Source organism: Adiantum capillus-veneris, chromosome 5, assembly GCF_014529385.1.
Source record: "Adiantum capillus-veneris isolate H3 chromosome 5, ASM1452938v2, whole genome shotgun sequence".
In the NCBI taxonomy this organism is placed as follows: domain Eukaryota; kingdom Viridiplantae; phylum Streptophyta; class Polypodiopsida; order Polypodiales; family Pteridaceae; genus Adiantum; species Adiantum capillus-veneris.
Genome location: NC_140935.1, coordinates 122,870,938 through 123,015,116, shown reverse-complemented (window position 1 = coordinate 123,015,116; position 144,179 = coordinate 122,870,938). Strand labels below are relative to the sequence as shown.

Genomic DNA, 144,179 nt, shown 5'->3' with positions numbered 1-144,179 from the left:
CACATTGGACCTCAAACGGCTTTGAGAGATCCGGCAGTGTAAGCACAAGTTGAGAGGTAAGCCTTTCTTTAAGCTTCTCGAAAGCATTAATTTCCTTGGCAAACAATGTGTACCTAATGTTTTTCTTTGTTAGGTCATGTAATTGTCCCGCGATTTGGCAGAACTTTTCTATGAAGCGTCTATAGTATGCACACATACCTATAAAGCTTCTTAGTTCATGTAGATTCCTTGGAATAGGCCATCCTTTTATTACCTCTCGCTTGGATGGATCCATTTGGATGCCATCTTGAGAGATAATGTGACCTAAATACTAAATCTATTGTAAGAAAAACTCACTTTTCTTTCTATTAATATAAAGTTTATTCTCTCGTAAGACTTGAAATATTACCTGGATTGGTTGTGTTCGTCTAGTGAATTAGATTAGATGATTATATCATCAAAGAACGCTCCAATAAAGGTTCGGTGAGGCTTGAATAGCTTCTCCATCAAGCGGTTGAATGTGGCTGGTGCATTGGTCAAGCCAAAAGGCACAATGTATTCGTTTAGATCAAACGTAGTGCGAAATGCGGTCTTTACAATGTCTTGATCAACTATCCTTATTTGATGATAGCCACTTTTTAGGTCAATCCTATTGAAGTAGGTGGATCCTTGTAGCTTATCAAATAGGTCTTTTACCAGTGGAATGGGAAACCTATTCTTGATAGTGATCCTATTTAGTGCTCTATAATCGACACACATACGATATGTGCCATCTTTCTTTTACACTAGTAGCAAAGGAGAACAAAATGGAGATGAGCTAGGCCTAACCATGCCCTTCTCAACTAACTCATGCACTTGCCGCATAATCTCCTCTTGCTGAGCTTGGGAAACTCTATAAGGAGGTTTATTAGGCGGTGAACTTCCTGGAAGAAGTTCAATTGCATGGTCATCATTGCCTTGTTAAGGAGGTAGTTCACAAGGGATGTCGTCAATAAAAACATCTTGAAATCCCTTGAAAAAATTGGATAACTCTAATTCCTTGTGATTGTTTTTTTTTTTTTTGCTAAAGCATTAGGTTCATTTTGAGAATCTATAACAAAAATCATGTACATGGAAATAGAGCTCTTTATTGACTTATTAAAAGCTTGCGTATGTACAATGGGTATGGTGTTACCCAACTCCTTAGCATCTATGTACATATCTTTTTCCCTGAACCTAAAGTAGATTTGCCTTTCGGGAAATTTAACATTGGCAGCCATGCAATCAAACCATGGTGCCCCTAGGATTACATCCTCGTGCTTGAGAGGAGAGATAAAGAAGTCCTCCTGGTCCACATAGCTTTGGACATGGAGCCTCAATTTCCCAATTAAGGGAGTGACTAAGGCTTCTTGCCCCTTGAGAGCACCATGGGTGGGTAGGACATCTTCCATCTCATAGGCTTGAATGCCTAGCTTGGTGGCCAACTCTGTGGATATGAATTGTGAGTAGGACCAGGGTCAAAAAGAATAAAAGCATCGTGTTCTCTTACCATTCCCCAAGCATGGCATAAAGAAGATTCTTTGTGGTGAGCATCCTCTTCTTGGATTTCGACCAAGGTAGCTCTAGGAGGCTCATTTCGTGTATTCTTGTGGGGACAAGCACGATAAGCATGCCCTTGCTCCCCACACTTGAAACAACGGTTATCTTTACGATAACACTCAAGCTCTTCATGATAGAGTTTATTTTTTCCTTTATAAACTCCCTTCTCCTTAGCTTTGTTGTTGTTGGCGTTGCCTTTAGGAGACTTTTGGACATTGTCCTTCCCCTTGGGCTCGTTATTACGGTCCTTGTTCTCCGTGGGCTTAAGATTGAATCTCTTAGCCCCTTGTTGGAAATTGATTCGTGAAGCCACCATGGTATGGTGTATGATGGCAGATACGGTGTGTGGCCTTTCGGAGTTAACATACTCCGTCATATCTTCATTAGACCCACACAAAATTGTTGTTTTTGCTCTCCAAAATCCATCTTTTTGAAGACAGTGGCTTTAAGATGTAAGTCCCAAAACTTTTCTACATATTTGTGAATAGATTCGTAGGGAGAGATCTTCAAACTTCGCCATTCGGTGAGTACTTTGTCTTTGGCATCGGCAGCCAAAACCTGCTTCATGATGGAAGCTCTTAAAGCTTTCCACGTTTGTGGAGCTTCAGCGTTTGCCCGTAGGCTAGACCCCCATTGTCTGGTGGACTTTTGAAAATGCATATCTATATGGCGTAGCTTCGAGGACTCCGTGAAGCCCTCATCTCCAAACGCCACATCGAATTTTTGAATGAAGGCCAAGACTTTGTCCATGGCACCAAAGGTGCCATCATAGGTAAGGAAAAAGATGTTCTTTCCTCCCTCATTGAACTTTTTGAGCTTGGATGACCTCTTCCATGCGGCATAGGATTTCCTATGGCCTCATCTTTTTGGTGGTTCAAAAGTTGCACCATCACATTTTTTAGAAGAGAAAGAATTTGAGGAGGATGGAGAAGAGGGTGACCTCTTTCTCACCTTTTTCTTCCCTTGTTCCTCCTTGTCCGCACCATCACTTTCTTCATAAGAGGAAGAGGATGAAGAAGATGGAGACGAGGGTGACATCTTTCTTGACTTTTTCTTTTCTTGTTTTCTTTCGTCCCTCTTTAAATTATGGTGGGGAGAAGTGTGCGATGGTCTTCTCCGTGTAGGGGGTGTTGGAGAGCGTTTTGCCCGCCATCTTCGTGGAGCCATCCCTGCCGAGGTGGCTGGAGACTCACTTCTTTCTCATTCTTTCGGTAGGGGCTCTACCATTGAAACTTGAGTTCTCCTTTGGGAAGGAGATGACAAGTAATAGATTTTTGAGCCCTTCGTATGGATCCTCTTCTTCTTCCCTTATCGGAGAGGCCTCTTTTGGAAGTCTCACAAGGAGGAATCCTAGGTACTCTTTCTTATTAGTAAGGATTCTGGAGAATCCCATGAGCACATAGCTGCCATTGCACTTCACTTTGGAGGGATGGATTGCCCATGGCTTGTTGAAGCCTAGAAACAAGGTAATTAACAAGCATAGGGGCATCATTAGTAGCCTGTTCATTAGCAAAATCAAAGCTATAAACATAATTTCACTCTCTTTATTATTGTCAACCATTCTAACAACTTTTAGGTGTAAATGTTTTTTAGGTGTACTTTGGCACTTCAAGCCCTAGTTGCTACTCCTCTTAACCCCTTTAGAAAAGCACTCGAGCTCCTGTACCCGTGGCTTGAATATCATTAATTGCAAGGAATAGAAGAGAGGGTCTTTCACCACCAAAACAGTACTGGCTCATGTCAAGCTCAATAGTGGTTAAAAGCCCCGTAGGACTCCACTATTAAGACCATAGCTCTCCACAGTGATGCCCCGTTATCTGCACGAAGCAGGTGCACTGCAAGGCTGAAAAATCCCTATTCTACTAACTCACTTGCAAATAATAATACCAACCATTTATAGTTAGCTTGAGGATCTCTCTTCTTGAGCAAGAAAAGAGAAACCTTGTCCTCTTATACCAATGTAACATTTAATGGTCTAGTAACTTGTGCGTAGTTGAGAAAAACATAAACATAGTGAGCATTTCATTAGAATAGATTCCTAATGAGCATAGCAAGAGTGCTTGGATGGAGAGAGCAACAAAAGCATAACACCTAGTTAGATAGGCATGAACAATACTTCAAAAAGAGAGAGAAATTAAGCTATTGACAATAGTTGAGGACCGGATTTACATGAAGCCGGTCCCCCCTCCAAAAGGCTTTGTATTATAGGTTTCCCCCATCAAGGGAGACATTTTACAATAGAATACTATGTGTCCCTTCAATAACTTGCTGGTGCAATGAAGATTGAAGCTTCAAGCACCAAGCTTACACTTGAAAACACAACATCAATTCCCTCACGGTCTCAGACCCAAGACCTCACACACCTTCGAAGATGGTGAGAGCTAGCGGGGTATGAGAGTAGATCGAGAGGAAGGAGTATTTTTACGAGAAAGAAGTATTTCTCCTCGCATAATCACTCATAATAGCTTAGCATAGCTTAGTAATTAGCATGGTAGAGGAGATGAGCATGCATTGAAGCTTGGCTCTTGGTTGGATTTGCATCCCAAAGCCAAGAGTTGTTGGTGTAGGCCTCCCTTCTCAAAAGCTTGGAGAAGATGATAAGATTTCCATTAAAGCTTGGAGAAAGAGATAGTCTTCTTTACTTCACACATGAGATTGTGTGAGTGTGTGTGCAATAATTCCTTGCAAAAATCATCCCCCTCTCTCTTGTGGTCGACCCCTCTTACTAATTTCACATGTTGGCATCCTATTGGCCCTTGCAAATCTTAGGTAATGACAATTAAGAAGCATAAGTGATAGCCTTGTGACATGTGTCCCCCTTTCCCCTTTTGTAAAAGCTTTAGGTATTTAAATAATGTAATTAAACTCTCATTGGACCTCTTAGTTTTCTGGCCAATAGGAATCAGGCAAGCCATTGGGCTATTGAATGATCATTGGACCCCTTGGGAGATTGTCCAATAGTCTTCTAAAGAGCTTAATTTCTATTGATTATTTTATCAAATGTTTTAAATTGAATTAAACTAAATTTACTCTAGCCTAATTCTCATTGGTCCACCTCTATGGCCATCCAATAGGATTTGAATGCACCTTGGGGGCAACTGGCCTAGGAGCTGACATGTGTCCACTATGCCCTTTGTGTAAATGGGGCTTGCAAGAGTGTGTGTGTGTGTGTGTGTGTGTGTGTGTGTGTGTGTGTGTGTGTGTGTGTGTGTGTGTGTGTGTGTGTGTGTGTGTGTGTGTGTGTGTGTGTGTGTGTGTGTGTTTCTCTCTCAACCCCTACATAAAAGGCTCGCCCCCTCAAGGTCTTCCCACAAGCATCCAATTTACCCTAAGGCTGGACCATTGGACATAACCTTTGAATTCTGGAACCTTAGCATTTTGGAGGTCTTAATGGGTTGAACCTTAGGGTCTTTGAAGCCCATTGATGCACATTGCTCTTTTGTAGATGCCCCCCCTTTGGATCCCTATTTTTCCTCCTTGGGATCCCTACTGTGACCGGTCTGTCAGCTTAACCAATATTCTAGCTTTTTCTCCCCAGGTATTTCCCAATATTAAATGATCAGTTTGACATGAGAAAATCATTTAGGAGAATTAGATATTAGTTATTATGACATTAAAGACATGTAACACTGCAAAAAACCATGTTACACTATAAGACATTCGTTCACATTTTGATTACTAGCACGAGTTCTATCCAAAATTTATAAAATATGGTACAAAGCTAAGTGAAGATGTACAACTGTTTCTCCATGGTCATTTTTTTACTGATAATTGGGGAAAAATAGATAATTTTTTGCTAGTTTATATTGAAAGACAAGACTGTCTATATTTTTTACTCCTCCATGTTAATTATTAGAATTCAATTTTACAAATAATTTGTCAATTTTAGATAATTTTTTTATTTTCAAGCTTTTCATGGCAATTGTAAGATCCATACATATGTAAATTGAGCTTTTCTTTTCTTAATTCCATATGTAAGAAGTTTCATGAGGTTTTGATGTTACATACAAAAGTAGTGTCTCATTTACTAAAATCTATGATTTAAGCAATTTTTGTGGCTCAAGTGTGTTTTGTAGCTCATTACAAGTTTTGCATCCTTGTGTGTGTGTGTGTGTGTGTGTGTGTGTGTGTGTGTGTGAGAGAGAGAGAGAGAGAGAGAGAGAGAGAGAGAGAGGCGTGGGGGCGGGGCGGGGGGGGTGTGCAGTTGAACTTTAAATTTGAGATGATTGATATCCAAAGTTCAATACCTTAAAGGAAAAAAAAATAGCATTATATTGTGAATGGAATATTAGCTTTACAATAAAGTGTGTTAACATGATAGAGATCGTTGACAAAAGAATTAATTGATAATTGACAAATACTTATGATCATTTTTTTAAAAATAGATGCATTATGATTTGATACGAGATACTTCGACAAAAAAAATCAACACAAACGTTTTTATAGACATTATGAAAACATGTATACAAAATACTCTCCATGGCCTCGTTACTGACCAAGTATTTCGTGTACATAGTACTCAAACAAACACTATATATACATGCACATACAATTTATACGGCGTTCATATGACCGGATCAACAACTTGAACGTCATATAAATATGCATAAACACATGCTTCTAACAAACGACACATAGTAGGAACATTACCAACCAAGTGCTCCTCGAATCTAAAGATTGCTTAAGTACGAGCATCAAATGGCCATGTTACTGACCGATGCCCATATGTTTCCCTTACGTTGGGAAGGGGAGTTGACTACCATAACGATACTAGTATCGCAACGTTACCAACATAGTATCCATACGATAAGCCAATACTTAACACAAGGACATGATATTCCTCGTGTGACTGAGGTGATGCCCTCGTTGTAAGCACCATTCCATAGAATGACTAATTCACACATGCAAGTTGTGTGGCTAGCTACCTTGCTATTGTCATGTGCCACGACACGAGGTATGCTATCACACAATGCACACACAACACAAACACATGAGTCGTGTGGTATGGCACTCTCCTACTGCCCAGCATTGCAATGCAGATCACACTCACACAACCCCCTCACTCTCTCCCTAACTTGCAAAGATCATCGTCCTCTCTCTCTCTCTCTCTCTCTCTCTCTCTCTCTCTCTCTCTCTCTCTCTCTCTCTCTCTCTCTCTCTCTCTCTCTCTCTCTCTCTCTCTCTCTAGCTCTCAAAATGAGTCCTCGCGGGCCCACCTTTTTATTATATTGCAGGCCCGCTGGGGTTTCGAGTTTCGCCAGTAGGCCCGCACGACTTTAATTTTTCCTGACGTATGTATGAGAGAGAGAGAGAGAGAGAGAGAGAGAGAGAGAGAGAGAGCAGCAAGAGCAAGTACAAGGAGAATATTGGTCATTCAAGATGTCCAACAAAGGTTTCACTCACGTCAAACCCTTCAATTTGTGAAAACCTTGTGCTACTAGTTTTTCTTTGTACGTTTCCAATGTGCCATTGGCCTTGTGTTTGACTTTGTTTGGTATCGATGACCTTTTTCTTTAGTGGCCAATCCACTATTTGCCATGAGTCATGCTTTGTTATGCTATCATACTCTGATAGAATTGCTTTTGTCCACTTTGGATCATCCATGACCTTTTTTGCGGAAGCTAGCTCCTTTACAGAGCCCACAATTTCAGCCATTAGAACCATGCTAACGATGTGTTAAGAGGCTTGTGTTTGCTTCTCTAGTCTCTTTGACCTTTGCAAACCATCTACTTCTTTAGAGGATTGAGAACATGAGTCTATATCCTCATTTGAAGCTACATAAAGGCTTTGAAAGGAAAAACACCTCAAGAAGTCTATTTTGGTAAGAAACCTTCATATCCTTGGCTTTGAGCATGCATCGTGCCATCTCTACCACAGTTCAATTGCGACATTCCACAAATCCATTCTATTGTGGTGTGTAAGTAGAAGTAAGGTGACGCTTGATGGCATGCTCATTGTAGTAGATGGTGAACTCATTTGAAATAAATTCTCCTACTCTATTTGTGTGAAGCTGCTTAACCTTCTTTCCTGTCTCATTTTCTACAAGCTTGTGTAACACTTTAAATTGTCCAAAAGCTTCAGACTTCTCAGTCATTGTTATATATGTAGATGAATTAATTGTTGTAAAAATAAGATCATGAAAAGCTCATTCAACGAACTCAAAAGAGTTTGAGTTGTTGAAATTAGGGTTGCAGGAAAACACACACAACTTGGAGAAGACGAAGGAAGCTCAAGGCACACACAGAGAGTGTTTTACTTAGTGTGCAATGGAAAGATAGATAGCCCTAGAAAGATGGGCGCATATACAATGCACGGGGGAAAAACCTAGTGAGAAAAAAATGCCCCGGCGGTCCTAAGTGTGCACACACATCACTACCACATGTGTATGGTAACAGATCTCCCTAGGAGTGATGCGATGAACAAGAGTTGGCACCCAGAGTAGAGGGAAGTGCCATGCCCTGTGAGGACATGATTAGTCCACAAAGGGGAGTAAGCCCAAAGATTTGCAAAAAGCTTCGAACTTGTCATGAGACAATGCCTTTATGAAAAGATCTGCAAGGTTGTTCTGTGTTGGCACATAAGCCAAGTTGATCTCTCCTGTTGAGAGCCTCTCCCTGACATAGTGTCAATGCACCTCAATGTGCTTTGTGCGAGCATAAAAACTGGGTTCCTCGTAGCTGTTAATGCGCTTTGACTATCAATGTAGATAGTGTTGGCAGTGTCATCTCCAACACCCAAATCAGCCATAAGGTGTCTGAGCCATACACACTCAACCGTAGTTGTGAAGACTGCCATGTACTCAACCTCACTACTAGAAGTGGTCATAGTAGGTTGCTTCTTGCTCAACCATGATATACATGAACTACCAAGCATGAAACCAAAACCACTTATGGACACTTGCGTGTCAAAACAACTAGCCCAATCTGAGTCCGAAAAAGCATGTAAGTCTGGTGGCAATGATCCCCCCTTGGGATAAAACAAGCCAAGATGTAAAGTGCCACTCAAGTAGTGGAAAATCCTTTTGATAGCTTGCCAATGCTTAGACCTTGGGCTATGCATAAATTTGATGACCTATGCGATTGCAAACTGAATATCCGGCCTCGTGTTGCATACATAAATGAGGCATCCAACAATAGTTTGGGAAAGAGTGACATATGTAAGATCACCAGCATCATGAAGACTCAATTTCAAACCTGTTTCCATGGGAGTGGCAATAGGTTTGCAATCCTCAAGTCCAAACTTACATAGCAATGTCTCTATGTAAATTTTTTGACACAAGGAAATACCACCATCACACTGCTTAAATTTTATACCGAAGTAATGATGCAATGGCCCCATATCTTTCATCTTGAAAGTAGCATTCAAATTAGCCTTAAATTCAGCAATATGTCTCTCATTTGGTCCAGTGATCAGCAAATCATCCACATAAAGAACCACAATTAGAAGTCATCACCCTCACGCTTTACATACAATGTGCTTTCTGTTGGATTGTTACAAAAGCCTCGTTTGACCAAATGAGTGTCAGCCTTCTCATACCAAGCACGAGGAGATTACTTCAACCCATACAAAGCTTTCTTACATCTACACACTTTATCCTTTTGTCATTTCTTGACAAAACCGTGAGTCTGCGTTACGTAAAACTTCCTCAAATATGTCACCATTGAAGAAAGCGGTAACAATGTCGGATTGATGTACATCCCAACCAAAATGAGCTGCCAATGCACATAGAAAATGCACATCATACGACAAGTGGAGCAAAAGTATCTTCATAATCTATGCCTTTTTGTTGTGCATAATCTTTTGCAACAAGTCGAGCCTTATAGCGATCAATCTCACCATTCAGCTTGAATTTCAACTTGTAAACCCACTTCGTACCAATGGCCTTTTTCCAGGAGGCAAATCACATAAAGTCAATGTGTCATTTTCTATAAGTGCATCATATTTTTATTGCATGGCAACCATCCAATTTTTTGAATTATGTGCTTCATCAAAAGACAGAGGTTTCTCGACATCATGTAGGCTAGACATAGCCAGAGAGCATAACAATCTGATGCATAAGATGCATGGCGAGAACCTGAATGAGTACAACTAGACAAAGGTGCATCCAATTTACTATCACACAAAGTATGCACCAGCCATTTAGTCATACCTCTAGCCTACTCATTTTCAACCCTTTCCTCATCAAGTACTCATGTATATCTGCATCAATAATAGGCTGATCTGTAACATTTTCAAAAACCCCCATAGGTTGTACATTTGCCTCATTGGAATTTACATTTGAACTTCTACCATCGAAAAGAGGCAACAACAAAGTGTCATAAATGTCCTATGAGTTGACATTATTGTCTCTAGTACATGACAGCAAGGGCTAAATAGAATCTTCCACAAACACAACATCACATGAGACCAAGATATGCTTTGTTTGCAAATACAACTTGTAACCTTTGCTTTCAGCACTATAACCAAAAAATATATATTTGACAACCTTATCATCCAATTTTTTGCACTGTTTTTGTGGCACCAAAGCATATGCCAAACATCCAAAAACACACATGTGCTCAATAGAAGGCTTTCTATCTACCATGCTTCATATGGAGTAATAGACTGCAAAGCTCTCATAGGACACATGTTAAGTACATAACTGGCACACATGATGGCCTCAAGCCAAAACGAATGCGGCAAAGCTTGACTTTTGACCATACATCGTGCCATTTTCGTAAGTGACTTGTTTTTCCTCTCAGCAACAGCATTTTGTTGAGGCGTATAAGGCACTATACATTGGTGTTTGATCCCACGACTAGAAAAAATGCATTAAATTCATGAGACATATAATCCCCCCCTTGATCGAAACGGAGGGTGCCCATAGTACATTTCGAGACATTTTCAGCCATAGCCAAAAAAAATTTGAAGCACATAAATACTTCGGACTTCGCTTTAAGCAGAAATACCCATGCATGCCTAGAGTAATCATCTATGAAAGTCACAAAGTAAAGGTAATTGCCCAAGGACGGAGTTTGCATGGGCCCACAAAACATCACTATGCACAAGCTGCAACCTGCATGTGGCCCTAATTGAACCATCCTTTGAAAACTTTGAGTGTTGCATCTTACCCAAAGTACAACCTTCACAAAGATGTTTGACAGGTGCTTCAAGAGGCGGCAAAGAAGCAACCATACCAAATTTCTGCAAACACAGCAAACTGGCAAAATTCAGATATCCAAAACGTGCATGCCAAAAGTTTTGCATCTGAAATAGCCTTAGAATCCACAACTGCATTTGCAAAATTCTACTCACACTTGTCATACAAAGTGAGCTTCCCACGGCATAAAATGCCAGATGCAACAATTTCATCACCAAAACTGAGATCATGTACTGTACATCTATCATCCACAAACTTGACTACAAGTGCAAGTCTAGCAAGTCCAGATACAGACAAAAGATTCTTCTTGATCCCAGGTACATAAAGTGCATATACAAGTGTGAAAGAACTGCCATTTGCAGCAGTAAGCACAATCTTTCTAGCTCCCTGAACTGGATAAGAGCCATTGTGTTGGGTGAAGAGGGGGAGATCGACCACTTAGAATATTCAACACAAGCTTTCAAGCCATCACCATCAAATTGTCCACCTCTTCTTCCAATTTTCAAGCACACACACTCACCTAGACTATCACACACACACACACACACACACACACACAGTAAACATAGAATTGACATAGACAAACTTGTAAGAGAGTGTAAGAGAGGTGTAAGAGATGGAGACTAGATTAGAGAGTACACAGCAAAATAACCATAGCTTAAAAGAGTAGAGAAGAGAATCTGCAAGAGAAAGGCCTAAATCTAGCCCCAAACTCCACTGCACCTCTCTTGTGGAGTTGGTATTTAATATATTACTTTGAGTTTAAGGTGCCAAAAATTGAGGCCCCTCTTTTACAACCACTTTACTTTTGCAAATGAGTGAAGCTCATTAGTTCTTGCATGACCCATAAGGGGAGTTCCCACTACAACTATTTACAGAGCCATAGTGGCTTATTGAAATGATGTTCTAAGATACTGTGCAAATATAAAATGACCAAGAGTAATTGCCGTCGCCTCTTCGTCAACTTCCCGCATTCCACTCTACAAAATCATCATCAACTCAATTAGTAAAATAAATAGACAGCACATAATTAACCATTACGCCCAGCTATCCCAATTGCAGCTAACCACTACAACAGGAGGGTGCCTTGTCTCGTAACATCCCTCCCACCAGGGATAGCAATTGTCCTCAGTTGCTCAATAGAGAAATCAACTGGACCGTGAGTGATGGAAAGTGTGGAGAAGGTCGAGAAAGTTGCGAAGAAACTTTTCAGGCATCCATTTGGCATCCTCTCTAGGGTGGCCCTTGAAAGTCAAAAGGTAACGGTTATAAACCATTCCAGTGCGTGTAGTGGTGGTCTCATGATCAACTATTTTATCAGGGATGAGTTGCTCTTCTTGGTCTACAAGTGAAGGTGGGTCTTCATAAATGTGGTGTGTAGGTAGGGGTCCTCGGAATGGGCGTAAAAGACTAATGTGAAAGGCATTGTGAATGTGCCAATGTGAAGATAATTAATTATTAAAATACATAACAAGGTTAGGCTTCTTGTTGAAATAAACACCATGATCCAAAATATATTGAGTATCCAAGCATGAGCTGAGGACGCGAAGAATGCACAAGATCTTAAGAGTCCTCATGCACAACATATCCTGCATTACAACCATAGAAGGTGGCACAGAAGGTGGCCACAAATGTGATTATCTTAAGAAAACTTTACCAAGAATTCAGTACATGCTAGGGCCAGTAAGCCCCAAGCTAGAAGATATGCAATACCATAGCAACTTGTTAAAGTTCACTTTTCTATCAAATAAGTAAATGCTATTATGAAGAAAGTGGTGTATTTTGTTATACAAACATGTTTCTATAGAGAAATAGAGTTAGCATACTAGTAGTAAATAAAGTAATGATGTCATTTTAGCAACTTAATGAGTTGGCATTCAATTTTTTTGAAAAGAATGTAAACCATAGTAAATCTGGTGTTTGAAGCTCACAATTCTTGAGACAATTTTGTACTTACAGGTGATTGTATTTGTGATCTGTCAACATTAGAACTAAAAGTGGCCTTTGTGCCATGATTAGTAGCATGAAGATTGAAAAACATATAATACGGAATTATCAATGATAGATCACAGTTGCCAAGTATAATACATAAATGATCGCAAACTGATTATTACCATGAATGAATAATAGCAAATTTGTTCTAAACAGATAGAAGGGAGAGAACTTACAAATTATATTCACCGACATACATCCGGCATGGAACGTGATTAGTTTCACCACAATCAAGTGTCTTATCCCTTGTCTTGGGTAGCTTCCAAATACATGGGATGAGAAAAATCATAAAATCGTGAATATAGGAATCAATGAATATATTGCATCAGCTTATAAATGTATGAGATACGAACAACTATTGAGTGAAGTAACAATGGTCGATAAAAAATAAAATAAGAGATACATTACCAAAAATTGGCATAGACTTTTAGGATACCTGTTTAAAAGAGGCATCAAAACTAAAAATAAAATAATTCATATTATCTCAAGCTCTTCGTTCATGAATTGACTTCAATATAGAGATTTGGTTCTTGGTGGTCAGGTTGTCCAATGAAATTGGAATTTGATATTGGGTCCGAGCTCTTATGAATCGGGATGTATCGACCTGGGAGGCCAGCTTCAAAGGCCTTAGTGGGAATAGGGCCGACTCCTCATAAAATTGAGTTTCAAAGGTCAAAAGTTAAGGTCACAAGGTCATTTTAATAAAATAGTGGAAGATTATCATGGGAGGCCACTAAGAAGGAGTTAGATGGCAAATAATTGTCTGTTAAATGACTAGGCATGCAATAGGCAGCAAAAAGGAATAAGGGTGGACAAAATAACCAAGGTTAGGCGGTCAAAATAAGGTGTAAGTTGGGTGGTCGGAAGAATTTTAAGTGGATGGCTTTGAAGTTTAGTCAAGTGCAACTTTGGTGGCATAATCGATCGAGAAATTTTTTTAAATGGGACGGCCGGTTAAGGGCATAATAGGGTGGACATCCCCTCGAGGATTTGACCCTTGAGTACCAAGTGGGTGGTTGACACTATTTGGGAAATTTTTTTAATATTTTTTTTTCCAAACATACAAAATTCCTTTTCTTGAATTTTCCAAAAGAAAATTTTAGAAAATTAGTTTTTTTTTTGAGTTTTTACGCTATTTTTTTCTCGATTTTGAGGCAAAATTTCTCCGTTACTCTATGCCCTTAACGGCATTTGTTCAAAATTGAAAATGGCACGATATTGAGCTGAGACACATTTTTCTCGAACACTCGTGGGTGACCATGAATTTGAGGCAAGTGGGGGATGATTGCACCTTTAAGGACAAAGCTAAAATTTAATGGCCAAAGGGAATGCAGCTCAGCGGCCATATTAGGTGGTCAAGAGATTAACAGCCTCTTTTTATGGGTAAAAGGGAGTGAAAAGGCTGTGGCTGAGAGCCGTCGGGAGACAGCAATTCCATGCACTGGGAGTTTTCCCGAGTGGTTAAGGGGGGCCACCTCAGATTGCGTGCACTAAGTGCGCGAGCCTATAGGGAGTTTTGTGGTTAGAGAGCTCCTAAGGAGCTCAACCATGGTGGAAAGCTGTTGTGGTGCCTCATGGAGCTATATGCGTGAAGTCGGGCTGTACTTAGCGAGTTGCTGCAGGGAGGCGGAACTCTCATTGTCTGCATGTCTCTACCCTGCAGATGTGTCGATCCTTCACAGCCCCCTTGTGTGTACTCTGCAGGTTTGTCGAAAGCCTTGGAAGGCGAGAAGAGCCCATGCTTAGTACACACTATTGTAGTGAAAACAGCTTTGATGATGCCGACAAGTGGCAGAACAGAGAGGGCGACAGTGTGGGGCAAAACAAGGTTCCCATGCCTGATTTGTTGCGCCTTTTGGGCTGAACCGCTGAGCTGCAGAGGGGTAAACAAAAAACTGTAGGCCTCGTTAGTTGCAGAAGCACCACTTGTCAATTAGGTCTCCTTTGTGCCATCTACTGAACAACGCCTTGACATATGGTCAGCACAAAGCCCAAGGCTTCATTAGTTTGTGCTTATGAGTGCCATAAGTTATTGTCTCTCTCTATCTCAAACACCTGGTCAGTTATGAGTCGTCTCCATTAGAGAATTGTGTCTGTGTTAATTTGTAATATATATATATATATATATATATATATATATATATATATATATATATATATATATATATATATACATATATATATATATATATATATATATATATGTATATATATATATATATATAAATATAAATTACATAGGCAAGTTCATAAGGCATACTTTAATCCTCTTTTGAGCCTATTCTTAAGTGGAAATTTTTTAAATAAGCCTATATTTTTAGCTATATCTACACGATTTTCTTACCAAATCCAAAGTAAAATATTATTGAGCTGTAAGTAGATAGGAAATTTGGAGCAATTGTGAGCTCTTGATGGGTGATGGGATTTCCATAAGGGATAGTGGTGCTTGTGCTCATATTTAAATCTCAAGTGATGTACCTCAATTTCAACACATGATGAAGGAAAGAGAAATAGTAAAATAAAACTCTACCAATTCAAAAAAAATGAAAATAAAAATACTATTACTCTCTTCAGTGGAATCCTTAAGCCGAGCTCAGATGCATAGTCGATAAATTTTTGTCTTCCTTACACTTGTGTCGAGAATAGCTTGCCACGTCTCTTGACCTCCTTAACATGAGCTTGTCAGTTGTTAATCGGGACGTCATGTTCACATAATTACTCCTCATGTTTCAAAACCTTTGCTCTGATACCACTGTTGGGTGAAGAGGGGGAGATCCACTGCTTAGAATATTCAACACAAGCTTTCAAGCCATCACCATCAAACTGTCCACCTCTTCTTCCAATTTTCAAGCACACACACTCACCTAGACTATGACACATACACACACACACAGTAAACATAGAATTGACATAGACAAACTTGTAAGAGAGTGTAAGAGAGGTGTAAGAGATGGAGACTAGATTAGAGAGTACACAGCAAAATAACCATAGCTTAAGAGAGTAGAGAAGAGAATCTGCAAGAGAAAGGCCTAAATCTAGCCCCAAACTCCACGGCACCTCTCTTGTGGAGTTGGTATTTAATATATTACTTTGAGTTTAAGGTGCCAAAAATTGAGGCCCCTCTTTTACAACCACTTTACTTTTGCAAATGAGTGAAGCTCATTAGTTCTTGCATGACCCATAAGGGGAGTTCCCACTACAACTATTTACAGAGCCATAGTGGCTTATTGAAATGATGTTCTAAGATACTGTGCAAATATAAAATGGCCAAGAGTAATTGCTGTCTCCTCTTCGTCAACTTCCCGCATTCCACTCTACAAAATCATTATCAACTCAATTAGTAAAATAAATAGACAGCACATAATTAACCATTACGCCCAGCTATCCCAATTACAGCTAACCACTACAACAGGAGGGTGCCCAGTCTCGTAACACATTGTTGGCACAATTGAATTCCCATGAGGAACAGACTCAAGAGAGGTGAACAAATCACGATGTGAGGTAATGTGCTTTGTAGCACCACTGTCAAAATACCACACATATGAATCTGCAACAACTGACATGCATGCATCATGGACAATAGGATTATACTGCACTAAAAGCCCATTCTACATCAACATCAGTATGGTAGTCTCCTTTCACAGAAGAGTCAACAATCGCTGCATTTGTAGTGGAACCAGCCTCTTGGCCTTCGACTTAGGACGCTACTTGATCAAGTGATCATTAGCTTTACAGTAATGACAATGCATCTTCTTTTTGCCCTTATCACCAGAATTCGAAGACGAATTGCTGGCATTAGAAACAGGTGTTTTTCCACTCGTAGAAGGACCATGAGAAGTGGTTGCATTGCTGTTACCACCTTTTCTTTGAGCAGCAATAAAAGCATGTTCAATTCCACGCTGTCTAGTCCTGTTTTTCATGGAAAGTGACTCTTGCAGCATCAATGTGCACAATGCATCGAACTTGACAACTTCAGGATTTCCTTGGGTCATGAGTCTCCAAGTACTAGCAAAAGTTTGGTAAGAATCTGGCAAGGCATCAAGAACAATCTGCACAAGGGAACTATCTGAAATGACTTCTCCTGCAGAAATAAGTTGTTCATTGATATCCTTGACACCAACAAGGAAAGTGTCCATGTCATCTTCCTCATGCATAATCTTCGACTCTAGCTCTTTACGCAACAATGCAATTTTTACCTCATTACGACTTGCATAAAGACTAACCAAAATATCCCAAACTTGTTTTGCAGATTTTGTTGAACGAATGTGAGGAGTAATAGTGCGCTTCATAGACAATGCAATCAATGCATGAACCTGCGCATCTTTTACATCCCAACGAGCTTATTAGGTCGTAGGCAAAACAACTCAAACATCAGCAATCCTTGCAGCAAGACCTGCAACATCCTCAACATCGCTTGTATCCTCAAAACGAGGATGTACGTACATCAATGCCCTCCCTGCACAATGTTCCAAACACCCTTCGACACAAGAGGCCGAAATGAGCCCGAATCAAAAATCTAAGCAAACACTCGCCAAAGCTCACTGAAATTGGAGAAAGTGAGCAAGCGTATGCCAAAGCTACTGGCGACTAAGCCCGGGAGGACGCAACACCTGCTCTGATAGCAGAATTAGGGTTGTAGGAAAACACACACAGCTTGGAGAAGACGAAGGAAGCTCAAGGCACCCAACAGAGAGTGTTTTACTTAGTGTGTAATGGAAAGGTAGATAGCCCTAGAATGATGGGCGTATATACAGTGCACGGGGAAAAAACCTCCTAGTGAGGAAAAAAATGCCCCGGCCGTCCTAAGTGTGTTCACACACATCACTATCACCCATGTATAAGGTAACATGAGTTTCAAGTTTGAAATGATAGACTTGGGACTTTTACATTATTTCTTGAGGATTGAAGGTTGTTAATCCACAAAGGCCGTCCTCGTCTCTTAGCAAAAATATGCAATAGAAACACTAAAAGCATTTGAAAAGATGGATTATAAATGTGTGAGCACTCCAATGGAGGTGAATGTGAAACTCTCGAAGGAGGATTCTTCTCCCTTAGTCGACATCAAGAAGCATAGGAAGCTTGTGTTTTCTTGTGTAATACAAGACCATACACTTATTTTGCAATTGGTATTTTGAGCAGGTTTTCTAATTATCCTAGGGAATCTCATTGGAAGGCCAATATGCAAGCTCTAAAGCATATTAAAGTTACTTTGTGTTATGCATTTTCTATGGCGTTGGCACAAATACCCCTCAAAGACCCTTAGTGGGTAATGTGACTCTAATGGGCAAGAGATTGTGATTCTAGAAAGTCAATTTCTCGATATTGTTTCTCACTTGGTTCCGGAGTGTCTTCTTGGATTAGCAAGAAGTAGTCAGCCATCACACTTTCTTAAACAAAAACAAAGTATGAAGCTACTTGTTTTTCAGTGTGTGAAATAGCTTGGCTCAAGAGAATTCTTGTGGACTTAGGTATTCCTGTCGATTCAACAATAAAACTTCAATGTGACAACCAAAGTTGCATGGAAATTTCCAAGAACCATGTCTTCCATGTATGCACAAAGCATATTGAGGTTCAATATCATTATGTTTGAGAGATTATTGAGGATGAGGTTGTGGAGCTTGAGTATTGTCCTATTGTAGATATATGTATCTTCACCAAAGCTCTTGGGAAAGACCAGCTAAAAGAAAAACTTTGCTATACAATCATCTTTTTATTTTTACATGGACTTGTGGTTCATTTTATGTGATTGTTTTTATCTAAACTTGGAATCTTTTATGATATGGGCCTCTCTCTCATTGTTTTGTAAGTTTTGTAAATGTATTTAGAAGGTACACTCAAAGTTAATCAGGATCACGCACACGATGATCGAAGAAGGATAAGCAAAAGAGTAACGAAAATTTGAAATACCGTACAAGACACTACAACACTAAATGAAGATATCGACGCGCCTATATCGACGGCCATGCCTTTCCACGCGTATATCGACGACATTAACGGGAGTCGCTATACGCGTCGCAATGTGCGTCGATATACGCGTGGAAAGGCTTTATTTGCCACGCGTATATCGACGCCAAAAAAATTGGGGGGGAAAAGCGAAACCCGCGCGCAGGGGCCATTTTCGCATGCTCGGGTCTTGGCCGAAACCTGCTGCGCATGTATTATGTCCATCTCCACCCTCCCCAACCCCTCTCTCTCTCTCTCTATCTCTCTCTCTACCTCTACATCGTGTGTGTGTGTGTGTGTGTGTAGGAAAGAGAGAGAGAGAGAGAGAGAGAGAGAGAGAGAGAGAGAGAGAGAGAGAGAGAGAACGGTGTGTGTGTGTGTAGGAAAGAGAGAGAGAGAGAGAGAGAGAGAGAGAGCGGTGTGTGTGTGTGTGTGTAGGAAAGAGAGAGAGAGAGAGAGAGAGAGAGAGAGAGAGAGAGAGAGGTGTGTGTAGGAAATAGAGAGAGAGAGAGAGAGCGGTGTGTGTGTGTGTAGGAAAGAGAGAGAGAGAGAGAGAGAGAGAGAGAGAGAGAGAGAAATGTGTGTGTGTGTGTGTAGGTAATCAAAGAAAGAGTGAGTGAGAGAGAGAGAGAGAGAGAGAGAGAGAGAGAGAGAGAGAGAATTAATGTATGCTTAGGAAATTAAAACTAAAGAAAAAAAATTAAAGAGAGAAATGAAATGAAATGTTATATTAACGTCTTCGAAAGGCCAAAGTGACCTATGAGACATGAGACAAGAAAGTTACAAAGTGATGGATCTGATACAAAGTCAGAGTAAGAAGATGACAAAATAAAATATTATGGAATCCTAAACTGCAAGGTGTGGACTAAACGGCTAAACGAGCTAGTTGGGATAGGTAGATCTCCTCCATGGTCAGTACTCTGACCGGACGTTGTGCATGTCGAGCCAAAGTGACCTAGCTAGATCCTCTGATGCAGCCTCTGTCGATGTTGTGTAGTCCTCCGCAGTTGTGGGCGTCTAGATCTCCCTAGATCAGTCGCTCGTTCGATCATTAGAGAGATAGGGAAGTAGAGAGAGAGAGAGAGAGAGAGAGAGAGAGAGAGAGAGAGAGAGAGATAGGAAATAGAGATCTAGAGATAGAGAAAGAGAGTTATATATATATATATATATATATATATATAGAGAGAGAGAGAGAGAGAGAGAGAGAGAGAGAGAGAGAGATAGGGAAGTGGAGCTCCAGGAGTTATGGCAGAGAAATAGGAAAATAGAGAAATAGAGAGAGATAGGAAAATACAGAAAGAGAGATAGCGAGAGCGAGATCGAGAGAGAAAGAGAGATAGCGAGAGAGAAAGAACAAGAGATAGGGTACGTAGACAGAGAAGAAACTATGGAACTAAAAGAGGCAAAGGGGTTTTGCCTGCTACATGCATTGCCATGTACACCTGGTAGTGCACGTATGTGTCTACCCATATAGGATTTGACCAATAAAGACGAGATTTTGACCCGGTGGTCCTGATCTCCGTACACCTCTGGACCGAGGTGTATGGAGATTGGGCAAGACTAGAGAATGCGAGGTAGTTTACATTGTGAGGAGCATATATATATATATTAAAACAACATTCATAATCATTGTAGATGGCAACATCATCAACTAACATGGAGGAAAAGATTGCATGCTCGTGCACGCTCTGCAAGTATCAAATCCTGTGCATGCGTAGGATATGTAATGAGCATGTGCACAAGTACGGAGAGTTTGCTAGAGAAACTGTACAGAATCTGCGATACGACTCCTACGGAACGGGCATTGATTTCAGCGACATAGCACCTATATCTGAGAGAGAGAGAGAGAAAAAAAAGATTATGCGTGAAGGTCCGACCAATATAGAGCCACGGATGGAAGCAGAAAAAGGCTTACAGACAGAAGACGACGGCATGGAGGAGATGTTGGATGCCTTCTTCCAGACAAGCGAGGAGAACACGAACGAAGCAGCACCAGAAGCCGTGCGCCTATCTCCTGAAGACATGTTGAGAAAGTTGGCACGTCAACCAATCTATGAAGGCACCAAAATATCTATGCTTCGTACTTGTCTGGCGTTTTTGAATCTTTAGTCAGTGTACGGGTGGTCAGATGCAAGCATCACTGCTTTGTTTGGTACGTAATTTAAAAAAGAGATTTTCCGATTGCAACGATGATGTGCTCGGAGAGCTTTAATTTTAATTTAATGTGGCTTAAACAGGTTATTGCGGGAGCAACTTCTCCCGGCTGGCAATGAAATGCCCCCCTCCAGGCCAGACGCAAAGCAACTTCTGACCTCAGTTGGCTTGGACTACAACAAGATTCATGCATGTCCAAATGATTGCATTCTTTTTCGCAATGAATTCGCAGATTGTCTGTCGTGTCCTAAGTGCGAAGCAATGCGCTACAAACAAGATGCAGTTGGCGAGACAGTGCCAGCTAAAGTGTTGCGGCATTTCCCTATTATTCCTAGGATAAATAGCATGTTTCGTTGTGGTTCCATTGCAAAGTTGATGCGGTGGCATTCTACGAATAGATCCACTGACGCAACATTTAGGGTGCCCGCTGATTCGAAGGCTTGGAGGCACATTGAAGATACCTGGCCACATTTTAAGAGTGAACCACGCAATTTGCGTTTGGCCATGGCAATGGATGGAGTCAATCCATTTGGCTTGAGAAGCTCATCATGGAGCACTTGGCCTGTGTGCCTTATTAATTACAACCTCCCGCCGTGGCTTGCTATCAAGAAGGGTCATTTGATTTTAAGCTTGATTGTACCTGGTAAGTTCAAAGCAAAAAACATGGATGTTTATTTAGCTCCACTAGTTGACGAGCTCCAGGAGTTATGGCATGGGATCGACATAGCAGATGCGGTTGAACTAGTAGGACAACAGCATGCAAGGATCCATGCAAGGCCAGCTTGGTCGCGTCGAATGTCGTCCTATGCATGTACAAGAGTGGCGTCGCCGATGGGAGCAACATGAGGGGCAACCTTTTCCAGGAATGAAACGTTTGTCCATTCTCCATACGTTGCCGTACTGGGGTGGTCTACTAATTAACCATTTGCTGGATCCAATGCATATATTCAAGAATGTGGGAGAGCTCCTCTGGAAGACAATCATGGGAATGAAAGACAATCGAGCTTCACGAGATGATTTGCAGTCGGTTGGAAAGATGCCAGAGCTGTGGCCTTTCACCAATGCAGCTGGTCAAACAAAACTTCCAAGAGCGCCATGGGTATTGCTAAAAAACGAAGAGCGACAAGTGGAAAGGGTGATTTCAGAGTTCAGGACGCCAACAGGATATATGGGATGTCTCAAGACAGCATTCACCCGTGACGATCAACTGTCAGGGTTGAAATCGCACGACTGGCATAAGTTCTTGCAATTCATTCTTCCAATTGCGATCAAGGGGTGTTTAACGGAGGAAGTGCGGACCTGCATATACAAGATTTCAGAGCTAGTGCGGTGGATCTCTTCCAAGGAGATACGAGAGGAATCTATTGCAGTCGCAAGGCTAACTCCATTGAGGCAGTTTGCATGATTGAGAAGTATCTACCCACGAGCTACCTAACTATCCAAATGCACTTGCTCATCCATGTAGTAGATGAGGTTGCAGTGGCAGGTACAGTCCACAGCCGTTGGATGTTCTTTCTAGAGCGGTTCATGAAAACACTTAAGGGTTTTGTTCGCCAAAAAGTGCGTCCAGAGGGGAGCATGGCAGAAGGATGGCTGGTGCAAGAGTCTCTTGTATTGACGACCGAATTTCTATCCGTTTCTGACCCAGAAATGCCTCGACTGTGGAGCGATGAGGAGGATGCAAGACTGGTGGGAGAGGAGCCGCAAGGGCAAGGGGTGCCGAAGAAAATGAACTTGGCCATGCGAGAAAAGATCATGAGTTCTGTATACTAAATTCAGCGCCGATGCAAAAATGGCTTGAAAGTTACGAAGAAGAGAAAGAGAGACGCAATCTAGAGCGACAGGATTTCAGGCGAAGTCGAACGACTAGAGGCTTACCCTTGCCAAACTATCTCGCTCCTCTACTTGAATTCCCTACAATGGCATGGTTGGACAAGACAATGAGAGCAGCTCGACAGATCGGAGAACCCAGATCTCTAGAAGAGGAAGAGTTGGCTATTGGATGTGACTTGAAGTATCATACATACATGGCACTGTGGTCGCATGGAAAGCAAGAAATAAACAAGTATTTGAAGGGCAAGATCTCCTGGAGGAAAGTCAGTCAGACGACCTCCATACTACTGTGACATTAGATGAGATGGACGAAGGTATGGCAGAGGAAGCTGACAGATATACGAGGGATGACGCAGACGAGCCAGAATTGACACTTGTAGATGAAGATGCAATGGATGAAGACAATCTGCCAGAACGAGTTGGGGCAGAGTTATGTTTGCAATTAGAGATAGACAATGATACGGTGCAAGATCTTATCGATGATGCCTCACTCGTCGAGGCCTAGACCTGTAAGTGTTTGTGTGAAGACTTTGATTTAAAATTAAGCTTAAAGTTAATTTAAACAACTGTGTTCTGACGCTTTATTTTACTTTCTTTGTGCAGGACTTTAGTATGGCAGACGAGTTTCCAGATCCCGCTTCCATAAGTGCAGATGCATTCATGGGCTTCGTTACACAGATGACACCTTCTCAGATGGCAGACGCTTCTCAGTACTGGGTAGCCAGAGGCACGGGTACTACGCCTCCGGGCTTCACACCCGAGGGTCCGATGCCTAGGGGGGGGACGCCTACGGGGTTCAGGACGCCTATGGGTACGACGCCTTCTTCTCCCATCATGGCCGCTTCGACACCTAGGGGTGGGGCAGAGGGGGTACGTCCTCATCTCCGCAGCACAGGCGCACTCGCCAATCTCGACGATCGTCAGGTGGAGGTGGTGGTTGTTGTGGAGGAGGGTCCACAGATGCTTCGACCCCTCCTCGCTCACGACCCCCGTCTTACCCAGGCACACCTCTCGACACACCTCTTGGCACACCTCGGACACCTTGGGGGACACACGATCCTAGTGCCTCTAAGCTCTATATTGTACGGGGAGATGGTTCTGTTGACATGGATAGAGTCGGGACTGAGATGCGACAGCGGATTCGCCAGCTCGTGGAGCTGCAGTTTTTGACCAGCATTCTGACGTTTTGGGATCAGCAAGAAAAGGAAAAAGTCACTTACATAGTGGAGACCATCCTGAGAGAGTACCAGCCTACTCCGGGTTCTTCCGTTGTTTCGGCGCGGTGGATCAAGGGTGTTGCACGGGACACCATCAAACATCGACGAGATGCAGCTCGGAAGGCTTTCAAGACCGGCTCGCCAAAGCCTTCGAGCATCCCACACGAGACATGGCTGCAGATCAGGGAGGATGAGCGGACAGCGGCCACGCGGTTCAGACAACAGCGTGAGGCTGCGCAGGTACGACAGATGACTAGGGGGACATCTCATCTTGGCAGCGGAGGCTTCGACACCTTTCGCTATGAGTTTGTGAGTTTCTAATCCAATCTTAACTATGGCGTTTTTTAAAACGTGATGAATCATGTATTCTTATTACTTTGATTTGTGTATAAACACAGAATCTTGCGATGCATCGAGCTCCATCACGCGAGGAGGAGTCAGATGGATATCGCAGAGGTATCTATGAAGTACTGAATGATCTTGAAGCTTCAGGAGAGCCTGTAGACTGGGAGGCCTTACAGTCTCGCTGATCGCTTGAGGTGAGACGTTAATATGTGTGAGTTGATTTAATTAAGTCAGTATATGTGAAGTAATATCAATACTAATTTTGTGAGTTGTCCTATGTGCAGGTTGCGACGCCTAGTCATTAGTGGACCAGATTTCATCTATATGCTTTGTGAGACACAGACACACTTCTGTGTCTCTTTTTTGTACAAACAGTTGTTTCCCTTATGGTTATGATTATTGTCATTGTCATTGTATAGACAGTTATTGTTTCTCTTTCTGGTTATGCTTATGGTTATTGTTAATTTTGTTTATGGTTATGGTTATCTGCATTATGGTTTTGATCAAAGTGGTTATAGCCGGTTATGGTTTTAAGTTATGGTTATGGTTTTAAGTTATGGTTATGGTTCATTATGGTTATGCTTTTAAGTTATGGCTATGCTTTTCAGTTGGTACGGTTGTCTTTCATTGGCCTTAAATCTCATGTGAGATCCTACATGGATAGCATGTAGGAGGCGTATACATGATATGGTTTTTTTTTTTAAGTTTATGTAAAAACAAAGGGAACTCTGCCGAAATTTCTGCGCGCGAGAGCATGGTTGATATTTTGGTGCTGCTCGTTTTCTTGGGCAGAGGGCAGGAAGTCTGGCTGTGGCTGTGTCCATCTTTTAACTGGGCATAGGCCAGGCTACCTGCCCTCTGCCCAAGAAAAAAATTTTCTGCTATGGTCGTCGCTATGTGCATCGCTATGTGCGTCGCTATGCGCGTCGCTAATAGCGACTGGTTTCACAGCGATGCGCATAGCGACGGGCCGCGTCGATATCTGCGTCGATAACACGTTTTTTTGTTGTAGTGAGACAATTGTAAGTCTTCTTCCTCAAATTTAATGAGATTTTGTATTCAAAATGGTAGCAAATGTGCATACCTTATGCCTTGCTTAGTCCATTGGTCACATGTACACAGATTCTCCAGCTTAGGCAGCGTACAATTTTCGTGTAGATTCACCAGTTTTAATTAACACCAACTTATTTCAATGTAGACCCGTTGGTTTAGGAAGCAGTAGTGCAGATTTGTCAGTTTAAACAACATGACCATAAATACAAATCCACCATTTTAATCAAAATAAGCATAGATCTTTCGTTTTATGTAGCACAAGTGCACATTTATCAGTTTAGGTAGCACGCCCAATCGGTATCAATTTGCCAGTTTAAGCAACATTGATCACAAAATCATACTACAATGGCTAGCCACCATTACTCTTAGTGTGATTTTGTACACTCGGATAGAAATGATTTGGATTATATGGACTTAGTTTATGATAATGTTTATGGTTTTAGATTTGTAATTGATGGAACTTGGTTATTAGACGAGGGTTGTGACTAATGATATCCTGCTACGTTAAGATATGACACATATTGCTTATTCTCATGGTATGGGACACTAGAATATGTAGTATGTGGATGACGAAAGGCATAAGTAAATTATTTTGCTTGAGTTTGAAAGATTTTATCTTTTTTATACATAATTTTAACCAATATTTAGAGATTCATAATATAGCAACTGAGGGCAATTGCTTCCTTAAGGTAGATGTATGTAATGAGATTTAGTTATGATGTTTTAACGGTTATTTGTTGTAGAAAGCAGCAGAAACCATTGGACTGCTTAACGGACTTTATGGATATCTTGTTAATGTGAGCTCTTTACGAGCAATAACTATTTTCCTGTCCAAGTGAAGAGTTGTAATCACTTTCAAGCATTGGCTTAAATCTATAAATAAATACATACACAAAAGAAATACTTACTCTTGCACGGGGGAGATTGTACCCAATGCTTTGTGCCTCTCCTTCTCTCCTCTTCCCTTCCCTCTCCATATATGTGTAGCACTTTGCTCTAGGAGGTACACATGCATGAACTTGTACTCTCTCTTGCTCTTTATCTCTCTCCAATTAGTCTTGCCTTGGATTAAGTGTGTATATGATCTTTTAGGTATGCAGATCTATGGTTCTCTTACTCATGGTATGTTATCTTGTATTTTTTGCAAGGACTTTGCGATGCCATTTTGTAGCCTTTCTATTGCATGGTTCACAAAGAATTTGCCTAGAGAAGATTATGCACAAACCTCATGCACCTCCTTATGCAAGGCACCATGGAATTCAAGCCACAACGCAAGCAATATAAACATATTTCTATTGGCCTATTATGTGACATGACATTCAGGACTATGTAGAGCAATGCATAGCATGACAAAAGGTCAAGCATGATAAACACAAGGGCCCTAGATTGTTGCAATCTTTGCCAATCCCAAAAGGTCCATGGGAGACTATTTCTATGGACTTTATCTTTGTCTTAACAAGGTCCATAGATGAAAATATGGACATTTGGACAATGGTTGATTGATTTAGTAAACAGACTCATTTTATTTATGTTAAAAAAACTATTAAAACGCATCACATGACTACTTTTTTCATTTCCTAAATTTTAGGTACCATGGTATGCCAAGTTCAATAGTCTTTGATAGAGATCCACATATGACGAGTCTCTTTTGGAGAGGGCTAATTGAAAACAGGGACACACATCTTGATTTCTTTTAAGCATATCATCCTCAAATGGATGGCCAAAGTGAAATCGCAAATTCGACTATTCTTGATCTTTACAAAAACTATTTGGTGAGAAGAGCCAACATAATCAACGAGAAGAATACTTACCTTTGGTAGACTTTGCATACAATAGCACATTGCATGCTTCTACAGACAAGTCTCCATTTGAGATAATTGAAGGCTGTCCCAAGCCTCTAGATATCTTAAAAAAGCATCAAAAGATATTTGCACCTGATGAAAATGTGTGTGACATTAAGATAGCTTTTCAAAAGATAAAATAAGCTATTCAAGCATCATAACAGAAGCAAAAAAGAGCTAGTGATAAGATAGAATGCCTTAGAGTTTAAGCCAAAAGAATGGGGTTTTCTTAAATTTCCTAAGGCCAAATTATATCAAAAGACGAGAATTGGCGAGGAGCTAATAAGGCAAACCCACAAGACATCAAAACTTCTACCATTCTCTATTTTGGAATGAATCAATGGTATCATAGCTTATATATATATACCCAAGTTTCATGAACATTGATATATACATAGTGCATTTCATGTGGATCTACTTAAGTCTTTTGAGCATACACCTCCAATGGAGCCCATTGAAGAAGATCCTCTAGAGTTTGAGAAAAAGAGGAGATTTCTACAACCTGAGGCTATCAATAAACATAAATACAATTTTTTGTGAGGTGGAAAGGTATTATGTGTGTATTTGATTAAGTTTAGAGATTATCCACTTGAAGATGCTAAATAGATGCAAGAACCAGTTAAAGGATTCTCTTCCTTTATTGCAAGACTACAAGTTCCTTCATAGCTTCAATGTAACTAAGATATCAATATGAAAAATATTCAATGATTTAATGCAATGCTTACTTTTTCTCAATGTGCATTAAAAGGTTCTTTGTGTACACTAATGTTTTCAAGAAATAAATTTTGCGATCACTATATCACCAAAATTGCTTCTACACTTGCCATCTAGTTTAAAGAAAGTATTCTCACGTAAGTGTGGAAATCAATTAAAAATGGGCTGCCTTCTGCTTGATCCATGCATAGTTGTGGACGACTATGATTTCAAGGGAGGAATATGTCATCAAAATTTAATTTTAATGAATTTTAGGCTTTACCTTAGCCTTTCTCTCTAGTAACGACTATACTAGAGAGAGCACATGTCAAAAGATTGTTGGAATTAGGGTTGCAGAGAAACACACACAGCTTGGAGAAGACGAAGGAAGCTTAAGGCACACAATAGAGTGTTTTACTTAGTGTGCAATGGAAAGATAGATAGCCCTCGAGTGATGGGCGTATATACAATGCACGGGGGAAAAAACCTCCTAAAGAGGGAAAAAATGCCCCGGCGGTCCTAATGTGTTCACACACATCACTACCACATGTATATGGTAACAAATCCCCCCTGGAGTGATGCAGTGAACAAGAGCTGGCACATGAGTAAAGGGAAGTGCCATGCCCTAAGGACAGGATCAGACCACAAAGGGGAGTAAGCCCAAAGCTTTGCGGAAAGCTTCAAGCTTCTCACGAGACAATGCCTTTGTGAAAAGATCTGCAAGGTTGTCCTGTGTTGGCACATAAGCCAAGCTGATCTCTCCTGCTAAGATCCTCTCCCTAACATAGTGGTAATGCACCTCAATGTGCTTTGTGCGAGCACGAAAAACTGGGTTCCTCGCAACTGCCAATGCGCTCTGACTGTCACTGTAGATAGTGTTGGCAGTGTCCTGTCCAACACCCAAATCATCCATAAGGCGTCTGAGCCATACACACTCAACCGTAGCTGTGAAGACTGCCCTGTACTCAGCCTCACAACTCGAAGTGGCCACAGTAGGTTGCTTCTTGCTCAACCATGATATACATGAGCTGCCAAGCATGAAACAAAAACGACTTGTGGACACTCTCGTGTCAAAACAACCAGCCCAATTTGAGTCCGAAAAAGCATGTAAGTCTGGCGGCAATGATCCCCCCTTGGGATAAAACAAGCCAAGATGTAAAGTGCCACTAAGGTAGCGGAAAATCCTCTTGACAGCTTGCCAATGCTTAGACCCTGGGCTATGCATAAATCTGCTAACCTATGAGACTGCAAACTGAATATCCGGCCTTGTGTTGCATACATAAATGAGGCAGCCAACAGCAGTTTGGTAAAGAGTGACATCAGCATGATCGCCAGCATCATGTAGACTCAACTTCAAACCTGTTTCCATGGGAGTGGCAATAGGTTTGCAATCCTCAAGTCCAAACTTACATAGCAATGTCTCTATGTAACTTTTTTGACACAAGGCAATACCACCATCACACTGCTTAAACTGTATACCCAAGTAATGATGCAACAACCCCAAATCTTTCATCTTGAAAGTAGCATTCAAATCACCTTAAATTCAGCAATATGTCTCTCATTTGGTCCAGTGATCAACAAATCATCAACATAAAGAACCACAATGAGAAGTACATCACCCTCACGCTTTACATACAATGTGCTTTCTGTTGGATTGTTACGAAAGCCTTGTTTAACCAAATGAGTGTCAGCTTTCTCATACCAAGGACGAGGAGATTGCTTCAACCCATACAAAGCTTTCTTACATTTGCACACTTTGTCCTCTTGTCCTTTTATGACAAAACCGCGAGGCTGCCTTACTTAAACTTCCTCAAATATGTCACCATTCAAGAAAGCAGTAACAATGTCTGATTGATGTACATCCCAACCAAAATGAGCTGCCAATGCACATAGAAAACGTACAGTAGTCATACGACAAGTGGGAGCAAAAGTCTCTTCATAATCTATGCCTTTTTGCTGTGCATAACCCTTTGCAACAAGTCGAGCCTTATGGCGATCAATCTCACCATTCGGCTTGCGTTTCAACTTGTAAACCCACTTCGTACCAATGGCCTTTTTGCCAGGAGGCAAATCACATAAAGTCCATGTGTCATTTTCTATAAGTGCATCATATTCTGATTGCATGGCACCCATCCAATTTTCTGAATTTTGTGCTTCATCAAAAGTCAGAGGCTCCTCAACATCATGTAAGCTAGACACAGCCAAAGCATAACAATCTGATGCATATTGGCGAGAGCCTGAACGAGTACGACTAGACAAAGGTGCATCCAATTTACTGTCACGCAAAGTGTGCACCAGCCGTTTTGGCATACCTCTAGCCTGCTCATTTTCAGCCCTTTCCTCATCAAGTACATCATGTACATCTGCATCAGTAATAGGCTGATCTAAAACATTTTCAGAAACCCCCATAGGCTGTACATTTGCCTCATTGGAACTTACATTCGTATTTCCACCACTGAAAAGAGGCAACAAAGTGTCATAAATGTCCTGTGAGCTTACATTACTGTCTCTAGTACATGACAGCAAGGGCTGAACAGAATCTTCCACAAACACTGCATCCCGAGAAACTAGAATACGTGGATGATACAACCTGTAACCTTTGCTTTCAGCACTATAACCAACAAAAATACATTTGACAGCCTTATCATCCAATTTTCTGCGATGCACTTGTGGCACCAAAGCATATGCCAAACAGCCAAAAACACGCATGTGCTCAATAGAAGGTTTTCTATCATGCCATGCTTCATATGGAGTAATAGAGTGCAAAGCTTTCGTAGGACACCTGTTAAGTACATAAGTGGCACACATGATGGCCTCAAGCCAAAAAGAATGCGGCAAAGCTTGACTTTTGACCATACATCGTGCCATTTCCATGAGTGACCTGTTTTTCCTCTCAGCAACACCATTTTGCTGAGGTGTATAAGGCACTGTACATTGGTATTTTATCCCACGACTAGCCAGAAATGCATTAAATTTTGTTGAAGATGATGAAACAGGAAACAGAAGGAAGACAGCAACTCAGAGTAGGAAGAAGATGGAGAAGGAGAAGACACAGAGCTTGTGTACGAGATCTCTGTAGTCTCTCTCTCTCTGTATTGGAATAATAATTGTGTATACAAACTCAGAGCTACAAAGCTTATATGAAACCCTAAGAGATAAGGTGTCCTTTCACACCAGATGTCCAGGGGGAAAAACCCAGTGGGAGAAAAGTGCCCCTGGTGAAGCGCGTATACACACTAACACTACTACATGTCTACAAATCCCCCCTGTAGTGATAGTGTGAATCCGTACAAGGTAGCAGATCATCATGTGTATGAGAGTAAGCCCAAAGCTTTTCGGAAAGCTTCAAACTTTTCTCGTGATAACGCCTTCGTAAATAGATCTGCAATGTTATCCTGTGTAGGACAGTAAGTTAGTGTGATCTCCCCTGCATGTAGCCTTTCCCTGACATAGTGGTAGTGAACCTCTATGTGCTTTGTTCTTGCATGAAATACTGGATTCCTTGCAACTGCCATAGCACTCTGACTGTCAGTGAAAATGGTAGTGGGTGCTTGTTGACACTCACAAAGATCTGCCAATAACCTGCGTATCCATACACAATCAACTGTTGCCGTGAAAGCTGCCCTGTACTCAGCTTCACAAGTTGATGTAGCCACTGTGGGTTGCTTCTTGCTTAGCCAAGATATACATGCATTTCCCAAGAAAAAACAATTGCCACTTGTGGAATGTCGTGTGTCAAAATCACCAGCCCAATCTGAATCGCTGTAACCAAGAAGTTGCATAGAACTGTGCTTTCCATACATATCCCCCCTTGGAAAGAACATGGCAAGATTAGGGGTACCTGAAAGGTAACGAAGTATGCGCTTCACAGCCTGCCAATGATGCATACCTGGGCTGTGCATAAATCTGCTTGCTTGTGAAACCCCAAATTGAATGTCTGGACGAGTGTTGCCTGCCAAATATATCAAGCAACCAACCGCTGCTGCATAAGTATGTACATCAAAAGGTTCTCCAGCATCATGCATGCTCAACTTTGATCCAGTTTCTACGGGTGTAGAGATTGGCTTACAATTTTGCATACCAAACTTGTCCAAAATTTTATGCAAATATTTTGCCTGCAACATGTATATGCCATCTTCTGATTGCACAAACTGAATACCCAAGTAATAATGTAGCAAACCAAGATCAGACATCTCAAAGGTTTTTCTCAAAGCATCTTTAAACGCTTCAATTTCATCTGCAGTATTGCCTGTAAGAAGCATATCATCCACATAAAGTGTTAGCATAATGAGAACTCCATCTCTCTTTTTGACATACAAAGTACTTTCTGTTGGACTATTCTGAAATCCCTGGCCAATCAAATAAGTATGTATCTTCTCATACCATGCTCTTGGAGCCTGTTTGAGACCATACAAAGCTTTACGCAATCTACATACCTTTTGCTCTTGACCTTTTACAACAAAACCACTTGGTTGACTTACATAAACTTCTTCCTGCAAATCACCATTCAAAAAAGCAGTTTTGATATCCAACTGATGCACTTTCCAACCATGATGAGCAGCAATTGCAACTAGTGATCTAACTGTGGACGCACGAGAAGTAGGAGCAAAGGTTTCATCATAATCTATGCCTTTCTGTTGCGCATAGCCTTTTGCCACAAGCCTTGCTTTGTACCTGTCAACAGTACCATCTTGTTTCCTTTTTACCTTAAAAACCCACTTTGTACCAATAGGCTTTTTACCTGTAGGCAAGTCCACTAGATCCCATGTATGATTCTTATGAATAGAATCAATTTCTTGCTGCATAGCATCTTTCCACTGAACACACTCTAAAGCTTGTTCAAATGAATCAGGCTCATCTGCATCACAAAGAGTACTAAAGTAAGCCAAATCTACTTGCTCTCTGCCAAAAGTAGTACCAGCACGTGTTTTTCGTGGCAACGGTGCATCCAACTTGCTATCCTGCAAAGTTTTCTGAACCCATTTAGGCAAGGTTCTTTCTTCCCTGAGAAATTCTTGCTCTTCACGCACAATTTCCTCTACATCATGAGGTGTCACATGCTGATCAAAAGATTGATCAAGATTATCAACCTGTTGTGATTCTTGATTCTCCACAAAAGAAGGAAGCAAACCTTCAAATACATCATGTGTCTGCATATGAGGTACATCAAAAGCAACCATAGGTTGAGCAGTAGTTTCTGCAAAAATTACATCACGACTTTCAAAAATCTTGTTTGTAGCAGGATTGTAAAGTCTATAACCTTTACTTCCACTACTGTACCCCACAAATATACATTTGATTGCCTTATCATCAAGCTTCCCACGTAACTGCTGAGGGATGTGAGCATAAGCAAGACAACCAAAAACACGAAGATAACTGACTGAAGGTTTTTTGTCATACCAAGCTTCATATGCAGTAATGGTCTTCAAGGCACGAGTAGGACACCTGTTCAAAACATGTGCTGCACAAGCAATTGCCTCCATCCATAGCTTATGAGGCAAACTCTTAGCCTTGAGCATACATCTAGCTGTCTCCATTAAAGACCTGTTCTTCCTTTCTGCAACACCATTCTGTTGTGGTGTGTATGGCATAGTGCATTGGTGTTTAATGCCTTTCTTTCCCAAAAAATCCTTAAATGCACCTGACATGTATTCACCTCCTCGATCGGTACGAAGAGTCTGTACTTTGCAACCTGTTTCATTTTCAACCATGGCGACATAATGTTGAAAAACTGCAAACACATCTGACTTTGCTTTGAGTGGATACACCCAACAAAACCTAGAAAAGTCATCAATGAAGGTCACAAAATAAAGGCTGTTTCCTATAGATGGCGTCCTCATAGGACCACATACATCACTGTGTACAAGCTGCAACTTTCGTGTCGCTCTAACTGAACCATCCTGCGAAAATGCAAATCTGTGCATCTTTCCAAGAACGCAACCTTCACATACATGTCTTGGTGGCATCTCCAATAAGGACAAATCATGCACCATATTATGACGTTGTAAAGTCATCAAACTGCCATAACTAACATGCCCAAATCTAGCATGCCACAACTCAGCATCCTGCATGGCCTGAGTCTTTGTTTCTGCAATACATACCTGAATCTGCTTTTCATAACGATCTAGCACAAATAGTCCATTTTCCAGCGTACCTGTAGTGATAAGAGAATAACCATTCTCTCGATCTCGTACAACACATCTGTCATCCTCAAAAATGACCCGAAGACCATTTTTTGCAAGAGAGGATACAGACAACAAATTCTTCTTGATCCCTGGAACATATAAGACATCTGGCAAGCATAAATCTGAACCATCTGAAATGGTAATCAAAATCTTACCAACGCCTTTGATTGGATAAGAAGCATTATTTGCACATGTCACCTTCTTTCCTGCTGGAGCTGCATCCAATGAACAAAACAAATCCTTCCTTGAAGTAATATGCCTGGATGCACCACTATCAAAGTACCAAATCATTTGTGTCTTGTCAACACTGTAAGCAGAAAAATTTGAACATACTACAAAAGCATAAGAATCCTGCACAAAGTTTGCAGACTCTTCTTTAGCTGTAGAAGAATCACCAGAAGCTGAAACAACCAAACTTGACTCTTTCTTCTTTTCTTTAGCAATTCGCTTTTTACACTCACTAATGTAGTGACCAGGTTTCTTGCAGTAGTGACATTTACCTTTCTTCTTGGACTTGTCGGAATCACCTTTAGACTTCTCTGAAGATTGTCCTGCACTAGACTTGGAGTGATGAGCACTCTCTTTACCCCTGTTTTTGTTCTGTACAACAAGAGCATGATCCATACCATCCACCTGTAAAGACTTGTTCTTACGTGATTGATCCTCCTGCAATAGCAAAGCCACTAACTCTTCAAAATGAAGAGGGTCAGGATTAGCTCGCAAAGACAGAGTCAAAGAAGTCTGAAAAGTCAAATAAGATGGTGGTAGTGAATTGAGTGTTTTGGAAACCAAGTCCTTCTCTGGAATCACTTCATCAATGCTAAGCAATTGCTCTTTAAGATCCCTGATTTTTGTAAGATGCTCGACAATATCGTCACCTTCGTCCATCTGTATTTTGTCAAGTTGTTTCTTCAAAAACTCTATTCTGGCAGCGTTTCTTCCTCCAAACATAGCTTGCAGAGTGTTCCAAGCATCCTCAGAAGTTCTGCAAGATCTGATATGTGGTGTGATTGTCCTCTTTATGGTTAAGGCAATCACAGCCATAGCCTGTGCATCTTTAGTATCCCATCTCTTTTGCTCTGGAGTGACTTGTGAGGGTCCTGCACCAACAGCTGCACCACGACTAGGCGTGGCAGGTGCAATGCTACCTGGACGAACTTCATCTCCAGATACATAATCCCACAATCCTTTACCAACCAAAACATTTTTGGCCATAAAAGACCAAAGAGAATAGTTGGTACCATCCAATTTGTCTTCGGATGTAAACGCACCAAAAATCTCTTTCTCCGTAGATTGAGCCATACTGTAGATGCACACAAGAGAGCAAAAGAACCTCCAAAAGATTCACAAATCTCCTCTCCAATCCAAGCAAAACTCTACACAAAATCTCAGCACAAAGCTAAGACAAGCTGCTTCCCAAAAGAACTGTTTACCTGAAGAAAATCTGTCAAAAAGCACACCCTCTTGATCTAAACGCCTCGGAAAAGTAACTTCTGCTACGCTGCTCAGAACGAAATTCTGAGGGCTCGAACGGCTTCGAAAGGGGGGTAAAACTCCAGGTCGCCTGGTCAGAATACTCCCGGAACGTCGAGGATGCTCCCACGAACAAATTTTCCGAAAACTGCCTGAAAACTGCGATTGCGCGCGCGGACGCGAAAACGCAAGTAGAGGCTCTGGAAATCACCTTGCTCTGATACCAATTGTTGAAGATGATGAAACAGGAAACAGAAGGAAGACAGCAACTCAGAGTAGGAAGAAGATGGAGAAGGAGAAGACACAGAGCTTGTGTACGAGATCTCTGTAGTCTCTCTCTCTCTGTATTGGAATAATAATTGTGTATACAAACTCAGAGCTACAAAGCTTATATGAAACCCTAAGAGATAAGGTGTCCTTTCACACCAGATGTCCAGGGGGAAAAACCCAGTGGGAGAAAAGTGCCCCTGGTGAAGCGCGTATACACACTAACACTACTACATGTCTACAAATTTGTGAGACATATACTCCCCCCCTCGATCAGAACGGAGGGTGCCCATAGTACATTTCGAGACATTTTCAGCCATAGCCAGAAATTGTTTGAAGCACATAAAAACTTCGGACTTCGCTTTAAGCGGAAATACCCATGCATGCCTAGAGTAATCATCAATGAAAGTCACGAAGTACAGGTAATTGCCCAAGGACAGAGTTTGCATGGGCCCACAAACATCACTATGCACAAGCTGCAACCTGCATGTGGCCCGAACTGAACCATCCTTTGGAAACTTAGAACACTGCATCTTACCCAAAATACAGCCTTCACAAACATGTTTGACAGGTGCTTCAAGAGGCGGCAAAGAAGCAACCATATCAGATTTCTACAAACGCAGCAAACTGGCAAAATTGAGATGGCCAAAACGTGCATGCCAAAGTTTTGCATCTGAAATAGCCCTTGAATCTGCAACAGCATTTACAAAATTTTGTCCACACTTGTCATACAAAGTGATCTTATACAGCCCACGGCACAAAAGCCCAGATGCAACAATTTCATCACCAAAACTGAGATCATGAACTGTACATCTGTCATCCACAAATTTGACTACAAGTCCAAGTCTAGCAAGTGCGGATACAGACAAGAGATTCTTCTTGATCCCAGGTACATAAAGTGCATCAACAAGTGTGAAGGAACTTCCATTAGCAGCAGTGAGCACAATCTTTCCAACTCCCTGAAGTGGATAAGAGGTGTTGTTGGCACAAGTGACTGAATTCCCATGAGGGACAGACTCAAGAGAGGTAAACAATTCACGATGTTAGGTAATGTGCTTTGTAGCACCACTGTCGAAATACCATACATGTGAATCTGCAGCAACTGACAAGAATGCATCATGGACAACACGATTGTAAGTGCACTCTGCGCTAAAAGCCCATTCTGCATCAACATCAGCAACATAGTCTCCTTTCACAGAAGACTCAACAATGGCTGCATTTGTAGTGGAACCAGCATTTGCAGTGGAACCACCCTCTTTCTTCTTAGCCTCTTTGGCCTTCAACTTAGGACACGACTTGATCAAGTGATTATTGGCTTTACAATAATGGCAACACATCTTCTTTTTGCCCTTATCACCAGAATTTCCAGACGAATTGCTACCAGCAGAAGCATTAGGAACATAATTTTTGCCACTCGCAGCAGAACCATAAGAAGTGGCTACATTGCTATTACCACCCTTTCTTTGAGAAGCAGTAAAATCCTGTTCAACTGCACGCTGTCTAGTCCTATTTTTTCTGGACAGTGACTCTTGCAATAGCAATGTGCATAATTCATCAAACTTGACAACTTCTGGATTTCCTTGGCTCATAAGTCTCCAAGTACTAGCAAAAGTCTGGTAAGAATCTGGTAAGGCATCAAGAACAGTCTGCACAAGGGAACTATCTGAAATAACTTCACCTGCAGAAATAAGTTGCTCATTGATATCCTTGACACTAGCAAGGAAAGTGTCCATATCATCTTCCTCATGCATAATCTTCGACTCGAGCTCTTTACGCAGCAAAGCAATTTTAGCCTCATTGCGGCTTGCATAAAGACCTGCTAGAATATCCCAAGCCTGTTTTGCAGATTTTGCTGAACGGATGTGAGGAACAATGGTGCGCTTCATAGACAACACAATCAATGCATGAGCTTGCGCATCCTTAACATCCCAACGAGCTTGTTCTGCTGTAGGCAAAACAACTCCAACAGCTGCAATCCTTGCAACAAGACCTGCAACATCCTCAACATCGCCTACATCCTCAGAACCAGGACATACATCAATGCCCTGCACAATGTTCCAGACACCCTTTGACACAAGAACATGTTGCATCATATAAGCCCACATAGGGTAGTTGTCCCCATCCAACCTGTCCTCAACAGCAAACATCTTGAACACATCTGTGTTGTTGTTGTCAGCCATGGTAAATGCTGCACCTGATGTGAAAACTGCCCGAAAATAGGAGAAATGGAGCGGGAACAACCTGTGCTATATAGCACAAACCGTAGTAGAAGACTATAAGGCACCTGTTATACAAAAAACGGCACTGACAGAAATTCTGCACAAAATGACGAAATAGCCTGTGGAGTACTGCCTGTAGTGGAAACGGAGGCCGAAATGAGCCCAAATCAAAATTCTGAGAAGACCTAGCTCTTTGAGCTATCCCAAATTTTTTGTCGACCTGCGAACGCTCGCCAAAGCTCACTGAAATCGGAGAAAGTGAGCAGGCGTGTGCTGGAGCAGCTGACGACTAAGCTCGGGAGGACGTGACCTGCTCTGATACCAATTGTTGGAATTAGGGTTGCAGAGAAACACACACAGCTTGGAGAAGACGAAGGAAGCTCAAGGCACACAATAGAGTGTTTTACTTAGTGTGCAATGGAAAGATAGATAGCCCTAGAGTGATGGGCGTATATACAATGCACGGGGGAAAAAACCTCCTAAAGAGGGAAAAAATGCCCCGGCGGTCCTAGTGTGTTCACACACATCACTACCACATGTATATGGTAACAAAGATAATGAGACATGCAAGGAAGTGCACTCATGACTAAGGAAGTGTCAAAAATGAATGCCACTTTATAAATGCATGGAGAATTCTCTTAAGATCTCACAAGAACTCCATGAGATTGAAAACAACAAGATACGGCTAGAAATTGGAGATGGAGTGGATAGAAGGGTATGTGGATAGGTATGATGTCTTAGAACATTAATATGTCTCTTCAAAGATCCCAAAAGAGACCAAACCTCCACGTTCAAACTCCCATACTTTGGACACTTTCACTTTCTCTTAGAAATTCAAAGTTGTTATTTTTAAAGTGGGAGGGGGGAAAGTAGTCTTCACTAAATCAGACATAACTTCCTCATACAAGGTTAAACTGAAAAAGTTTGTTTGAAAAAAAACTAGATCTTTTTAACCCCTACAACTTTGTAGAAGAAACCAAAAGCTAATTTTGCGATTACAAAAATCATTTAATGGGATTTTCAGAGACTGTTTAAATTTTCAGGAGTGTCTACTAGTATTCTTTATACTACTATGCAATGGAGCTTATTATTGTCAGCCTCATAACCAAATCCCTATGGATTCCATTCCTTTTCTCTGGTATATACTTATATTGAGCATTCATTCGATGCTTTGAAGAAAATGAGAATGACATATGACGATCAAGGAAGTCGCTAAGTTGCTTGGGTCATGAAGATCTTAGCTTCCACGGTTCTATGTATACTCAAGCTTCTCTTTGTGTAAAGAGCTCCAAGAGCATGAGTAATGAAAAGCCTTTTGAGGTGGGGTTGGCCTTATGAAATTAGGCCCTCATTCCTGTGCCGTCTTGTGGTAATGGTCTTCTCCTTTATTTTGGTTATAAGCATGCTACTTTGAATATGTATGTGGAAATGATGCTTGGCTATGTACCTAAAAATGTAACTTATGCTGCTAAGGTGAGCCTAAGATAAAGCTAATTAATAGGTTTAATGTCTGGTTGTACATCTATACTATGCTGAAACCCCGCTCAAGAGCTAACCCGGGAGACAAATCATCATGAAATACATCTTCATAATCGTGTAAAATTTGATAAGATTCATCACTTTGAAAAATAGAATCAGACTTAAAACTTTTATCTTCATGTGCAGATAAGAGAGACACACAATAATGCAAATAAAATTGCTCTATTCATTTTCTAATCGCAATAACCGTAGCTGACTGTACGTTTGAGAGGAGAAGAGGATACATAACACTCTCCCAAATGCAAAACATGGTTTCCATCAGGTTCGCGTTGAATTTTATGCAAATAATCTACATTTAAGAGTAGGCCGAGTCTAAGAACCACATCAGCTCTTGACATGTTCATAGCCTAAAAATTAATGTCACCTTGAACCTCCCACGCAACATCCTTAAAAATAGTACCCCAAAAAATCTGATAAACTAAAAATTTAATGTCACTTTGAACCTCCAACAGAACATCCTTAAAAATAGTATCCCAAACATCGGAGTCTTGCAGGGTGCTTGCCTGATAAACAATTGAAACACAAATTGCCTTGAATTCATGATTAGAGGAGCACCCAAAGGATGATGCTACCTTCACAAGTGCCTAAGGAATTTTTGCGGGACTAAGACATGATTTGTCGGGATTAGAAATGGTTAAAAACGGGTTTTGGAGCTTCCAAAGATGGGCAAGATGGCCGAACGGATTGGGAATGTGACAAGGAGGTGGATAGCTTGGAGGACAAAGGCAACGACAATAGGATGGATAGCCAGGAAGGGGCAAGATGGAGGTGGCCTCAATTGAGTGTATTGCAAGCAAACTAATTAGGGCAAAAAGGCATGCCTTTTGGCCTAAAATAGGGCTCACTTGCATGCATATGCTTCGTAAAACTAGACAAATTTTTTTCCATAGTGAGTTGATTTGAGCTTAATTTGACAAACCAAATAGCTCACCTTAAAGCTCTTGCTCTCTACTTTTTTTTGCATACAAGATTTTATAACTATTTATTGTTGTGAGGCCATATAGGGGATACATAGTTACTATCTCTATCTCATATGATCTTTCTTCCAATCTGTTCTGAATATTCATAGGTCTCTTGGCTGTTTGAGAAATTGATATTGAGAATTCTGCCAAGCAACACAAATTTTCTGCACATGCTATGCACCCGATTAAGGAAGAAAGAATTTCCTTGAATCGGGATTCCATGATATGCTCGGCAAAAGGCATATTGACCCTAAGTCTCCTCAGAGAATTAGTAACACGTTTCTTTTTTTGGGGGGGGGGGGGGGGGTCGGACTGTTGGCTCCCTGTATGTCTCTCTCTCTCTCTCTCTCTCTCTCTCTCTTTCTATGCATATCAGTTCATCTGTATGAGAGATTGACCTAGCGACATTTTCATGTTTATTGCCAATTGTTTTATACACATAGAATAATCTACTTAATTAATTAAAAATTTCACTGCATAACCATTAACCCCATAAATATATTGAGTATTTCTCAAAACTTTTAAAATGTAAATGCATTTAGTGTATCTTTTGGCAAAACAATTTTAAATTGTAAATGTAAATGCATTTACTGTATCTTTTTGCATGACAATTTTACATTTCAACCTTCATTTGATGACCAAAATAAAAAAAGAGTCTATATTGGAATATGCAAGTTTCTGAAAAACAATTTTGATGATGGTTTGTGGGAAATTGGAGGTTCCTATTTCAATATTTGGGTGCTCTAAGGCTATGTTCAAACAGGATAGCCGTAGAGGTTTGCTACTTGATGTGGGTGACACGAAAGCTCACTTGCCTACCATTCCCCTACCCCCTAGGCAAAAGAAAGAAGTCACAACTTCACAATAGCGTGCATGGGCAACGTGCTAGCAAGGTGTCAAGTCTTCCTCCAACCAATCAATGGTGGTGACTGCCCTTCTTCTGTTGTATGCAACTTGGGAACCCACCCTAACTAGGGTAAAGGGGCCAATATAAGGCCACCTAAGAGAGGGAGCTTAGATCTTCGATCTCCAAGCTCAACTGTAACCAGTGAGTAGCTCATTTGATTCGCCTCATTGATGTTTTTTCTAAAAAAATTGATCTCAGCTTTTTTGACGATCGGAGCCGAAAGTTACAATTCCATTTGTGCATTCCCATGTAACAAACATAGGTGTGAAAAAGAAGACACACCAACTCCAAAAGAGAGATATGGGTCCCAACAAGGCTTACAATGAAAAGGTTTCATCTCAAAATTCAAATAAAATGCACGGTTGAGCATCTTTTTGAATTGCACAAAGTGAGTCAAACTTTGTTATTTATTATTGGAGGTGTCGTTCCTCAGGACTAAGTGGCATGGGCATGGGAGGGTGGGATCTACGACGGCGGCATTGTGAACCGTAGATCTGGAATGCGAGTACCCTAGATTACATGTTTTTGTAATCTAAGGTAAAAAGTAATTTAGGGTACCCGCATTTCGAAAGTAATCTAGGGTACCCCATTTTACTGGTGTGGGGTTTGAACCTGTGACCTCACCCATGAGAGGAGGCGCATGCCCTAACCACTTCACCATGTGCGCGTTCTGAAACGTGGGGACCCTAATTTACTTAAAACATGTATGCAAAACGACGGACGCCGAAAATAATCTAAAGTACCCCAAATTATTTTTTATTACAAAAAATAATATAGGATACCTTAAATTACTTTGGTACCCTATATTATTTTCGGCGTCGCCACTCCACAATACCCCCATCGTAGATCCCACTCTCCCATGTCCATGCCACTTAGTCCCGAAGGGTGTCATTGTCCTTTCTTTGGTGTGAATAGGGCACCCACATGCTGGAGTTTGGTTTATTTCAAAAAAAAGGACGCTGTGGAGTATGAAAAAATAAATGTGACAAACTTTCTATTTTTTAAAAAAATAGCAAGGCGGAGCTAACCGCCCGCCAAAATATCCTGGCCCCCCCTTTTTGCAGCGCGTTCTGTGTGTGTGTGTGGGGGGGGGGGGGGGGGGGGGGGGTGTGACAGGCAGCGATGGGTGCAGAGGGGAGGTCTCTCTCTCTCTCTCTCTCTCTCTCTCGTGCGCCTGCTGTGGTAGGGCCTCTCTCTCTCTCTCTCTCGATTGTCTGTCGGACGCGCTAGTGCACGACGCCATTGTTGTTTGTGCTCTAAGTCGACGCCGACAGCTGCGCTGCTCTCTTCGTCGCATCGCCCTCCAGCATTGCAAAATGCCACGTCAGTGGCATATTGTAATGCCACCAACTAATACTAACTAATACTAACCTTTGTGTGCCACAAATTAATTAATTTAAAGGCACCGTGTGAGTAGGCTAACCGCCCGCCAAAAGATCTCGGCCCCCCCTTTTTGCAGTGCGTTTTCTGTGTCTTAGGCGTGAATAGAGGTCGCTCCATGCAACTTGGACATGAGCGATAGAACCAAACTTCCAAAGTTTACAAAGGTACTAGGTTGGAACTTGGGGCCCTGGAGCCTGCCCTAGAGACTCGAGAGTGACATGTGTTATGACCATTACAGGATACCGACCGACTTACGTGCTTGAGTTGAACTAGGACAATGTACATTGTCGCCATAGCCGAGAGAGAGGGAGAGAGAGGGATGGGGGCAAACACACTTGTAGCTTTGCTTGTTATATCGCCATAGCCTCTCCCCAGCCCCAATTTCAATTCTTCATCAGCGTATCTCCATTGTCCGGAACTTCTAACAATCTGTGTCAATAGCCAGACCAGCCTCCTCGTGCGAATAGAAGGCTTCGCATCTCTTATCGTCATAAGGAAACGTGAATCAGGTTGGTCGGGTGTATCTGCGGTTGATTGTCTCTGTGTGTACAAAGCTTATTCCGGACACATAAAGTGTCTCTGCGTATACGAAGCATACGGTATAAGTAGCTTATTTCGGAAGCGCTAGCCAGTCATTTGATGAGTTTGACTGTATGATTGCTATGAGATTGCCTCCAACGCATATGAACTAACCGGCTTAGATACATTTTTCGCTGAATCTAGGCCACTTCATCTACGGCCTATGGCGAATTTCTGTGAATTAGGGGCTTCACACCTTCGAAATAAGGCAGGCCTTATTGTTTGGCCGCCTCATGAGCAGGCAGTTTAGCGTATACCTACAACTACAGATGTGCAATTCTGTTGTTTAAGTTTGGATATGATGCCCTTGGTGTAGGAGTAGTGCAGAGTAATCTCTGTGTAATCATAACTTACCAGGGCTTGCCTTCCGTCAAGCAGAAGTGGTTTATGAAAGCAATGGTGAAGGTCTGCTTACAGTAGCGATACTTTCAACATCAACTTTTCTGTTCTATCATTTGGATGACCGCAAAAATGGACATGTCACTGTGAATGAGAGAACCTTCTTGTCAATGAGGGTTGGGGTAGACTGTTCACTTGAATATTTTCCTTTTGAAGGTATCCAAGCTTGAAGAGTATCTGGAGAAGCCTTATGGTTGGCTGGAGTGTGTCACTGATATTCACATGGGGTGCTGTAAATCCAAATTTTCAAAGCGACCACAAGGGTACGAAAGCCCTGCAGATCTTGCAGCAGTCACCACATGTAAGTGATATAATAATTAAAGGGTGAAGGTCCAAAGTTTACGTGGGCAAGCAATAAAAGTGATTACCTTCCTAGTTGACCATGAAGCCCATTCTGCCAGAAGAATGTAATGATCTGTTGTGCATGGTGATCACTCCAGCACAGTTAGTAATGAAAATTAACTCTTGATCTTCTCCATGATTTTTTTTTTTGTTGTATATTTTTGCTCTATGATTCTCTTTTGTTCTTCCTGCATCTGCACATTTCAGGATCGTTTCTTCTGATTTTTTACCTGGTTTCAACCTTGCTTGCAGTCAGTGTGAGTGAAGTTGAGGCTTTGTATGAACTCTTCAAGAAGATTAGTAGTTCTGTCAGTGATGATGGCCTGATACACAAGGTAATGTCTCTGCTTTGATAAAAGTTATAGTATTTTGTCTTCTTTTTATTGAAAGGGGTTTCTCTCATGTTCTTGTCTGTTAATCAATTTTTACGGTAGTGATGTTCAGGAGGAGTTCCAGCTTGCTCTGTTTCAAAACAGTAAAAGGGGGAGTTTGTTTGCTGACAGGGTGATTTTTCCTTTTGTTATTGAGAGTCATGTCATACTTGTTAGAGGACAGAGATTTAATTGTAACTGAAAGTTGTTTACCTTTTACTTACATTTGCAGGTTTTTGATGTGTTCGATTTCAAGAGAAATGGCGTTATAGAGTTTGGGGAGTTTGTCAGAGCGCTTAGTGTCTTTCATCCAAACACAGACGTGCATAAGAAGATTGATTGTAAGATGTTACTTGTGTAAGTTGAACATTTTGATAAACCTTTTCTGTATGTTAACTTGTGTAAGTTCTTGAAACCTGCAGTTGCGTTCAAGCTTTATGACTTGAGAAACACCGGCTTTATTGAACGTGAAGAGGTAGGCGTCTTATTCTTCTGGTTCATCTGTTGTCTCATTTTCTTCTTTCTTTTGAGTGAAATGAGTTCTGCTATACTTTTGGCCATGGCTTCATTGACCTCTTCTTAAAATTTCGGTGGAAGGGTTTTGCAAGTTTTAAGCAAGAAGTCTAGAAACTTTTCAGGGTCAACACCAAATTTCTGAAGAAATCTCATTATAGCATTCAGGTTCTATAGTGTCAAGCAGTACTTGAAAAAAACTTTTCCCAAAAAACTTGGCAAACCTACACATGAGAAATGTTGAATTGGCTAAATTTGTAGGTTTTAACACTTAATTTCTCTATATTTTGTAGGGCTTCTCTTCTTCAAACTTAAAATTTAGAGGTAAATCTCAAAATTTGTAGGTGGGATGACACTAAACCTAGGTTTTTTTCAAGCATTGTCAAGCGTATCCTTCTCAAATGCTCCCTTTTTTCCAAAGAAGCTCATGTGCTGGATAAGTTCTTTGTGTTTGATATGTTACATTCGTCACATTGTCATGAGGACAAATTACCAAAATGATGAAGGCTTACCATTGCTATGGAAGAGAATGTTTACACAACCCAAAAACACTATACGAACCTCTTTATTATGTGGAGCACTTCGATGGTTTTTCTTTCTGTGGGAACTTCTCTACTAGAGACCAAGCGGCATTCAATCCGTCTCGAATCATTGAAGAAGCATATCTTATTGCTAAAGTAACAAACGACAGTTGTTTGGGTTTCGGGTAGCAGGTTAGATGCTTCTCTGTGCCCCCACATATCATTTAGTCTGCCTTGCACGATCAGAGGCCTTCTCTAAACATCTTCCTAGGTTTCCTTCTGGTGCACATTGTAGATAGGGAAGAGGAGGAGGTAAGTGTTTTACCTAGTACAATGTTCTATGATTATGGTTCTAGATTGTTAGAATATCGAGAAGGGACGCCAGTCTTTGTGGCCAGTACATCTAGGCGTGGAACTCCGCCGTGCCATGTCGTCTCTCTCTCAGTTTTGTTCAGTTGTTCTAGTTTCTCTCATGTTTGCTGCATTAGATCATTGGCTTGGGGTGTCAAAGTCTATCACAACGGATGTCTTGATCCATGAAATCTTAGATTCATATCTTTTCTCACATTTCAAGCTCACATGCCAATGACCATCCCAAACAAGACAATACATTCACAGAGCATGCATTCCACAAATCAAACATTGAGTTCACACTGAATACCGAAGTGCATTCATTGTGGTCACCTCATCTAGTGTAGAACTTTTGATAAACCTAGATATTTGTGTAGGCATCTCCTTCTGGAAGTCTTCATTCATTCACAATTGTATTCAATAATCTCATCGAGATAGAAATCTCGATGCATTAGAATGACATTTACTTAGCCATCACATCCAGATCTCAGTGATCTCTAACAGAATGTTTAGATGCGCTAAATTCATTAGAACATTTATCAAACAAAATGCTAGACATTTTGTTACAGACTTGGGCACCCCAAGTCGGAAATCAGGCACGACACACGAGAGAATCACTTAATTTTTAGTTCACAATTTTATCACACTTCTAAATTAGAGAGTCGACACTGCCCGACGTAGTTCCGTGTCCAGAGTTATTGGCCCCAAAATCTGGCGCGTCTTTCAATAGTTATTTTTATATTAATACTTTAGCAAAGTTACAACTCCCACGGGCCCTCTCTTCTCAGAAAAAGAAAAGAATATTACTACAAAGAACCTATCATAAAACAATAAGCTAACAATAGTTGATTAGAGATAGTTCGGCTGCTGAAAGCTAGAAAGAGGCCTTCATCTTAGGCAAGCTATTTGTCTTACATCAATAATGATGCAAACATGACGAAGGGTGTTAGTTCACTTTGGTGACAAATTATTTTGCGGATCGAAGATCCCATTCACTGAGACTTGTATCCAAATTTGACATAAGAGTTAGTAACATGAGGTGTGTGAATCCTTTTTGGTCACTGTACTTGACTAGGGACTGATTCCTCCCTTGGTGACAAACTTGGATGTCTAGATCATCTAAGTATTTGCAATCAAGGGACCAGCTCAAGATGCATGTCGAAGTAAATGAGGCCACAAGCCGAGGCTGTTCTGGAGGCACCCAGACGGGATGTTGCCATTACACCTTTCATTGGCAAACTACGTTTGCATTGTTAGGGGTATTTAGGGCACAAGGACTTGTCTTTGGAAGGGTGCGACGTCCTCCAAGGAATCCTTGGTTCCTTAAGAATAGTGTCTTGGTTCGTTATAGGGCAAGGAAGGCCATCTTGAAGAATGAATGAGAAGGGTAAAGAGATTGTACTTGATGTAAAACTGAAAGGGGAGTCGGTCCCATTTGATGAAATCCAGTCTTGGTTGAGGAAACGGAAGAAATACTTCAATCGGAGCAGATCATTCATCATCAGGAGTAGCCACCCAAGTCCGGGAAGATTACACGGAAGTATTTGGTAAAGTTTAAGAATTATTCTACTCTAGACGCTCAGTGGATGACCGAGCAAGAATTGGCATCTTATCTCGAGATTCTAAAAGGATATGTACAAGCACTATATTTGAGGACAATTGTTTAGAAGCTAGAGGGATGTTGCTAAATGGACTATTTTCTTAATTTTTTGAGTAATTTCTTTTTATTAAAATCAGGATATTTAAATGTGTGCACTTGAACCATAAGATTAGGAATTGTAGATCTACCGGAATTATTATAAAGCCATGAGGAAGTCAACTATGACCCGTCATATGATGGGTGACATCAAGCATCGCGAAGGGGTTGTACCATTAGTTCGGTGGGAGAGACCATGAAACGGATATTCCTCATGCGTCACGTGATGGGTGATGGGAGCATCGAAAAGGGAATATTCTTTTGGCATGGTAGGAAATTTGAACTGCAAAAAGGAATATGTGTAAAGACGCAAGCACAAGAATAAAGATGGGTTCTGAGAAGCTTTTTCTAAAAAGCAGAATATTTTTAAGTGTTTTCTGGGAAAAGCAGATTCTTTCCGACGAGGAATCTGTGTTTGCATTGCATCTGTGCCTGAAAAGTTAGAACTGCATCTAGGGACGCCTGGAATGTGACTGTATAGCATCAAAGCTCACTCAGTTTTATTGAGTTTTGTCCAGGTTCACATTCCATAAAAAAAAAGCGATCGGCCATCTACTTAATAAGTGGGCAACCCACTTAAAATATTAAGCAAGGTCTAATAAAAACACCAACGTTGGCTCCTTACGGCTGAAAAAAAAAAACTATCGTACGATCTCTCTATGTTTGCTCTCACAAAAGCAGCCGCCAGCCCCTCCCTTGTTCTAGTGTTACCTCTTCCCCCCTATTCCTACGGGTTTGCCACCCCCTATTCTTGCCGGGTGGAGAAGCCTATAAAAGCAACCCTCTCTCTCTCTCTCTCTCTCTCTCTCTCTCTCTCTCTCTGTGTTGCACAGAAGCCCTAGCGCTAGCAGCAAGGAGTCCTTCGGTAGGGAGTCTGCAAGTGATTAAGAGAAGTCGGTGCGCGGAGTTCGCTTTTCCGTACTCGGAGCGACAAGTACCAATTGAATACGAGTTGTTTCGTGTTTGTGCTTTTGCAGGTACTCCATCACGGAGGAGGAGCAATGTAACAAACTTGGCCGCCCCAAGTCGCCAACAGAGATTGGCCCCAGAGATTGACGTCCCTTTCGGTATTTCTTTTTATATTAATCTTTGAGCAAAGTACAACTCTTGCGGGTCTCGCTCTCAGACTCTGCGTTTAGGTGCTCTGAGAAGTGAGACCCCCCTTGGGTTTATTTATTCTTACAAGGGATGCCAAAAGCAGAGCCCTAAAAGCATGTAAACTTAAAAGCAAAAGGCCCAAAAGCAACTAGCGTTGCTCGCGGAAATCCGTACAGTAATGCCACGTCAACAACATGAAGCGCGGGCGTTTGTACAGTTGCCACGTCAACATATCATGCGCATGATTTTAATGCCTAGATGTCCCTTAAGCTCCTCGGTAGTTGTCTATAAGTTGGCACAACTCAGTAGCTGGTCATGCCAGGGCAACAATTGTAATCGCCCTCTTGAAAGAATTGTAATCGCTCTCGATTACGCTTGCAAAACAGACAGAGGCCATAAATTATTTCAGCAGACAGTGACTCTTATGTCACGTGACACATCCCAACCCTATGTGTCCGTGGACAAGCTACACCACAGCAGGGTTCAGTCAGTCCAGTCAAGTTTAGATTAGAAGTGATTTGGCACTTTTGTGAGTCTATTCATAGACCGTGCATGCCCAGTCACTGAGTGTAGATGCATATCCTCCGGTTGCACACAACATGATCATCAGTATTCCCTTCAGGATCCATCAGATTCAGTCAGGTGAATTTTCCAGTGCATTTAGCCTATTTTCCTATTTTTGGTTATTTTCACTTATTTTTAAGTGACTTTCCAACAAAAGTAGGTAGGGCAATTTTGCTAAGTTAATATATCAGCTCGTTGGTTTTGTAGAGTACGTTCAAAGCATGAATGACCTCTCTATAAACCTGCACCTACTCTTGGGCACTGACGACGTGAGTAGGGATGTCATAGCTATTGTCCAAGCTATGCATGATAAAGGTGATAATCTTATTCTTCCTGTTTGGACAAGCAGTGAAGTTGAGATCACATATTGTCAAGTTTGGTTCTTTGCTCTTCGTAGGTTTGTAGTAGTATTCATTTTTCGATTTCATATTTAACTTACCTGAGGACTTAAGAATGTGTTCCGTTATAGGTTGTTGTGTGAAGTTTGATTTCTAGGATTAAGTTTTTAAGATGTCTTATCCTTTTTTTGCTTAAAGTTGAGTACTTGTTTTAAGCCAAGTAAGTTGTGTCAACTTATTTTACACATGCCTTTTCTGAAAACATTTTTAAGTTAATAATGTTTTGTTTAATCTAGTTTTGTTTCGAAGCAATCAAAGTGATTTAGTTAGTTAGTTTGTTTGTTTTTGTTTTTCTTTTCTTTTCGTGTGTCCCTTGCTTTTATAGTTTTATGAGTGCTTTATTCCCTCTTATAATTCGTGAGTTCAGACTATTCTGAACTTATGAAGGTATATAATATATAAGCAAACCCAAGTTAGCACTTTTTGGTAGAAGAGGCAGCAGGAGCTTCCCGTTCAACAGGCAACTTCTCAGCAGTACCCCCCCTCAGCACCCCTAGCGTTTTTCAAGCACTAGACCAACCTCCCCTTCCTGGCGTTTCCACCTCTTGCATGGTCGCCTTCATCTTCCAGACCCCCAGCAGTTTGCAGATTCCTCCCATCGCCAGCAGTGATCAGTCCTAGCGTTTTTCAGCCAAAAACACTACAAGTCATCATCAGCGTTTTCAGCCCAAAAACGCCAGCCACACCTGCAGACCCTCAGCGTTTTCAGCCAGCAACATCAGCAACAAAAACGCTGATCTTCAGCAGTACAAAAACACAGATTTCAGCAGATAGAAACGCAGCAGAATTCAGCCTAAGTGGTTGCAGAAGATTCCACAATTTTAGCCTCGAAAAACGCAGCCAACACAGTCATTTTCAGCCACCGAAACAGTCCCGAAATTCAACAGTTAGAAGATCTCAGATTTCAGCCATCAAGTCGTCGTCGTCGTCATCACCGTCGTCGTCATTGGCATAGTCCAAGTTGCATCAGTCCATTGCATACGCATTGTACCACTTTGTGCAATCAAAAAGTAGACCACTCTCACCGACGAGAGGGGCCTTCGGAGGAGGGTTTTACAACGTCTTTGGTGTCGTATCTCTCTTCTCTCTCTATCTCTCAGTCTCATACACTTGCACGCACATTGTCCATTCACTTTGTTCGTGATCATAGCATTTTCCACTAAGAACGGAAGGCCCTCCCTGCCATAAGAACTAAAAGGAACCTTGAGCACAGTTCGAAGCACTCATCTTGAGCAAAGCGCAAACAATCATTCCGCTGCACCTAACATCTTAAGTACTGACGCACTAGATATGACACATTTAGCACTTGTACAAAGACGACAGTCACATCACTGCACATGACATCATAGGACATCACATGATAAATCAATCACAGAAAATTCATTCCAAATCTCAGACCATGACTGCCAGTAACATATTTAGTAACCGCATCTAGATCCATTGTCACAAAGTGATGACGTGATGGACAGCAGAAACCCTAATTTTTGCCAGAAACCCTAATTTTCGGAAAGAGAGAATGCTTTTGCTTTCAAGTTTTGAGTCTCTGTGAGAGAGAGAGAGAGAGCAGTTGCTTTTTATTACAAGCTTTTGGGGCTCTGCTTTTGGACATCCCTTGTAACTTTAAATAAGTGGTTTGGGCTTTCACTTCTCAGAGCATCTGGATGCAGAGTCTGAGAGTGAATCCCGACCCACTCTCTTGTACTTTGAATTGATTAATATAAAAAGAAATACCGAAAGGGGCGCCAGTCTTTGGGGCCAATATCTCTAGGCACGGAACTCCACCGGGCCAGTGTAAATCTATTGTGATCTGTGAATTGTTTTGAAGTGGTTATTTGGTGCTGTCGCGGTTGATTCTTGACTTGGGGTGTCCAAGTCTGTTACAATGGTATCAGAGCACGGCCGATTTCTCTTCTACGGGAAATCCGATCCCCAATTTTTTTCCGCGGCACCTATGGCTTCACGCAAGGATCAGGCGACTCCCTCTGCATCTGGAGATACAGGCAGGGATCACAACGAAGATTCTGGCAGAGAGTATGGTCCGCCTCGGCCTACTCAGGCGGAGCGGCGAGAGATGGAGCGTCGCCAGTTGATCGGTGATGCAACGAAGATGATGCTCAATTTTGCGAAGGGCCCAAAATTTGCAAAATATATGAGCGAGACTTCTTTTCAGGAAGTGCATGAGCAGTGGCAGAAAACCACTACACCCACTCTCAAGAAACCTTCTGCTCACAAGAAATATTCAGAGAAGGAATTAGAAGAGGCGGTTGATGCACGGATTGCTCAGCTTTTTGACGCAGAAAAGAAAACCAAAAAGCACAGCAAAAAGCAGAAGAAAAGCACCGACTTCCCGGGATATTTGGGTTGTCAGTCGACTTTTGACAAGGCAAAGAAGCAGAAGAAGCGTGTTTGATTTGAAGGAGTACCCAATTCTTCTTCTTCTTCTTCTTCTTCTGACAATTCTTCTAGCTCCTCGGATTCGAGTGAAGAAGACAGAAAAGGTAAAAAGCGAAGCAAGAAGCAACGCTTCGGAAAGGGCAAGAGAAAGGCAAAGAAGGCTAAAGCTCGCCCAGAGACTGACAGTTCTAGTGAGGACTCGTCTACAGACAGCTCAGATTCCGATGATGGAAACTTCTATGCGAACAAGAAAATTTTTTACAAAGCCAACCAGTATGACTTTCTCGAAGATAAAAGCAAGAAAGTCCGAGAGTTTAAGGAAGGTGGCCACTCGATCAAGTTTGATACTTTTTCAGAATACTCAGATGCTTCGAAGGCTTTGTCTTTTATACAACAGTTTGACATCGTCTCGCGGGAGGATGCTATTAAGAGCACTCCAAGATTCGGAGAGCTGCCTCTTACTCTAACGGGAATGCTCGTACTTGGTGGTCCACGCTTCTTTTAAACAAGACTGCGCCAGTTAAATGGCTGAAATTTAAGAAGCTTTTTATTTCTTCTTGGTTGACGCAAGAATATGAACGAGATGTACGAGCTGCTTGGAACCATCTTCGGATGACCAATTAAGATACAATCAATGCTTATTGTGAAAGATTCTGGAGCTCGTTCAAGAAGATCTCGTTCAGAGAACAGATTGAGCGGTTTACATTGGGTCTACCTACAGAGATCCGAGATCATTGCTTGGAACAGAAGTCAGCTTCTATTCAGGAGTTGATGAGTCATGCGAAGCGGGGCTTTGCCATTCACTCTGGCAGTCTGACCTACCCCACAGATGAGGCCATGACACAACGAGCCAAACAGACTTCTGGGAATGAAAGTAGAAGGAAAAAGAGCAACCCAGAGAAAAAGGATACACGACCCAAGCTTACTCCTGAGGAGAGAGTTCGCTTCATCAGGGAGGGGAAGTGCTTTGGATGCGGGAAACGTGGACATATCTCCGCGAAGTGCCCTAAAAAGGCACAGAAAGAACAGAATGATAAGACGACGACAGGCCTGAGAGTTCGAGAGCAGCTGAGGAACGTGGCAGAAAAGGCAGATAGAAAAGCAGAACTGGTACCACATGGCGTGGGACCTGCACCGAATCTAATGAATGAAAGTACAAACTTTGCCGCTTTTGGGGCAAATTGAAGGATCAGGAAGCTCTTTTGAAGGAGCCAAGGCCAACTTCTTTTCACTTGGAATTGGCGGCTCGATTTGGAATTACGCCCGACAGACTGACGCCACAGGCGGAGGTAGTTCGACTGGCACCCGGATGGGATGTTGCCATTACATCGAGCATTGGCAAACTTCGTTTGCAATGACAGGGGTGTTCAGGGCACGCGAGTGACGTTCTACTCAGGATCCCTTGGTACCACAAGAACTATGCCGTGGTTGACTACCGGGCCGAGAAAGCGACTTTGATAAATGAAGGGCTCAGAGATTGTACTTGATGAACTTCAGTTTCTTTACTCATTCTTTTGGGAGAGAACTGAACGATGGATAAAGGTTGAATATGTTTTGACCTGATCTAAAGAACGCCAAGATTTTTCTTCACACTCATGCCGATTGCTTTTTAGAGGGCCTGACGATCAGACCATTGACCTGATACCTGGAAGCATGTCAGCGAACCGACCACCTTACCGTGTGAGCCGAGTACAGATTGAAAAGATTATGAACCAAGTGAAAGACCTCTTGGAAAAGGGTCTTGACCAGCCTGGTACTTAACCGTCCTGCTCTCCACTGTTGTTGGATTTGAAGAAAGACGGATCTTGGAGAATGTGCATTGATTATAGAGCTCTCAACAAAATCACCATCAAGAACAGAGTTCCGATTCCTAGGATCGATGATATACTCGACAGGTTACAGTGATCCTCCTGCTTTAGCAGGATTGACTTGAAGAGTGGATATCATCAGATCCGAATCGCGCCAGAAGACGTCTACAAGACAGCTTTTCGGACGACTTTTGGGTTATTTGAGTTTTTTGCGGTTCATACGAAAGTTTGCCGAGGTTGCTTCCCCTTTGCATATCTTGACGACGTTAGTGGGGATGTCGTGGTATTTAGTCAATACTATGCATGATGGAGCTGATGGTTATATTGTCTCGTGGGTGACTACCATGAGTCTATACCTTGCACTTTCCTTCAAGGGTGAATCTGGGTATATCTTGGATTCATCTAGGTATATATATATATCTTGACACAGAAAGGAGTCCCTTTCTCGTGGGGATCCACAGAAGTGACTGCCTTTCAGACATTGAAAGAGAAATTGACTACGGGACGAGTTTTGAGTTTGCCGGACTTGCAAAAGTCATTTGAAGTATATTGTGATGCTTGTGGTCGTAGTCTGGGTGCGGTCTTGATGCAAGAAGGCCATGTCATTGCTTACGAGAGCCGATTGTTCTCTAGGCCGGAGATGACAACATAGATATATGAGAGAGAGCTTTTGGTAGTGATCCATGCTCTTACTCAGTGGCGGCACTACCTACTCGGAGCGGATTTTACTGTCTTTACAGACCATCAGAGTTTGCGCTACTTCTTGTCACAGAAGCAGCTTTCGGAAAAGCAAATGCGGTGGTCGAACATCTTGTCACAGTTTCACTTCCAGATTGTCCATGAGCAGGGACAGAAGAATGTGGTGGCAGATGCTTTGTCTCGGAATCCGTTGGATCTGGCTATTTCCGCTATACATCATAGGAGCTTCGAGGATATGGTCGATCAGTATGCCACAGATACAGATTTTGCAGATATTTTCACACGGATACTAATGGGGAGACAGTAGTTGGATACTCCCTTCGGGAAGGCTACTTGATGAAAAAGTCTATGTTGTGCGTTACACAACCGTTGAGGGAAAAGGTTATGACAGAATGCCATTGTCTACCTTTTACGAGTCACCGCGGCATTGCTACCACCATGAAGGGGGTAGAGAGATACTTCTTTGGGCCGAGACTCAAAAAGGATGTGGAAGATTTTGTGCGCAGTTGCTTAGTATGCTAGAAGGTCAATTTTGACAGGCTTAAGGCACAGGGATTGATAAAGCCTTTACCCATACCCATTCGCCCCTAGAAAAGTATTGAAATGGATTTCATTTTTGATCTCTTGAGAACACAGAAAGATCACGATGATTTTCCGATTACATGGCACGTTTGAGACGATTGTCTCCGACAGAAACCCCAAATATGAGTTTGTTTTGGAAGGCAATTTGGGAGAACATTGGCACGCAGTTGCAGTTCTTGTTATCGTTCCACTTGCAGACTGATGGGCAATTTGAGATTGCCAATTCAGTGATTTTAGATTTATTGAAGTCTGGTATCTCTGATCAGAAGACTCAATGGAAAAAGAACTTACCTTTGGTGGAATTTGCCTACAATAACACGATACACTCTTCGACGGGGAAGACGCCATGTGAGATTGTTAAAAGTGCAAGGTTCCATCCTTCGTGAGCACGAAAGATTAGATATTTGAAGCGGATGAATATTCGCGAGATTTGGATACGGCTTTTGCCAAGGTTCGCGAAACTTTGCAGGAGTCTCAAGAACGACAGAAAAAGGCAGCGGATCGCCATCGTCGCGACTTGAAACTGAAGGAGGATGATTGGGTGCTCTTACTTTTGAGAAGGCACGCCTACGAAAGAAAAAGGGAAAGGAGAGGCTTTTTCCAAAGCTTAGTATGCGATACTACGGACCTTTCCAGATCACTGACAAGATAAATGATGTCTCCTTCCGATTGAAACTGCCAGATACTTGGAGGATTCACAATGCATTGCATGTGAGTCTCTTGAAACCTGTTAAGGGTGATGTGCCTGATGATGGGGAGTTTGATGAGCAACCCGCAATGGAAGAAAACGAGGACACCCTTGTTCCTGAACAGATTTTGGCACATACGGATACGAAGAAAGGTAAAGTCCGAAGGCGGTTCTTGGTTAAGTTCAAGAACTTTCCTGCATTTGATGCGAAGTGGATGGAGGAGGAGGACCTAGCAGATACTCCTTGGATTGTGAAACTTTACCTCGATGTTTTGGTTTAGCATAGTCTACTCCAAACAGAACCCAGAAATTTAGCTTGGCCGGAGATCTGGTGCAGTGGGATGCACAAGAGGGGAGTTGCTCCGCTCCTCTGTCAACAGATGCCTTGATTTTGATACTAAAGTCACTGATGTCTCTTTGAGCTTTAGGGATACTGATAGTTGACAATATTCTGCTGGATGACTTTATGAAATGGAATTCCTGATAATGATACTGATTTGTTTCTTCACTTCTTTTGAGTGCAGGAACTGATAGACGAAATGACTGCAGCATTTTGGTCTACTTGATCTCGAATAGACATGGTTGCAATAGGGGTTAGTCAATCGGACATCGATGAGGACCCGATTGGACCTAGATGTGATTGCTAGCTACATTGCCGATAAATCATGGTCTAAGATCCGAATGAATGTTGAATGTCATGTGATGTCATGTGATGTCTAGTGATGTCTTGTGATGTCGTGTGATGTCACTGTCAATTTTGTACACGTGCTAAATGTGTGTTCCTAGTACGTAGGTACTAACAGTCAGTGTCTGCTAAGACGGTTTATGGCTTTTGTCGGTTTTGCAGGCGTAATCGCAGTCTCTTAGGGGGGTATGTCACAAAGTGATGACGTGCCGGACAACAAAAACCCTAATTTTTGCCAGAAACCCTAATTTCCGAAAATCGCGGAGGCTTTTTTTATTTTTTATTTTTTTAAAATGATGAGCGACGCCAATCTTGCTTTTTCTCTACGCAATGAGAAAGAGAGAGAATGCTTTTGCTTTCAAGTTTTGACTCTCTAGAGAGAGAGCAGTTGCTTTTGATTTGAAGCTTTTGGGGCTCTGCTTTTGGGCATCCCGTGTAACTTTAAATAAGTGGTTTGGGCTTTCACTTCTCAGAGCATCTGGAGGCAGAGTCTGAGAGTGAATCCCGACCCACTCTCTTGTACTTTGAACTGGTTAATATAAAAAGAAATACCGAAAGGGGTCCCAGTCTTTGGGGCCAATATCTCTAGACACGGAACTCCGTCGGGCCAGTGTAAATCTTTTGTGGTCTGTGAATTGTTTTGAAGTGGTTATTTGGTGCTGTCGCAATTGATTCTTGACTTGGAGTGTCCAAGTCTGTTACATCCATCTCGGGACCGGACCTCATTGATGTTGGATTAACTAATCCTTATTGCGATCATGTCTAAAGGGATTTATGAGACTAAAATGTTGCAGTCATTTCGTCTTTTAGTTCCTGCACTCAAACAAGTCAGATGAGAGAATACAAATCAATCATATTCAATTTCGGGAATTTCGTTTCATAAAGTCATACAACAAAATACTGTCAGCCCAGCAGTATCCCTAAGATCCAAAGGGGACATCAATGACTATTTAATCCAAGTAATCTGTGACAAAGGAGCGGAGTGACTCCCCTCTTGTGCAATCCTACTGCACCAGATTCAACCCTGCTGATCTGCGGGATATCTCGGAGTAGATGTAGCTAAACCGAATGCTTCAAGGTAAAGTTCCAAATCTGAGGAGTATTTGCTAGGTCCTCCTCCTCCATCCACTTCGCATCTAATGCCGGATAGTTCTTGAAGTTAACTAAGAACCGTCGAATCACTTTACCTTTCATCTTTCTTTCCTTGTGTGCCAAAATGTATTCAGGAACGAGTATCTCCTCGCTTTCTTCCACTTCGGGTTGCTCATCAAGCTCCCCATCAACTTGCACCTCACCTTTAAAAGGTTTCAAGAGACTCACATGGAATGCATTTGAATCTTGCAAGTATCGGGCAGCTTGAGTCAACAGGAGACATCATTTATCTTTTCTTTAATCTGGAAAGGGCCATAATACCTAATGCTAAGCTTTGGAAAAGCCGCTCCTTTCCCTTTCGTTTCCTTAGGCATGCCTTCTCAAAACGTAAGAGCTCCCAATCGTCTTCCTTTAATTTCAAGTCTCGTCGATGTCGATCTGTTGCCTTCTTATCTCGTTCTTGAGACTTCTCTAAAGCCTCGCGGATTTTGGCAAAAGCAGTGTCCAAGTAGAAGTATATTGGTTGGCTTAAAAAATCCTCTCTTTAGTGTTGAGAAAGGGTGGAACCTTATGAGCACCTTCAATTATCTCAAATGGCGCCTTTCCCGTCGAAGAGTGAACCGTGCTATTAGTAGGCAAATTCCACCAAAGGCAAGAAAAATTCCCATTGAGTCTTCTGATCAGAGATGTAAGACCTCAATAAATCCAGAACAACTGAATTTGCGATCTCAGATTGCCCATCTGTCTGCGGATGGAATGATGACTAGAATTGCAACCGCGTGCCAATGTTCTCCCAAATAGCCCTCCAAAACAAACTCATGAATCGGGGATCTCTGTAGGAGACTATTGTCTTAGGCATGCCATGTAATCGAAATATCTGTGCAATGAACAGTCGTCACAAAGTGATGACGTGGCTACCGAGAGGAAAACCCTAATCTCTTATAGAAACCCTAAAACCTTCAAACCCTAATTCATGCCAAAAACCCTAATTTGCAGAAGCCCTAATTTCTGAAAACCCTAACCCTAACTGCTGGCTGAAACCCTAAAGTGGCTGAAACCCTAATTCTTGGTTGCAAATGCCACGTGGCAGCAATACGGATCTTTCCGGGAATTGCGGCAAGATTCACGGCGGAAAAATCCAGCCTCCAAGCGACGCAATTTTGGGTTGCTTTTCTCTACGCATGGGCAAGGAGAGAGAAAATTGATTTGCTTTATTTTACTCTCTTGAGAGAGAGAGAGAATTTTTGCTTTTAACTGAAGCTTTGGGGGCTTTGCTTTTTGGGCATCTCTTATAAACTTTAAATAAGCGGTGTAGGGCTCACTCTGCAGAGCATCTGGACGCAGAATCTGAGAGTGAAACCCCAATCACTCTCTTGTACTTCGACATTGATTTAATACATAAAGAAATACCGAAAGGGGTGCCAGTCTTTGGGGCCAATATCTCTAGGCACGGAACTCCGCCGGGCCAGTGCAAATCTATTGTGATCTGTGAATTGTTTTGAAGTGGTTAATTGGTGTTGTCGTGATTGATTCAAAACTTGGAGTGTCCAAGTCTGTTACAGTGGTATCAGAGCATGGCCGATTTCTCTTCTATGGGAAATCCGATCCCCAATTTTTTTTTCCGTGGCACCTATGGCTTCACGCAAGGATCAGTCGACTCCCTCTGCATCTGGAGATGCGGGCAGGGATCACAACGAAGATTCCGGCAGAGAGTATGGCATGCCTCGGCCTACTTAGGCGGAGCAAAGAGAGATGAAGCGTCGTCAATTGATCGGCGATGCAACAAAGATGGTGCTCAGTTTTGCGAAGGATCCGAAATTGGCAAAATATATGAGCGAGACTTCTTTTCAGGAAGTGCATGCGCAGTGGCAGAAAACCACAACACCATCCTTCTGATCAAAAGAAATGTTCAGAGAAGGAATTAGAAGAGGTGGTTGATGCACGGGTTGCTCAGCTTTTTGACGCGCAAAAGAAAGCTAAAAAGCACGGCAAAAAGCAGAAGAAAGGCACTGATTTCCCGGGTTATTTGGGTCGTCAGTCGACATTTGACAAGGCAAAGATACAGAAGAAGCGTGTTCGATTTGAAGGAGTACCCAATTCTTCTTCTGACAGTTCTTCTTTGTGTTGATGTATGCTCATGTGTGTGTGCGTGTGGTGTGTGTTGTGTTGGGGAGCATATGTTAGTACCTAGTTCTACACCCACTATTGGGCACTGGTGACGTTAGTGGGGATGTCGTGGTATTTAGTCAATACTATGCATGATGGAGCTGATGGTTATATCGTCTTGTGGGTGACTACCATGGGTCTATACCTTGCACTTTCCTTCAAGGGTGAATCTGGGCTTATCCTGGATTCATCTAGGTGTATAGCTCTTCAGATTCGAGCGAAGAAGACAGAAAAGGCAAAAAGCGAAGCAAGAAACAACGGTTCGGAAAGGGCAAGAAAAAGGCAAAGAAGTCTAAATCTCGGCCAGTGAGTGACAGTTCTACAGAGGAATCGTCTACAGACATGTTCAGACTCCGATGACGGCAACTTTTATGCGAACAAGAAGAATTTTTATAACGCCAACCAGTATGACTTTCTAGAAGATAATAGTTAGAAAGTCCGAGAGTTTAAGGAAGCTGGACAGTCGATCAAATTTGATACTTTTTCAAGATACAAAAATGCTTCGAAGGCTTTGTCTTTTATACAGGAGTTTGACATCGCTTTCGCAGGAGGACGCTACTCAGAGCACTCCAAGATTCGGAGAGCTACCGCTTACTTTACGGGGAATGCTCGAACTTGGTGGTCCACGCTTCTTTTAAACAAGACTGCGCGAGTTAAATGGCTGAAATTTAAGAAGATTTTTATTTCTTCTTGGCTGACGCAAGAGTGTGAATGCGATATACGAGCTGCTTGGAACCATCTTCGGATGACCAAGAGGGATACAATGGATGCTTATTGCGAGAGATTTTGGATCTCTTTTCTACCTGCCTCTTTATTCAAGAAGATCTCGTTCAGAGAACAGATTGAGCGGTTTACCTTGGGTCTACCTACAAAGATCCGAGATCACTGCTTCGAATAGAAGTCAGCTTCTATTCTTGAGTTGATTAGTCATGCGAAACGGGGCTTTGCCATTCACTCTGGCAGTCTGACCTACCCCACCGATGAGGTCATGACACAACGAGCTGAACAGACTTGAGCGAATGAAAGTAGAAAGAGAGAGAGCAACCCAGAAAAGAAGGATGCACGACCCAAGCTTACTCCTGAGGAGAGAGCTCGCTTCATCAGGGAGGGGAAGTGCTTTGGATGCGGGGAACATGGACATATCTCCGCGAAGTGCCCTAACAAGGCATCGAATGAACAAGATGAAGAAAGGCTAGAAAGTTCTAAAGCAGCTGAGAGACGTGGCAGAACTAGTACCACATGGCGTGGGACCTGCACCGAATCAAATGAATGAAAGTACAAACTTTGCCGCTATTAGGGCAAAGTGAAGGATCAGGAAGCTCTTTTGAAGGAGCAAAGGCCAACTTCTTTTCACTTGGAATTGGCGGCTCGATTTGGAATTACGCTCGACAGATTGACGCAACAGACGGAGGTAGTTCGAGTGGCACCCGAATACGGGATGTTGCCATTACATCGAGCATTGGCAAACTTTGTTTGCAATGCCAGGGGTGTTCAGGCATGCGAGTGACATTCGACTCGGAATCCCTTGGTACCACAAGAACTACGCCTGAAGGGCTCAGAGATTGTACTTGATGAACTTCAGTTTCTTTTGGGAGAGAACTGAACGATGGTTAAACGTCGAATATGTTTTGACCTTACAAAAGAACGCCAAGATTTTTCTCCACACTCATGCCGATTGCTTTTTAGCGGGCCTGAAGATCATACCATTGATCTGATACTTGGAAGCACACCACCGAACCGGCCACCTTACTATGTGAGCCGAGCACAGAATGAAGAGATTATGAACCAAGTGAAAGACCTTTTGGAAAAGGGTCTTGTCCAGCCTAGTACTTCACCGTATTGCTCTCCAGTGTTGTTGGTTTTGAAGAAAGATGGATCTTGGAGAATGTGCATCGATTATAGAGCTCTCAACAAAATCACCATCAAGAACATATTTTTGATTCCTAGGATCGATGATATAATCGGCAGGTTACAGGGATCCTCGTGCTTTAGCAGGATTGACCTGAAGAGTGGATATCATCAGATCAGGATCTCGTCGGGAGACGTCTACAAGACGGCTTTTCGGACGACTTTTGGTTATTTGAGTTTTTGGTGATGCCTTTTGGCTTAACCAATGCTCCTGCGATATTTAACCGGATGATGGACTATTGGTTGACACTTTCTTTGATGACCTCATTGTTTTCTCCAAGAATGAGGCAGAACACAGAGATCATCTGCTTCAGAGATACACTTTTTGGGACACATTGTCTCAGCAACAGGAATGCAAATGGATCCGACCAAGATAGACACTATCCGTGATTGTCCTGATTTGAAGAATGTCCATGAAGTTGGAAGCTTCTTGGGACTGTGTTCGTACTACAGGCGGTTCATTCGAAAGTTTGCAGAGGTTGCGTTCCCTTTGCATATCTTGACACAGAAAGGAGCCCCTTTCTCGTGGGGATCCACAGAGGTGACTGCCTTTCAGACATTGAAAGAGAAATTGATTACGAAACCAGTTTTGACTTTGCCGGACTTACAGAAGTCATTTGAAGTATATTGTGATGCTTGTGGTCGTAGTCTGGGTGCGGTCTTAATGCCAGAAGGTCAGGTCATTGCTTATGAGAGCCGATTGTTCTCAAGGCCGGAGATGACAACACAGATTTATGAGAAAGAGCTTTTGGCGGTGATCCATGCTCTTACTCAGTGGCGGCATTACCTACTCGGAGCGGATTTTATTGTCTTTACAGACCATCAGAGTTTGTGCTACTTCTTGTCACAGAAGCAGCTTTTGGAAAAGCAGATGCGGTGGACGAACATCTTGTCACAGTTTCACTTCCAGATTGTCCATGTGCAGGGACAAAAGAATGTGATGGCAGTTGCTTTGTCTCGAAGACCGTTGGTTCTGGCTATTTCCGCGATACATCATAGGAGCTTCGAGGATATGGTCGACCAGAACGCCACAGATACAGATTTTGCAGACGTTTTCACACGGATACGAGATGGGGAGACAGTAGCAAGATACTCCATTCGAGAAGGCTACTTGATGAGAAAAACCATGTTGTGTGTTACACAGTCGTTGAGGGAAAAGGTTATGACTGAATGCCACTGTCCACCTTTTACGGGTCACCGCGGCATTGCTACCACGATGAAAGGGGGTCAAGTTTGACAGGCATAAGGCACAAGGATTGTTACAGCCTTTACCCATACCCACCCGTCCCTGGGAAAGTATTGCAATGGATTTCATTTTTGATCTCCCGAGAACACAGAGTGGTCACGTGTCACGAGGACGTGGTAGCTGTTAAGTATGTCACGAGGACGTGGCAACTGCTAACCTTAGTTGTTGGTTTCTTTCCAACGATTTTTGTTTAATTTTTGCGACCCTCTTTTTGAAGTTGCAAATGGTCGGACATTGTATGGCCAATGTGAACGGTAGTTTCACCCGCAGACGGAAGTTGGTCGGCACTGGAACTCATAAAGTAAAAGGATGTCTAGGCTCAATGCAAGATCATGTAGGTCCCCCCGTCGCACTTAGCAAGTTGGTGGATACTAGGAAGTGAACTCAATAAAGGCATAAAGTCAAGGTGGGATCACCACCAACAAGTATCCGATAGTGGGGCCACATTGCACTTTTGGATGCAGTCCCAATGAGGATAGATGGTCAGATGACCAGTGGTACTCTACTGCAAAGTCAACTGATGCACCAATTGAGAGATTTTTAAGCAGGAAGCCCAATGCGGGGAAATTGCATGTATGAGTGCCAAGCGGCAATTTTTGGTCAATTTACCAAGTTTGGGAGAAGAAAACTCGTAACTGACTTTTTGGAGCAGTTTTGGAGGCTGTTAACGCTGATTTTCAGTCATTTCTCTTCATTTTTGAGCTTCACATGACTTTGCCTAGGTCCAAGGAGCTCATTTTCAGCATTGGAAGGCATCATATGCGTGTTTACCGGGCTGTTTTGCTGCGTTTTCAGCGATACGCAGGTTTTGGCAGCCATGGAAATCTTCCCCTTTTTGCATCTATTTGTTCACAAATGCATTACAGGTCAAGGGCAGCAGAGGGGGCGCTCGATTTATGCTGGGGGGATGCTTCATTGAGAACCTGTCACAAGTTAAGAGCTATGGAGTGCTTGCGTTTCTCTCTATGTACAGTGTGGTGCTAGGAGTGAGGCCCTGCACGCTACGCACTGCTCTCTCTCTCTTCTTGCCCTACGTACAGTTATGTGATGCCCCACAAGAGGGCTCTTCATTTGACTGATGTACAACTGTGTGGTTTTATGCTTTTGTGCTGAGGCAAGAGCCTCCTTGAGCAGGAACAGGGGTAGCTAGCTGCTATTCCAAAGCAGGCACCGGTGAGGTCATAACCTCACCGTACAGGTGCAAATTCAGCGCTGTGTATGTGAAGAAAATTGACTGTTCTTCAGCCATACGGACGCTAGAATACTTGGGAATCGTGCCCCACTAGCAGAGGACAGTTAGGGGACTGTTTGGGGCTGAAAACAGGGCAAAAACCAGTAAAAACAGCGTGCTGAATTTACTGTTTTTGGGCAAGAATCAGAGGGTTTATGCCAGTGGAAGTGAGTTCCAGCAAGGGACTTGGTTTTCGCGCAAGTTTTGGGGCTGTTATGCTCCCGAAATTTGGCCAAATCAAGTGGTATCTAGTTGGATATAGACAAAGGATTCCCAGGACTCTACTTTGTAAATTTACCCTCTCAACGTATAAAGAAATACCGAAAGGGGCGCCAATTTTGGAGCCTACAGGTTGTCGGCGTCTGCTCGGAGCATTCTAGCTTCCGAGCCGTGTGTGTGCTTAAGTGCTAATTCCCGTCACGCAGGTTCTTTTTGCAAAGTGCTCTATGTGTGTGTCTAAAGTAATGAATTTCGGGTGAAAGCCAAAGCCTACCGCCCCACCAGGAGTCGGTTTCATGGTTCCATTGTCGGGATATCAATCACTTTTTCCTCAAGAAGTGAGCCTCGGTTGTTTTGGGTAAAGACACAGAGTACAAGAACGCGGGATTATACTATGGCCGACAAAGGAAGGGCGTTATGGAAGTGTATACAGGGCTGTTTTGCTGCGTTTTCAGCGATACGCAGGTTTTGGCAGCCATGGAAATCTTCTGCTTTTTGCATCTATTTGTTCACAGATGCATTACAGGTCAAGGGCAACAAAGGGGGCGCTCGATTTATGCTGGGGGGATTCTTTTATTGAGAACCTGTCTCACAGGTTAAGAGCTATGGAGTGCTTGCTTTCCTCTCTATGTACAGTGTGGTGCTAGGAGTGATGCCCTGCACGCTACACACTGCTCTCTCTCTCTCTCCCCTACGTGCAGTTATGTGATGCCCCACAAGACGGCTCTTCATTTGACTGATGTACAACTGTGTGGTTTCATGCTTTTGTGCTGAGGCAAGAGCCTCCTTGAGCAGGAGCAAGGTAGCTAGCTGCTACTCCAAAGCAGGACCGGTGAGGGTCATAACCTCACCGTACAGGTGCAAATTCAGCGCTGTGTATGTGAAGAAAATTGACTGTTCTTTAGCCATACGGACGCCAGAATACTTGGGAATCGTGCCCCACTGGCAGAGGACAGTTAGGGGATTGTTTGGGGCTGAAAACACGGCAAAAACCAGTAAAAACAGCGTGCTGAATTTACTGTTTTTGGGCAAGAATCAGAGGGTTTATGCCGGTGGGAGTGAGTTCCAGCAAGGGAATTGGTTTTCGCGCAAGTTTTGGGGCTGTTATGTTGGCGAAATTTGGCCAAATCAAGTGGTATCTAGTTGGATATAGACAAAGCATTCCCAGGACTCTACTTTGTAAATTTACCCTCTCAAAGTATAAGGAAATACCGAAAGGGGCGCCAATTTTGGGGCCTACAGGTTGTCGGTGTCTGCTCGGAGCATTCTAGCTTCCGAGCCGTGTGTGTGCTTAAGTGTTAATTCCTGTCGCAGGTTCTTTTTGCAAAGTGCTCTGTGTGTGTGTCTAAAGTAAAGAATTTTGGGTGAAAGCCAAAGCCTACCGCCCCACCATGGGCCGGTTTTATCACGATGGTATCTGGAGTGTTATTGACAGATTTAGCAAACAGGCTCATTTCATTCCAGTGAAGAAAACAGTCAAGCCGGATCACTTAGCGAGACTGTTTGTGGCCCAGATCTTCAGATTACATGGCATGCCTGAGACGATTGTCTCCGACAGAGACCCCAGGTTTACGAGTTTGTTTTGGAAGGCAATTTAAGAGAACATTGGCATGCGGTTGCAGTTCTTGTCATCGTTCCACCCGCAGACTGACGGGCAATATGAGATTGCCAATTCAGTGGTTCTAGATTTATTGTAGTCTTATATCTTATATCAGAAGACTCAATGGGAAAAGTACTTACCTTTGGTGGAATTTGCCTACAATAACACGATACACTCTTCGACGGGGAAGGCGCCATTTGTTGTTGAATGTGCTGCGAAGGTTCCACCCTTCCTGAGTAGTGAGCACGAAAGATAAGATTTTTGAAGCGGAGGAATATACGCGAGACTTAGATATGGCTTTTGCTAAGGTTCGCGAGACTTTGCAGAAGTCTCAAGAACGACAGAAAAAGGCAGCAGATCGCCATCGTCGTGACTTGAAATTGAAGCAAGATGATTGGGTGCTCTTACGTTTTGAGAAGGCACGCCTAAGAAAGAAAAAGGGAAAGGAGAGGCTTTTTTTCCAAAACTTAGTATGCGATACTACGGACCTTTCCAGATCACTGAAAAGATAAATGATGTCTCCTTTCGATTGAAACTACCAGATACTTGGAGGATTCACAATGCATTTCATGTGAGTCTCTTGAAATCCTTTAAAGGTGATGTGCCTGATGATGGGGAGCCGGATGAGCAACCCGAAACGGAAGAAAACGAGAAGATCCTAGTTCCTGAATAGATTTTGGCACCTAAGGATATGAAGAATAAAGGTAAAGTCCGAAGGCGGTTCTTGGTTAAGTTCAAGAACTATCCTGCATTGGATGCGAAGTGGATGGAGGAGGAGGACCTAGCAGATACTCCTCAGATTGTGAAACTTTACCTCGATGCTTTTGGTTTAGCATAGTCTACTCCAAATGGAACCTAGAATTCAGCTTGGCCGGAGATCTGGTGCAGTGGGATGCACAAGACGGGAGTCGCTCCGCTCTTTTGTCAACAGATGCCTTGATTTAGATACTAGAGTCACTGATGTCTCTTTGAGCTTCAGGGATACTGAAAGCTGATAGTATTCTGCTGTATGACTTTATGAAATGGAATTCCTGATTATGATACTGATTTGTTCTCGACTTCTTTTAAGTGTAGGAACTGATAGACGAAATGACTGCAGCATTTTGGTCTGATTGATCTCAAATAGACATGGTTGCAATAGGGGTTAGTCAATCGGACATTGATGAGGTCCCGATTGGACCTAGATGCGATTGCTAGCTACATTGCCGATAAATCATGGTCTAAGATCCGAATGAATGTTGAATGTCATGTGATGTCTAGTGATGTCCTGTGATGTCGTGTGATGTGACTGTCGATTGGTACATGTGCTAGATGTGTGTTCTTAGTACGTAGGTACTAACAGTCAGTGTCTGCTAAGACGGTTTATGGCCCGTGTCTGTTTTGCAAGCATAATCGAGGGCGATTACAATGCTTTCAAGGGGGGGGTATGTCACAGAGTGATGACGTGGCTACTGAGAGAAGAAACCCTAATCTTTGCCAGAAACCCTAAAACCTGTAAACCATAATTTATGCCAAAAACCCTAATCTGCAAAAACCCTAATTTTTGGAAACCCTAACCCTAACTACTGGCTGAAACCCTAATTCCTGGCTGCAAATGCCACGTGGCAGCAGTACAGATCTTTTCGGGAGTTTCCAGCCTCCAAGCGACGCAATTTTGGGTTGCTTTTCTCTACGCATGGGCAAGGAGAGAGAGAAAATTGATTTGCTTTATTTTACTCTCTCTTGAGAGAGAGAGAGAGAGAGAGAGAGAGAGAGAGAGAGAGAGAGAGAGAGAGAGAGAGAGAGAGAGAGAGAATTTTTGCTTTTAACTGAAGCTTTTGGTGCTCTGCTTTTTGGGCATCCCTTGTAAACTTCAAATAAGCGGTTTAGGGCTCACCTTGCAGAGCATCTGGACGTAGAATCTGAGAGTGAAACCCTAACCGCTCTTCTTGTCTTTGACATTGATTTAATACATAAAGAAATACCGAAAGGGGTGCCAGTCTTTGGGGCCAATATCTCTAGGCACGGAACTCCGTCGGGCCAGTGCAAATCTATTGTGATCTGTGAATTGTTTTGAAGTGGTTAATTGGTGCTGTTGTGATTGATTCTTGACTTGGAGTGTCCAAGTTTGTTACAACAGTCTCGCTAAATGGTGCGGCTTGACTGTTTTCTTCACTGGAATGAAGTGAGCTTACTTGCTAATCTGTCAATGGCAGTCCAAATGCCATCCTTCCCACTTTGTGTCTTCGGGAGATCAAAGATGAAATCCACTGCATTACTTTCCCAGGGGTGGGTGGGAATGGGTAAAGGTTGTAGTAACCCTTGTACCTTATGCATGTCAAACTTGATCTTCTGGCATACTAAACAAATGCGAACAAAGTCGTCCACATCCTTCTTGATTCTCTGCCAAAAGAAATAATGCTCCACCCCCTTCAAGGTGGTGTCGATGCTGCGATGATCCATAAATGGTGGACAGTGGCACTCTGACAAAACCTTTTCCCTCAATGGCTGTGTAACACACAACATTGATTTCTTCATCAAGTAGGCATCCCATATGGAATATCTTGGCACTATCATTCCATTTTGTATCCAAGTGAAAACATTGGTAAAATCCGGATCTGTGGCGTAATGATCAACCATATCCTCGAAGCTTCTATGATGGATTGCGGAAATAGCCAAGACAAGGGGCTTCCGAGACAATGGACCTTTCAGTAAATTTTTTTGTCCCTGAACATGCACAATCTGGAAGTAGAACTGTGACAAGATGTTAGCCCATCGCATCTGCTTTTCCGAAAGCTGCTTTTGTGACAAGAAGTAGCGTAGACTCTGATGATCAGTAAAGACCGTGAAATCGGTTCCGAGTAGAGAATGTCGCCACTGTGTAAGAGCATGGATCATTGCCAATAGCTCTGATACCACTGTAACAAACTAGATTCTGTCGCAACACAAAAGAGTTTCTCTTAAAATACTTCACAATAACTGAGTCGACACGGCCCGCGTAGTTCCTTGCCAAGAGAGATTGGCCCCAAAGACTAGCGCCCCTTTCGGTATTTCTTTTATATTATTCTTTGAGCAAAGTACAACTCCCGTGGGTGCTCGCTCTCAGACTTTGCATCCAGATGCTCTGAGAAGTGAGCTCCCCCTTGGGGTTCATTTTTTCTTTGAAGGGATGCCAAAAGCAGAGCCCCAAAAGCATGTAAACTCAAAAGCAAAAGGTCCAAAAACAGCCAGCGCTCACGGAGATTGTAACAGACTTGGACACTCCCAAGTCAAGAATCAATCGCGACAACACCAAAATAACCACTTCAAACAATTCATAGATCACAATAGATTTGCACTGGCCTGGCGGAGTTCCGTGCCTAGAGATATTGGCCCCAAAGACTGGCGCCCCTTTCGGTATTTCTTTTTGTATTAATCAGTTCAAAGACAAGAGAGTGGGTCGGGTTTTACTCTCAGACTCTGCGTCGAGCTGCTCTTAGAAGTGAGGCCCTCACCACTAATTTAAAGGTTACAAGGGATGCCCAAAAGCAGAGCCCCAAAAGCTTGAAAGCAATAGCAAATTCTCTCTCTCTCTCTCTCTCTCTCTCTCTCTCTCTCTCTCTCTCTCTCTCTCTCTCTCTCTCTCAATGAGAGTTTAAAATAAAGCAATTCAATTCTCTTTCTCTCATCCAAAATCCTTGCGTAGCAAAAAGTTGGGATTTGCATTGCTCATTTTTTTATTTTTTTTTAAATTCCACCTCCGCGATTTTCGAAAATTAGGGTTTTTGGTAGAAATTAGGGTTTGTAGGAATTTTAGGGTTTTTGCTCTCGGTAGCCGTCATTACTTTGTGACATACCCACCTCTTGAAAGCATTGTAATCAACCGCGATTATGCCTGCAAAACCGACAAAAGCCATAAAACGTCTTAGCAGACACTGACTGTTAGTACCTACGTACTAGGGACACACATCTAGCACATGTACCAAATCGACAGTCACATCACACGACATCACAGGACATCACTAGACATCACATGACATTCAACATTCATTCGGATCTTAGACCATGATTTATCGGCAATGTAGCTAGCAATCACATCTAGGTCCAATCGGGACCTCATCGATGTCCGATTGACTAACCCCTATTGCAACCTTGTCTATTCGAGATCAATCAGACCAAAATGTTGCAGTATTTCTTCTATCAGTTCATGCACTCAAAAGAAGTCAAGAACAAATCAGTATCATTATCAGGGATTCCATTTCATAAAGTCATCCAGCAGAATACTGTCAGCTCTCAACTCAAAGAGACATCAGTGACTTTAGTATCAAAATCAAGGCATCTGTTGACAGAGGAGCGAAGTAACTCCGCTCTTGTGCATCCCACTGCACCAGATCTTCGACCAAGCTGAATTTCTGGGTTCCGTTTGGAGTAGACTATGCTAAACCAAAACCTCGAGGTAAAGTTTCACAGTCCGAGGAGTATCTGCTAGGTCCTCCTCCTCCATCCACTTTGCATCAAATGCAGGAAAGTTCTTGAACTTAACCAAGAACCGCCTTCGGACTTTACCTTTAGTCTTCGTATCCTTTTACCTTTAGTCTTCGTATCCTTATGTGCCAAATCTGTTCAGGAACAAGGATCTCCTCGTTTTCTTCCACTTCGGGTTGCTTATCAGGCTCCCTATCATCAGGCACATCACCCTTAACAGGTTTCAAGAGACACATGCAATGCATTGTGAATCCTCCAAGTATCTGGCAGTTTCAATCGGAAGGAGAGACCATTTATCTTTTCAGTTATCTGGAAAGGTCCGTAGTATCACATACTAAGCTTTGGAAAAAGCCTCTCCTTTCCCTTTTTCTTTCGTAGGCGTGCCTTCTCAAAACGTAAGAGCACCCAATCATCCTCCTTAAGTTTCAAGTCGTGATGATGGCGATCCGCTGCCTTTTTCTATCGTTCTTGAGACTTCTGCAGAGTCTCGCAAACCTCGGCAAACGCCGTATCCAAATCTCGCGAATATTCATCTGCTTCAAATATCTAATCTTTCGTGCTTAGGAAGGATGGAACCTTTGCAACACTTTCAACAATCTCAAATGGCGTCTTCCCCGTCGAAGAGTGTATCCTGTTATTGTAGGCAAATTCCACCAAAGGTAAGTTCTTTTACCATTGAGTCTTCTGATCCGAGATATAAGAATTCAATAAATCTAAAACCACTGAATTGGCAATCTCAGATTGCCCGTCAGTCTGCAAGTGGAACGATGACGAGAACTGCAATTGCGTGCCAATGTTACTCCCAAATTTGCCTTCCAAAACAAACTCATAAATCTGGGGTCTCTGTCGGAGACAATCCTCTCAGAATGCCATGTTATCAAAAAATCATCGTGACCGTTCTGTGTTCTCGGGAGATCAAAAATGAAATCCATTGCAATACTTTCCCAGGGATGGGTGGGTATGGGTAAAGGTTGTAACAATCCCTGTGCCTTATGCCTGTCAAACTTGACCTTCTGGCATATTGCGCACAACTCTTCCACATCCTTTTTGAGTCTCGGCCAAAAGAAGTATCTCTCTACCCCCTTCATGGTGGTAGCAATGCCGCGGTGACCCGTAAAAGGTGGACAATGGCATTCAGTTATAACCTTTTCCCTCAACGGCTGTGTAACGCACAACATAGTCTTTCTCATCAAGTAGCCTTCCCGAAGAGAGTATCCAGGCTACTGTCTCCCCATCCCGTATCCGTGTGAAAATATTTTCAAAATCTGTATCTGTGGCATAATGATCGACCATATCTCAAAGCTCCTATGATGTATCGCGGAAATAGACAGAACCAACGGCTTCCGAGACAAAAGATCTGCCACCACATTCTTCTGTCCCTGCACATGGACAAGCTGGAAGTGAAACTGTGACAAGATGTTCGCCCACCGCATCTGCTTTTCCGAAAGTTGCTTCTGTGACAAGAAGTAGTGCAAACTCTGATGGTCTGTAAAGACAGTAAAATCCGCTTTCATTAGGTAATGCCGCCACTGAGTAAGAGCATGGATAATCACCAAAAGCTCTTTCTCATAAATCTGTGCTGTCATTTCCGTCCTAGAGAACAATCGGCTCTCGTAAGCAATGACATGGCCTTCTTGCATCAAGACCGCACCCAGACTACGACCACAAGTATCACAATATACTTCAAATGACTTCTGCAAGTTCGGCAAAGTCAAAACTGGTTCCGCAATCAATTTCTCTTTCAATGTCCGAAAGGCAGTCACCTCTGTGGATCCCCACGAGAAAGGGACTCCTTTCTGTGTCAAGATATGCAAAGGAGAAGCAATCTCTGCAAACTTTCGGCCTGTCGTACGAACACATTCTTCAAATCGGGCCAATCACGTATAGTCTCTATCTTGGCCAAATCCACTTGCACTCCTGCTGCTGAGACAAAGTGTCCCAAAAAGTGTATCTTTGAAGCAGATGATCTCTGTGTTCTGCCTCATTCTTGGCGCAACAATGATATCATCAAAGAAAGTGCCGACAAATAGCCTGTACTCTCGAAAAATCCCGTCCATCATCCGGTTTAAATGTCGCAGGAGCATTGGTTAAGCCAAACAGCATCACCAAAAAAAACTCAAATAACCCAAAAGTCGTCCGAAAAGCTGTCTTGTAGACGTCTCCCGGCACGATTCGGATCTGATGATGTTAGGTGCAGCGGAATGATTGTTTGCACTTTGCTCAAGATGAGTGCTCCGAACTGTGCTCAAGGGTTGCTTTTAGTTCTTATGGAAGGGAGAGCCTTCCGTTCTTAGTGGAAGGTGCTATGATCACGAACAAAGTGAATGGACACTGTGCGTGCAAGTGTATGAGACTGAGAGATAGAGAGAGAAGAGAGATACGAGACCAGAGACGTAAAACCCTCCTCCGAAGGCCCCACTCTTGTCGACGAGAGTGGTCTAACTTTTGATTGCACAAAGTGGTACAATGTGTATGCAATGGACTGATGCAACTTGGACTATGCCGATAACGATGATGGTGATGACGACGACGACTTGATGTGTTGCTAAATTGGCTTTATTTGACAAAAAAAATAAATCTGAATGAATTATTGGATTTATAAGAGAGAGGGTTTTCTCGCTTGGAACACCAAGAAAATAATTCTAAATGAATTATTGGAATTTTAAGTGAGAGGGTTTTTCTCACTGGAGACATCGGAGTACAGAGTATCCCTAGTGCGTCATTCAAAGTAATGACAGGAGCACTGTGAAAGGGAATATCTGTAAGGGCACCAGGAACGGATACTTCTGATGCGTCACATCGGATGGGTGACAGGGAGCATCGTGAAGAAGTATTCGACCATCCGGGAACGGACATCTCTGATGCGTCATGGATGGGTGACATAGAGCATTGTGAAGGGGATTGTACCGTAAGTTCGGTAGGAAAGGACTAGGTGATGGGTATTCTTGATGCGTCACAAGGTGGGTGACGGGTGCATCGGAAAGGGAATATCCATAGTCGAGAGGAAATCCGAACTGGAAAGAGGAATGCGCGTAAAGACGCAAGCACAACAATAAAGATGGGTTTTGAGAAGCTTTTCTTAAAAAGCGGAATATTTTAACGAGTTTTCTGGGAAGAGCAGACGCTTTCCCGCGAGGAATCTATGTTTGCATTGCATTCGTGCATGTGATTGCATCCAGGGACGCTTGGGAAGTGTTGGGAAAGCATTTTTTTAAACTTATAAGGTTTTATTGAGTTTTTGGGCAAATTCAGACTATTTTAAAAATACGCCGGCCGCCCATTTAATAAATGGGCAGCCATCTGATAAATAAGGCAATAGATCAGCCAGCGTTTTCTCTCTCCCTTTTTTCTGGAAGAACAACGAAAAAAAAATCAAAAAAAAAAATGTGGAAAAAAAAAAACCGGCTGCGATCTCTACGTGAGCAGCTATTCGTGCCGTGGCGAAGGAGCTATAAAAGCACCACATGCCCTCACTGAAAGGAGAGTTACCAACGTCAGCAAGAGAAGACTTTGTCGCCAGATAACGCAAGAGATCGCGAGACTACGAAGCACGGAAGTCGCTTTTCCTGCGAAAGAGCGACAGGTATCTATTGTGGATTCGCCATACGAATTTTGTCGCGTGTTTGCGTGTGTTTGCAGGTACTTCATCGCGAAGGAGAAGCGAGAAGGCTTCGGCCTACGCTTGGGAATTCCGGAAAGCCTCCATAGGAGTTAGTGCAATCCGTGTCGTAGATGGGAAAGGGGGAGGGTCGGAAAAACCTCCAAGTGGGGAAATTTCTTCTTCGCCTCTCTCATGCTCATCACTTCCAAGCGAAGCATCGATTCTGTTTCGAGTGATGACCATTCTGCAATCGTGGGTTCTTGTGGGTTTTGAAGTTCACGAGGAACTTGGGTTCTGGAGGTCTTGGGGTCTTAAGTCCACGAGGAACTTGGGTTCTTGCAGGTCTTGGTTCTTGAGTTCTTGAGGAACTTTCGCTTGCAAATCGCGTTTGAGAAGGATCTTCTCTTCACCCGAGTTCTACTCCTTTCCGCGGGTGCACCCCTTGGCAGCCTTGCGCTCACACCAAGGTTGCTTTTTCCCACCTCACGTCGATTGGCCGGCCACTAGGTGCACGGTCCGCTCTCAATGAGTGAAAAGAGACACAAGGGGAGGCTGGACAAGCCCTTCTTTCTTGGGATTCCTGTCACTCTTCAACAAAACACGATTAGGAATCGATGGCCAAACGAACTTTGGGTTCATGCGACCTCAACAAGCAAAAATAAAAATAAAAATAAATCTTGTGGTTCTTTCCTTGAGTGATACAGAACATTGCCAAAGCTCTGATACCAATATTAGGTGGTGCGGAATGATTGTTTGCGCTTTGCTCAAGATGAGTGCTCCGAACTGTGCTCAAGGGTTCCTTTTAATTCTTATGGAAGGGAGAGCCTTCCGTTCTTCGTGGAAAGTGCTATGATCACGAACAAAGTGAATGGACACTGTGCGTGCTAGTGTATGAGACTGAGAGATAGAGAGAGAAGAGAGATACGACACCAGAGACGTTGTAAAACCCTCTTCCGAAGGCCCCACTCTCGTCGGCGAGAGTGGTCTAACTTTTGATTGCACAAAGTGGTACAATGCGTATGCAATGGACTGATGCAACTTGGACTATACCGATAACGACGACGACTTGATGGCTGAAAACTGAGATCTTCTAATTGCTGAATTTCGGGACTGTTTCGGTGGCTGAAAATGACTGTTTTGGCTCCGTTTTTATGGCTGAAAATTGGGGATCTTTTGCATCCAATTAGGGCTGATTCTACTGCTGTCCCATATGCTGAAAACGTTGTGATTCCGATGCGGTAAGGGGCTGAAACCACTAACGCTGATCTGTTGCTCTGATGGCTGGAAATGCTGCCTCTTCTGCTGCGTTTATGGCTGAAATATCAAATGACGGCAGATCTTCATAGCCCTAGCAAAAACGCTGGGCTTCTGGTATGCTGGCGATGAAGACAAGGCTGAAAATCATTAACGCTGGGCTGCCTTTTCTCTTGCCAAAAACGCTGGGCTTGTGGAGACCAAAAACGCTAATAGGCTGGAATGGAAAAACGCTAGCAAACTGGGGGTTGCTTGCGATGTGAGGGAATCCGCGATGGCTACGTGATGCTGGTGATGGTGGCGATCCTGCAATGGAAGGAAGCGGCAGATCTGAGGGTAGGCGAGGCTGGGAAATCCAAAAACGCCAAGGGGTCTTGATGGTCCTTGATGGGTTTTGCTGAGAAGTTGCCTGTCAGCGGGAAGCTCTTGCCGCCTCTTCTGCCAGAAAGTGCTAACTTGGGTTTGCTTATATATTAACTTACCAAAATTGCCCTACCTACTTTTGTTGGAAAGTCACTTAAAAATAATAAGTGAAAATACCAAAAATAGGAAAAATAGGCTAAATGCACTGGAAAATTCCCCTAACTGAATCTGATGGATTCTGAAGGGAATACTGATGATCATGCTGTGTGCAACTGGAGGATATGCATCCATGCTAAGTGACTGGGCATGCACGGTCTACGAATAGACTCACAAAAGTGCTAGATCATCTCTAATCTAGACTGACTGGACTGACTGAACCCTGCTGTGGTGTAGCTTGTCCACGGACACATAGGGTTGGGATGTGTCACGTAACAGATGATATCCACTCTTTAAGTCAATCCTGCTAAAGCACGAGGATCCCTATAACCTGTCGAGTATATCATCGATCCTAGGAATCGGAAATCTGTTCTTGATGGTGATTTTGTTGAGAGCACTATAATCGAAGCTCATTCTCCAAGATCCGTCTTTCTTCAAATCCAACAACAGTGGAGAGCAATACGGTGAAGTACTATGGTGGACAAGACCCTTTTCCAAGAGGTCTTTCACTGGGTTCATAATCTTTTCATTCTGAACTCGGCTCACACGGTTCGGTGGCCGGTTCGGTGGCATGCTTCCAGGTATCAGGTCAATGGTCTAATCTTCAGGCCCTCTGAAAAACAATCGGCATAAGTGTGGAGAAAAATCGTGGCGTTCTTTTGATCAGGTCAAAACATATTCAACCTTTATCCATCATTCAGTTCTCTCCCAAAAAAATGAGTAAAGAAACTGAAGTTCATCAAGTACAATCTCTGAGCCCTTCATTTATCAAAGTCGCTTTCTCGGCCCGGTAGTCAACCACAGCGTAGTTCTTGTGGTACCTGAAACCGGCCTGTACTTTCAAAAAGGGCGGTAGACCTTAGACTTAAACCTTATTTGCTTTCACCCATTTAATTTGTCGCCCACTTTACCTGTACTTTCAAGACACAACAAAGGGGAGAGGGATACAGGCTGCTAGATTGCACCTGTATGAGAAGACCGACACCAGATTGGCCCCTAACTTAGGCGCCCCTTTCGGTATTTCTTTATTGTTTAAAAGAGGGAATAAACGCTGTGGTTCCCTACAAGCTGCCCTGCACAAGCTTGGCTGAATTTCAACTGTTCCGGCCCGATTTCGGGAGCATACCTGTACTAGGACCCTTCACAGTCAGTATTCCCACGCATTGACTGACTCTCCCGACGCATACGGGCACTTTGCAAAACCTGGCGAGAATCTGCAGCACGCTGAATTCTCTGTTTTCAGCCCCGAAAATGCGCTAGATCACCTGTACAGCGGTCCCCTCGCGTCCCCGAACCCCCTGGGGGTATTAGGGTCCGTTTAGGGCCAAAACCCTAAACCTGCAAAAATACACAGCAGGCTGTAATTTACTGTTTCGGGCTCCGTTTCGTGTGCCGGTCGCATCCGTAGCAAGTCCTCGAGCTCCCGCACGTGTAGGGCTACTTGCCCTTTGAATCGAACGAGATTTCGGGCGTGAAACCTCTCCGAATCACCTGTACCTACGGGGGATTAGCCGCTAGCTAATCCAGTACCTCTTGCCTCGGCAATTGCGCATGAACCCACACAACTGTACATTGGTCAATTGAAAAGCCCACTAGAGGGGCATAACATACTGCCATAGGGGAGAGAGAGGGCAGTGCGTAGCGTGCAGGGCATCACTCCTGGCACCGCACTGTACATAAGAGGGAAAGGAAGCACTCCATAGCTCTTAACCTGTGACAGAAGCTGCAAATGAGCCCTCCTCCCTTCAAATTCAACACCACTTGTTCCTTGAGGAGGCAAGTGCACAGAAATGTGCCACTTGGCGCATTTACAAGCATTTTCCCGAATCGGGTTTGCGGCTTAAAAATATCCTGACCGGTTGCCCAGTTGACTTCGTGGCAGAGTAATAAAATGTTCCCCTTGTCATTCCGGAGGTAATGACGCGAATACATTTTCATTTCCCAAAATAGCAGTTTTCTAAATTTTAGGAGATGCTGCCATTGTATCTTTCTAGGTCATCCGACCCTCTTTGTACACTGCAGCCACATCAAAAATTGAAATGTAGCCTATGTAGCAACGGATTCCACTTTGGCTAGTCAATGACCCCACTTTGGCTAACCATAGTCCTTGTCCAACCTTAGTGCTCTCTTACCCTCAGGCCTGGACTCCCTCTGGACAGTTCCACACTAGCTATGCAATGCAGGGCAGTTAGATTTCCCGAGGGGTGTTTCCAAAAAATGAAAGTAAATAAATAATAAGAAAGAAATCAACAAAAAGGATAGATAGTAGTTGTGGGGGAGCAGGAGAGAGAGCCCACTTGCTGTCCTATGCAATGAGAGTGAAGGAGAAGGGGAGATTGGCGCAGAAAGAACACACGCAGAGAAAACGTGAGAGAGAGAGAGCTCGTTGAGATGCTCGTTGAGATTTGGAAAAAAAAGCCACGCTATTGTTTTTGGGCTTCACATTTGAGTATAATGAGTAAGTGACTAGGGGGCCATTCACACTTGGGCCCCCTCACTTATAAGTCTTTTTAACTTATAAGTTATAAGTACAAAGCACTTAGGCCTTTATTCCCTAACAACCTCCCACCTAAAGGCAATGTACCTTGGGAGATCAAAGAATCAGCTAACTATAATACAACAGCTGATCATGCACTTACTCATCCAACACCCATCATCTGACGGCAATATGCAAACCGCTCTGCTGGAAGACTCTTGGTCAAAAGATCTGCAGGATTGTCATCTGTGTGCACCTTGACAAGTGTAATGCTGTTGTCATCAAGCACACTCCTGATAAAATGATACTTCACCTCTATGTGCTTTGTCTTGGCATGAAAAACAGGATTCCTTGCAAGCATAATAGCACTTTGACTATCACAGTGTAGCACAGGAACCGGTGACTTAATGCCAAGCTCTTCTACCAAACGCATGAGCCACAAAGCTTCTTTGCATGCCTCAGTGGCAGCCACATACTCAGCCTCAGTGGTAGACAAAGCAACACATTTTTGCAGTTTAGAAATCCAAGAAACTGCACCTCCTGTGAATGTAAACACATATCCAGAGGTAGACTTCCTGCAATCTGGATGTCCAGCAAAATCTGCATCTGTAAAGCCATGCACAGATGTCTCACTCTTCCCAAAACAAATGCACAAGTCTTTAGTGCCTTTCAAGTATCTCAAGATACACTTCACTGCTTCCCAATGCTTTTTGCCAGGATTGCTCATGTACCTGCTTACCACTCCCACCGCAAATGCAATGTCCGGACGTGTAGCAACCATAGCATACATCAAACTGCCAACGGCTGATGCATAAGGAATCTTGGCCATTTCAGCCCGCATATCATCTGTGTTTGGGCAGTCATGTGCAGTCAGTTTTACATATGGAGGCAGCGGAGTACCAAGTGCCTTTCCCCCATCCATATGAAAACGATGTAGCACCTTATTAACATAATCTCGTTGAGATAGATACAGACGCCTGTTGAGTCTATCTCGAGAGATACGCATGCCCAAAATATGATTAGCATTACCAAGATCCTTCATGTCAAAGCGATTCTTTAAGCTTTGCTGTAGTGCATCCAACTCCGTGACATTGTTACCCGCAATAAGCATGTCATCAACATACAAAATTAGCAATAGAAGAGATCCATCACTTGCCGTTTTGATATACAAACAGTGATCAGAATTACTTCTTTTGTATCCTTGAGACCTCATGAATGTATCAAACTTGTGATACCATGCACGGGGAGACTGTTTCAAACCATACAAGCTCTTCAAGAGTCTACATACTTTCTTCTCTTGCCCCTTTGACACAAAACCTTCTGGCTGCATCATATAGATAATCTCAAGCAAATCGCCATGCAAAAACGCTGTTTTGACATCCATTTGCTTTAACTCCATATCTTCAGAAGCAACCAGGCCTAAAACAAGACGTAATGTGGCAAGCTTTACAACAGGAGAAAAAATCTCATCAAAATCAACACCATGCTTTTGCTTGTACCCTTTAGCAACCAAACGTGCTTTGTACTTAGAAGAAGCATCAGATGTGACCTTGGTCTTGTAAACCCATTTACATGGCAGAGCCTTATGCCCTTTAGGCAAATCAACCAAGTCCCATGTATGGTTTTTCTCCAAAGACTGCATTTCCGAAACCATTGCTTTGAACCATTTCTTACTGTCTTCCCGTTGCATAGCCTCTTTATAGCAAGATGGCTCACCACAATCAGTAAGCATGACATAGTCCAAAGACGGTTCATATCTATCGGGGGGCCTTGTCACCCGAGTAGACCTACGCACCCAATGATCCATAACAGGTGGATTTTCAGCCTGTAAATCATCAAAAACAGCAGGCTGTTCAGCCGGTTGCATCGCAACAACGGGCGGTCTAGGAGCATCAACCTGTTCCCCTACCTGTGGTGCATCAATGGCAACTTGTTGGGGCTGATTTTCAGCAGCTAATGGCTGATTTTCAGCACCATTTTCAGCATGTAAAGGCTGCTGAACATTGGGCCTTCTTGGCTGTCCATATGTAACATCTTCACGAAAAACAACCCGGCGCACTTCCTCGACCTTTGTGGGCTGTTTGTGCATGCAATTCTCATTGAAGATGACATCATTGCTGCGTATGATTTTCCGTAATGCGGGATCCTATAATCTATACCCCATTTCACCATCCTCACCATATCCTAGGAAAATGCATTTATGAGACTTTGGTTCTAGTTTGGTGCGTAGTTCACTCCGGATGTGAACATAGGCCTCACAACCAAACACTCTTAAATGTGCATATGAGGGTGGCTTGCCATACCACACCTCCTCAGGCACCTTTCCACCCAAAGCCTTGCTAGGTGAGCGATTAATCAAGTGAATAGCTGTTTGCACAGCTTCTGCCCAAAAACCATGAGGTAATGCAGCATGTGACAGCATACTCCGAACTTTCTCTTGGATAGTCCGGTTCAACCTCTCTGCAACTCCATTCTGAGAGGGATTAAAAGGAGCCGTGAGCTCTCTTTTAATACCTTTAGTAGCACAAAAGTCAATAAATGCTTTTGATACATACTCCCCCCCATTGTCTGAGCGCAAAGACCTAAGCTTCTTGTCAGTTTGATTCTCAACAAACGCAAGAAACTGCTTGAAAGTATCCAAAACATCGCTTTTAGCACGTATTGGATACACCCACACCTTACGTGTAGCATCATCGATAAACGAGACAAAATATTTCTTTCCCCCTAAGGACAACTGTGGCATTTCACATACATCGGAATGCACTAAGTCTAACCTGTCAGACTTCAAAGAAAGAGACCTTTTGTGCGGTGTTTGACTGTGCTTACCATAAATACAGTGCTCACAATGAGAAAAATCAGCATACCTCAAACACGGCAAATAACCACAACGAGACAGAGTTTCCATTCCTCTTTTACTCATGTGTCCCAACCGGCCATGCCACAAAGAAACACTTGGCTGCTCGGTTACGGCGACAACATGGTCACGCACACTAGATACATGCAAAGGATACAAAGTGTCCGATTTACAACCCTTGGCTACAATCCGGGTCCCTTTACAAATTTTCCACTTGCTATCACCAAAAGTGGTGTGATAGTCTGCATCATCTAGCTGCCCTGTACTAATCAAACTCTTCTTGAGTTGTGGCACATGGCGCACTTTGTGCAAAACAAAAGTCATACCATCAGCAAAGGAAAACTGGACACTGCCAATACCTGCAATGTCACATGCATAGTTATCTCCCAAATAAACAGTGCCCTGCACCTCACCTGAGTACTGTGTAAACCAATCCCTATGAGGTGTTACATGAAAGGAGGCACTTGAATCAAGAATCCAAGTATGCATGTCCACACCAGAACCCATAGCAAGGGTATGTGCATCCACTGAAGAGGCATTGAGTACATCAGTGCTGCTGTCACTGTCACAACTACTAGCAACATTGATTTCCTCAATCAACACAGTGCTCTTCTTGGCATTTCCCTTGTCCTTTGCATCAGTTTCAGCACCCTTGTTCTTCTCTTCCTTCCACTCATAGCATTCCCGTTTATAATGCCCTTTCTTTCCACAATGATGACACACAACATCTTTCCTACGAGATTTGCTGCGTGCCCTGTCCTTACTGTCAGATTTCTCCCTCTGTTGAGACCTGCCTCTCAAGTGCAAAGCATTAGAAGACCCACCTGTGGTGTTCTTCCTGTTCATCTCTTCCATCAAGAGAGAACTCTCTACATCTGCATACTTAAGTGACGCACTTGAGTTACTAAGAGCTGTCCGGAATACATCCCAACTCTCGGGCAATGTGCATAGCAGAAAAGTAGCTTTGAACTCCTCATCAATCGTGAATTTCAGCTCTGTCAGTTGGCTGAAAATAGAATTGAATTCATTGAGGTGCACTGACATGTGCGTGCCCTCCTTCATACGGAGATCCATAAGCTTCTTAAGTCAATACACTTTACTGGCAGCACTCTGCTGTGCATACAACTCGTCTAAACGCTTCCACATGCCCCATGCTGTCTGTTCATTCTCTACATTGAAGAGTAAATTGTCAGACACCGAAAGCATAATCGTGGAGCGAGCCAACTCGTCCACTTCTTCCCATTCTTCAACCTCCATATCAACCGGTTTCACACCCTGTAACTTAATAGGTTTCGCCTGTTTCTTCTGCAACATCACATTATAACATTGCTTCTTCCATATAGCAAAGTTATGGGCACCTTCAAGCTTGCGAATGTGCAACAAATTGCCACTTTCACTGCTAGAAGCCATTCTGAGTGATTGCAAACACTGAAACCCTGTTTTGCCGACCTAAACACGCCCAAATGTGCGCAATCGGACAAAAAACAGCTTGCTGTTATAGAAAAACAGCGAGCAAATTTCACGCGAAATCACCCCAAAACGGCGTACATTCACTGCCAAACCCTTACCAAAGGTTTCCACAAGGTGTATACATCATTTGCTTGCTGAAATTCCCTGTTTTAGGGCAAAAATCAGACCTGTAAACACCTGTTTTGCTGAATTTTCAGAACCTCGTTGGTGGAAACACCTGTAAGATTGACCTGTGAGACTTGCCCTAATGAAATTGCATCAAATTGACCCCGAAATTGGTCAATTTCAGCAGAAATAGGCTGCTGTTCGCCAGTTTTTGAAACCCTAATTTTGGGGAAACTGTCACCGGAGGTCGATTCTACACGGTGAGAGGATCCCTTCGCGACAGAGTTGATCGAAAACGGTTGAATATCCTTCCCGCAGCGAGCAAGAACAGAATTCTGATCTGTGTTGTGAAGATGGCTCTCTTGGAAACCCTAAAGCTCTGATACCATGTGTGGGGGAGCAGGAGAGAGAGCCCACTTGCTGTCCTATGCAATGAGAGTGAAGGAGAAGGGGAGATTGGCGCAGAAAGAACACACGCAGAGAAAACGTGAGAGAGAGAGAGAGCTCGTTGAGATGCTCGTTGAGATTTGGGAAAAAAAGCCACGCTATTGTTTTTGGGCTTCACATTTGAGTATATGAGTAAGTGACTAGGGGGCCATTCACACTTGGGCCCCCTCACTTATAAGTCTTTTTAACTTATAAGTTATAAGTACAAGGCACTTAGGCCTTTATTCCCTAACAGTAGTCACATGCTGGTGACAGTACCAAGGGATCCCGAGTAGAACGTCACTCGCGTGCCTTGAACACCCCTGTCATTGCAAACGAAGTTTGCCAATCCTCGGTGTAATGGCAACATCCCATCCGGGTGCCCGTTGAACTACCTCCGCCTGGGGCGTCAGTCTGTCGGGCGTAATTCCAAATCGAGCCGCCAATTCCAAGTGAAAAGAAGTTGGCCTTGGCTCCTTCAAAAGAGCTTCGTGATCCTTCACTTTACCCCAAAAGCGGCAAAGTTTGTACTTTCATTCATTAGATTTGGTGCAGGTCCCACGCCATGTGGTACCAGTTCTGCTTTTCTATCTGCCTTTCTGCCACGTTCCTCAGTTGCTCTCGAACTCTCAAGCCTATCGTCGCCTTTATCATTATGTTCTTTCTGTGCCTTTTTAGGGCACTTTGCGGAGATATGCCCATGTTCCCCGCATCCAAAGCACTTTCCTTCTCTGATGAAGCGAGCTCTCTCCTCGGGAGTAAGCTTGGGTTGTGCATTCTTTTTCTCTGGGTTGCTCTTTTTCTTTCTACTTTCATTCCCAGAAGTCGTTGTGTCATGGCCTCATCTGTGGGGTAGGTCAGACTGCCAGAGTGAATGGCAAAAGCCCCGCTTCGCATGACTCATCAACTCTTGAATAGAAGCTGACTTCTATTCCAAGCAGTGATCTCGGATCTTTGTAGGTAGACCCAAGGTAAACCGCTCAATCTGTTCTCTGAATGAGATCTTCTTGAATGAAGAGGCGGGTAGAAAAGAGCTGTAGAATCTTTCACAGTAAGCATTGATTGTATCTTTCTTGGTCATCCGAAGATGGTTCCAAGTAGCTCGTATATCTCGTTCATATTCTTGCGTCAACCAAGAAGAAATAAAAAGCTTTTTAAATTTCAGCCATTTAACTGGCGCAGTCTTGTTTAAAAGAAGCGTGGACCACCAAGTACGAAAAACCGTCGGGTTTCAAAGGCAGTTTAATGAGGTGAGTGATAAGTTACCTAGAGGAGGCAACTCCAAAGGGAAGACCGAAGCAAGTCCCGCAGTACGTGGGCCTCTGAACGGAGGTACTTGGTTGCTGTCACGCCCAAATCCAAGTGGCGAGTGGGTCTCTCAAGGGATTAGTCATGGCCCTAAGAGTGTAGATAATTCTGGACTCTCGTAGTCCAGAGGAAACTAGTGACAAAAGCGTCGCCTTCGGTTTCTAGGTGCATAGTCCTGGTCGTTCTTCTTGTATACTTTTTTTGGTGTGTGAGGGGAGCGGCCGGGCGTGCCCTACCCGACTCCGAAAACAAAACAAAAAACCACCAAGTACGAGCATTCCCCTTAGAGTAAGAGGCAGCTCTCCGAATCTTGGAGTGCTCTGAATAGCGTCCTCCCGTGAAAGCGATGTCAAATTGCTGTATAAAAGACAAAGCCTTCGAAGCATGTGACTATCCTGAAAAAGTATCAAACTTGATCGAGTGGCCACCTTCCTTAAACTCTCGGACTTTCTTGCTTTTATCTTCGAGAAAGTCATACTGGTTGGCTTTGTAAAAATTCTTCTTGTTCGCATAAAAGTTTTCGTCATCCGAATCTGAGCTGTCTGTAGACGAGTCCTCAGTAGAATTGTCAGTCCTGGGCAAGATTTAGCCTTCTTTGCCTTTTTCTTGCCCTTTCCGAAGCTTTGTTTCTTGCTTCGCTTTTTATCTTTTTTGTCTTCTTCGCTCAAATCTGAAGAGCTAGAAGAACTGTCAGATGAAGAAGAAGAAGAAGAAGAATTGGGTACTCCTTCAAATCGAACATGCTTCTTCTGTTTCTTTGCCTTGTCGAATGTCGACTGACGACCCAAATATCCCGGGAAGTCAGTGCCTTTCTTCTGCTTTTTGCCGTGCTTTTGCGCGTCAAAAAGCTGAGCAATCCGTGCATCAACCACCTCTTGTAATTCCTTCTCTGTATACTGTATGTGATCAGAAGGTTTCTTGAGAGCGGGTTTCAGGGGTGGTGTAGTGGTTTTCTGCCGCTGTGCATGCACTTCCTGAAAAGAAGTCTCGCTCATATATTTTGCCAATTTCGGATCCTTCGCCGATCAATTGACCACGCGTCATCTCTCTTTGCTCCGCCTGAAGTAGGTCGAGGCGGGCCATACTCTCGTGTGAATCTTCGTTGTGATCCATGCCCGCATCTCCAGATGCAGAGGGAGTCGATTGATCCTTGCGTGAAGCCATAGGTGTTGCCGAAAAAAAAATGGGGATCGGATTTTCCGTAGAAGAGAAATCGGTCGTGCTCTGATACCACTGTAACAGACTTGGACACTCCAAGTCAAGAATCAATCGCGACAGCACCAAATAACCACTTCAAAACAATTCACAGATCACAATAGATTTGCACTGGCCCGGCGGAGTTCCGTGCCTAGAGATATTGGTCCCAAAGACTGGCGCCCCTTTCGGTATTTCTTTTTGTATTAATCAGTTCAAAGTACTTGCAAGAGAGTGGGTCGGATTTCACTCTCAGACTCTGCGTCGAGATGCTTTAAGAAGTGAGGCCCTCACCACTAATTTAAAGGTTACAAGGGATGCCCAAAAGCAGAGCCCCAAAAGCTTGAAAGCAAAAGCAAATTCTCTCTCTCTCTCTCTCTCTCTCTCTCTCTCTCTCTCTCTCTCTCTCTCTCTCTCTCTCAATGAGAGTTTAAATAAAGCAATTCAACTCTCTTTCTCTCATCCAAAATCCTTGCATAGCAAAAAGCTGGGATTTGCGTTGCTCATTTTATAATTAAAAAAATCCACCTCCGCGATTTTCGGAAATTAGGGTTTGCAAGAATTTTAGGGTTTCTGCTGTTGGTAACCGTCATCACTTTGTGACAGAGTCCGTACAGTAATGCCACGTCAGCAGCGTGAATTGTGGAAGTCCGTACAGCCCGCATGTTAGCAACGTGAATCGCGGGCGTCCATAGAGCAGCCACATTAGCAGATCTTGCGCATGATTTTAATGCCTAGGTGTCCCTTAGGACCCTCGACAGTTGTCCATAAGTCGGCACAACTTAGTAGCTGGCCATGCCACATCATCAATTTATGACAAGCGAAGAGGCCTTGGCCTATGCTCAGAGATTCCGTTCCCAGAATCAGGAACAGTCCTAGGGCTTCATTGTAGAACAAACGGAAACAGAATTGAGAGCTTGTCTCTCGGAAATTTCCCGCAAGGGAAGGAATTGATTATCGAGTCTTATGATTTAGAACGGAGGGGTCATTCCGGTTCTTGTGCTTGTAAACAGATTCTTCCTAATAAAGATTCTTTTTATGGGGAGGGGGACCAGCTCATCTTCTGGTCCCGAATGCTGTGTCGATCTTCTCTCTCATCCCTTTTGAGTTGGAAGTTTATTCAATTTCAGCTTGTTGATTATTTGTGTGTGCTCCCGTTTGTGACAAGGGCTGCCTTGTAAAATGCGAAAATCCATACATTGTGCCATGTCAGCATGATGCCGCAAATTCTGGGCTGTTTGTATGGAAATGCCATGTCAGCATTTTCTACCCAATTTGGACAGTGGCTTGGTAGTGGGTTTATGCCCCATTGCCAAGTTCTGCAAGTTGGGTAGGGTTAGGCGTCTAACCCCTTTTGGGCCTCTCGGCCAAAACATTTGGAAGGTTTGCCATTGGTACATATTTGTAGAGGTCAAGTAGTGTGTCGCACAAAGACCCGACATGTGTTCTCTCGTATTTTGAGCTATATCCCTACACATGTGCAGAGCAAGACTGCACCATGGTACATATTTGTAGAGATCAAGTAGTGTGTCGCATGAGGACTCGACATGTGTTGTCTCATATTTTGAGCTATATGCCTACACATGTGCAAAGCAAGACCGCACCATGGTTTTGTTGACTTGGGGAGCAGTTGCATGGCTTTTGCAATTTCCAAGTTTACACTAGCTATAGAAGGAGACAATAGCGGCCCGAGAAAATAGAGAAATGGAGGAGGATTTTTCACGAGAAAGAAATGAAAGATAACTTTAAGAGTGGGGTTGGTGTCAGATTGCTGACAACTGAAGATCTGACCAACTTACTAAAGACGGTGGTACAGCCCGACTGTGTCGACCCATGGAGGTGCAATAAGTCCATGCATGGCGGTTTGCAGGCAAGTGGCAGGTACATTGGATGGTGCTAGGGGACAGGTACGTCGATTTGCTAGTGGAAATTGCAAGGGTTTCGTCCTATCACAGGTGACAGGATCGAATGTTGATATCACAAAGTTGGGAGCGAGGCGGGGAATACTGGATGCAGGTACTATCAGGTTTATGATATGGGCTTTTGATCGAGGTGTCTGCAGGACACTCTACTTGACAGGAATACTTTCCACTTGGTGGGCATTGAAGCTCATTGGAACTATGATGGTGCAGCCGACCACTTTCGACCCAAGGACACACAGGAAACACGTACATGAGGCTTAGCAAGTAGATGGCACAATGCTTGGCCAACTCTATTGGACGCAAGAGACAGCATGTACTATCAAGGAGTGTATGGCAAACGAGGCGTTGAATAGGTCGAAGATGGGGCAAAAGCTTTGGAGGTCAAAGTGCTTGAGGGTTCCAAAGCTTGATGGGTATCCCCACCAAATGGTGCCGTCATAATAGGTGATCGACTACGGCCATAAGGTCATTCATCAGCATGTGAAACGTCCTTTTTGTAAATCTTTGTGCGGGACACAACTTGAAGCGGGGGTGATGTGAAGCTAAGGGGGAGTTTTTGATCCCGACAATCGGAGGGGTTGATTCTGAGCGTGGGACAGGTCGGCAAGCAAAAGTTTTTTAAAAGTTATAACCTTAAGCTATTAAAAGGAAAAAAAGCGCTCGACTGTAGTCGACGAGAGCCAGGAAAAGCAAGGAGGTCAAGTGGGAGGTGGCCCATGGCGTGGACAAGGAGCCATGCAAGGGGGTGTCATTGGGGGTCTGCATGAGGATGCCGCCAGAGGCAGCGAGGAAAAAAAGGGGCTGAAGCCAAAAGGTGTGGAAGGATGCCGCCATGTACTGCAGGATGAGATTGGGGTCGTGAGGGCGAAGCCATGGGCAGCCGGGACTAGAGAACCGCCAGGTGCAGTAAAGGGAGGGCCTCCAGGGCAAGGAGGCCAAGAGCCGGGATCGTGTGCATGAAGAGAGGGCTGCAGGGCAGCTCTATATGTAGAGGAGAAAGGGTGGCACCGGGATGATGAGGAGGTGAAAGGGTTGCCGAGAGGGAGGGCACCATCCACAGGGGAGAAGGAAAACACTGAGGTGCATTTGACGAGGAGTTGGAGCCGCCAAGGGCTTGAAGATTGTAGTAAGGCAAAAAGGGGATGATCGAGGGGTCGGGGAGCCTAGGATAGAGAGGAAAGGACCGCCTTGAGGAGGCCGGCTTGCAGAGGCCAAGAGCATAAAGTGAAGAGAAGGACCGCCAGCAGGGCTATTGTGAGAAAGCTTGGAACGAGATCGCCAGTGAGGAGAGAATCAAACTGCCTGAAGCATTATGCTACGAAGTCGGCAATTATCGAAGTTGCCATCCTTGTATTGATCGGATTGATTTGATACGTAGTGAGTTGTGTTTGTTGTGTCGAGTTTCTGTCAATATTATCTACCGCGTGTTCTTGCCGTATGCCCATAGTAGCTGTGGCTCCGGGGTTGTGTGTCGGTGAGCAGAGAGGGAGGTAGATATATTGTGCGGATAGCTTGTATGAATGGTCGAGACATGTGTCGTCTCCATGTGTAAGTGCATTTACAGATTTGGGGGGTATGTGCATCCAGTGGTGTCGTGATATGAGCGTTTGTTGGTGGATTTATGGTACTGCAGTGTTCATGAGGAGGTATGGGTAGTCGTGATTGCTTGTAGGCGAGTCCATGGTGTGACGGTCGGCAGGAGGTGTGCATGTGTGTGTGATTCTGTATGGCTTGGGGTGCTGGATACCTGTTGGGCTATAGAGAGGCATTGAGTTTGTATCCTGTGTGTGTTCCCATTTCCCCATCCCAACGGCCGAGGGGCCTCAGCGTGAGAAGCAAAAGAAGAAAGCCCAAATTTGCAGAAGATGCCAAACACCTCAATTGAAGACCAAAGGGGGTTAAGATTAAAAATCCTAACCCTATTAGCTTGTAGATCATGGCCGAGGAGAAGTCCTTATCTTCTTTGATGGCAGAGCCAAGGCGATCTTCATCTCACCTGAATTGGCGGCTCAACTTGGAATAACACCTGAAGAAATGGGGTCATTGATGGAGGCGGTTTTAGCGGTTACAAGGAGGGACATTGCCATTACACATGTCATAGGAAAACTTTGGTTGCATTGTTAGGGGTATCTAGGGCAGCGGACTTCTACATCATGCCTTTGGAGGGGGGTGATGTTTTGGGATCCCTTGGTACCACAAGAAACCACATCGTGGTCGATTGTTGGGCAAGAAAGGCCACATTGAAGAAACACAAAAGCAAAAATCAATTGATGTAAAATTAAAGGGTGAGTTTGTCATGAAATCCAGTCTCTTTGTTTACTTAAATCTACTTGAATGAAGTTGATGAAAATAAGAAGTCAGTTTGTTAGAATTGCAAAAAGAACGATAAGAATTTTTGCTAGCTCAAGCTGACTGTTTCTTTGAGGGTTTGCCTAGAGAGCTACCTTCTGAGAGACCTAAAGATCACACGATTGATTTGATTCGCGGCGGTACGCCACCGAACCGGCCACCTTATTGAGCAAGCAGAGCCCAGAATGAGGAAATTGTGAACCAAGTGAAAGAACTTCTTGAAAAGGGTCTAGTCCAACCGAGTACATCACCTTACTGTTCATCAGTGCTTCTAGGGTTAAAGAAAGATTGATCATGGAGAATGTGCACTGACTACAGAGCTCTCAATAGAATCACCATCAAGAACAAGTTTCCAATACCAAGGATCGGCGAAATAATTGACAGGCTATAGGGTTCTACTTGTTTTAACAAAATCAACTTGAAAAGTGGCTATCATTAGATCAGGATCCTTGTTGAAGATGTATACAAGACCGCGTTCAGGACGTCCTTTGGTTTGTACGAGTATCTAGTGATGCCTTTTGGTTTCACAAATGCTCCTGCAACGTTCAACACGATGATGGACCGGATTTTTCGAGAGTACAGGTCACCTTTTCTGACGACATTATCATATTCTCCAAGAGAAGCGAAGCATTGACACCGTTTTTGACAGGTTTTTGAGGCACTATTGTGGCATAAATTGGTGGTCGATGGCAAAAAGATAATGCTTTTTGGGACACATCATCTTAGTAGAGGGTGTACAGATTGACCCAGCCAAGATAGAACCCATACAGAACTAGCCAGATTTAAAGAATGTCCACAAAGTTCAAAACTTTCTGGGTCTATAGCGGTCCATATGAAAGTCTGTGAAGATTGCTTCTCCATTGCATTCCCTGACTCAGAAAGGGGTTGCCTTTGCTTGGGCACCCTCGGAAATTGCAACGTTCAAGGCACTCAAGATGACTGGTCCTGTTTTGATTTATTCAAGGAAACGACCTCTCAACCATGCCATATGGATGGTTTCAATTCAGATAAACACTTTTCTCAAGTTGTTATAGCTATATGAAATCTACATGATTCTTCTTATCTCCTTCACACGGATGAATTTTGGGATGAGAACTTTTGTCATTTAGTCAACCTTTTTTTCTTGTTGTCAAGAATGGTTTGAACTTGCTTTATGATTGTTGTAGCGAAAAAATGTATTCTAGAAATGTTTCTGGGCATCTTATGAGTTGTGTGTCAAAGGACGAGAGATTCAGTAACCATGTAGATGATATTTTGCTTTATGGTATCCATGTGGTGAACCCTTTACTTAACAGTTATGTATTTTTTATGTAATGGTTTTCCTCTTTCAAATTTACAAATATGGGCATCTGATTGGTTTCAGACTGTCTTTGTGCAGGTAAAGATGATGCTAGATGCCATATTAATGGAGTCAGACATGAGGTTAGCCGACGAGGTAGTTGAGGTTATACTCGATAAGGTAAGGTAGTGATAATATTTTTAACTTACCGGCAAATTTTGTGCAGGCTGAGATGCTCTCTTATGTGGTTTGCACTAATATACCAATCGTGTCCTTTTTCAGACATTTGTGGAGGCAGACATAAACAAAGATGGCAAGATTGACATTGATGGATGGAGACAGTTTGTGTCCCGCAATCCCTCTCTTATGAAGATTATGACCTTGCCCTATCTTAAGTAAGGAACTTCTTTGCCGTTTCTCTTACATCCATTTACTACATCTGCATTTTGCATTCTAACAAGACTTGGTATTGTTTAGGGATATAACAACAACATTTCCAAGTTTTGTTTTCAACTCTGAGATTGAAGACAGGGTCACTTAGTTTCTGCAGTGATTAAAGTTTGTGTTGATGACATCGGCCTTGCATGTGTGAAGGGCATAGAAGCAACCTGTGTTGTGCCTTGCCAGCAAAGAGATACCGGCTTGCTACTCTTAAGGGATGCCCATGGTATGGAGGAGGAAGAAGATAAAGGTAGTAAAGATGAGTGCTATGTGAATATCTGTCTACTCTCCGAAATCTACTTGAATGTGATGAAGGCAATCATCTGGGTGAAGCTGCGGCCTTCAGTCTCAATTGTATAATACGTACTACTGAACCAGGGTGGTATTCTCCAAAGATGAAGTCCATGTACTGGCATCATGTTGAGTTTCTATCAACGGTGAAGACTCTTATTAAAATGGTGCTCAGTAGCGGGGCCTTTCAGTTATCATGATCTGGCCTTTTACTGATATAGGAAGCAGAATCGGTTTGAGTCCATACTCCTAAAGGTACAAGGTGGAAGGCTTTCTTGGTTCAAAACCATGACCTTGTATTTCTATTCAAGTTTGATTGCAGGAGGTAATGGATATATTTCACCTGTGTCCACTGGATCTGATGCATGCTCCTATGGCTGAATGTTGTTCTTCATTGAAATGCTATGTCCTTGGCTAACCCCAAGGGATGGTAAGAGTGTAGAAAATAAAGAATTTGGGCTTGTAATTGTTGTCCTTGCACTACTATTTGTAACTGTTTATATCAACCAAGACAGTTTGTTTTTTCATGAGCATTACGCCTGCTTACCATACTTGCAGGTTGTGTATGTGTGTTTTATATTGAATCTCATGCCAGTAAAAGGAACATCACAGAGGCATTAGACTCTTTGATGATGTGCTGCTTACAAAAGAACACTCACATGTTCAAAGGACATGACTCCAAACCTGAAAAGACAATGAGTGCAATTCTACTTGTTTACTTCAAAATTTTGTACTTGAAAGTATGGCAAGGTGCATTCCATCTTTCTTATATATTAAGGACTCAAAATTACAAAAGTATGTATAGTTGGTCTTCATCTTCAATTTCAAACAGTTATTGCTCTACATGTGTATGTAAGAAAGGAGAGTTCTCACTTGCATCCATGTAAGCAAAACAATACAAGAAAGGAGAGAGAGTTCACTTGCATCCGTGTAAGCAAAACAATCATGCGGTCAATTTTGAATATTTTACACTTCTCATTGAGGTTATGGGTTGTTATCCATATCAAACTAATAAATACCCAGATTGGTACAATCCAAAGCAGGGCATATCTTTTGTGATTTGAATTGCTAGGTGCTAAACCTTGGGTTATCAAGAGGGAGTTGCTCAAAAGGTAGTGATTCTCTCTTGATGCATGTTGAAGTTCCAATACTTTTTCAAGTATTCTTTGTGTTTTATCTTTTTTGGTTATATACCCGCACATAAAAGTATTGCAATAGTAAGGAAGCTAAATATATGTACTTATCAAAACCCACAATCACACATATTCTTGTCCAAGAAAGACGATTCTTTAATCCGAAACCTTTTTGAGTTTAGAATTCTTCAAGTCCAACGATATGCGTGTATGTATGACATTATTGTTGTCTTTTTGTGTGTGCATGTTATTATTGCATTGGTGCTACATAAATGTACGACTGTGTGGGATCCTTTTTCATGATTTATTCTCGATGAGGTAGGAGACTCATTCTTAATGGGTCTATTATCTCATCAATATACAGCGTATGCAAGGAAAGCTTGATGTTAGGTTAGTGGTTCTCTCCAATGACAATTTTAGTGAGTGTATTTAGTCTCTCTTCTCGAAACCTATATAACAACAAACAGTGGTTTTGTGAACATTGTACTTCCAGCAAGATTTTTAAGGGTTTGTGAGCCAATAGTAGATTATGCTTTTGTAAGCATTGTACTCCACTAGTAGTTTTAAGGCTTTGTCTTTGTTAGGCTTTGTTGAGCTAGCATTCTTATACATGTCTTATCATCTTTTTTCAACTAGACGAAATCCTTGGAGTCAAAAGTGATATTGGTAACTCTTCCATCCTAAAACTACTCATGTCAAAAGATGCTAAAATATCCATCTGTCAAAATTCACTAACGCTCATATTTTTGTATAAGAAAAACTTAGTTCTTTTGTCTAAAATCTATGAGTTTAAAATGCTTCAAATCAAAATGATAACACTTGTATATATGACAATGTTTGTGTATATTTTTGTATGTGCATGTCTGTATTGCATTGGTGTTACATGAATGTCACATCTACATGTGATAGTATGTGAGTGCGCACGTGTGCGTTCGTCCTTTCCCAGGTACTATGCTCAATTAGGTAGAAGACTCATTGAGTATGAGTTCATTACCCTATCAATATGATTAGTATGTAAGTAAATCATGATGTCACGCTAGTGATTATCGACTTTAGAGAGATTTGCTTAGTTTCTCCAGGAAAACATGTATAAAAGATCAAACAATAGTTATGTAAACATTATATTCGAGTAAGAGTTTTAAGGCTATGTGAGCTAGTAGGTGCCCGAAACGAGTTTTTCCTGTTGAGATTAGTGCCAATCTCCGTAGATGCGAACCAAGTTTGATGAAGCAAATTCAATGCGAGCCAGGCGACAGTTACTGATGCACAGCGACTCGTGCCTTTGCCTATTTTGTGAGATTGCGGATGTTTTTACTCAGTTGTCGAGACATGGTTCTGTCTCTTTTCGCTGTGGACGCAGGCTGTCGGTGAATCTAAGCAGGTGCAGGTAATACGTGCTGTAGTCTTTTGTTTATGCTGTCGATTGTGTGCTGAGTTCATGTCGATAGCCTGAAAGGGTACTGTATTGTCCTCCATGTTGTTCTTTCATCCAAAAGGCTATGGTTCGCCTCAAGGCAATGGCCCGCTGCAGGCAGCATCCAACCGAGGGGAATGTAGAGGGTTGCTGCAGGGGGAAGGGAAATGAGGGCATTGTGGAGCCCTCCAGCAGGGAGCACCTAAGTGAGGGCAATGTGGGCAATGTAACAAAAAAACGAAAAAGGCAGTCATTGCCATCTGGTAGTAGTAGGACTGACAAGCCGAAGAGCGTAAGGTTATGGAGGTTAGCGTGACGGTGTCTGTAGGGGGTTGTGATATTGATGTAGATTTGTTAGATTCTATGCGTGCATTCCTTGAAAAGGAGACAATTGCTGGTTTTTGTGCTGTTGAAAGAGGCGGTAGTCTTTTTCACTTGCACTTCCAGATGGTGATGCGGCTTTGGACTAGCTCGTTGGTTGCAGCAAATAGGAAAGTAAAACAATATTTGGGCTGGGATAAGGCTTTGCCTACAGGTAGGATGGTGCTTTGCCGTGCGTTGAAACAACGTAATATGCATACCTTTGAGGGTATGCTCGGCTATTGCTTGAAGGACCAAGACCAGCCATATTTTCAAGTCATGATGCACAACATTGATGCAGATGAGATTAACAAGGGAATAGAGTTGTACAGTTTGTATGGCGGTGACGACCTGAAGAAGAAAGTGTGTTTGACGCCTGCAAATATATTCGATAGAACATATATGTTTTGGAAGTTTAGATTGGGACATCCGTTGGGAAACGATTTCTTGTCTACCGTCCACAAGATGCTAAAAACTGGGAAATATTATCCGTCGTCGGCGTGGGTGACACCTTACCAAGGCCGGGGGATGCAATTAGGCAAGACAAAAGCTCTTTGGAGATGCATGGTTTATCCATCAACCACGACTTACCAAGATGTCGCTAGTATCTTCATCAACAGTGATGAGCATAGTACAACTCACCCACGTGCCGACTGGTTCCACTCCCGCTGGCAAGGAATTGAGAGGTATGGTCATCAATATGCATAGGAATGATTTTGATTTTGCACTTTGCTAACTACCAAACATGTCCTCAACAGTCCAGCAAGTGTGCGAACGAATGACGAAGATAACTATAGCCAACAAAATGGAGCAAGCCCACAAATAGGCGATGAGTACATTCCGTTGGTGCATAGTGTTGGTGTGACAACAGTTGCATGATACAATGTATTGCTAGTCTATTGTAATCACTTCTATTTCTTGCATGTGATGAGACTAAAAGTTTGTATTCTATGATTGCAGGGTAAAATGGACCAGGTGAACTTGGTGGACTCAATGACAGATACACAAGTAGATGAGTCGCTAGGTGAGATTCAAGATCCAAGATTGGAGAAGGTTGAGGACATGGTGACAGAAATTTTGCATGAGGTAACAAGGAACCAACCGGAGGGTTATCATGCTCTTCGATCTGATCTCCTGGACGCAGTAGATAGGTTGAAAGACGCAATCGATGAACGTGAAACAAATCTCGCCGATATACAGGTTTCGAAGCTAGAGGAGCAAATTGCAATGCTGCGTACTGAAGTGTCAAAATTGAAAACACAGCTCAGCAAGTTGAATGCATTGCTATGCAGGCTTGCGAACTTGCTAAATAGACATCTTGTCGACTAGATTGTCAATATCTCCTGGTCTTTTTGTGAGGAGAATCTGGACAGCTGTTGCGCTTTTTTGCTGGTGCAAACTCTGAATATTTACTTGGATTTTTGTGAGGAGAATCTGGACAGGTGCTGGGTATTTTTGCTCTCCAGGCATTTTGGTTATTTACTCCCATATATTTGTAACGTCATGTAACTATTGAGATCATAACAGAATTTTGACAATCATGTCAACTTCCAACTCGATTGTCTGGCAATTTTTTGATTGTGTTTGGAATTCATGTCAGCATAAGAGAACGCTATGCTTCGTAATGCTGAGATACGGAAACAACCTAATACGATTTGGTCATTACGTTGGAGATTGTCATGCTCTTGTCTTTTGTCGTCTCAATTTGCTCATTATGTCCAGAATTGTTGTTCATCCCACAGATGATTACGGTTTTCTCTTTCGTTGTGCTGTGCACGTGAACAAGCGCAAACTATGCTTTTGCTCTAAACTCTTTAAGGAGACATGGAATCTTGGTAATTAATTAATGTACGAGTAACATACAGCCAGCCAGTAGGCTATGTGAGCTATTAGTGGACTATCTTCTTGTGAACATTTTACTTCTATGAGCCATTATTCTAGTACATGTCTTATCACATGTTTTCAATTTGAAGAAACCCTTCTTGAGTCAAAGTCAAATTGGTAACCCGTATAAAATTCTCTTAATTTTACTACTATCTTAAGAGGTACAAATCTTTTACGATCCAAGGTGTTACGTATAAAACCTAATTTATTTATGATAGGTCATCAAGAGGTGGTGACCTCGTCTTGATGCATATAGAGGTTGCAACATTTTTTAAAGTATTCTTTACATTTCATCTTTGTTGATCATGGAGACCCACAAAACGTGCTGCAGTAGTAAGAAATCTATCAGTCAAAGCCCACAAGCACTCATAATCTTGCCCAAAAAAACATAGTTATTTTGTTCAAAACCTTTATGAGTTTAAAATGCTTCAAGTCAAATGATACAAATGTATTTATGACATTATGAAACCATTAAACATTCCATATGTTGGAAAAGAAGTGCCACAACATTTCTAATTCAATTAGGAGTTGTAATACAACCAATTTACAAAAGAGTAGGTTAGGCTCAAATAAAGGGAAGCATGCAAGTATGGCCACTGCCCATATGTTTCCCTAAGCAAGTTTTGCAAATGTTATCTCCACCCATCATGAACAAAAAACCATGTGGTAGAATTTCCTTCAATGATTGCTGGTGTCAAAATTGCAAGGCACTTACCGATGTCAACTTAGGGCTACCATTAGTAGGTGCCATTATGCATCTCACCATGTGTGGAAGACATGGCGACTCTATTAGGTTGATAGGAGTATGGGCCAACAAACAAGTCCCCCAACAGTCAATTGTGTGGGTTTACTACAAATAACTTTATGTAGTATCACAGTGTCTAATCCATTGAGGAGTGGAAAAGTGGAAAGGTAGATAATCGCTATGTGGTTAGTGTACATCCCAAAAAAAAGAGGATGGAATATAAACTCGTGTATGAAGAGCCGTGGTATATTCTCGGAGCTTTGTAGCATGCAATGTGAGTGTGGATATGCAATGCGTGTGCGGAGAGGGAGAAGGAGAGAGAGAACATAGGATGTGGGTGCAGCAACTCAACACAATGTGGGTGAGAGAGCCTCTTATTCTTCTGTCTAGTATAAATATGGTGTGTATAAGTGATAGGTAGTCGGACACCTCCGGCTCCTTCGACCGAGGTAAGAGACGCATCGCCTTTACCCCAATAATCACCCATTTTAAAGGGAATGTGTCGATAAGTGGTACTAATATAGGATCTAGTAGTATGTATGAGAGGTATAGGGAGGAATCTTGTCTCAACCTATACCTCGCTAGCTCTCTCAAAGTCGATGCATGCCGTCGTATAGGATCTAATGATGTACAAAATCATATATCCCTATTAGAATTAGCATGAAGAATCTGCAGGTATCTTGTAATGACCTACACTGCTCCATGATGCATCATGCTAGTGTCAGTCATTGCATGAATGATAATCCCAATTGTAAACGCTCCCACTGCATCTATTATATCGGGTCTCAACACTAAGAGGTCGTACATGAGAGTCCTGAAGGTTGATGATAAATGCGTAATCTCTGTCAGCATATCCATGTTAATGGCATCAACACCATGTGCAGTCGACTACCTCTACCAATCTATCTACAGTAGATATCTCAACCGTCACTATATCACCACCAAAACTAGTCACGCATAGACGTGTCGATCTGACTCTAGGATAGTTGTCACTCCTTCATCGTCCGTAGGGGTTGTATCCATATGTTCTTATATCACCATATCAGCCTCTAGCATGAGCACATATCAAAGAACCCCATATTGCTCATCTCTATTGTAGGAGACATCTCTGTCCTACGAGATCAATCCACTTTGTCTCGCTAGAGCATGGCCACTCTAACTCTGCATCTACAAACATGTCGTTCATAGCACTTTGGAGCTCATCCATGAAAGATACATGTATAGTCTCTCATTGATATGATTGTAATGTAATTAAGACTATGGCATCTCGCACCTCAGATACATGCATAGGATAAACCAAGACAATTTTGGCTCCTCTTACAATGACTAGCAAACCACGATTCATCTGAAAAAACTGTTCCCTAAGCAATATCTGACATCCACTATCTCTCAAATGTCTCACAAAGATCAAACTAATGTACAATCTCAAGAATATAAAGCACAAGAAGTCCAAAAGGAGCTATCCCTCGGCAACTCTGCTTTGTTAGACCACTCCACTACTCTCTATAATTAACCAATTAGAGCCGTGGGTGTAGATCCTTAAGTGCTGATTTTCAAAGGCTAAGAGGAGTAGCAACTAAGGTTTTGAATTGCCAAAGAAAACACTAAGTAAACACATAAAGTATAATTAGCATGGCTGATAATAACCAAGAGAGTAGAACGAACATTGATAATTTTGATTTTGCACATGAAGGTGCTAATGATGATGTCCCCCATGTTTGTTAATTATCTTGTTACTAGGTTGCATCAAGCTATGGGCAACCCTACTTTGCAAGCCGAAGTTACTCAACAACTGCATGCTTATAAGATTTTCCTTCCTCTCCAAGAGGAGAGAGAGTTTAGGAGGCCTCTGGATGAGACTCGCAAAAGAAGACTCTCTCCCACAAGAGAGAAGGAATCCAAAGAACAAGAAAGAAGCAAATCCCTAAGTTCCTCTAAAGATGTGGCTCCACGAAGGCGGCGGTCTAGACTGTCGCCAACTCCTCCCAAGAGGAAACAATCAACCTATAGTCCTTCTCCTCATCATTCCGAAAGGGAAGAGAAGGAACAAAGGAAGAAAAAGGCAAGAAAGAGGTCACCCTCTTCTCCTTCTTCTTCACCTTCCTCCTCTTCCAACGAAAGCAATAGCTATTCTCCTAGAGAATACAAGAGGGGAGGACATCGCAAAACTTACCCTGCATAGCAAAGGTTCCAAAAGCTCAAGAAATTCAAAGAGGGAGGAAAGATTCTCTTTTCTTACCTATGGTGGCACATTTGGTGCCACAGGCAAAGTATTGGTCTTCATTCATCAATTTGATGCGGCCTTTGGAGATCAGGGCTTCACGGAGTCCTCCAAGCTACACCATGTAGCTATGCACTTCCAAAAATCTGCTCGTCAATGGTGGGCTAGCCTTCGTGGCAATGGGGAGGCCCCAAAGACATGGAAAACTCTACGAGTTTCCATCATGAAGAAATTCCTTGCAAGCGATGCAAAGGACAAAGTGCTTATCGAATGGCGGAGCTTGAAGCTGCTCTTCAATGAGTCTATCCACAAATATGTAGACAAGTTTTCGGATTTACATCTCAAAGCTACAGTCTTTCAAAGGATAGACTTCTCTAAACAAAAGCAACAATTTTGTGTGGTATTACCTGAAGAAATGACCGAGCATGTCAACTCACAACCGCCTAGTACTATCACCGAAGTCATCCACCACACTATGGTTGCTTCAAGGATCAATTTACAACAAGGGGCAAGAAGAACTCAAGCCCATGGAAAACAAGGATCGAAATGAAGCTAAAGGGAAGAGCAATGCTCAAAACTCTTCCCAAAGCAACACCAACAACAACAAGGCCATGGAGAAAGGAGCTTACAACGGTGAAAATAAGCTCTCTCCCAAATAATTAGAGGCCTTTCATAAAGACCATAAATGCTTTAAGTGTGGGGAGCAAGGACATGGTTATCGTTCTTACCCCAAAGAAATCTACGCAATGACACTCCTAGAGCTTCCATGGTTGAAGCTCCAAAAGAGGATACTCATTGCAAAGACTCATTCCTCTCATATGCTTGGGGAAAAGGAAGGGAGCATGATGCCTTCATCTTGTTTGACCCTAGCTCTACTCACAACTTCATATCAATGGAGTTGGCCACCTAGTTGGGCATTCAAGCTTTTGAGATGGGAGATATTGTAACTGCTGACACAGCTTACAGGGGACAACAAGCCTCCGTTACTCCCTTGTTTGGGAAGTTGAGGCTTCATGTCTAAAGCTACGTCGACAAAGAAGACTTTTTTTATCTCTCCTCTTCAACATGAGGATGTTATCCTAGGGGCACCATGGTTCAACTGTATGGCTGTCAACATGAAGTTCCCTGAAAGGAGAATCTATTTCACCTACAAGAAAAAGAGCATGTACATAGATGCTAATGATTCGGGGAACACCATATCCCTGGTAAATAGCTTGCTTTTGATAAGTGAGGAAAAGCTCTATTTTTGCGTATATAATTTTTGTCAGAAAATCTGTAAATGATTCTAATGTTTTCACAAGTAGCAATAATGGGAATCAAGAGGAATTAGAGTTGTCTAATTTCCTAAATGAATTCCAAGATTTTTTCATTGATGACATCCCTAGTGAGCTACCTTCAAAACGAGGGGATGATGACCATGCAATAGAGCTTCTACTAGGAAGCTCACTGCGTAATAAACCTCGTTATTGAGTTTCACAAGCTCAACAAGAGGAGATCATGAGGCAAGTGCATGAACTGGTGGAAAAAGAGATGGTGAGGCCTAGCTCCTCTCCATTCTCTTCACGAGTACCTTTAGTGCAAAAGAAAGATGGCACATCTCACATGTGTGTCGACTATAGAGTACTAAATAGGATCACTATTAAAAAAAAGATTTCTTGTGCCACGGGTAGAAGATCTATTTGATAAGTTACAATTTTTGGCCTGGCAAATGCTCCAGCCCCATTCAAACTCACGATGGACAAAAATCTTCAGGCCACTCAAATTCTCTTGAGGAGTACAAATGACACCTCCAGGTATCTTTCAAGTTGTGAGAGAGAATAAGCTTTTTAGTAATTTTAAAAAAAGTAAATTTTTGCTACAAGAGATTTAATATTTAGGTCACATTATCTCTCAAGATGGTATCCGTATGGATCCATCAAAGTTGGAGTTAATAAAAGCATGGCCTAATCCAAGGAATCTACATGAGCTAAGAAGCTTTATTGGTATGTCTGCATACTATAGACGCTTTATAGCAAAATTCTCTCAAATAGCAAGACCATTGCATGACTTAACAAAGAAGAACGTTAAGTACTCATGGGCTGCTAAAGAACAAAATGCTTTTGACAAGCTCAAAGAGAAGCTTACCTCCTAACCAATCCTTATGCTTCCGGATCTCTCAAAGACATTTGAGGACCAATGTGATGCTTATGGTGATTGCCTTGGAGCAGTTTTGCTTCAAGAAGGGCATGCCATAGCATATGAGAGCCAAAGGCTCAATGCCAATGAACGGGCCTTGGGCATATACAAAAAAGAGCTTTTACTTGTTCTACATGCCCTAGACACATGGAAGCACTATCTCTTGTGAACTCCATTCATCCTACGAATGGATCACAAAGTTTCAAGAAATTCATGACCCAAACCAAGCTCTCCCAGAAACAAATGAGGTGGAAAAATTTTCTTTCACAATCTAAATTTCATATTGCTCACATTGTTGGCAAACACAATCAAGTGATCGAAGCACTTTCACAATGGCCAAGGGTAAATGTGATGTCTATAGCAACTCACAATGATCTATCTTTTATGATAGATGAATATGCTACTGACCAAGACTTTAAGCATGTAATTATAGCATTTGCATTAGGGAAGAAAAAAAGAACCATTCACCTTGAAGGATGGTTATCTTCCAAACAACAATAGGCTGTGTTACTCACCAATACGATAAGAAAGTCATGTATGAATCCCATGCTTCTCCTTATGCGGGGCAAAAAGGGAGTCCATAATCTACTCTTCGAGGAGTAGTATGTTGGTCTACCATGAAAAGTAAACATACAAGACTATGTTTCAAAATGCGCGGTATACTAAAAATTGAAATTTGATCGAAGCAACTTGAATTGTTTCAGTCGACACACTTAGCAAGAAAACACACTCTATACCTGTCAAAAAGACTATTGAGGCACATCACACGGCAACCCTCTTTAGATCTCAAAGTTTCAAGTATCATGGCTTGCCAACATCCATAGTGTTGGATAAAGATCCTAGAATGACCAGTAATTTCTAGAAGGGTCTCTTTGAGAATCTAGGAAGTAGATTAAATTTCTTTTTCGGCCTATCATCCACAAACGGATGACCAAAGTGAAATTACTAATGTAACGATTCTTAAATCTAGTAAGAGCTTCTGTCATGGAAGTAGATCAACGTTCCCAATGAGAGAAGTACCTACCTCTTATAAAGTATGCGTTGTTGGGAGTTTTTTGGAAGAAGTGATTGCACATATGTACATACACATGCATGGTGCATCGAATAAAGGATTGCCCATTTTCCAAAGCCAGGTGGTTGCGTGGGGCCCACATGTGTACCGGTAGGATAGTGTGTACATAGTACATCAATTTTCATCGTCACCAGGGCGAGTGTGTTTTTTCTATGATAATGAGGAGTTGGTAGCACGTAAAACTTCTCAAGGAAGCTATCAACGGGTGCACGCCATGAGGTAAGCAGGTGTGTCTGATGGCATCTAGTGGCATCTGGAGGTCGAATGGGGTCAAGACTTGCACGTGGATAAGTACGAACACAACGTGTGTGTTTTCTTGTGATGATTATGCAAAAAAGTCATCATCCGGACTATATATTGGGGCCACTCCACGTGGTTGTGGGATGCATTATTGGAAAAAGTTGAGTGCTAGGTGTGCGGATGGATGTAGAAGGGTGACCAAAATGCACTCCGTGGCCAGTTTTTGGCATGTTCGGGGTCTGTTTCAGGTCAATCAAAAGGCCAAAGGTGCCCGAGTGATAAAGTGAAGTGTAGAAACCTGAGAAAAAGACCAGCAAAATATGGAGAGAAGGGGAGGAACAGCCGCAACTCAATTTTTGCTGTTTTGGAGCCTATTTTTGCCATAAACTGCTCATCCGAGATCGAATTTGAGCACTTTGATATTGTAGACTGGGATTTTTGGCTACTCCAGACGTAGTGGCGCTGTCCATTTTGCCAAATTTCTCACTTTTTCTTGCTATTTTTGGATGGGTAAGTTTCTCCTGTGAGTGATGCCTCTATTCAAATTTGTGATTGTATCTGGCATATTTCATCCATATTGTGTGAGCTATTTGCCCCATTGGTGTTGGCCCAAGCTCAATTGTATCTAAACATAAAAAATATTCCTCTTTTGAGCTGAGTTTTTGGGTGGGTGGGTGCGTGTGTGTGTGTGTGTGTGTCTGTGTTGAGTGGGCAAATGGATAGTCTCTCTCCTCTCACTCCATTGGTGTGTTCCCTGTCTTGTCCAGGTGGGTTGTGTAATCCGAGTGGTGCCCCATAGTGTGTGTGTATTTGTATCATTCCAAGAGTGTGTGTCAGGTGATTATAGAGGCGTTGTGTGTGTTTCCATCCCGCTCACATTCTTTTGGTGCCCCCACGGGGAATCTTCTTCGAGTACATTCAGCTTCGGGAGTACAAACTACAGGGTACAGGTTATAGGTTACAGGGTACAAGTACAGGTACAGGTGATTTACACAGGTACAGGTAGCTGGAGTAGAGTGATACACTGGCAAGTGGAAGTCACTTGCAGTTGCCGTGGGTATGCATCATTTGGCGCCTGTTTGAGCGCATTGTCTTGTATTGTACGCTACTTGTGGATACTGCCATTGTACGCCTTTGTGGAGCCATACTTGGTTTTATTTGGCAGTCCTAGCCATTTTTGAGACTTGGTCTGGAAGATAGTCATTTTTGAGACTTGACTATACGAGGTTTGCATAACCTTTCATGAGAGGGTCGATAGCGTGAGGTTTTATTGAGCTGGGGGATTCTCAAATGTGAGATCCTTTCGGTGATACAAGTGGCTGGAGCACCCTTTTTGTGACCTTGACATAGGCTATGTACTAGTGATTCCTATTTGATGCTCGGGTTCTATTGTTGGCAGTTTATGCATACATATGCAGTCTATATTTTGGGTTCTTACTGCTCTACTTCTGGGGAAACTCTGCCAAAATTTTTCCAAGCTGTGATGGCTGCTTTTTGGTCTTTTGAGCCATTTATGTTGTTATGTTGCTGAAATTCTAGCAAAATCAGAGGATAAGTCAAGCGTGCCTTCTTGGGAGCTGCATGGTTGGCTTTAACGGATGATCAAAACGTACCGCAATTCACTCCTTTTCATTTAACACAAAGAATCTATATAAATGTTCATGTGTCGAGGAAGATTTTTTACCAGCAGTGCATAGTCTTTTTGTTCGGGCCAGAAGATTTAGACAAATACTGGAATCCCCTTTGCCTGTTGTAATTCCGATGATTAACTATGAAAACTCATTTGATGTGCATGTGTTTGTCCTTATCTAAAGATGAGCTCCATTAAAGTTTTTGGGGAATGAGTCAGTGAAAAGTTTAGGGTTCTTGCACCTGTGTTAGAAGGGGTTCTCAAAGCATCAAAACTTGGGTAGCCATGGCTTTCTCTTATCCGGAGTTTCATGGAAGAAGTGATGAAATTGTGGAAGACTTTTTGGAAAAGATGAAGGTTGCCTGCATTAGCAATGAGATTCATGATCCGGCACAGATGTTACGTCTTCTCCTGATTTGTTTGAAGAGTGATGCACGAGTTTGGTCCAAAGCATTTAAGGAGGAGTTGCATGTGGCTGATCCACTTGTGAGATTAAGTTGGGACAATCTAAGGCATGGATTGGAAGTGGAGTTTGTGAAGACAGAAGATCCTCACAAAGTGTGGTAAGAAATACAGGGTTTGGTGCAAAGGGAAGGTGAGCCAGTAGATGCGTACATACGTAAATTTCAATGACATGGGAGCGGATATGCAAGGCCTTAGCACCACAGGTACCTCCACCTGACATGATGAAGAAGGTCAGGTTCTTGGCTGGTCTTTGGGAGAATATACGTTGGAGAGTGGAGCTAAAGAATCCTAGGACATATGAAGATGCACTAAAGGTAGCGAGGAACAAAGAGTGGAGCTGAGAAGAATGAGTCAGCTAGGAGTAGAGTCTTCACCCAGGAGGTCTGAGTTTCAGCCTATGGATTCTTCGCAAGGTCGCATGCCACGGGTTCATCATGAACGAGTGGTTTCTATTACTCCTCAGGTTATGCTAGCAGTGGTCACTACAGCAGAGCAAGATGATGGGCTAAGGCAAGTGGTAGATTTAATGAAGAATCTCAGCCTAAACATGCTAGGTAATGTGGAAAATAATCGAGGTCAGGGGAGGTTTGCAAAATCAGCCACGAGGTGAAGAAAGACCCAAGAATGGTGCTGGACAAAGCAATGGTAGAGTCTGGAGGCAGACGCCCACATGTTATAATTGCGGAGAGTTAGACCACATCAGTCCGCAATATGATGAGCCACCAAGGATGGGGGGAGACATGTATCCATTGCTAAGACAGGTGCTAACTAGGTCCAATGATTATGGCATTGAAATTAAGGGAGAAGAAGGAACCAGTGGATTAACCCAGGAGGAAAGGGAAAGACAGAAGTGATAAGTGTGGTCACTTTGGAGAAGGCAGCAAAGCTGGAGGATACAGTAGTGATGCCTATTGGGAAGAGGACCACACACGATAAGAAAGGAAGAAGTGCCCCAGGTCCTAGCAAGAAGAAGGAAAAGAGCCATGAAGGCGAGGATGTCAAGGCCAAGAGGAAAAGAAGGGCTCGTCGCAAGTTTCATGTTTCAAATTTTCCACTAGGGGATGGGCAATTAAGCTATGACTTGAAGGAGGATCTGACAAGCAGGAAAGCAGATGTTACTTTTGGGCAGCTTATAGAGATGGTACCTAAGCTAAAGCGACAATGGAAGAGGATGGTTAACCCAATGGAGAAAGAACCAGAGAGAGATTCAGTGAAGGTGTTGGTGATGGATGAGCTACCAGACATTTGCCCAATAGTAGATGTGTGGCACAAAAGAAAAGATCTAGGACAAGGTTATGTTGATGGCGGAGCCCAAATATGTGTCATAACACACTCATGTGTTGAGAAGATGGGTCTTACAATGACTGGGGTGTCAGGCTTTCAGATCAGAGTGGCAAATCATAAAAAAGTAAAATGTTTGGGTGTTGTAAAGAGCTTATAAGTGGAGGCGTATGATGCAAAGCGGTGATTGATTTTCATGCAATGCCAGCGGGGTTGGGAGTATATCCTATTATACTGGGCAGACCATGGTTACGTGTAGTGGGAGCTGTTCAAGATTGGAGACGTGGTACGATTAGCTTCTATGGAAAGACACGTGCCAAGAAGCTATATAATATGGACACAAGGAAAGTATTGGAAGAGCTTTATGAAGATGAGGATGAGTCTAGTGATGAAGACTATTCCACAGTGAGACTGATGAGGACAGTGATAGTACTACCAGTAGTGATGAGGATGTTGATGTTGCATTTCTTTTGATGGACAAATAAATCCAGGAGTCTGGTTTAGTTGCATTTGCAAATGAGATTGAAGAAAGTGAAGGGCCTTATGAAGTGATTGAAGGGCTGATGCAAACCAAGGTTGAATTGTCAAAGAAGCAGGAGTTGATGACACAAGTGATCAGTGGAGACCTCTCATCTATGGAGAAGGAAATATACTTTCATATGCAAGTCTACGCCAAAGTAATTGATGGTTTTCTTGATCCAAGGTTGATATATGGCATCTCTACAGGTTTTCCAGGTGGAAGCTTGATTAAGCTCTTGATGCAAGGAATGCCAAGTGTTTTTGTGTGGGATCCAGGTGGAATGAGCATCTACTAGTGTTGCTGCTGAGCATGAATGCTCTAGCTTTGTATCCCCAAGAAGGAGGCAACATCTAGGTAACAGGTTTGGATTCTGCATTGATTCCTTGCTACAAAATTTTGATGGTTCTTTCTAAGGTCGGGATGGTTTTACCAGTTTATTCTAGGCAAGGAGATAGGTTTTGCATTGTGTTCATAGAAGAGAGTGTGAACCAAGGGGATGTGGACAATTAGGGACCATTTTGGAAGAAAGTCTATTGGATACTTCATTTGACAAATCCTACCAAATCACATTGGAAAGATCAACTCGTGTGAGATTTAGGAGTGAAGACCAAACCATCGGAACCTCAAGTGCCAAATATAAGACAAAACTCATGCAATTACCACATCTGATTAGCACCTTGACAACGATCTAGGTGCTAAGACCTACAAAGACCCGACAGAGCGTTATTGCATCTGATTGGACGATAAACCCAACAATTTGGAGACTTTGTGCTTGTGGACTATAATGGAGACAGATGTTTTGATGATGATGGAATGGAGTATTTATTTTTTTCAAATCCCTACATTTTCGATTAGTGGGGCATGACAGGCACCAAGGTAAAGGTAGATAACTAACTAGAGGATAAACCTTCCCGAATCCATAAGCCAAATACTAGATTCATATAAAACAACAAGGCCGTGAGAGTTCAGACAATTATGAATAGGTTCACAAATGGGGATAAAAAAAAAATCTACCAATTCTTAGAACCGAATCCCAAGGAATTATCAAACCATAAAAGCTTGTATGCATTCACATACTTACATATCGAGGGATTGCAAATCCTCTTGGTAGACAAGTATGGGCTCAACCTACATTATCAATGGGATTGCAAACCTCCAAAACAATTGTCCATGGGAGAAAACATACCGAATCTATAAGCCAAACAAGGTCACCTACTACTACAATGGGACTTATGAAGACCACAGCTTGAGAATAGAGACCAAGACTACGTAACTCATTCCACGGGATTCTTGAGCACAGGAAATAGGGAGAAATATGAGAATTTTAGGAATGATTAGATATATGGTTGAACCATGAAAAACAAGACCATCTCAAGTCGCCAAATGCATAGGAAAAAGTATGGTAGATCGGGGGATCCTCAGGTACATGTATCTCTATTCAAGCAAGTCCTAAGGGCAAAGAAAATGCAATACTTCCACACCTAATATGAGGAATTCGGATTGACATTGGAATGAACAACCTTGACCTGCTTCCAACTATTAAATCAATACACCTTTGCTACTATAGAAAACCTATTGATAGAATTTGTGGAACATTTTCAAAATGGGAATCAAGTATAACATTGTTACATAGATATATGCTTTCAAGTAGAGGGATAACGAAAAGGTAAAAGCAGAGGTCCCACATCAAGACATATTGGTAGTTTTGTCCATTGAGGATCTTAGAAATCAAACGCTTAAAAAATAGATTCATTTGAAGGGTTTTCCTTCTTTGGAAGAAGTAACAAAAGAAGCTTGTAACTTGTCGACAATTAGAAAGCATATGGGTGGTGAGGTAACCCAGCAAAACTAGCTCAATAGGAAGTGGTACTACATGTAGAAAAACAAAAATTGCTCCATGTGTGGCTAATGTAGACAAAATCATAGAAGAGATAGTAAGAATACTAAATCACATTTCAAACATATGCAGAACATCTGACAACCTCAGACTAGAAAATGTGACATATATGGAGGCAATCATCCATACCTCTCAATGCTACACCCACCCAAGACTTGTAGTGCCAAATATATGTCAACAACCAAAATTGTGTGCCATTGAACAAAAATGGACAAATCATGAAACCAATAACTGTTATTACAATCGCGCTGACCATATAATCCTCCAGCTATGAACCAACCACCACCACCAAGGTACCTAGTGCATCTTGTGCTAGGACAGAAACCACCACTTCCTAATGATAATATATTTTTTGCTAAATACACTCAACCAACCGAAACTCAAAAAAATCAAGATCTAATAGTGCCTAGTTCAACATACAATGAAGGGGCCGATGAAGCTTATGGTGTAGTTGCAAAATCCGTTCCATATGACACGATACCATATTCTCCATGGCAAAACACAAATACGTCGACCCAACCATCATATGTGCCTCAGCTAGAAATCAAAATCAATATCAAGCAAAAAAAAAATCTTTGATGTTCATAGCTAACCCAAACTGTAAACCAAGGCATATCCACTTAGGCACAGAGAGCCACTGCAAACACCACAACCACATCAACCCATGGGATCATGTTATGACCAGTGGGCAAGGAACTGTCCACACAAAGGAAAAACTACCAAAATATTGGGCATTTGTTTAGATTGTGACATTAAGCATCTCATTCCACATTGTCAAAAATATCTTGATAAGGCAAGAAAGACTCGAATGAACATGATAGGCATCCTACCAAGTTCAAGTGGATCAGATTCAAAGTGAATTTTTCTTGTCAACATTGTAACAAGAGCTCAAACTTGAGAAGCCATTAATGCAAAATCAATGAGGAGAACCCTAGTCGGGCATACCCAATGGTAAGAGATTTCAAATCCATGTGGGCTCGATGCAAATCTTGGAAGGCCAAGAGGGAATAGATGAAAGCCATACAAAAGCACAAAGAAGAAACCATGGTACTAGAGCTCATGTAGGCTAGAGAATAGCTAAAAGAGCATCAAGAGAAAGAAACTTCTATTGTAGATCCCAACAACAAAACCCCTACAATTCATTCAAGATGGTGGTGTTGGTGGACAAAGTCTCGGAGCCATTAGATGCTTTATTGCAAGCATACAAAGCTAAATTGAAGACTAATTAAACACTAGAGAAAAGATGGATAACATATCCCTATGCAAAAATTGAGAATCAGAGGTGGGAAAGGTGTAAAAATCTAAGAGAGATAGCACAATGCTTAATGGAACCCGTCCAAAAATTTTGCAACATGACTCAAAACAACAAAAAATTGAACCAGAACCACAATTGGAAGTGGAAGAAAATTCCCCACCTTAGACTATCAGTGAGTCCAAAATACAACTTGACAAACACATAGTTGCAAACACCACAAATGACAATAGGTATCCCAGATATCAAGGAACCATGGCTGAATTAATTAAGGGAATCCATTAGAAATGCAAAGTAGGGAAGCATGACCTACCAATCCACCCGAATCCTTGTGATAAACGTGGAGCACAAGCATCAAAATGTGAATATCCTGTCCCTTTACAATGACATTGGATCAACTGCATTTGAGGACAGCAAACCGTGCACCTTGAAGAACTTACCCTCTTACGCACGAGAACATGAAGCCAAATTAGAATTCAGAGTTGTGTCAACACAATACAAAGAAATTCCTAAAAGGATCGACTCTAGGAGTTTGCAAGAATCGATGTCTACTCCCATCTAGTGTACCATAATGCTTGTAGAATTGTTAGAGATTAGACCACATGTATGGGTTGAAGTCAATAAGAACTTGGAAAAAATGGGCATAAATTGTTCCTTCAAAACCATGGATGCCAAACCAAAGGAAACAAAATGTGGAAAACAAAAGAGCACCGAGACAATGCCTATAAACAAAGTGAGAGATTATTGTGAAGGACAAGGGAACATCACCTTGCCAATGGAATACAAAAATGTCAAAACAATAGCTATTCTTGATAGTGGAGCAGATTAGCTACAAAAGAAATTTGGAAAAGTTGAGAAAAACCAGCTTAAAAAATTAACACATGAAATTATAGTTGGCAAATGGCTATGTTGAAAGACCCATAGGAATATTGGAGCAACTTGTGTGTAATTGAATGTGAGCATATGTTTGCAATAGTAGATTTTGGGGGGAAAATTTTTTTATATCATTTTTGGACGTCCATTTATGAGACAACTTAAATGTAAGAAATGTAGAACAGAATAGGATCGTGTATCAAGGAGACCAGAGAAAGATAAAATGCAAGGTAGATTCTTGTCAAATCAAAATTTAGATTAGCACTGTTACAAAGTGATGGCGTTGTCGTGCCGTGGCACGTACATAGTGTGAAATAAAAGCATCACCTTACTTTTGACACTTCATATGCATGGAAAGAAAAGCAATAATGTACATATCGTGCGGCTACTGCGGTCGCTATCATGTACATACCTATCCGGGGAGTCATGGCCCTGGATGTGGCTCATTTGCATTCTTTTTCACTTTATAAGATGCTTAATTTGGTTTGACAATGTACATAGTCCAAGTGTTTCATGGTGGCACACTCATCTCGCCTACAAAGACTGATGCGGGCAAAAATTGCCAAAAATAGCAACTAACAGGTGCCGTTGCAGAACTGCATGGAAAGTGACCCAAAATGGTATATTGATGAAAAATGATGCTTATCTATGCTTTTTATGCTTATGCGATTGATCCTACAAATTCAGGGATTTTCTTGACTCCGTTAGGGATTGTTCGCATCAAAAATGACATTTTTTGGGTCAAAAATGAGCTGAAAATGGCCTAGTTTTGGTCCAAAGTGGCAAAATGGCCCAAAAATTGACACATCAGCTCATATTTCCATGGGGAAGAGAGATAAGGGGGATTTTTACCAAAAAAACCTGCAATTATCACTACTGGGTAATAGCTTCCATGGTTGCCCAATCTATGTGTGTTGCAGTCCCGCCTCTTCAAAATCTTGTATCTGAGCTAGTGAGGGAGTGAATTAGGGTTTCCCCTTATCAAAATGGTGTGTGGGCTTCACTTTAGAAGCTCATAAATCTCTGCAAAATCAGAAAATTATCATCGTGAAGGTGGAAGCTCGAGCATTCCTTTCAATTGTTTGATGTTATGACTATGTAATTGGGGGCGAGGCTACATGATACCATGAAAGAGGTTTGGGTTTTGATTGAGAATTGTGCTTGTATGAGCATTGATGTTTCATGGCTAAAACATTAGTGTTTTTCAATGGTCCTTTTAAGTGAAATTGAATGTGATTTGGTGATCCTCTCATCATACTCTCGACTACGAGAACGAGCAGACTCCAAGCACGATAGGAAAGAGGGTTTGTGACTTTGCTATCACGAACGCTCTTAGATTTTCTCTCACCCTTAGAAAGAGGGTTGGTGATTCTCCACAAATGCTTTCTCACAAAGTGTTTGTGACTCTCATCACGAACTCTCACAGCCAGAGGTTTTGCACCTTCCCAGCTAAGATCGCACACATTCCGACATTTCTGATGAACCCGACGTGAAGTTGCTGGGGTGGGAGTTTGTGAATTGATCTAGACACTTTGTTAGCCATGGACGAAAATCAAGAGACACATGGGATGCACTTTGATCCTGCAGTCATGCAGATGTTTCAAGCATTTTCCATGTACATGCAGCAACAACAAGCAGCAGAAAGAAGCCATATTTCAACCACAAAAGCACTACAATCCATTGTGAAGAGAATTGACCAGTTTGATGGCAAGGACATCACAAAGTATCTACGAGATTATATGAAGGAAATGGAGTGTATGAGGAAGACATGGTTCGAAGTTTTGAGCTAGTTTGTGTCCCAGAGATCAGAGACCGTATTAGGGCAATTCAAAATGCTCATGGAAGAAATTGGGAGGAATTCAAGCTTGCTCTAAAAGAAGACTACTTTATGGAGGACTCTGAGAGGGTGACCAAAAGAACTTTCTTAGATTGGGTTGCAAAGCCTAAAGAAGGGATTTCTGCTACAGAGCTTCTCAGAGAGTTTGAGCGATGCTATGCTCAACTATCACAAACTGAACAAGCTTCCTTGGATAGGGAGAAGATAGAACTTTTCCTACGAGCAGTGGGCAAAGAAATTGAAGAAAAGTTAGAGCTTCTCTTGGAAGACAAAGATGCAGAGCAAGGTTTGAAGACAAGGTGGAATGATGTACAAGATGCAGTCTCCCTGTTGGCAAAAAGACAACGCAGAAGAGACCAGATGGTGGTGAACAATGGTGCTCCAGTTCCTGCTATTACTAAGAAGCAGACAAAACCTACTATTGTAGCTTCTAAGGATGATGGGTCTATGCTTGAAGAACTTGTGAAGGGCATACGCAAGCTGAAATTAAAGCTAGCAAGTCTTGAGGAAAAGGGGCAAACGTCTGGACAGTCATCAAGTCAAAGACCTCAAAACAAAGAGGGATTTGTAAATAGGTGCATCTGGTGTGACAGCCCAGACCATCCAAGAAGGGACTGTGAAAGCTTCAAAGATGCCTGGGTAAAGATGTTGTCTTCTTCAAAGAAGGGAAGATACATCTTAGTGGAATAGGGAACCCCTTGGCGACCAACTTTGGAAAAGGAGGGATGAAAAAGCTAGTTGAGGACATGGAAACCGGTCATGCTATCTCAATGGTTAAAGCAGCAGCATTGGCTTAAAGGCTGGTCAAGTCATGCTCAAAGGGTCAAAATATATTGAAGAGGTGAGTGAGGATGGTGAAGATGTCTGGCCATCGGTGATGGAGATAGCTATGAAGGGAAAGTTGACTAAAGAAGTGTTACATGAAGCAGGAGATTGTATCCGTCTTGAGACTCGTTTGAATGAACATGTAGATGCTTTGTCAGTGCATGCCTACATTGCAAAGTGTCGAGGAAACAAGGCACTTGTTGAAGAAAAACGCAGGAGAGAAAATGGGGATGAAAGCCCCTCAAAGAGGGCTACTAGAGGTGGAGGGAGAAAGGATCCGAGTCCCTCTCAAGAGCCCATGGCAAGGGAGCCTCCAACACAAGAAGTACCAATGAGAGATGCTGCATCAAAGGAGAAGGAAGATAAAGAGAAGAGCAAGGGAAAAAGCCCATCATACAAGCTACAATCAAATATTGAAGCTGCCACAGATTTAAAGAAAGTTTTAGAGGAAAGGATCTTAAATAGCAAGGTGGAGTTTACATTGGGAGAAGTCCTTGGCATTGCAAAAAGAGAGTTCCACGAGGAAATCATTGATATCATAAGAAGGAAGCGACAAGCTTTAACGAAGTCTATCCAATCAGAGGCTGAAGAGAGTGCTCCAAAGACACATGTGATACACGTACAACAAATAGATGAAGATGAGAATTTTGTAAGCTGCTACTAGTCTTCAGGCGGCAGAAATAGGCATGTTAAATTTGAAGATGAAGATGAAGATGAAGCCACTCATAAGAGCCACTATTCTAGAAACCATTGGGTAAGGGCTACAACAAAAACCTTGGTTAAGGTGGGAGATCTTGAGGAGTCTTATGTGGCCTTGATAGACCATGGTTCAGAGATTAACCTCATGTCCAAGAATCTCTATATGAAGGGAAAGTGGCCAATTGATATTGACCATAAGTGGATGATTAGGGCTCCAAACAACTCATCCGGGGATCTCTATGGTGCTTGTCCAAATGTTAATGTAACCATAGGGGATGTGAAAGGTGAGCAAAATTTCTTTGTTCAAGAGATGTCAAGCTATCCTCTAATCCTTGGACAACCATACATCACCACAGTGCGAATGGAGACAAAAGTATAGGGTCAAAAGCAAATATGGAAAACGAGTTGTTCAATTCTTGACAGTTTGCGTTGACCATGAGCAAAATCGTGACAGCTTAAGGGACCATTCTCTACCAAAACCAAGCAAGGAGTTTTGAGATCAAAGGGAGATGAGGAGTTTTGGCCGAGTACCATTGTAAAGCGGGAGTGCAGTGGTACAGAAAGAAAAAGGTTCTCGCCTGATCCAAAGGGAGACGAAGCTTTTTCTACATGTGCCTTAGTAGCAAAGGATGGATAAGTATCTTTCACAAAGCTTGGAGATTTAAATAAAGGACAAAAACAATATGTAAATAGTGTACACTGAAAATACAAAAACCATAATTTGCTAGATGAAGACGAGTACATTTCATGTGTTTTTGAGGAGGTTTCTTTTGTAGATACTATGGGTGATCTCAACGCTATAACAAGTTCTAGTTTTCAACAAGGAAATGACCTGGTAAAAGTAGCTTCTATGGACATGTATAGAATCATTGAGTCTTTCAAAGATGAAGAGTTCTTCAATGTGCAAAAAGAGCTAGAAGTGTGAGAGGAGACGAAGTACAAACTATAGCAAAGAAGGTGAAACCAGTAGCATTGCCTTTGCCTACAGATTGCAAGGAAACGATGGATCAGGCTTCTTTGCAACCTAGTCTCCAAGATCCAAAAAGAATTGGACACAAGTAAATGACTCCTTGACAGATATTGAAAGAAAATGCTTTGAACAGACACTCTCCAAACATGGAAAAGCTTTTGCATTTGAGCCGCATGAGATAGGGTGTGTGGATCCATCTATAGTCGAACCAATGGTAATATTCACTATATCTCATGTGCCTTGGAATCTACGACCAATTCCAGTGCCAAAAGCACTCTTGCCAAAGCTTATAGATTTACTCAATGAAAAGATAAAGATGGGGATTCTGGAACCTTCATGTGCCCCCTACTCAAGCAGATGGCTGCCAAAGAAAAATGGAGCTCTATGCTTCATTCAAGACATGCAGCATGTCAACAAAGTCACAATCAGGAATATGGGTACAGGGCCAATTGTAGATGAGTTTGTAGAAGCATTTGCATGAAGGGTAATATATTCTATGGGGGATTTGTACTCAGGGTATGATCAGTTCCAACTAGCAATGGAAAGCAGGGACTTGACTACCATGAGAACACCCTTGGGTTTGGTAAGGATGTGCACCTTACCACAGGGAGCAACCAACTCGGTTGCACACATGATGAACGGTATGAACAAAGTCCTTCATGACTTCATACCTCAAATTACAATGCCTTTTCTTGATGAAGTTCCAATCAAAGTATGCGACTTAGCTAAAAAAGATGAGGCTCTGGATTCGAGGGGGTGCCGTAAATATGTAGCAAACCACACCAATGATTGTGATAGAATTTTAATAAGGCTGGAAGAAGTGAACCTTACATTATCTGGGCAAAAGTCAGTGTTTGGGGTTGAAGAAATATTGATAGTGGGACATCTTTGTAATCCTCATGGCCGTCGACCTTGTCCAGCTAAAGTGGATGCAATACAGAGGATGAAGGAATTATGCGTAAATATCACCGAGGTGAGAAGGTTTCTAGGTGCATGTGTCTTCTATCTCATATGGATTCCACATTATGCACATGTCGCAGATCCTCTTTATCAATTGCTAAGGAAGAACCAAAGGTTTCAATGGAATGGTGTACATGTAAAAGCTATGAAAAGTTGAAGCAATTGTTGTTGTCTTCACCAACTTTGAGGAAGATTGACTATGAGTGTGGAAGGCCGGTGATTGTGACAATGGACACTAGTCCAATGGGAATTGGATGGACAATAGGACAAGACGATGAAGAGAAACACAGGTACGTGGTGAGGTTTGGGGCCAAGGTTCTAAGCTCTCGCCAAAGGGCATATCCACATGTAAAAAGGGAGTTATGGGGGGTGGTTACAGCATTAAAGCGTGACAAAGAGTACTTCATTGGAGCATCTGTAGTTGTGGAGATTGATTGCTTACCACTTCTGGGGATGATTGCGAGCTGCTCTACTCCTGATATTGCTATGCTTAGGTGGATTGCTTATATAAAGTCCTTGAACCTAGAATTGAATCACATTGCAGGAAAAGATAATGCAATGGCAGATATGCTTTCAAGGGCAATGTATAAGATGACGATGATATGATTAATGAGGAAGAAGATGTGGGCACAAAATTCTACACAATTTCTCATGCAAAGTGTGATGATATATGCATTGTTTCCTCACTTGAATCCTTTTCAGAGGAGTTCTATGAGGATGAATGGTTGCTCATAGGTCGCTACCTGAGTACTTTACAAAAGCAAGATGATTGGAGTGAGTCACAATTCAAAAGGATAAGAAAGAAAGCATATGGATGCTTCTTGAGGGATGGCTACTTATGGAAACATCCTAAAAGAAGAGATGGGATCCATTACGAGTAGTATGTGATAAGCCTACTCAGCTCAAAGTTATCAAAGAGCTTCATGAAAGCCTATATGCTGGACATCGAGGTGTATGGGCTACTTTTTTCAAAGTGAAAGAGAGATATTGGTGGAAAGGCATGTATAAGTATGTAGCGGATTTTGTGGAGTCTTGTGTCACATGCCAAATGTATTCCAATGTACGTCATCGTGATGGATTGCATCCTACATTCCCATTAGCCATGCACTATAAATGGGTTGTTGATCTAGTCACAATGCCTATAGGACTTTGGCAAATGAGATACTTGGATTTGCACGAGAAAACTTGACAAACCAAGTGGAAGGGCATGCATTGAGGACAAAAACTACATAATCTGCTTGTAATTTTTTGCTTGAAGATGTAATTTGCCACTATGGCTGTGTGGGAAAGATAGTTGCTGATAGAGGTGAGCTAGATGCAGATGAAGCAAGGGATTTCTTTACAAGAATTGGTATCAAGCTAGCCCTGACTTGTGCTTATAATCCAGAGGGAAATGGGAAAAGTGAAAGAGGACATCCTCCTATTGTCAAAGCTTTGGCTAAGGCATGCAAAGGTAGAATGCGTGAGTGGCCAAGGTTGCTATCATATGCTTTGTGTGCTGATCGTACAACTCATAGCTTAGTGACTGGTTACATGTCTACTGAATTGATGTATGGTCAGAAGCCAGTCATGCCAATTGAGGATGTAGTTCCTACTTGGAACATGTTACCTTGGGAAGATGGTGTAAGTAGGGAAAATCTACTTGATTTGCGCATATGGCAATTGGAAAGAAGACAAGAAGACATAGACATTGCTAAAGCTCGATTGAAGGATGCAAGACTAAAGAATAAAGATAGGTTTGATAAAAGACATAGGCTTCGACCAAAGCCTATTGAAGAGGGTGATTGGGTCCTAATGTACGATAGTAGCCTTGACAACCAACACACCACACAAAGAAAACTTGCAAAAAGGTGGTTTGGTCCCTATGTTGTCAAACATGTGCATGGAAATGCTACATATACTTTGAGGGAGCTCGATGGAACAGAGCTTAAAATTCCCATAGTGGGCAAAAGAATCAAGATGTTCAAGAGGAGACATGATAATGATCCTTTTGATTCACAACAAGATGATGATGAAGAACCTAATGACATTGCTACAGATGAGGATGAAGAAGCAGAGGATGATTTTCCAGACTTTGCAGAAAATGAAAATGACATCCAAATATTTGTGGATCTTAATGAAGATTAAACCTATATAGGGAAAATGTTGGCACATGCCGGAGGATGTGCAGGTTCAGAGGGGGTGTATGTTGTGCCGTGGGACGTACATAGTGTGAAATAAAAACATTCACCTTACTTTTGTCACTTCTCAATGCATGGAAAGAAAAGCAATAATGTACATATCGTGATATATGCTAAAGCGGCTACTGCGGTCGCTATCATGTACATACCTATCCGGGGAGTCATGGCCCTAGAAGTGGCTCATTTGCATGCTTTTTCACTTGATAAGATGCCTAATTTGGTTTGACAATGTACATAGTCCAAGTGTTTCATGGTGGCACACTCATCTCGCCTACAAAGACTGATGCGGACAAAAACTGCCAAAAATAGCAACTAACAGGCGCCGTTGCAAAACTGCATGGAAAGTGACCCAAAATGGTATATTGATGAAAAATGATGCTTATCTATGCTTTTTATGCTTATGCAAGTGATCCTACAAATCTAGGGATTTTCTTGACTCCGTTTGGGATTTTTCGCATAAAAAATTGACACTTTTTGGGTTAAAAAATGAGCTGAAAATGGCCTAGTTTTGGTCCAAAGTGGCAAAATGGCCCAAAAATTGACACATCATCTCATATTGCCGTGGGGAAGAGAGAGAAGGGGGCTTTTTACAAAAAAAACCTGCAATTTATCACTACTGGGTAATAGCTTCCATGGTTGCCCAATCTATGTGTGTTGCAGTCCCGCCTCTTCTAAATCTTGTATCTGTGCTAGTGAGGGAGTGAATTAGGGTTTCCGTTATCAAAATGGTGTGTGGGCTTCACTTTAGAAGATCATAGATCTCAGAAAAATCAGAAAATTGTCGTCATGAAGGTGGAAGCTCGAGCATTCCTTTCAATTGTTTGATGTTACGACTATGTAATTGGGGGCGAGGCTACATGATACCATGAAAGAGGTTTGGGTTTTGATTGAGAATTGTGCTTGTATGAGCATTGATGTTTCATGGCTGAAACATTAGTGTTTTTAAATGGTCTTTTTAAGTGAAATTGAATGTGGTTGGTGATCCTCTCATCATACTCTCGACTACGAGAACAAGCAGACTTCAAGTACGATAGGAAAGAGGGTTTATGACTTTGCTGTTGCGGACGCTCTTAGATTTTCTGTCACCCTTAGAAAGAGGGTTGGTGATTCTCCACAAAGGCTTTCTCACAAAGTGTTTGTGACTCTCATCACGAACTCTCACAGCCAGAGGTTTTGCACCTTCCTAGGTAGACCGCACACATTCCGATAGCGTCATCCACCCATGCGCTCTCAAGGTAGAGCTTAGATGGAAATATAGACAACTAGAGCTACTACCATGCAAACAGGGGATTGGTTATCCTTCAATATAGGATACCATGGTTCATGGAGATAACCTCCTTATATAGTGCTACGGATGGGTGGTAGATGTGTGTGTGTGTGTGTGTGTCATGTGCGGGGGAAGAGAAGATGAAAATATACAAGCTTGGGTGTTTTTTGCAAAAAATGAGATGTATGATCGGGATATTTTTCATGATGAGGCGATGGCCGACTTCATGTATCAAAAAATTGTGAAAAGGTGTTTGGCAATTCTATGGCAAACCTCTCAAGCATGGTTGGAGGTTGGTGAAGCATGCGTTGTTGAAGTGTTATGCGGGTTCAAAGTTGCCAACAAAAAATAGTATATATTTTTATGGAACATATGAGGAATGTATAAAGTTGTGGATAATGCAGGCTGAGCAGGAGATGATGAATTCAAGATAAGATGGCAAAAGCAAATTATGCATCTCAGAGTTTGTCCCATGATGCGTTTGTTTTTTTGCATATCCTTCCCGAGGAATGGCAGCATAGCTCGTCCGCATTGAAGGTTTCATTGCTGATGCATTACTGGAGGTTGCCAAAGCCTCAAGATTCAGTAGAAAGGTATGTTGCCATTGCTCTTGAGTCACTGCAAGATGAGTTCTAGAAAATGTTGCAGAGCCAATTTGAGGATGTCTAGGATGATAAGGCACATTGTCTATCAGATTTGTGTGCAGAGAGAGATTTGCAAATGGTTGATGATGCTCCATGCCGAACAAATGATGGTGATGAGTTATTCGAGAGTGGCTATTAGAGTGATTTTGAATCTGATGATTATACTGCAAGCTCGTTCTTTGCTAAATCTATGGATTGTATTTTGGTTGATGGAGCATTTACTGATGAGGAGTCTTTTTGCGATGACTTTACGATATTTGACCTCTCTCTGTACATGAAAGACTTCAAAACAGAATGTCCGGATGAAGCTCATAATGGCAAGGAAGCGAATTAGGTTTTGGAGTCTTTTGATAGGCAAGAAGGCTCACGTAAGAAAAATGACCTGAAGTGCAGTGCATCTGACTCTTCCTGTGATGCTTGGCGATTTATGGGTTTGTTACCTCTTGCTACTATTGACGTTGATGATTACGAGCAAAGTGATGATTCTCCTGATGTTTATGCAAAGTACAACGTGAAGTTTATAGGTGAGCAACTATTGTCTCATGATGAGGAATGCATCTTTGATATACCTGATGCAAATTTTCATGATCTTTGTGACTTGGATTATGTAACTATCCATAAAGGCAGCAATGGCTATGAGATTGAAAGTGAATCAAATCTCGGGGAGGACAAGGAGAGCTTGTCTGAGATGCATGACACACGTAGTGGTGATGTTTATAATTTGGATGTTTCAGCTCTGCGCAAAGTCTTGGTAAGGGCTACATAGGTTTGGAGCTTGTCTGAGCCAAATAATGGTGATTTTGATGCTTATTCCCACATGTCACACCAAGAAAAGGTCCATTGTCTACCTGAGGGAGAGCTTGCTACCGCTCCTTCAAATAAGGAAGGTGGTATTGTTTTGCATGAAGGCGTTCATAAGAGGGTTGAAGATGCTGATGTTCTGAGTGAGCATTTACATCTTCATAAGAAGCCGCAGCAAGGGGAGGTCAAGCTCTCCTCTCTCTAGATGAGCATACCTTGTTATTTGTGGAGATTGGGGAAGTGTCGCTTGAGGTGTCTGCCATAATTTCTGATGGTGAGGCTGCTTTCCTTGATGATCTCTTGTCAAAAATAGATAAGGATGCTATTGTTCTTTCTTCTTTGGAGGCAGATGTGCAGGATAAGGACTTAGAAGCGCGTATATGTGAAAGAGAGCTACAACAAGAGGGAGGGCAGGCCTTTCTCTCTTTTGCGGAGCATATGCTGCCAAGAGGAGTCAAAGATGTGATGAGTGTAGAGTCAAAGTTTCTTTGTAGCAGCGAGAGCCCCGCTGAGGTGGTCTTAGAGGGTGAGGGCCATGCTGATGGCAGATGCAATGACTGTGTTTTTTACTTATGATCTCTTATTTGAGACAGGTGATGTTCCTCCTATTTCACCTCAGACTTATGTATACATATCTAGCAAGGTCTACTTTGATGTTTTGGAGAGTTTGCTCAATGAAGATAGGCCTCTTGTTCAAGTGAAGAACCCCCCCATAGTTCATGGTGTGAATGCAAATGCCAGTAGTGTGTACAAAACCTTTGGCTCCTTGTCGGGATATGTGCTCTTGATAGTCTTTTGGAGGCCCAAGTGACTACCATGTATGCTCGTAAGGACAATACTTGTTGATTCCTTTACAGGTTTTCCTGCTCATGGTGACAGGGACAAGACTATTGAGCTTACCATATGCGCTGCTAGTGAGGGCTTATATCAAGGTCTGACTATTTTTCATGGGAAGGGAAGATATGCCCAGTCTATCTGGAATCCGGATGCTAGATGGCATGCACTTCTGTCTGATTGGAGCTATCCCTTTAATCCAGGAGGCTAGCCAAAGAAAATCAGCTTGATGTATAGTGTACATAGTGTATAGTGTGAAAATCGGCTTGATGTATAGTGTACATAGCTGTTACCAATTCTTGGAGGTGCTGGATATATCTTGGTTGTCAATTGTTTTTTGTTTCATTGTAGTGCTATGGTTGAGGATGAATGCTCAACAATGATGATACACTCAAATTGGTATGCATCCAGATGTGTCTCCAGCCAGGGTGGTCCGATGTCAAAAGCTAGCAATGCTGGTGGAATGCTATGAAGATATGCCATTTTTAGCATATACGAAGCAGGAATCTGGTATGTAGAGTGTAGAGGGCTAGGACACTGTGTTTACGATGAGGAATTTTGGGCTTTTTTCACTCCATCAAAGATAGGGATGCAGTGGCATGTGCTGCTGCAGCTTGTGTGTATGAGCTCGCACCTGGAGGGTTTCTTGATGAAGATTTTTGTCCTGCCTTTAGGTCATAGGATTTGTCAACCTCTGTATTTGATCAAAGGTGCGATAGAGCACTCATGTAGGGTGTACGGATCGCGATCCATTTACAATTTGATGAACTGTTGTCGAGCATGAGAGCTCTAGCTGAGAAGAGGGCTTGGTGAAGTGTGTCGTAGAGAATTTCAATGATCGGTGAGTTTTCGGTTTTGGTTATATTTTGGCTTGCTAGGCCTCGTGGCAAAGCAAGGCATGCCGGTTGCCAATCGAATGTAGCCGTTAGGTGACCGTTGACCAAAAAGTCAACACACAAAGCTCACACGCAATCTTGAACCCCCGACCTCGCGTCCCAAAAGCACTGCACTACGTGCGTGCATCTACACAAGCCGTGGCGCATGCTGTACATATGTTTAAAATGTTTGCTGCCCCCCCCCAAAAAGCGACGTGACCGGTTGGGCCAGTCATGCCCACCTACACGCGGCCTAGCAGGCCGATATTTAACAAGAGCCTGAGTTTTCTGTGGCAGGATAGCAATTTACGCCTGGTCGAGCTTGCCGGGGATATCACTAGCATGGCTATTATGATGCGTTTTGGAAGCCCCTCATTTGAAGATATGTGAAAGGATCTCTTGATGCGCGAGCCCGACGTGATCGACAAGTTCAAGCTCGTGGGGTTCCGACTACCGGTGGTTGCCAATTTTAGCAAGAGAAGCCTCGCAAAGCAAATTGGAGTCGAAGAGGGGCCAGCCTTCTCTGAATGGGGGTGCAAGAAAGCAAGGGGCCATGAGAGCGCCATGAAAGGGGTCGGAAAGGAGGTCACAGGAAGGAGTTTGTCGGGAGGAGCCATTTGGAACAGAGGTCCATGAAGCCGAGTATGAGCTCCTGCGAGATCACGTGTTGTGTGGAATTGAGAGCAGGGATCGGCTAGCAATAATGCGTGAGGAGGTCTAGAGAAGCAAAGGAAGGTTTGTGTCTTCCTTCTCTGTGTGCCTCCCCGGAGATGGTAGAGAGCGATTGAAAGACATGCTTTCAAGGCGGGGTGGAATGTGTCTCCCCCAAGATTGTGTATGCATGCTACTGTGGCCGCTTTCAAGGATCATAAGTGATCAAGCTGAAGCTCGTGCAGCTCAATCAGTTGGGCTCGTTCGTTGCTTCAATCTAGTGTTAAAAAATTTGGCAGTCTCTTGTGGTTGTTCAAGGAAGACCTCGACAAGGGGCATGTTGAGAGTGGCGTTAAGGTATGGGTGTTGGAGCGTGTGTCTGGTCACACATCAACATCAAGAAGTATGACATACATCAAGTATGAGCTGTACTTGTGTGTAGAGGTAACGATAAACACTCAGCGACATGAGTGACAGGGACCCTCATAACTCTTGCTCCACTCGGGCTAAACCAAACTCCATGATTTCCTAGACCTTGTTGTACACCTTGTGACTATCAACATGTGCAATATGAAACCCTATCATGTAGTTCTATAGCTAGAGGGTGCAGAAATGTATATGGGACACTACAGGCCCAAATGTCTTTACTCCTACATGACCTTGTCATGTGTCTGAGACCAAAATCATGCATACCTGAAAATAAGGGACCTGTTGTACAAACCATGTATGCTCTTGTGGCTTGGTTCATATTGACCTCTAGTGAAAAAGCATTCAAACTTGGTGCAAAGTCCCCTCAAGGTTGTATGTTGATAGCATATTCTAAATATTTGAAGCTTCTATGGCTAAAATTGAAGCTTTGCTTCACATAAGTACATCAGAAGGTTAAAATATGATGGAGCTTGAGTGCTCAGTTAACAAGTGCTCCTATTGACATACATATACCAAGGAACCTAGATTACCTTAAATTGCCCAACATGGACTACATATAGCTTAGGAAACTTAGCTATCAAAACTTTTTCTTGTCAAGCTATCTTTTGTAGAAAATTTTGCAAAATTTGATAAGTTCAAAATTGTAAAGTTTTAATTTAACTTGCTTACCAACTTGCTTGAACCATTGCCCTTGGCCCCAAAATTCATATCACCTGTGGTGTGGTCTTTGGCATCGAGTTCATCTCGTACCCGTGGATGGCAATGTGCTTTCATTTATTTTGTCTTCTTGCAAGCTTGATAGGCTTGGGATGTGCCCGCACACACACACATATATATGTATGTATGTATGTATGTATGTATATGGGCAGGTATCCGTGTAAAGCCTTGTTTTACAATGGACTTGCATGGCTTTCTCGTCCTTATCAACTTCTTAGAGGCACAAACTTCAAAAGTTTGTCCGTATAAGCCTTGCTTGTGAGAAACCTCATACAAAGCCGTGCTCTCGTGACCTTGTCGACCAACTAGGATTGTTATGCTTCCCTATTATTGTAGTAATTTGTAACCTTTAGAAACCTCTTGATGAAGTTTGTGCCTATTGTTATTTGCTTATTGCTCAAATTCAAAACTTCAACCTTTGAAAATTACGATGCTGAATTTCTTTTGCTTGCGACGCTCCAAAACCTAGCTTAAAGAACAAAGTTGCCATAAGACTAAAGTTTTTTGCACTATATTTAAATACCCTTGCCTTGAAGACTACAGATCTCATGCATTCAAGTTTCCTTGTACATCGAACCCGTCCTCAATTTCTTCATCACTAACAAACCTACTAGCTCGGATAAAAAGAGCTAAACTTTTCTTTCAAAAGCCAAAAAGACTTTTTCTTTGAAGACCTTGGAGACTTAGGATCTTGTAGCTCTTGTATACCTAGCTAATGCCTTTGATCAGGAGACAGGTGTTTGTGTCATGTCGGAGTTGTGTCTCCGGAGCTTCGCAACGATCACCATGGTTTATCCATGACCAATCACCGACAAGCAATGTGGTGTGGGAGATGCACCTTAGTAAAAGTCCACCAAAAAAATTAGGATAACGGCCCTTTGAGTAAGACTGTTGTCAATAGAAACGAGAAGTTTTCCTCTAGCTCCGACCCACTCAATGAGTTCAAAATAGACGCAATCCATGTAGTTCAAACTCCACATTGTGTGTGTGTGTGTGTGTGTGTGTGTGTGTGTGTGTGTGTTTTGATTTATCCAATGATTGATTGAATCATAAAATGGAAGAGACTGGACAATAATTGGAACAATATATATCATATAATACAATTGTCAATCATTTCGCATAACATAGTTTATGGATGAGTACAAATCATTCCTTTAATCATACAAAAGAGTCACAGTATACTATCACTATATACCATAACCAATATAAGCTTTCTTGAGCTAATCTAGATCCGTTGCTACATTTGCAATCTATGAAGTAATCCCAAGGAAAGAGTCTCTTACCTGCCACCATCCACAGAAACATTAAGTTAGTACTTAGCATGCTTCATGTAGGAAGACATGTGTCAACCCCTTCCCCTTGTTATCTGCTTCGAGAATTGCTACAAGACTAACAGCATGCATCAGCAAATTGTAATCAAACTCGGATCTTGAGCAAGTTTAAGCTAGTATGTCATACAAGTATCAATTCAAAAGTATTTAAATGTTGTCACCAAACATCGTTTTCAATTGTGTACGGTCTTATCATCACATCTACAACCTCTAGATTTTGAAAAAAATTTGATAGCATTTTGTTTGTATTTTGACTGCTTTTTCAAAAAAGTCCATTCCTTGCCATCTTCTACGAGACCCTCACAAGAGGATTAAGGCGTAATAAGCAAAAAGAAATTTAACATACATTTCATTAAGAGAGCGGACCCTAGTCAAAAAAGCAAAAATTCTATAGAGTTTCAACAAATTGAACCAGTCGACTATGTGATCAAATTATACCCACTATCCATAGTTCATCAACAGTTCAATCTTACAATAGCAATAGTATGAAAACAATTCAATTTTGAGAGTGTAGTGAGGGATCCACATAGAGACGTATATATCATGGAATGTATATACTATTGTAATGCAATTTTTTAAAGACTCCTTGACCCATATCACAATAGTAGAAGCCCAACTTAACTTGAATACCTTGCCAGTTGACAGTATAATATACAAAATGTAGAGTAATTTGTTGATTGTGATATAGAGGCGAGCACTGTAATAGAGCTAAGAGATGCTAACCCTTGTGAGGCTCTAGTACCATTTGTTAGGGTTTATAGCGGGTCAAATATAGTAGGATTCCTCATGATTAGTAGAGTACTCAATGGACACAGGAGAATGGAAACCAAAACCCTAGAATTGCAATGATAATGAACTAGCAAAGTGTGCACAAGGTAGCTCCATAACATAGGAGTAGAGAAAGCATCTAGGGCTAAAACAACATCGTAATATGCCAAACTCAAACCTTACAAATGTAGGTCGACCCTAAGTGGAGGCTTATTTCGCATGATCTACACCTCACATTGCTTCATATACAACTGATAAAGTACACATGATTAGTTGTCACATAAGACTTGTCTAGTCAAGAGGTGCTACACATGAAGCCTCTCACGAGATACAAGGAAGGGCTCTCTGAAAGAGTAGTTTCTATCATCGGACAAAGCATCCAGCATCTCCCTCTCACTCACACACACAACAAAAACCCACACTCTCCTCTCTCTCTCTCTCTCTCTCTCTCTCTCTCTCTCTCTCTCTCTCACTTTACTTGGTTGTGATTGTTTCATCCGGTTACAATCTGCATGCCCCCATTGCATATTATCTTTTAAAGGATTTCTCACTCTTCTAGCATTTGACTTGTGCTAAGAAGCTGCTTCAACTTGCTTATTTTTAGTTGTTTCAAATTGTCTTTGTCTATGTTGGATCTTATGCATGATGGAGCTAAGGGTTATAGTGTCTTGTGGGTGATTACCATGACCAATTATCTTGCACCTTCCTCAATGGGAGATTATAGCTTTTACTGTGCATAATGGAGTTGATAGGTATATTATCTTGTGGTTGATTACCATGAGCTATACCTTGCACTTTCCTTAACATTGGTGGGACCCCTTCCTTTATTAGTCTGGAAGAGGCTAAGTATCGGATAATTTTTTGTCTATTTTTTCTCTCTCCAAAAGCGGCTCCATTCCATGTAGACACTGTGACTTTCCATGATCGGTGCTCTCTCTCTCCTTCTGGCTCTACTTCACGTCTCTGAATGACGTCTCCCCTCCCTCCTGGTTTGCCCACAGGCTCGCCAATAAAGAACTACTACATTTCTTTATGGCTTACCTTGACTATTGCGTCAGATATTTTCTCAAGTATGTCCTTGAGAACCTGGGTGCTTTCTATAGTATACCTCATACAATTGTATACTTTGCAATTCTTTGCATGGCAAGGTTAAATCTTGTGACATGGCTTGCTGCTATGGGCTAGACCTTCTTGGTTTTTCCCCTTATACTAACCATGATGGCTATACTATATGGGTTCTCTCTCTCTCTCTCTGGAAACTAGTATGGCGACGGGCAGCTATTTGCCGACCTCCCTCTCTATAAAAGAGTCCACATGGAGTGCACCAGAAGGGTAGTTGAGGTGTGTCGTCAGCTTGCGCCCTTGGAGCCCTGCAAGTAGTCTCTCTAGACTCTGACCAAGGAGACGTCTTTATATATGTATCCTACCAAAAATTTCTTTCTTTTCTTTTAGTTTGTCAATGGGTCCTTTCATTACATGGCTTGATTTCACTTTCATTATTCTTTTCGAATGCCAAAATGAACCTTCACCTATTGATATGTACAAATTTTGATGCAAATGCAAATGCAATAAAACACACACACACACACACACACACACACACACACACATTCTTCTGATAAAACACACACACACTACTATATCAACTTATCTTCTTTTCAAACTCTTCAATAATCAGGTAGGTTTGCAATTTTGCAAATTGGATTTTAATCAAAACATATGAGATAAATTTTACTTGTAGCTTTATGCTGAATTCAATTTGGCTTCCTTTCTATAGAGGAGTTATTGGATTAGGAACAAGGAAACCTTACTCGAATTTAACTCTAGAGCCAAATTCACAAGGAACGTCTTTAGACAAAATATTACCTCAGGAAATTTTCTTCGTGAGCAATTGTAAATAGTACAGAGTGGGTATTAAAGAGATCAAGACACATTGATTTCTTGATTTTGATGCAAAAGAGAGTTGTATACATTTGAAAGGCTACATACATGCCTTGCATGTGCATAAACCGCACCCAAGTACAAAAAAATGGGCGTGAAAGGATGTTGGACCACATACGCTTGCATGCAATGTGTTGGATTTGAATGTATGATATGAAGAGTTCTTTCTTGAGAAGGTGATAATATACAATTGCTATAATTGCATGCAAGGTGGTCTAGATTCCAAAAACATCCCATGCATGCAAATGAAACCAAAAGTTGTAAACATGTCATAAAGTAACTTGAACAACTAAACTTCTTGAAAAAGCCTACAATTTTTTAAAGCTTTAGCAGCATATGCTCAAGTCAAAGAAGGAGTTGGTATGTGTCTACTTGAAGTTGTACCCAACAAAAGCTAGATGGATCTTGAGAAAATTTGTTGTGTGGGAAAGGTCCCTTGGCCAACTTTTGGGTGCAAAGCTATGGAAAGCGCTCTTCTTGTGCGTAAGGGTTGTTTTGCAAACAATTTTGAAGGCTTTGGAATAGCAGCAAGTGCTTAAAAGAAGGAGAAGATGATTTGCAACTAGTGTACAAAAATAGGGCAAGAGAGGAGAATGACCTACAACCCTCCACCATCCGTCAAAATCTAAAACTCCTCCCAACCATACATATATGTAGCCCTTCTCTATGTGTCCTTCTGCATGCTACCATATAGCTCCCAGCCAATAGAGCCCTTCCCCTTAGGACGCTTGCCCCCCCCCTCGCCCCCCCTTCCCTCCCTCCCTCCCTCTCTCTACTACTACTACTACACACACACACACACACACACACACACACACACACACACACACACACACACACACACACACTTGGTTACAATCTACTTGGTTTCCTTAGCCTTGTAATGCACTTGTTTGTCACCAATTTTTGCTCAATTTTTGACTGGTCTGTTTAAAGCTCTATCCATTTTAACTATACCTTAGATTGACCTTTCGATAGTTGTCATGCTAAAACTCAGTTTTTTATAATTAATAGTATAGAGTGTGGTAGTCGGTCTATTGCTCTGTCTTTTTTTGGGTTTAAATATCCCTTTTTGCCCTTTTCTCTTCAATATTAAACCTAGCTCTCGGTGGTTGTTAAGGTTTGGTTGTTTGGTGGGACCTCACCCCTTGTAGGAATTACCCCTCCACCTAACCCTTTTTATGATTACAAAGAAAATTCATAGCGCGAGCGAGACTTGCAAAAGTGATAGAGAAAAAGGAGGTGGGGAGTGGGGTAGTGGAAAAACACCAATTTTACGCCAAACACGTTTCGCTTAGAGTAGCTCGTCAGTGGTGTGAATAATTGGTGGAGGGAGGGGATATAAATAAGAGGGCATGGTTCAAAAACCTATACATAGTACTATAATAAAGGGAGGATAGGCTAGTTATAAAGTTGAGTTAGTCCACAAATTCTTAAGGGGGGGGGGGGGGGGAAGGGGGGGTTTAAATGGTGTACAAAAAATTGAAGGCAAGTTTAGAGTTATTGAGGTTGTACAAAAAACAAGGCTAGTTTAATGAGGTTTTGTAAGGTACCATGGTTAGGAGGAACTCTAAGAGGAGAAGTATATGCAAGGTAGGGTTTAGCAAAAAGGAGGCCGGGGGGGGAGGGCGGGGAACATTAGGTATGCCTAGGTTTTTCTGAGAGAAGGGAGCCAAGGTTTTGTGCATTAAGCCAACACATAATAGGTTTTGGAAGGTGTGCAAGATCGGGATTATCTTTAAAAAGCCTGGAGAGAGGTTTGTTGATGGAGAGGGAGAGGTTGAGAGTGCGGGTGACGGGTGAAAAGGGAATTTTTACAATGATAGGTGACGGTTTGTTTTTTAGGCTTTTTTGAGGGAGAGAAGATCTAGAGTTGTAAGAAACAAAACGGAAGCAAGCTTCCAAAAGAGAGGGTGGGTAACCTTTTGCCCTTAGTCTAGCAAAGAAAAGGTTTCGGATGATATAAATCCCGAAAGGGAGCTTTCTCAAATGATGTATCTTTTAAGTTATGAAAGGATGAAGGAAATCTTTTGATGTGTAGGATGCCAGGACTGCCAAGGGATATAATTGTAAGAGTTGAGACTTTTTTTATGACATCTAGAATTGAGAATACCAAGGGTGGCAAAAGAGGTTCCTTTGAAAAAGTGGATGTCTAAAATAACCGCCTCTTGAAAGGAGATGAAGGAAGAGATCTTGATATGTTTTTGGGGAGGGTGCCCATAGCTTTGAAGAAGCTTGCTCAAACTTAAAGAAGGGCCATCCCAAATGCCAAAAGTGTCATGTACGAATCTTTTAAAATAGATAAGTGTCATCTACGAATCTTTTAAAATAGAGAAGAGAGGGAGAGGAGAGCAGATTCATGTCCTCTTTATGGAGCAAAGAAAGAGGCATGCGTAGACAACGGCAAAGTTGAGCCCATTGCCGTTCTTTTGATTTGGTGCCAACACTCTCCATTAAAAGATAGGTAGTGATGGTTTAGGATAAGAGAGACTAGGGATAGGATAAAGTGGACCTTGGGAGAGGGGAACATGTCATGGATGGAGTTTTTGAGGGCCAAAAGACCTTCTTGTATGGAAATGCTTGGATAGAGGGATTCTACGTCGAAAGTAATCAAAATAATGTGGGGAGAAAAGGGGGTGGTTTTTAGGTCCAACATAAGGAAGTGGGAGTCTTTGAGGTGTTGGGTTTTAGATAAAAGAATGGGGTAGAGTTGTGCATGGAGCCATTTAGAAGCATTTTTCAAAATGTATCCTTTGTAGGAGCAAATGGGGCGACCCACAAGGGAAGATTTGTGGATCTTAGGTAGGAGAAAGAAAGGGCATGGTTTGGGTTTGGCTTATTCAAGAGAGGAGGAGAGGATAAAGATTCGTTCATTGTAGGGGAGAAGGGGGTAATTTGAGACAATGGAGGCGATCTGGGAAGATACAAAAGGTAGGGGAGAAGAAGATACTATGGAGTAGGTAAGGGGTCCGATAGGTTGCGACGTGCTTCATTATTATACCATGCCTTTGAGAGGATTACCGATCCAAGATTTTTATCGGCCGGCTTGATAATAATACTGAGGTCATTTTTTAAGGAGGATACGATTTCAAATAAGAAATATTTCAAGTGGAAGGGGGAGGGGGGGAGAAAGAGAAGGGGTTTAAGGAAGGTGAAAATATGCTCAAAGGCGAGGTTAAGAGTAGAGTAAGGAGAGGGAGGATTCCAAGAGGGATTAGGTATAGATAAAGAGAGAGGAGATGTGGGGGAAGTATTTTTAAAGAAAAGTTTAAGTTGAAGTGATCGTTTTAGGTTAGAGTAAGCTTCTAGGATTAAGGTTGGTGGGGGTGGAGGAGAGGGAGGAATATAGTTGAGGCCAAGACCAAAAAAATTTGTTCTGCAGAGGAGAGAGAACGATTCGGGAGATTGTGAGAAGAGAGGTTGGTGACTTTTTCAAGAGAAAAGATAGAGAGATTTTTTAAGACCAAAATTTTGAAGAGGTGAGGGTTGGTGAGAGAAAGCCAATATTTACAACGTTTTTTACGAGAAGGGGAGGGGTGGAAGAGGAGAGGGAAAGTACATGGAGGAGGGGTCCAAATGTGAGAAAAAAGAGGAGGTTAAGAAAAGAGGAAGTGAACCCAAGTTGTAGGGTGCTCCTTCCCTAGTTCAACCTCCTCCATTGCAAGTTTTTTGAGTTTTTGGGCAAGCTATATTTGGGGTGAAGTGGCTTAGATTGAGATATGGGGGAGGTGCTAGGAGAAGGAGAAATTAAAGGATAGTTGTTAAGGTTTGGTTGTTTGGTGGGACCTCACCCCTTGGCAAAAACTCTTATACTGTAGGAATTACCCCTCTACCTAACCTTTTATATGATGGGGTATGTGGCCTCTGTGCTCCATTTAATTGCTCCCTCCTCTCAAGCATGGTTTTCCCTGCTTATTTGGCTTCGATTTGCAGCTCTTGCACGCCTATTGTTTTGTCTATTCTCCTGACTAGATCTCTCTCTCTCTCTCTCTCTCTCTCTCTCTCTCTCTCTCTCTCTCTCTCTCTCTCTCTCTCTCCCCCCCCCCCCCCGGTTGGCTAGATCTTTAAGGTCTCTTGGGATAGTTTCCTACGACGCTCTAACTCTCTTCTTCTTATTCTTCTTCTTCTTCTTCTTCTTCTTCTTCTCTCTCTCTCTCTCTCTCTCTCTCTCCACCCCCCTCATTGGATAGATCTTTAAGGTCTCTTGGGATAGTTTCCTACGACGGTCTAACTCTCTTCTTATTCTTATTCTTCTTCTTCTTCTTCTCTCTCTCTCTCTCTCTCTCTCTCTCCCCCCCCCCCCCCCCCCCCCCGGTGCCATCATGAAGGATGGCCTATTGTGCAGTCCTATAAAGCTTGGTGAACCTCGATGCCTGGTGACTTGGATTGCATGGGGATTTTGTAAGCTCAATGTGGGGAATGCACTTCTTGAGGGTAGTTGAATGGACTCCATTGTGCAGACATATTGCCTATTTAAAACCTGGTGAGGGACTCTCTTCTCCCTCACTTAGCCTTGCTCAACGTGTGGGTGTGTGTATTTAAAAGAGAGTAAGCAATGTGGTTATCACCAACGTGTATTGTATATAACGGATATTGTGGAGCAGCCTGCAGCTTCTCAAGTGCTCTCTTGTTGTTGCTTTGATTCTAATAATGCTACCATCGCTTGGTGTTTACTTGGCTGGTTTAATAACTTTGTATGATGCTTAAGTGATTCACTAGGCAAAGTGATTACATGCCGTGAGAATTTGTGTTAGAGGGAATTAATGGTGATGCTTGCTCAATGGTTAACATGTGATAAATTGTGAATGGGCATTGAATTCATTTGAGCTCTATCTATTGTTGGCTTGGGTGGGAACACATCCGAGTAGGATATGGTAAAAAAATGATAAATTGCTTACTAGTGCCGCATATTACATAGGAATCATTGTTGGATCCTTTCGTTATTGTTGTTGAGTTTACAAATTTTAGTGGGCTTTGGTTTTATTCACATGATTATTACCAACTATTTTTTTGTTAAAGATTGGCCTATGTGACAATAGGCGTGAGCGGCTGTCTGGTGTCATGCAAGACTTCTTAATGACCTCATAAACTGATTGATCTTTTATAAAATTTTGTAACCCATAAAGATGTTGCTTAGCATTGAAATGAGAAGAAGTATAGCAAGCCGACTTCTTGATCTATGTCGGTAATACTGGTTAGAATTTTTTGACCCTCTATGTTTTCTAACTATTTGGCAATTGGGCACTTACTAATCTTTTGGAGAAGCTAAAATCACTACATGCTTTCAAAAGATAAGTGTTTGACAAAAGAAGAGAAAAAACTAAAACACTTTTTAATGAAAAATAAAATGATATGATTTGCTTGATTTTGTAAAACAAAAAATAAGATTATTAGATTACTTATGACACTTGAATCAGAAGGGGTGATGGCCTTTTGATCTTGAGGATTCATGTTAGGAAGATATGGTTTAACTTATTAAAATGAATAAGTTCTTAAAGACTGAGCCATTTGGGGTGATGACCTTTTGATGCTTCACATTTAGTTATTTTGGAGAGAATTTTATGTTATACTTTGGTTATGCCACTTGAATCAGAAGGGGGTGATGGTCTTCTAATTCACATAACAATAAAAATATTATTTAGATAGTAATTTAAGTTAAAATAGTTTTAAGTAGAACATGGATAACAATTGATAGATTCTTGGACACTTGTAATACGTATTCAAGGCTAACAAATATGTTTGGTTACATGGATGCATGTGAGAATGCTATCTTTACTTAAAAGTATTTTGGCTTAGCTGCTGTCCAGCTGCTGTCCAACTCCAAATATCCCTGCTAGTTCAACTTGAATGATCTCCAAAAGTCTAATTTTTTTGTATAAGATAATGTGAATGATGCCTCATTCTTATTATGTTGTACAAAAATGAATATAAAACTAAATCGTTTTTGTACAAATCTTTGCGCAGTTATCTAAGGCTAGTTGTCTTTTGAGCGTTATGTTTCTCTTGTGTATATGTATTAAGTTTAATATAGCAACACACACACACACACACACACACACACACACACATGCATAAAGTTCTTCAAAATTGTGTTGATCTCCTTAGTCAAGTCTGCCACCTTCTGCTTCCCATGAATTTTTCCTTTCTTTTGGTCATGTTAAAAATGTAAAATATGTTTAAAGCTCATCAACTCAAGCTTTGCTAGAATTGGAAAACAAGAGATTATGTGAAATTTTGAGCACTTAGAAAAATTCACTTCCTACTTTACCTATGACACCCTAGTTTGCACGGCTTGAAAGCGGGTCAAACATTGGAAACAAAATGGAAGAACTATCCAACACTTGATATGGAAGCCACAAAGACGAAAGCTTATAAGAATTTAGTGCAAATCACGTAGTCAATGCTAGAAGCATAGAAACAAAAAATGGAAACCATTGGAAATCCTACAAAGTACGAAAGGAAACTAGAACCATTGGAAACAAAAGACACTAAAGAATTGAGGGATTCTTTAGTTGAAAATGACAAATATGAACTAATAGTACCAGCCAGTGAGGATGGGCTAGAAGGAATCCCACTAGTGGACAAAGATTGGCCAAATTACCTATGGGAAAATGTTAGAGAGGTAAACGATGGAAGCCTATAGACTCTGAAATAAGCTTCGATCGAGGAAGTGTGGCTAGACCAACCAACCATGGAGTTAGATGCACAATTTCTATATGGAGATTGGGGAGGAGTGCGATCAGGCTTTTCAAAAGCCCAAACCCTCAAGACGTTACCCCTGTACTTGGGAGATAACAAAGAAATGTCATTGGTATGCAAGACCATGTAACTAAATTGGGGAAATCAGACACTAGATGTGAAGAACCTACAATCTCTCATGGAATCGCTTATTCATTGCACCATAACATTGGGTGAATTGTTGAAGGTCAGACCACATCTATGGAAGGATCTACAAAACACTTTAGAGAAAGTGGGAATAACAGGGTTAACGAAAGAAAAAAGACAAAGAGTTGCGCTTAGAAGAATCTAGAAGCAAGCTTATCAAATTCCTAAGAACAAGGTAGAAGATTATAACAAGGAAAATGAAAGATACACGACTCTTCTTGTGCAATATAATAATGTAACCATCATGGTTGTACTAGACAATGGGGCATGCATTGCCATAGCAACAAAAACAATCTACGAAGCCTCTCGAAAAGACCTCTAACTAGGTAGATAAGAATGAAACTACAATTGGTGGATGGGCTTGTTAGAAAACGTGATAGTTAGTTCACGCGGGATTGAATACCAACACACGTTTTCCATTGTAGATTTTTTTTAAAAAATTGAACTATGAAATCATTTTGGGATGACCTTTTATGAGAAAAATACAATTGATCCAAGAATAGGGAAACAATTATCTATACTTAAAACAAGCGAGGTCAATTACGCATGTAAACTCGAAAGATCATTCATACAAGGATGTCCTAAGAACACCAATCCAAGAGCTTGATTAAGAAACATTGGCCAAAACAAAAATACCATCATGGTTGAATAAAGACACCCCTATTTGGATGTTGGAGCTTCAGAGAATGACAGTGAGAATATTGCATCTTGGATCGGGATATAAATGATGCCAATTATGTACCAGGGCTTTTTGTTCGAGCCATTTGAGTGGACTCAAATTTTGGCTACCATGGACGTTTATGTTAATGAAACCACACCTACCCTATTTGCAATGAAGGGGGCTACGACATTGTTTCAATCCAAATGGTAACCATTGTGCCATTAAATGACCAACAAGTTTTTTGTGATCACTATTACGATGCTATGGATGAGCTAGAGGAGGAAATTCTCACCATAGGGGAATTGACTAAAAAAAAGAGCATGTTAGAGAAAAAGTATTACTGCGGGGAGGAGAAGACAAGTTCTTTGAATGTTCAAATCAGTACCAAAGATAACAACCAAGATACCAAAAAGACAATAGAATAGACTGAAAAAAAAACTAGATGTGCCAAAAATAAAGAACAAGATATGCAATTTTTGATGATGGTTGACGCAAAGGATTGTATCAAAGATAAAATCACTAGCACATACCCCATCTCTAAAAAGAAAAAGAACATGAAATGATAAACCAAAAGGAAAACAACGTGAAATGACAAACCAAAACAAAATAGAAACCAGAGAAAACTGACAAAACAAAAGAAAAAGAACCTTTAGTGACAAAAACAAAGCAAAAAGCTAAATACAAGGAACTGAGAAGAACCTTGAAAGAGGTGTGGACCATTGAAATGGAGTTTGATAGTGACAAACATGGGGCTATCAGTGTTCCATCACATTACAAAAAGTATACTCTACAAGATCAAGGGTTCATTGTAGAGCAACCAATGAGACAACCTAGAGAACCGGGGAAATCCTATGAGGGTCCATAACATGCCAAAGAGATTGACCTAGTGGGTCCTAGGGAAGAATCCAAACCAGCTATGTAGTAATGGATTTGTCTCAAGAAGAATAAAAATCCTTATCAGAGCTTTAAAGGAATATAGGGATGTTTTTGCATGGTCTTACAAAGATCTCAAGGGAGTAGACCCTAAAAGTTGTCAGCACACTATTCCTATGCGAGATTATGCCAAACCAAGCAGACAGAGACCCTATACCTATAATGAGACATTTTCCAAAAAAAAAATCAAGGAGGAGATAGAAAAAATCAAGGAAACAAAATTTATCTACAAAATAGAACACACTGACTGGGTGTCACCAATTGTGGTCGTACCCAAGAAAAATGGACAAATAAGAGTGTGTATGAACCTCAAGAATGCGAATACACATATAAGACAATTATCTTCTTTCTATCACTGATCATGTTTTGGAGAAAATGGCTAGAAAAGAAGCCTACAGCTTTTTAGATGGATTCTCGGGTTGCAATCAGCTATCCATTAATACTAAAGGTTAGCATTAAATGCTTTTGCCATAAAATGGTGAATATTTGCTTATAGATTCATGCATTTTGGACTACCAAATGCACCACCAACATTCCTAAGACTAATGAGCCATGCGTTCAAAGAATACCTGAGAAACTTCTTAGAGGTTTACGTGGATGATCTTTGTGTACATTCATCCAAGACAGAAGACCATTTTGAGCACCTCAAGTGTGTCTTTGAGAAATGACGTCTATATAAGATTTGTCTAAATACCAAAAAACGTGTATCCATGGTAAGACAAGGAAAAATTCTTGGGCAAATTGTCTCAAAAAATGATATTGCATGGAAAAAGTGGTAGTAATTGTTGAAATGCCTAGACCAACAAATGTCAAGGAGGTTCAAGCATTCATGGGACATTATGGATACTATTGTAGGTTTATCTACATGTACAGTATCATTGATAAGTCCATTTATACCCTAATTGTATGGACCATGAGTGTGAAGAGTTATTTTGAAAGCTTAAACAAGTTTTGTTTTTAGCATCTATTTTGAAGACTCTAGAATGGAATAAAATCTTTCATGTACATGTTGATGCTTGAAACTTTGCTATTGGTAACATATTGATACAACCCGGAGAGGAACCATGGATTTTCCCATCTCACATGCTAGTAGGCACTTGAATATATCGAAAAATAATTATACCACAACTGAGAGAAGGACTTGACATGGTCTCTATGGTTAAGAAGTTCGAGCACTACTTATTAGCAAATAAGTTTGTCTTCTTTGTGGACCACCAAACTCTATCTAGTCAACAAACCATGTAATACTAGGAGAATTGTGAGATGGTTCATCATCTTACTAAAGTTTGATTTTATAGTGGTTGTTAAAAAGGGCACCACACATCAACGAGCAGATCACCTATCAAGAATCACCTCAAGAGAATCTCCCAAGGGGGTTGATGATGACATGCTAGATGCATATCTGCTCTCAATTGAGATGATTCCTAGATGGTCAGAGGATCTAGTCACATCGATGACTATAGCACAAGTAAATTCATAGATTCCACTTCCTATAACACCATGACTGTGATCGAGCAATCAACTATGTATCAATTGTTGGTAGGGAGATTGTATTGGAAGAACAGAGACAAGGTTCTATTTTTGTGCATAAGTCCAAGAGAACAAGCTAAAGTCCTTAAATCAAGCTCATATAATAGTAGTGGGAATTGATTTTGTCAAAAGATGTGACTCTTGTCAGAGAGCTAAAATGCCGACTAGAATGGATAGCATGCCATTGCAACGAATGATGGGAGCAAGAGCATTTGGTAAATGGGGTATAGACTTTGTTGGTCCTATACAACACGTACTTATAAGACTCAGGCACAATACATTAATGTAGCCACTCATTATCTAACCAAGTGGGTGGAAGCTAGAGCCACTAGGAAGAACAATACATCAACCATGACTGCATTCTTGTACGAATTTATATTCACATGATACAAACTTCCTATTGAGCTCGTGAATGATAGATGGACACTTCCTCAACGAGGTGATAGAGAACTTGCTAAACTAGTTTATGGTGATCCATAACATATCCACACCCTATCACCCTCAGGTAAATGGATAAGTAGAGCATACAAACAAAATCCTTAGCTCTGTGTTTGCAAAGACTGTAAGCTCAAGAAGTACAAATTAGAAGATGGAACTCCATTTTGCTCTATGGTCTTATAATGTTACATACAAAACAAATCTAAATGCCACTCCATTTAATTTGGTCTATGGGCTCCATGCAATCCTCAATCAAAAGAAAAGTCTCCATGCTCTTCTCAAGGCTCATCATCTTCTCTCTCTCTCTCTCTCTCTCTCTCTCTCTCTCTCTCTCTCTCTCTCTCTCTCTCTCTCTCTCTCTCTCTCTCGAAAGTCCTTGATAAAGCTTGATGCAACTATGGACAAAGACAACTATCAAAGTCATTTGCATACATACAAGGCATTGATTCAAAATAAGAGAAAAAGATGGGAAGTAAAGCAACAAGAATTTCAAGTCCAAGAAAAGGCACATGCATGTGGAAGATTTTGGAGAAACTTGAGAGGCAAGCGGGTTGAGAATTTTGGTAACTTGAGTCTAGTGGATATGTACACACATTGTAGGCAATTATATGAGCAAGAAAATACTGAAAAAATGCCATTTTATGGTTCACTCCCAAGTATGCCGTCTTTTTTTACTATTGAGGATGTATGCGGTGGGCTTGAAAAGTTGGCCACTCGCAAAGCGGGAGATCTTCAAGGTATCAAGCCGGAGATGATCAAATGGACGGGAGATTTTACCCATGAGTGGATGTGTGATATGTTCAACCTTGCACTTCAACATGGTATGCCTTATGATTGGAGTACTAATTGGGTTAAGCCTTTGCATAAAGGAGGGGATGTAAAGAATGTAAGCAACTACCGGACTATAATGATTGGGTCTCTTATGGCAAAGTTGTTTGGGTGCATAATGGAGATGAAATTGAGTGATTGGGCTGAAGAGAATGACAAGCGTGCAAAGGGACAAGCGGGTTTTCGTCGATGCCATAGCACCATTGATCATCTTGTCACTCTTCATGTTCTCATGGAGGAAATTCGGTTGAAAGGCAAGCGATTGTATTGTTGTTTGGTGGACTTTAAGAAAGCCTTTGATATGATTCCACGTAACAATTTGTGGAGAAGGATGGAAGAACTCCAAGTTCCAAGTGAGTTTATGCTTGCGGTTTCTCGAATCTATGAGAAGGTGATTTGTCAATTGCGCATGGGAAGAGAAATTTCAAAAAAAATTGTAAGCACTATTGGGGTTAAACAAGGATGTCCATTGTCACCAACTCTCTTTGGTCTATGCATCGATCAATTGGAACAAATGGTACTTGACTTTATGCAAGAAGAAGGCATTGAAGAGGTCACTATTTGCAATGCGGTAATCATGCTTTTGTTGTATGCGGATGATGTAGTGCTTCTAGCACACACTTTAGAAGATGCACAAAAGCTTATGGTTGTCCTTGAGAACTTTTGCTTGCATAGTGGGCTGATTGTAAATGAATCCAAAACAAAGGTTATGCTTGTGAAAACCAACCATAAGGAAAAGCCATGCATTGTGTACAACAACGAGACACTTGAAGTTGTTGAGAGCTTTAAGTACCTTGGCCTTGAGGTTCCATCCAATCACAAGTGGCATGAATGTGCTATGCGTCGTTTGGAAGCGGGAAAGAGAGCATATTATGCATTTGAGAACATGTGTAATGCGGGAAACATCAAGTGTTGGGTTCTCAAGAAGTATCTTTTTGATGCATTGGTGACACCGGTTCTTCTTTATGGAGTTGAAGTGTGGGGCGGGAGCATCTCAAAGTCTACTTGGAAAGAGTTGAGAATGTCCAAAAGCGTTTTCTTACAAACTTTCTCCAAGTTAAGACACAAACACCATATATGCTCCTACTTCTTGAGTCGGGATCTCTTCCAATTGAGGTTATGGGCATGGAAAGGGTTGTGGAGTACATGATAAAGATGCGTCAAAACCCCTCACATCGACTTCCTACAATTGCATGGGAAGCAAGCAAAAAAGTTCAAAAGACGCATAAAAGCAAGATCTTGAGCACGGGATTGTTAGGAAATAAGACGTAGCTAAATAGATAATTGAGTAGATTACTTAATGGAGAGAGACAAATTTATATACACGAGATTATAGTGTAGAGAGAGAGAGAGAGAGAGAGTACACACGATATACGTGGTTCACCCAATGTGGGCTACGTCCACGGGAAAGCAGCCACTCAATGGCTTTGGTACTTCAAAACAAGAAGTAGTTTACAAAGGGATTATACCCTTAATGGAGCTCCCGCCTTGCTTCACTCTCACCACCTCACACTCACCTTGTTGCATCAACTTCACACTATGAAATGTGTGTAGAAATGGCCTCCTTTTATAGGCCAAAAGGGCTGCCCTCTCTTATGAGAGACAGCCATGTGTAGCCGCCCTTGTGCGAATAAGTCCAAATTGGACCCTCCAATCCGCCCATGTGTGGCCGTCCTTGAGAAGACAAGTCCGTTTTTGAATTCGGCCACCGGCCATTGACTTCCGACCACTTTCCGACCGCCGTCCGGCCATAATATTCCGGCGAAAAGGAATATTCCGGCGAAAAAAAGTGTCGGGGGCCTCCGCCCCCAAGGCCTTTAAAGTTGCCCCTGATTCTTGTCCGTGAAAATTTTGGTTTCCGGTGAGTGATTTTCCTTCACGCACGATGGCTTCTCCTCATAATGGGGGCCTTACAAATGTGCGCTTTTACCACAGAAAATTACAAGGGTAAATCAGGCTCCATACTTAACAATCTCCCACTTGGAGACTGATCTCCAAACCAAACCTGTGACTGCTTTCCATTCTGGCTTTTTATCCTTGAATGCCGATTGAAGATGAGCAAAAGCTCAACTTCTCCTTGTTGACCACCTTTGTAAACATGTCTGCAGGATTTTCACTTGTATGCACCTTTCCTAGCTTTAGTTGTCCCTCTTCCAAAAGAGTGCGTATGAAGTGATATCTCACCTCAATGTGCTTTGTCCTTGAATGAAAGGCTGAGTTCTTCGCAAGATGGATAGCGCTTTGGCTATCACTGTACAAGACACAATTGTCTTGTTTGAATCCAAGCTCTTCTAAGAATCTGTGAAGCCACAGAATTTCTTTGCTTGCCTCCGTCATTGCTACATACTCTGCTTCCGTGGTAGAAAGTGAAACCACTTTCTACAGCTTTGAAGCCCAGCTTACTGCTGTGCCTCCAACCATGAACACATAGCCAGTAGTGCTCCTTCGAGTATTTTTGTCACCTGCCATATCTGCATCAGCATACCCTTCTAGAAAAATATCAGTTCCTCCAAAATACAAAGCATTTGTTGTTGTCCCTTTTAGATACCTAAGTATCCACTTCACAGCTTGCCAATGCTCTTTACCTGGGTTGTCCATGAACCTACTCACAACTCCCACTGCATGTGCAATGTCTGGCCTTGTCCAGACCATAGCATACATTAGAGAACCTACCGCTGCAGCATATGGAACTTTAGACATATAGGCTATCTCCTCTTGTGTCTTTGGACACATATCCTTCGTTAGTTTAAAATGACCAGCCAAAGGTGTAGAAACTGGTTTTGCATTTTGCATTGCAAACCTTTCTAGTACCTTCTTGATGTAATCTTCTTGAGATAGCTTTATTGTCTTCTTCGTCCTGTCCCTTGATATTTTCATACCAAGTATCCTCTTTGCAGCACCTAAATCTTTCATTGAAAAAGATTTGGACAGCTCCTCTTTTAGGTCTTTGATGTCCTGCATGTTAGCACTTGCAATCAACATGTCATCAACATACATCATTAGGATGATGAATTTCCCATCTCCCAAATTCTTCGTGTAGACGCAGTGATCCGAGTTGCATCTTGTGAATCCATGATCCAACATCCATCGATCAAACTTCAAGTACCATTGTCTTGATGCTTGCTTTAAACCATACAAGCTCTTCTTTAATCTGCAAACCATTTTCTCCTTACCTTTTACTTCATACCCCTTTGGTTGAAGCATGTAGATTTCCTCCTCTAAGTCACCGTGAGGGAATGCCGTATTTACATCCATTTGCTCGAGATTTAGATCATGAGCAGCCACAAGGCTTAAGACAAGCCTAATTGAGTTCATTTTTACAACAGGAGAAAATATTTCATTGAAGTCAATACCTTTCTTTTGAGAAAAACCTTTTACCACAAGCCTAGATTTGTACCTTTTCTTCCCACCTTCTTCTTCCTTTATCTTGTACACCCATTTGGTTTGAAGTGCCCGCTTACCTTTAGGCAACTCAACCAACTCCCATGTTTGGTTCTGATGTAGTGAGTCCATCTCCACTTGCATGCTCTTCGTCCATTCTTCTTTGGATTCATGTTGCATAGCTTCTTCATATGATTCCGGCTCTCCAGAATCTGAGATCAAGAGATGGTTGAAGGAAGGAACAAACCTTTCTGGAGGTCTACTTGCTCTTGTAGATCTTCGGGGAATAGGTTGAGGCTCCTCATTTGGTTGATGTTGTTGCACATTGTCACCGTTTGCAGTCCTTGAGTCTTCACCGTCCTCAAGCTCCATGTACTCATCACTTGTTTCTTTTGTTTGTTTTCTTTCCAAGTAATCTTTGTACATATTTTCTTCATTAAAAATTACATCCCTACTCCTTAAGATTTTACCATCTTCAGGATTCCATAGGCGATACCCAAAGTCTCCTTCTCCATATCCAATGAAGAAACACTTTTTGGACTTTGCATCTAACTTTGATCTTAGGCTTCTATCTATGTGCATGAAAGCCTCACACCCAAACACTTTGAGAAATGCATAATTCACCGGTTTACCTGTCCATGCCTCTTCTGGAACTCCCCCATCCAATGCCGTTGAGGGTGACCGATTGATTAAGTACACAGACGTACTTACAGCTTCCGCCCAAAGTTCAAGCGGTAGGCCTGCATGCAGCCGCATGCTTCGTGCTCGTTCCATAATTGTCCTGTTCATCCTTTCCGAAATCCCATTTTGTTGAGGTGTCCTTGGGGTTGTCCTTTGCCTCCGAATTC

At 42.1% G+C, this 144,179-nt stretch overlaps 4 protein-coding genes and 1 pseudogene across 6 annotated transcripts; all 5 read left to right on the top strand.

Annotated features, from left to right (window-relative positions):
* The first annotated feature begins 42,897 nt into the window (after positions 1–42,897).
* LOC147458033 (calcineurin B-like protein 1) lies at positions 42,898–92,317 on the top strand. 3 transcript variants are annotated; one of them, XM_086512794.1, is made up of 9 exons: positions 42,898–43,211; positions 43,837–43,981; positions 44,275–44,357; positions 44,467–44,526; positions 44,626–44,734; positions 44,816–44,868; positions 91,137–91,232; positions 91,335–91,447; positions 91,647–92,317. In XM_086512794.1, the coding sequence occupies exons 2-9, from the start codon at positions 43,903–43,905 to the stop codon at positions 91,651–91,653; spliced, it is 600 nt and encodes a 199-aa protein (XP_086368920.1). In that variant the 5' UTR covers positions 42,898–43,211; positions 43,837–43,902; the 3' UTR covers positions 91,654–92,317. The 3 variants fall into 3 exon arrangements, with proteins under 3 accessions (XP_086368920.1, XP_086368918.1, XP_086368919.1); XM_086512792.1 differs by having other exon boundaries at positions 42,910–43,211; positions 91,530–92,317; XM_086512793.1 differs by having other exon boundaries at positions 42,924–43,211; positions 91,152–91,232; positions 91,530–92,317.
* Positions 92,318–92,461: 144 nt separating this feature from the next.
* Positions 92,462–95,407, top strand: LOC147458032 (uncharacterized). Its single transcript, XM_086512791.1, has one exon. The coding sequence runs from the start codon at positions 94,632–94,634 to the stop codon at positions 95,397–95,399; it is 768 nt and encodes a 255-aa protein (XP_086368917.1). The 5' UTR covers positions 92,462–94,631; the 3' UTR covers positions 95,400–95,407.
* Positions 95,408–95,411: 4 nt separating this feature from the next.
* On the top strand, positions 95,412–96,238 carry LOC147458031 (uncharacterized). The gene has a single exon (XM_086512795.1). The coding sequence runs from the start codon at positions 95,658–95,660 to the stop codon at positions 96,018–96,020; it is 363 nt and encodes a 120-aa protein (XP_086368921.1). The 5' UTR covers positions 95,412–95,657; the 3' UTR covers positions 96,021–96,238.
* Positions 96,239–120,210: 23,972 nt separating this feature from the next.
* On the top strand, positions 120,211–122,044 carry LOC147458030 (uncharacterized). Its single transcript, XM_086512790.1, has one exon. It carries the CDS (start codon positions 120,756–120,758, stop codon positions 121,092–121,094), a length of 339 nt encoding a protein of 112 aa, XP_086368916.1. The 5' UTR covers positions 120,211–120,755; the 3' UTR covers positions 121,095–122,044.
* Positions 121,568–123,291, top strand: LOC147458029 (uncharacterized; annotated as a pseudogene).
* The last annotated feature ends 20,888 nt before the right edge of the window (positions 123,292–144,179 follow it).

What these genes read in the sequence shown, in the direction of transcription:
- LOC147458030 (XM_086512790.1), top strand. Translation starts at nt 120,756, where the DNA reads ATGGGTTTGTTACCTCTTGCTACTATTGACGTTGATGATTACGAGCAA.
- LOC147458031 (XM_086512795.1), top strand. Translation starts at nt 95,658, where the DNA reads ATGGACCAGGTGAACTTGGTGGACTCAATGACAGATACACAAGTAGAT.
- LOC147458033 (XM_086512792.1), top strand. Translation starts at nt 43,903, where the DNA reads ATGGGGTGCTGTAAATCCAAATTTTCAAAGCGACCACAAGGGTACGAA. An exon ending in TCTTGCAGCAGTCACCACAT is followed by an intron (nt 43,982 to 44,274) that starts GTAAGTGATATA and finishes CCTTGCTTGCAG; the next exon opens with TCAGTGTGAGTGAAGTTGAG. An exon ending in GCTTTATTGAACGTGAAGAG is followed by an intron (nt 44,869 to 91,136) that starts GTAGGCGTCTTA and finishes GATTGGTTTCAG; the next exon opens with ACTGTCTTTGTGCAGGTAAA.
- LOC147458032 (XM_086512791.1), top strand. Translation starts at nt 94,632, where the DNA reads ATGGAGGTTAGCGTGACGGTGTCTGTAGGGGGTTGTGATATTGATGTA.